The following is a 136098-nucleotide window of genomic DNA, read 5'->3' on the forward strand; positions in this document are numbered from 1 at the left end:
ATGCTCACTGCCCTCTGACCTTCTGCCCGCCCCCCCCCCTCCCGCCGCCATGCCTGCCCTCCTTCTGGCCCCACCCTCAGACTCAGGGCTATATACATTCACATGGTATCTCAGTGGGGCAGGAGATGTGCTTGAACCCTTGCAGTGAGTCCTTGGAGAGGACTCCCCAAGAGGAAGGACCAGGGGCCAGTGCGAAGAGGGACCCCTCAACCTCAGGCCTCCTCCTGTTGCCCACGGCCGTGACCTGGGTCTCATGGCTGTGACCACATGGTGCCCCCACTGCCCCTGTGGCTGTGGCAGGCAAGGACACCCGGCGCCCCGAGTGACCCCAAGAACCTTGGCCAAGCTAGCCCAGACTGTGGGCCGCCCGTCCTCTACCAGCCACCGGGGATCCCAGCACCCAGGACCCCCCTTGGCACAAAGCTGGCACCTCGCCTGCCGGCTGGTGGACAGGAAATGTCTGACGGAGGGCAGAGTGGCGACATCCTGCTAGGACTTGAAGTGAGAGAGGAAGTGAGAGCCGGGCCTGGCCATGCACAGCCGGAGCTTCTGTTGAGCCACTGTGGAAGGGGGCACACGCCCCAGGGCCTGCTGCGCATCCTCGGGGACCCCCTCCGGCCAGGCTCTGGGACGGCCACCTACCTGGGGCTCTCTGCATTCTGGGGCGCAGGTTAGCCTGGAGCAGGGCGCCCGCACAAACTCTGATCCCGGTCCCCACAGGCCCCTCTCCACCTGCCCCCACCAGGCACGGGCTCCCCTGCCGCCTCCACATTAGAGGCCTTGGAAGGATTCCTTCTGGGGTGGGTGGGGCAGACCTCGAGCTGCACGCGGGAGCGGGCATAGTCCTGGTGTGGATGACCCATGGCCGGGCGGCCTGTCGTGTGCAGGGCTGACCGGAGCTGGGTTCTCTCTCCCTCCCTCCCCAAACATCGCTGCTGCTGGCCGGCCAGCTGGCTGGGGTGGACACACGGCCACCACAGACACTGTCCGGCCAGGTAGGGCCTGTGAGCCAGAAGGCACGTGCTGGGGGCTGCCGGGGAGGGTGCGATGCCGGTGGGGACCTAACTCACAGGCTAATCTGGAAGCAAAGAGGGGAAGGGTGCCCAGCAGAGGGGACGGAGGCTTGGCAGAGTGGGGACACAGAGATGGAACATTTGGCGTGGCCAGAGCCCTGGGGGCGATGGGGCAAAAGAGGAGCGGCTGCTGGAGTCAGCAGGGTCCCCCCCACACCAGGGGAGCCCGTTGCTGTCCAGACACTGTTCAAAGAGGCTCAGACAGCAGCAGCCAAGGTCTCCAGTCCAGCCTTAATGAGAAGTTAGGAGAGGTGATGGGTGGCCAACCTCAGGGGAGAATGGTTAAGGGGGATGGGAGGCACTGGAAGTAGTGTTGGCTCCCTCCCTGGTTTTCCAGGTCAAAGGGGGAGGGGGGGCAGAGGATCATCACAGTCCCAGCCCTGAGCTGGGGGGCGGGGGGTGGTGGTGCAGGTGCAGGGGCTCTCACGGCTCTATTTCCAGAAAACACGCCCAGCTTGGCCCCGGGCAGGTGGCACTTGCCCCCCTGGGTGACCCGGCTGCATTTCAGTGTCTTCAGCACCTCTCCTCCGCCGGTGACTAGAGCTTCCGGTCTTTGGTTACAAGTGGGCGGCCCCAGCCCCATCATCCCTGTGCCATCTCGGTTACTTTTAGTTGAAATATAATACACACATAGCCTAAAATGTACCATTTCAAAGTATACATCTCAGTGGGTTTTAGTGTATTCACACAGCTGTGCCACTGTCACAGGGACTAATTCCAGAACACCTTCATCGTCCCCATGAAAAACCCCATCACGCATTAGCTGCCATTCCCTGCTCCCACCCTCCCCCCACCCCGAGCCCTGGCCACCACAAAGAGCTCGTGCCCCCACAGCTGCCCACAAGGGGCCTGGTGTCCTAAGATTCCCCCCAGTGGCTGCCCAGTCTCCAGCTCAGGGTAGATGCACTTGAGAGCCATTTGTCACCTCCAAAACTGAGGTTGGAAGACCCAAACCCCAACAGAGGCTTCCTGGAGTCCCTGTGTCATCCCTCTCACAGCATCCCCGCAGAGGACCTCTGGCTGGATCTATGAGATGTCACATCCCTCAGGGCTTGGGCCCCTCAAGGCAGCTGTATGGGGATCCAGGCTCAGCAGTGACAGCCCAGACACTTCTTCATCCTAGTTAGGGGTGCCCACCCTACCCAGGGCCGTGCCACGTCCTTCCCTCCCCTTGAAGAGCCTACTGACCAGGATGAGGTTGGGAAACTCTGCAGGCTGAGCCTGGGTTAAGACCACAGGGCTCCACTCCTTAGCCCTATTCCAGCTTTCAAAACTCACCTCCCCAGGGGCGCCTGGGTGGCTCAGTCGGTTGAGCGGCCGACTTCGGCTCAGGTCATGATCTCGCGGTCCGTGAGTTCGAGCCCCGCGTCGGGCTCTGTGCTGACAGCTCGGAGCCTGGAGCCTGTTTCAGATTCTGTGTCTCCCTCTCTCTCTGCTCCTCCCCTGTTCATGCTCTGTCTCTCTCTGTCTCAAAAATAAATAAAACGTTAAAAAAAAAAAATTAAAAAAAAAACTCACCTCCCCAAACACGCCAGGTTCATGTACAATACACATGCAGCAGGAGCGCACGCACACCATAAACACGCACATACACACATGCCCCTCCCCACGTAGATGCATTCACAAACACGTATCTGTCAGCCGCTGAGAGGAAAGCACCTTTCAAGCCCCATTCTGAAAACGGAGTGTCAATTTCTCCTTTTAATTTTGCCAAGTTTTATTTTACCAAATTTGACACCATGTTGTTAAGTGCTTACAAGTTTAAAATTATTATATCATCCTGGTGAGTTGACTCCTTATCATCAAGTACTGATTTGTATTGTCTCCAATAAAGTGCTGACGTCGGGCGGCTGCGGGGCTCGGTCTGTTGAGCCTCCGACTCTTGATTTTGCCGCAGGTCATGATCTCACGGTTCATGGATTTGAGCTCCTTGTGGGCCGCTCGGGGTTCTCTGTCTCCCTGTCTCTCTGCCCCTCCCCCGCCCACTCTCGTTCAAAAATAAGCATTAAAACAAATTAAGTGCTGATGTTTAGACTGTCTAATAGTCACGCAGCTACACCAGCTCCTTTTCCATTAATGGCATTTGCTAAGTATGTTTTTCCCATCATTTCACTTCTAGCTTTTCATCTTCATGTTTCAGGTGGCTCTCTTGTAAACAGCTGGATTTTACTTGTTAGCCTGCTGAAGATCTCTTTTTGCCGATATATTCTTATATGTGATATAATTACTGATAGACGTCGTTGTGTGATTGTTTTTGTGCTATTTATTGTCCCACTTTATCTTTGCTTCTTTTTTCTCCTTCTCTGATTTCCTTTAGATATTCTTTTGAAAAAGAAATTATCCCCTCCCCGCCCCCCCCAGTAGTTTGGAAGTCGAACACACTGTTTCTATTGTCTACTTTTGTTTGGGATATACTGTGTTTTTTGAAAAGACAGGTCCACTTTTTTCATCAATTCTGAGAAGTTATGAGCTGCTACCTTTTCAGATATTGCCATTTCCCTATTTTCTACCTGAAACTCCAATTAAAATTATGTGTGACCTCGTTCTATCTCTTGGTCTCCTAAACCCCACTTTATATCTCTTATCTCTGTCTGTATTGAGTTCTGGATCATTTCTTCAGCTATTTCTTCCACATCCCAACCTGTTTTTTTCAGCTGTGTTTAATGCTATTTAACTGAGTATTTAATTCTCAAAAATATACGTTCTTTCTTTCTAAAAGTTCTATTTTATTCTTTTCAAATTTCTCTATTCGTTTTTAATGCATTTTGATGCTATTTTGTATTTTCAATTCTTTTATTTCTGAAAAAAAATTTTTTTAATGCTTATTTATTTTGAGAGAGAGAGAGAACACTAGAGGGGAGGGGCAGAGAGAGGGAGAGAGAAAATCCCATGCTGACAGCACGGACCCTTTAAAATAAAATTTTAAACACACACTTTATTTTTAATATCTTTAATTCCATTTTCTTTTTTTTCTTTTTTTTTATTTGTTACTCTTAGAAAATCTCATTTTTATTTTTTATTTTTTAAAAATGTTTATTCATTTTTGAGACAGAGAGAGACACACAGAGTGTGAGCAGGGGAGGGGCAGAGAGAGAGGTAGACACAGAATTCAAAGCAGGCTCCAGGCTCTGAGCTGTCAGCACAGAGCGCGATGCGGGGTTCGAACCCACGAACTGTGAGATCATGACCTGAACCGAAGTCGGATGCTTAACTCACTGAGTCGCCCAGGCGACCCAGAAAAATCTCATTAAAAAAAATTGTTTTTTATTTGAGAGAGAGAGAGAGAGAGAAAGCGTAACAAGCATAATCGCTGGTTCGGACCACGTAACCCTTCCACGCTTCACCCAGAGCATCAGCAGCAACTTCTGTGGCCACAGGCTCCTCATAAAAGGTATGGAGTCTGAGTTCCCCATTTCTGGCAGCCGGTAGTCGGGAAAGTTCATCCTGGAGCAGCCCGCCGCCTCCCAGATGCCACCAAGAAGCTCTCTAATTCCATTTTCTGAGCATGGTTGAGTTTGTTGCTTTGCGGCATCTTGCTGGGGGAGACTGTCTCCTCTCCTGTCCCGTAACCGTGGCATTCGTGTCATGTGGTTTCAGCCGTGGGAGTCCTGTGCAGTCTGGTTTGAGAGCTATGTTCTTCTAGAAGAGACTTCACTACTGCTGTGGGGGACCCCAGAACCACTCACTTGCTGAGCCACACAGCAAATGAAAACCCAACCCTCTGCGTAGCTCCGTGTGTGACTAAACTCCCAGCTGGGGGTGACAGGCTGTAGAGCACCCACAGGGTTGTTTTGCTGCGGGGGATTCTCTGTCCAGTCCGGCCCCTCTCGCGACACCAGCCTTTGGGGGCCCAGCCTCCTGTGGCGGCCCCCCTGCCGGCTCTACCCTGGCCTGGCTTGGCGTCCCGTCTTCTGACCTTGCGGGGCCACTAGAAGCCGCTCTTGGCCCCTGTGGTGGCAAACGCACGTGGGCCGCTGCAGCCAGGCCGCCGTGCTCCCCTCGGGGTTCAGCTCCCTTCTCCCTGGACACTTGTGTGCTCCTGTGCAGCCAGGGAGGTTCCAGACTTTCTAGGTGCCTTTTTGTGGAGGGCCGCACTGAGGAAGGAGGGCCCTGCCTGCCAGAACGTCCAAGAGCTTCAGAGAAGCTAGAAATCCTGATCAGTCAGCCAACTTCCTGCTTTTAAAGTGTGGGCAACACGTTTAATAAAACAACAAAAGTCCCAGGCACTCTGGGTCACACAAAGCCCCCTGCAGCCTTGTGTGGCCAGAGACTTGTCTCTGACCTCAGAGAGGCAGTGTCTGTGCTTTCTGGCTGAGCCATCTGACATTCCGGGGGTTTAAGGGTCTGTCCAAAGGCCACGTGGATAGTAAGTGGCAGAGCTTGGGTCACATGGAGCCTTAAAAGTTTGGTTCTTCCTTGATCGATCCAGCCCCCCCCCCCGCCCCCCCAGAGGCTCGATAACCTCGGGCTGGGAAATGATGGGATCACCAAGTGACGGGGCCAGGGCCAGCAGGACCACCCCGGTGAGACGGAGCCCCACCTCTGTGTCCCAGCCCTGCACATTCTGGTCTCCAGTGTTGGGAGCACAGACTTGCTTTCCAGACCGTCCCCGCTAACATGAGGGTGGGGGGCCCTAGGATGCCAGGATGCGGTCATGTGCAGACTCATCTCTCCCACCAGACTGGGCTCAGGGGTGCACAAGGGCTGACGGCTGGCCCTTGGATGCACTAAGGACTCGGGAGTCAGGTCTGGCTGCAAGGACAGGCTGGGGGTCAGTGCTAAGCTGGAGGCCCTGAGTGTGTCTGCCCGCGTCGGCCTGGGGAGCTGGGGTGACATCACCACCCGGACTCTGGCCAGCAGCCTAACGACCACCTTCTGAGCCCCACACCTGCCTTCTTGCCACCTTCCTCCAGCACAGGGTTCTCTCCTCCCTCTGCTCTCCTCTCCAGCCACCAGCACAGGCCCAGGATGACCGGGGCGTCCCTACCTGTGGGAGGCTGCCCCTAGAGGCAGCTGTCCACGGCCCTCTTCCCCACCCCCACCCCCCTCTTCTGCTCTCATTCCTTCCCCCCACTTCTAGGGCTACCAGTCTTGTAAACAGAGCTTGGATAATCAGTAAACTGGAACCAGGCGCAGAGAGGGGGGAGGGAGGAGGGTGGTACTTTGTTGTGGGTTGAGCAATGAGGATACAGACAAGTGAGGAGCGGGGACGGGCCCAGAGAGCCTCACAGCCCACTGGGAACCTCCCAGAATGCCGAGGGCAGGGCACAGAGTCAGGAAACCAGAGCCCAGGCAGGAGCGGGAAGCAGAGCTCCCGGCAGAGTCAGAGTCGCTAAGGTCCAGGGGGGGCAGTGGGGGCGCGGTCTGAACTGAGTGGGGTGCAGGGAAGGGGGTCACTCCCCTGCCCCGAGTGGTCGAGAGCTTTGTTACGAGGGAAATGTTGCCTGAGCCACTGACCAGGCCCCAAGGACCACTGCCCACGGCCCAGAGGGTCCTTGACTGGTGATGGGGAGGGAGGCATGCCCCCCCCCCCCCCGCCCTGCCCACCCACTAGGGTCTGCATTAAGTGAGTAGCCTTGACCCTTGACTAGTGACCAGGCTGAAAGGAGCCCCGGAAGGGGCGGGACGGTCACCTCCCTTGGAGAGGTTCTCACCCGCTGGAACCTGCACCAACACTGTGGCCCCAGCCCACTCACCTCCCCGATTCCCTCGCGTGTCCAGACCGCCCTTTTTGGTGCTGGACGCCGATGACGTGCCCGGAGTGGGGGTGGAGGGGGCGGGCCGAGGGTGGAAGGCGGGGCGGGACTGGGATTCCCTCCCCCACCCCCCCAACAGCAGGGCCCTGCCCAGCTTGGTCCTTGGCAGGAGCTGACCTCTCAGCCCAGCCCAGCCCAGCCCCAAACTGGAACTCCGGGGTGGGGGCAGAGGTCCCGTGGTCATGATGCTCTGAGACCCCAGGGATCCGCGGGAACCCCCCCCCCCCCCGCCCATGGCGCTGAACCGGTAAGGAGCAGAGGGTCGTCTGATAGGGAAGCAGAGTTCACAAGGAAGGTGGGGGGATGGGAGGAGGCCAGCGTTTGAGCCCCACGTCCCCCACTTCCCCGATCCCTCCAAGCTTGGGTTTGGAGACCCGCGGTCCGAGCTGGGCCTGGGCTCAGCGGGGCCCCCTCAGCAGAGGCCGGTGTGTGAGTGTGCGGTGTGTTAAACACTCGCCGTGACCCTCTTTCTTGCCCTGGCTGCCGCACGGAAATGAGCTCTGGGACCGGGACCGCCCGCGGAAACGCGGCAGTAATGTGGGGTGGGGGTCCATGACCGTGCGGGGCGGAAGGTGGTGGTCCTCAAGCGCTACAGCCTGGACCCAGCCAGGAATGCAGCCGAGAGGAGAGGGCTCCGGTTAGCACACCCACCTGCCCGAGGGCCCCCTCCCGCACAGCCCTTCCAGGAGGACCAACCTCAGCCTTTGGCTTTGCCCTGAGTGCCCGGGAGTCATGCCCCAGCGCCCGACTCCTGGGCACAGGAGCCCGGAGCAAAGAGCAGCGGTGTCTCCCGCCTCCCAGGGGCTCAAATAGCTTTCCCTGGATCTACTTCCTGCCATTGTGTTCCCAGCCTGGCCAGCTTCCCTCACTCCGTGCTTCCCTCCCCCTCCCCCCCTCCTTCCCTCCTTCCCTGGCTGGTGCTTGCAAGGGGAAACTACCCCTGGCCCCCACTAGCCCCCCGCTGCTCACAGGCAGGGAGGCCAGAGGCTTCTTTTCATTGGGCAGCAGACTCCCCAGGCCACCCTTGCTTTTGAAGACTGGGTGTTGGTGAGGGGTGAGTGTCCCTCCGACTGGGGGGAGGGGGGGGCAGGATGTGCAGGGAGAGGTGAGCCCCTCAAAGGATTTGTTGTTGGGAAAATCTCTGTCCTCTGAAGGCGGTATCACTGGATGTGCCTGCCCCTCAAAGTTCTGTTATTTCAGGCACGATCTCATCAGCTGGGCCTGTGGCTGGTTTTTCTGGGGGATTCTGTCCTCAAAAGGCAGACCCCTCCTCCGTGCCTCTTGGAGTGGTTACCAGCTTGTGCTCCGAATCTGTGGTGACACATCGCCGGCCCCTGGTCCATGCGGGGTGTGCCAGCCTCGCCGGCATCATCAGCACCAGGCAGCTTCATCAATTCTGGGTGTCACTGCTTTTCCAGGAACAAAATAGTCCGTGAGGGACTGTCTTCACCAGGGGTGAGTTCAAATAGCTATTTTCTTAAGAGATCACATGCACGTGATGGCTCAGATTGGAGAGGAGCCTTTGGAGACACACCTTTGGCCCAGGTGGGAGGAGGTCTTGGAGGGGGACGGGGCCCCCAGGGACCCCGATGGCTTCTCCCTTGGGTTGCTGAATAGAACTGGTGAAGGGGCCGGTGCGAGGTGTGGGTGGGTTTTGGGAAACCAGCAGGAGGGCCGCAGCTGGCTCCCAGGCTGACCCCCTCCGCCCGAGAGGGCAGGAACAGGGGAAGTCACCTGAGCCCCGCGTGGCTGTTTGGGGAGGGTCGCCCAGCAGCTGGGGTCTCCCCTTCCTTCAAGGATGCACTCCCACGCCCCACCCTGGCCAGACCTGCTAGGGGAACCTTACCAGGAGGCACCGGTCACCCGGCCCTCCCCGTCACTCCTTCCAGCCGCAGGGCCTGGCCGGGCGGCCGGCAAGCCCAGCGGCCCGGCAGAGGGGCCTTGTAAGTGCTCAGCATCACCATCAGACAGACTTCAAGAGCTCCCTGACCATCTTGCCCCTATTTCCAGACCTTGAGGCCCAGCTGGGTTTCTCAGAAGGGGCAGTGCTCTGCCTCTTCTCCCTGTCCACCCCTCACCCCCATTCTGCACAAGGGGCCTTCCTCAATCTGCTTCCTTTTTTCGGTTTCTCGCCCCTTGTGCTGTAGCAGAGATGCCCCTAGAAAGTATTGGCTGCAAACTTCCTTCTATGTGGGGACGGCACTGGGGGAGGGTCCCCAGCTGCCTCCCAGGCCTCCCCCGGACTGCAGTGAAGAGTGGGCGGCGTGGGTGGCCGGTGCTGGCTGGCTGAGACCCTCAATGCCCAGAACAGTGTCTGAGTCATAGCATTTAACAACGAGGTAAGTCAAGCGTGTCTGCCGGGGAAGCGTGGAGCGGGTGCAGGCACGTCCCGGACACGCGCACACCCTCACCCACTTTGCAGGCTGCCCGTGGGAGGGGCGGGGCGGCCAGCCCTCCATGGAGGGGGAGCCCTGTGAGACCAGGCTTTCAGATGCGTCCCCCAGAGCCTCGCCCACCTGACGTTCAGCCGTGCCACCTGGAAGCGGGGGTGGTGGTGTGGGGATGGTGCCCGTGCAGGAGGGCTTGCTGGCCAGGAAGGGTGGGCACCGCGGCCCCTTACAGAGGCTCCAGCTGTGCTGTGCTGGCCACGCTACGGGAGGAGCCCCTTGTCGACACTGTGCGGGTGCCTTCTTCCCGACCAGCTGGTAGAGCAAGTAGGGGTGGGGGGCCCCGTGGAAGCAGGGAGTGGGCAGCCGGGCTTCTCCCACCTCCATTTCCCAGAGCTGCTCCCTGGTCCTCCTCTGGGCTCTCCTGCCCCTGCTCACCGAGAGGGGACGGGTCTCAGCTGGGAACTTCCTGGCAGAGTGGCAGCACAGCCACTGACCAGCTGCCACACGGGGTGTGCAGGGCTCCAGCGGGCGAGGCCCCTTGGCAGGGCCGCCGGCCGGTCGTCGGCACATGAGAGGGTCTCAGCAGCGAGTGCTCTGTGGGCCTCCTTGGACACTAGCAGACGGGCCTCTGGTGGCCGCAGTTCAAGCTCTGTTCACTGAGTTGGAGCATTGGGATCTCGATGTGAGGGTCTCAGGCAGCATGGAGAAAGTTCTAGTGCTTCCTGGAAAGCGTCTGCCCTTCCTAGAGCAATAGAGCAAACGTTATAGAGGCGGACCCATCTTAGTCTGCTTGGGCTCCAGAACACAACACGACAGGGGCGCCCGGGTGGCTCAGGCGGTTGAGCGTCCGACTTCGGCTCAGGTCATGATCTCACGGTTCGTGACTTCGAGCCCCGCGTCGGGCTCTGTGCCGACAGCTCAGAGCCTGGAGGCTGCTTTGGATTCTGTGTCTCCTTCTCTCTCTGCCCCTCCACTGCTCATGCTCTGTCTCTCTGTCTCAAAAATAAACGTTACAAAAAATTAGGAACACAACACGACAGTCTGGGGGCTTCAACAATAGACAGTCACTTCTCAGTCTGCAGGCTGGCATTCTGGGATCTGGGTGCTGGTGTGATGGCCACCTCCTGGCTTGCAGGTGGCGCCTTCTCACAGCATCCTCACTGGTGGCAGGGGCGGGGTGCTGTCTGAGGGTCTCTTTATAAGGGCACTAACCCCATTCATGGGGCTCTACCCTTATGCCCTAATCATCTCCCTGTACCTGGGGGTTAGGGCTTCCACCAATTCTGGGGACATAAACATAGCAATCCCTCAGGACCAGTAACCAGGTGAGACACAACTGAAGAGAAAGAAGGGGCTGGAAGATGCGGTCACTCTGTGCCCCGACCCTTTCAAAGCCAATGTCTAGTGGACATCAAGGAAGATGCCCCAGATGAGAACAGCGAGGCTGATTCCTTACAGCGCACCATATCGGGGGATCCCACGACACTTGGGTGTGGCAGAGACCCAGAGGCAGGCAGGGGAGTGGGAGACTCCACAGTGGAAGGGGGCTCAGGCACCCCGCTGGGGGCTGGGGGCGGGGAGCTAGAGCAGCGGCATCCTTGCGATTGGGAAAGGGAACGTGCTGGCTTTCTCCGAAGGGTCCTGCCTTGGAAGGGGGGCGGGCAGTAAGTAGGAAAGCTGGTGGTTTGGGCCAGTTGTGACCGGGGTTGTCTGTGGCTCCCCGAGCCGTGTGCTGCGGGTTCTCGACCTCAGTTCCGCTGTTGTCCATCCCGTATCAGTCCGTGTGTCTTGATCTTTTGCAGCCTGAGGGTGGTTTTCTTCTCCGGAGACCAGAGGCGGATTCCCAGGGCTGGATTCCCAGGTGGTGCCCATGGAGTCTGGCCCTGGGGAGGGAGGCGTGGCTCTGGCCATCCCCCCACTGAGGCCCAGTGAGAAGTTCCACCTGTTCGTGAGCTACAGCAGCGTGGACGCCACCTGGACCCACGGGCTCATCAGCCGCCTGGAGGCGGACCTCGCGGGGCTGAAGGTCTGCCTGCACGAGCGGGACTTCACCCCGGGGAGGAATGTGCTGGAGAACATGGCGGAGTGTATCCAGCAGAGCCAGAAGGTGCTGCTGGTGCTGAGCCAGGACTTCGTGCAGAGCCGGTGGTGCCTCCTGGAGGCCGACCTGTCGCTCTTCGGCTCCTGCCTGGAGAGGAAGCCGGTCATCCCGGTCCTGCTGAGGCCCTGCCAGGTCCCGCTGCACCTCAGCCACCTGACATACCTGGAGGCGGCAGACAGCCACTTCTACCGCAAAGTGGTGCAGCTCCTGCTCATGCCCAACCACTGCCTGGCCCGCTCCCTGCCCGCCTGGCGCCCCGCCGCCTCCCTGTACAGCGGGAAGAGCCTCCTGACCCTGAACTGCGTCAACAGGGACAGTCTGCCCTCGTGGAAGGTGGGCACCTTCAGCACCCTGAGCGTCCCCGACCCCCTGAAGGAGGTGCTGGAGGACCCCGAGGTGTACAAGCGAGCCGTGGGCATCCTCAACGGGGTGCGGTCCCCCAGGTCCTGCCTCCGCTACCTGGGCTGCAGGGTCACGCTGGCCGTCTTCCTGTTTCTCGTGGCCTTGTCCCTGATCTCCCTGCCCCTGATTATGGGCCTCCTGGAAAACACCCCGGATCAGCGCTTCTTCCTCATCTCTGCCAACATATTTTTCTGCCCCCTCTTCTTCGTGTTAGGAGTCAACACCCTGTGCTGGTTCAGGAGGTTCTCTAAGAAGATGATGCAGGAACTGGTGCTCAGGGTGGGGGAGGCCAACCTCCTGCTGGCGCCCCACTCGCTGCTGATGGGCTGCGACACCATGAACAAACTACACTTCGTGTACGTGCTGCTGGGCGACTGCAGGCGGGTCTTCCTGGAGGCGGCGGAGGGCGAGGCCCTGTTCCGGGAGGCCCTGCTGCGCTTCTCCTGCAGCTACGCCTGCTGCGTGGCGCACGCGTACTTCCCCGCCTGCGACGAGGCGCACAGAGCCCGCGGCCACCTCGAGCTGGGCCTGTGCTTCTGCCAGTTCGTGTCCTTGCAGCTGCAGACGCACCAGGGGCGTGAGGTTAACCCCGTGTGACGCCAGCGCCGTCGGACGTCTGGACGCCCCTCAGCTGGCCCTGCGGACCAGGCCTCAATGAGGTGCGTAGGGGACCCTCCCCTGTGGCCAAGACCTTCGCCCGCGGGCCCCACACCAGCCCGAGGACCCCGCAGCCTGCTCTGAAGGCAGATAGGGGCTGGGGAGAGCGGCAGGCTGGCCTGTGACCCCAGGTGTCCTCAGGACGCGGCCTGCTCCTCCGAGGAAATGCTCACTGTCTCTCTCTGGACGGCTCGTTGGCGTCCAGGGGCCGGGACAGAACCCGATGGCTCGTTGTGGCCCCGCCCCGAGCAGCCCTTCCAGGCACCTGCCCCTCAGACTGGAGCATGGAGGGAGGAGGCCAGGCCAGCCTCCAGGACTGGGGGCCGTCTGCCCTTCACTGCCGGGGCGACACACACACACATAGACACACACACACACACACACCCGCCTCCCCCGCCCCCCCCCCCCCCCACTGTCTACCCCGAGGGCCTGTGGGGCCGCCGCCGCCATCCTTGGCTGGAAGCCAGGAGGCCTCCGTTCCTCCTCAGCATGGACACCCATCAGACCTGGGGCCGCGGCGCCACCTGCTGGTGCCATGTCCTCCATCCGGAGATCAGTGCCTGGCGCAGACGATCTTCCTCCCGAGAATGAGAGGCCTCTGCAGACAAGAACCTGAGAAATGTGAACTGGTTCTGGATATGGGGACACAACAGCTAGTGTCCTGGCCAAGCTGCACATCCGCCCTGTGACCACCTTGTGTCAGCCCTGTGTCCGTCCGCCCTGTACCTGCCCCTGTGTCTGCCCACCCTGTGTCCACCCTGTACCTGCCCCGTGCCCACCCCAGCAGTGAGACCTTTGCACCTCACGCCCGCGCCTCTGTGAGCCCCAGTCAGGGTCTGCAGACCCTCGGCCCCAGCAGCACACCAGGGCAGGACTTCAGACAAGAGGAGTGGCCCCGGGGCACTGCCTCAGCTCACTGTGTCTGTAAAAGAGCAGCTGGCAGGTGATCTGACAGATTTGAAGCTGGCGCTGGGTGTTCCCGGCAGCCCTGGGGAGCCCTCCGCCCGCGGCCAGGTGCTGCTCCGGTTTGCAGCCTCACATCCATCTTGTGTGACCAGTGGCCCTCGGGGCCTGATGCCACCCCTTGTCTCTCCCATGAGCGCAGGCCCCAGACCACAGCCACCAAACGACAAGCAAATGAAGTCCCGGCTCTGACTCCCTAGCAGCCCTGACAGCCAACAGTGTGCCTGCCTCCCAAGACCTCCTCTTACGCACCCCTTAGAGCAGACCCCCACCCTGCACCATGGATCTTACCAAAACCCCGCTCTTTTGGTTTGAACGAACCAATGTGGTCCTAGCTCAGGAACCCAAAGCACTCCACCCAGAGACCCTGGCAGAGGCCGGAGTCTCAGATCCTGTCTACACCCTGCCTTGACGTGGTCTCTGCAGGCGCGCGTGCACTTCCTCCAGGACTTGTGAGCAACCGGCTTCTCTATTTCAACTTGTCTTGTGCAAGAACAGCAGGTCTTGTGATCTGTTGAAGTACAGCTCACCAGGGCGCCTGGGTGGCGCAGTCGGTTAAGCGTCCGACTTCAGCCAGGTCACGATCTCGCGGTCCGTGAGTTCGAGCCCCGCGTCGGGCTCTGGGCTGATGGCTCGGAGCCTGGAGCCTGTTTCCGATTCTGTGTCTCCCTCTCGCTCTGCCCCTCCCCCGTTCATGCTCTGTCTCTCTCTGTCCCAAAAATAAATAAAAAACGTTGAAAAAAAAAAAAAAAAGTACAGCTCACCACCCAGCAGCCTGCACACACTGAACACGTGTTAACTGGACACAGAGGCTGGACTGCTCACCTGTGTCCCGAGGCCAGGACTGCACGGGGAGGGTCCCCCTTGAGAGGAGCAGAAAAGGGAGGGGCTCTGGTCACGGGGACAGTGTAAGCAAAGGCACAAGGCAGGACCCCAGGACATAGGAGAAACTACCAAGTAGGGGATGGTCCTGTGAACCCCAGGGCTCGCTGGGTGGCTTTGGGCGCTGGAACTTTCTTGGGGGCAGTGCTTGGCATCAGGATCCATTCCAAGGGGTCCCAGCACCTTGATGGACCTTGAGAGGCCTTCAGTCTCGGCCATGTCCGAAGCAGGGGGCATAGTCTGGGCCCCAGGCTGAGAAAGAGCCTCCCGGGAGCAGCCCCACAGTTGCAGCATAGGGTGACGACACAGCAGGCCCACCCATACCCGCTCTGCCGCTCTGGGCACAGGTGGCCCCCACGAACACCGACGGGCCTCCTCTAGGCCACAGCAGCTGCACCCGCTGCGGCCGTGGATCCGCTCGATGCCTAGAACGTGGCTGTGCCAGCAGGTGCACGAACGCTGCATGGAGCTAGGTGACCAGCCAGGCCTTTTGGGACAGAAACCCCGGGGGACAGTGGCTGGGGGCCTGTGGGCTGAGGCCTAGCCGTGTGCACGGGTGCCCACATGTACACACAGCCCCTCCACTCCTCGGGCAAACCACGTGCTGACAGTGTATTCCTACCCCCACGGTGCTGTGCGGCCCAGAGACAGCAGAAGGACAAAAAGAGATGCCTGTCCCTTCAAAAGGCCATGATACTTCAAGTCATGAAACACCACATTTGTGAGCACAATAAAGAGAAAAGGTTTAAATTAACCATTTTTAAGTCTTATTTATTTTGAGGGAGACAGAGAAAGAGAGTGGGGAAAGGCTAGAGAGAGAGGGGGAGAGAGAACATGAGCAGGGGAGAGGCAGAGAGAGGGAGAGAGAGAATCCCAAGCAGGCTCCACGCCGTCAGCGCAGAGCCCGACTCGGGGCTTGAGCCCATGGACTGTGAGATTGTGGCCTGAGCCGAAATCTCCAGAGGCTCAACCGACTGAGCCCCTGGGAGCCCTTACAGGAACCATTTTGCAGGATCGTCGATCTTTTCCTCGAGCTGTGGGAAATCCAAGTCTCTTTCAGATCCTGCCGGCTCGGTATTCTGAGCCTCTGCTGGGGTCCGGCGGTGTCAGGCCGACAGGGGGGTCACCCGGGGGGGAACGGCACCCCCAGCGCCCGCTGTGGAGCAGGGTCTGGAGCTGGCCGTCCCCCGCCATGCCCGCCAGCATCTATCCCCAGGACTGCACCATCCAGGCCTGTGGCTCCAGAGTGCCAGCACCCCAGCTGACCTCCCAGCAGCCTGGACACAGGGCTGTCCCAAGTCACGCTGCCTGCCCTGACCCCTGTCCTGACCCACGCCAGCAGTCGGTGGTCAGGGGGTTTGATGGGGCCCTGTCCTCAGGCTGCCGGAGTTCTCACCCCCAGGCACACCTTTGCGCCCAGAAGCAGCGGTCTCCACGTGGAGAGAGGGGAGGCCACTGCGTGCCCCACCTCCACTGTCCACCCCAGGGCAGCCCCTCAGCCGGCCCCGCAGAGCACACACGTGTACCCCCTGGGCAGGTGAGGGAGGAGACACGGAACTTTCCTGGGACCTCCATCTCCTGAGATGCCTCGCGAAGCGTTGGTGATCTGTCCTGGCTCGTTCTTAGTGGGTGACCTCAGGTGTGCTGGGGCCTGGGGACCCCAGGGAGGGGCCGAGGTTCTATCCAGTCCTGGGAGCACCTCACTAAGGCGCTGGTCTCGCCGAACCCCAGCTGCTGTACACAGCCAGTCCTCCGTCGGGAAAAGCACATGTTCTGACTCCACCATGGGGGTCCCACTGCGGGTCCCATGTTGGGGTCCCACCGCGAGAGTCCAGGCTGCGGCAGACTGCAGCGTGGAGTCAGTCCCATGAGCTGAGCTTCCCTCCGGTACCGTCTGCCCCGCACACACTCACCTTTCTTCTCCACAGCAACCGGCAGGTGCCTGGCTGCGGCAGGTGCTCTGCGCCCTGGGACCATGAGTGGGCGCGCCGAGGTGTCCCGGCTCCTGGGAGGGTAGCACTGGTGAAGTGGCCTCCCACCTGCGGGATCCTGCGCTCGAGTCCCTAGGCCCGACCTTGGCGGGGGGGGGGGGTGTGTGTGTGGGGGGGGGGGGTTGCCTGATGGGCCAAGGCATTTAACCTTGAAACACCCTTGAGGAAAGAACCGAGAGGAAGTGAGAGAAGCAAGTGGGGAGAGGGTAGTCACACAGACAGGTGCTGGGGGTGGGGCATAACGCACAGCACACCGATGGGGCCGGTGGGTGTCTGTGTGCGTGTGCGCCTGCGTGTACGCATTGTGTGTGTGTGCGTGCCCGCATGTGCGTCTGCGTGAGCACGCGTGCATGTGTGTGCGCATTGCGTGTACGCGCGTGCGTCTGCGTGAGCGTGCGTGCGTCTGTGTGCGCGCGCATTGTGTGTGCGTACGTGTCTGCGTGAGCGCGCGCGCCTGTGTGTGTGTGTGTGTGTGTGTCTCTGCGTGCGCGCGTGCTTGTGCGCATGTGTGTGCGTGCACGCGTCTGCGTGTGTGTGCGCATTGCGTGTACATGCGTACATCTGCGTGAGCGCGTGTGCATGTGTGTGCGCATTGCGTGTGCGTCTGCGTGTACGTGTGTGCGCATGCGTCTGCGTGAGCGCGTGTGCGTGCGTGTGCACATTGCGTGTACGTGCGTGCGTGTGCGTGTGCGTCTGCGTGAGGGCGCGTGCGTGTGCGCATTGTGTGTGCATGCGTGCGTGCGTGCGTGCGTGCGCGTGCATGCATGTGCGTGTCATGTGCATATCCCGTGTGTTTGCTTGGTGTTTGTCATGGTGGAAACCACAGCCCACCGAACAGAAACAGAATTCGTGCCCTGCTAATGTGTCCTTCTTGCCGAATGTGCAGCCGAAGGAAGCAGAGCTGACTGCGTCTGACAACCTAGGTCTGCCCGGCCCCGGACTTCGGGTCATGCACGCAGTCTGTCCAGCGAAAGGACGGCCCTAAATGCCACGGCGCCCGGGTGCATCTCTGCCCAGTTGGGCCCCTGAGGGTCCAGGGTTTCTTTCTGTGTTGAGCTCAGATCTCCTCACGTTCTCCCCGAGTCCCGCCAGCCTGTGGGAGCCCGTGATCTTGGGACACGTTCTATGTTTCTGTAAGAATTGTTTTAACTTTTGGACATTTTATCTGACGCTATCAACAAAGCCTCTTTTAGTTTCTTCACGAAGGACCTTCCGGGCTGTGGGTTCGAGTCTCCCCAATACTGGCGCCACACGCCGTGGACAAGACCCACGGGTGAACAGTGCAGAGAGTGTCCGCGTTGGCTCCCCGAGGGCAGAGCCTAGGACGGGACGGTGAGCAGGTGGCGAACCTGGCAGAGGGTTCTGGGGGGTATGTCCTGGGCACCCCTGAAGCCCAGGCCCACCTGAAGTGAGCCAGCCTGCGGTCCCACTCCAGGGCGGCCAGCTCGGGAAAGGGTTTTTGCAAGAGGTTTCTGTAAAATCTGGGTAAGAACAAAGTTGAAAGGACACCCAGAGGATGTGTGGGACCCTGAGACAGGAGCCGGGCCCGCTGCAGGGGGCCTGGCAGGGACCTGCACACCCTGTCACGGAGCCTCCTGGGGAGAATGGGGTGCTCTGGGCAGTTGTGCACACAGATGCGGGGAGGGTGCGGAGAGGCTCCTGCAACCCCCGCTGGGTTTGCCCAGAGGTCCTGGGGCGAGTCAAGTTGTGAAGTTGTGCTCGTCGCTCATGTAGCATAAACGACTTGTTTTAATTTGAAAGGTTGAAAGTTAATCTCAATAACCTAAGGTTTTCGTTTTAGAATGTGTGAGAGAATTCCAGTTTAAGATCTGATTGACTCTGACTCCGTTGTTATTAGATGGTGAGTAGTGAACAAATGTTCGTAAAGGTTTTGTTTATAGGTTGGAATCAGTTGTATCAATTTATGGTTAGAGCTTGAAATACCCAGGGCATCTAATTAACTTTATCACGTTTGTGAAATGTCTTTAAAAATTAGAGACTGACTGGGGCGCCTGGGTGGCTCAGTCGGTTGAGCGTCCGACTTCAGCTCAGGTCACGATCTCACGGTTTGTGAGTTTGAGCCCCGCATCGGGCTCTGGGCTGATGGCTCAGAGCCCGGAGCCTGCTTCCGATCCTGTGTCTCCCTCTCTCTCTGCCCCTTCCCCATTCATGCTCTGTCTCTCTCTGTCTCAAAAATAAGAAATAAACATTAAAACAAAAATTAGAGACTGACTATATATCAAATATATAAGTTAAAAGAAAATTAAAGAATGAGTGAAGAGACACACAAGAGTTACTACATTTGAAAGCAAGCTTTTAAATGGAGCTTTAAAGCTTGGGAAAGCTGGGGAGGTTCAGGACAGACCTCTCCAGAATGTGCCACGTTGGCTTGTGGATGGTTTTGAGCTGAAGGCACTTGAGACCCTGTGGGCTCAAGAGAAACTTTTGTCCTTCCCTTAACCACATGCAGGAATCTAAACGGGGGCGGGGTGTCTTTCCCAGAATAAGGGTTATTAACCGAGATTCATTCTGTCGGAGTGACTCATCTGTCTGGTGGGGCAAACATCTAATTACCAACATCTGTTTCTCTTATCTCGCTGTGAAGTGCATTCCCTCCTTCGACGTCCCGGACCCCCACCCCCTCCTCCTGGGTTCAGGACGGCATGTGTACCTCCTTTCGCCTGTCTTTGGAATTTCCAGGTCTATGTGGATTTCCTGTTCGTACATCGTTAAGTTTGATTTCCTCCTGTTAATCTATCTCACGGCAGTGTGATTCTTACTCCAGCTAGAAGACGGGAATTCGTGTCCCTGACACTGGTTTAAGTTTATAAGTATAAATTATAAGATGTTATAATTTTATAAATTAAACAAATTTAACCCAACAAGACCACTGGTAGGAATTTGCTTTGAACATAAGTTCCCCACGATACAAACCGCACACGCGTCGATTATTCATTGCAGCAAAGTACCGTAAACCCGGTAAAGAGCCCCGTGTGGCGGAGCAGCCCGCAGCTGGGACAGGAACGAGGACAGCGCATGAGCACCGTGTGGCATGACCTTCTGTGTTTGTTAGTTGAATGTGCTCGGATGAAGCATGTGTTTGGCCTTTGTCCTGGGTCCCGGTGTAGAGCTCCTGAGACCCTTGGCATTTCCTGCGTGACAGGGAAGGCGCCGAGCACTAGTTAGAGCAAGGAGATTCCCAGGGCTTCCAGACTGAACACCCAGGTGCAGGAAAGTTCCCTGCTCCTAGGCCCACCCCTGGCCTTATGCCTCTTCCGTCCGGCTGTCCCTGATTTGTACGCTTTATAATAAACCAGTAATCTAGCAGGTGCTTTCCTGAGTTCTGTGAGTAGTTATACTGAGTTATCAACTCTGAAGAGGGGGTCCCCAAATCGGTAGCTGAGTTGGAGAGAAATGCATGTGGCCTGAGGCCCCAATACTTGTGACCGGCGTCGGAATCGGGAGCGGGCTCTTGAGGCTGAGCCCTTCACTTGTGGGGTCTGTGCCGGCGCTGAGGAAGAGGTGTCATAGCACTGAACTGTAGGACACCGGCTGGTACTGGGGGACTGGAGATTTGGTTGTTGTTTGTGTGGGGAAAAGAAATCCTTCTAGTGAAAAGTGTCAAATAGAAATACAATGCAGGTGCATCTGTGCAAAAAGACAGGCTGAGCTGGTAACGAAGACTGATCTCCCTCGGGGGTGGGACACACCGTTTGGAGCCGTGTTCACGTTTTACATGCTAAAAATGATAGGATAAAATCAGCCAAATGGGAGAAGGACCCTGAAACAGTGCTAGTAGTACAAAGCGATTCCGCTATGTTTCAGAGGAGTGACACAGCCACACTGATGTGAAGAAGAAACCGCGTAACTTGAACACAGCATTTTGACTGTAAATCCCCAAGTTAAAGACAGAACTCTAAACGAGCACCAGACTCTAGTTTGCACGCTTACTTGTGCCATGGTATGGGTTACCACTTCTGAAAAGGATTCCAGTGCGTTCTAAGACTAAGCAAATAAGTATATTGAGGAAAACAGGAACCAGGTTTCTCCCTGTTGGAGGATGGAGGTATCAGCGAGGAAAGGGGGAGCTGGAATAAACCCCGAGGTTCTGGGGTGGGATTAGAAGTATCGGTATGAACGCCTGGAGACTCGTGTACGTCGTAGGTGCACTCATAGATAGTCCATAGATGTATGGATATATTGTATTGATCAAATGTGGGTTGTGTCTGTACAGGTGTAGACACTTGCACACACGTGCACAGGTGTATACGTGCACTCACAGGGAGGAGGGAAATACGGACTGCGTGCGGATGAATGTGTGTATGTATGTATCACACCCCGGCTCTCTCCACTGAATGTGCCTGAAGCCACACCCACAACCACACCCAGATCTTGGTGGCTAGCACAAGAGGGGCCTGGAGCATCTTTGCTCCAGAAAGCTAGGAAGCGCCCGAGACTGATGAGGGCACGTCAATAGGATGCCTTCCACCAGCCCGGAATGAAACATGTGGACATAAGAATTAATAGTGGTGGTAACAGATTGTCGCCTGTTGAATAAAACGGGAAAGTATGGGTCACACTGATGTAAATAAATGAGGAAAGGGGGGCAAGGGAAATCTTTTCTTTACAGTAAGCCAATAGAATGTCAACCACTAAATGTAGGAAAAGTGCTGAATTTAGATAATTGCCACTTGGAAAATATAGTATTATTGATTCAGACAAGAATTGTCAATGGAGGGGCACCTGGGTGGCTCAGTCAGCTAAGGGTCTGACTCTTGATTTTGGGACAAGTCATGATCCCAGAGTCCTGAGATTGAGCCCCGCCCACCCAGGGAAGGGGCTGATGTGAAGAAGCCCCCCCCCCCTCCCCCCGGCCTCCAGCATGTCCGTGGTTTCCTTCAAACACCTGTCTCATCCACTTCCTGGTCACTGCCTGCTGTCCAAAGCCACTCAGACCCCTCACCTTGCCTCCCTGGGCTGGAGGCTGGAGGTCAGGGTCCCACACTCAGTCTGAGTGCCCAGCCCTCGTGTCCCCTCACAGGACTGCACTAGGGCCAAAAAGGGCCCCCCCCCCCCCATGTCACCTGACACTGCTCAGTGCAGAAAATGCCTGTTTCCTTCCTAGTTCTGGCTGCATGAGCCTGCAAGGTTGTTATCTCTAACCCCAGCCCTTGGTACTAGGGCCCGAGCTTACCTCTCACCTGGTGGGAACAGACCTGAGGCCTCGAAGTGCTGTAGTGGTGGTGGGGGGGGGGGGGGGGGCTGGGTGAAGAGACTCTTGCCAGCTCCAACATCCTCAGACCTCCCACCACCCCTCTAGCTCCAAGGCAATGGGAGATAGGGGTGCTCCAGGAGTGGGGACCCCTTTCAGACAGGGATGGGCTCACATCCCCTCTCCAGAGGCCTGGGCCCCTTGGAACCATGCATTTGCTCATTTCTTCAGTGACTTGTGCCTGTGTGAGGCGATTGCCCAGAACAAGGGGATTCAGAGGCTCCGGTAGACCGGTTAGGTGTGTGAGGACCAGGCCCGGCAGTAGGAGGCGGAAGGGCCTCACTGGATGTAGGGCTAAGCAGCAGTCAGGGCTGGAGCCCAGCCCTGGATAGAGGCGAACTTACTCCTTTGCAGCCCGGCAGCGGTGGGCCTGTGCATGCCGGGCGCTGGCCCTCCCCCTCTCCCTGCGTGGCCGCGGCTTCCCGCTTCCCTGGGCTGCCTCACTGCCCCCACCCCCACCCCCACGGTGGCTGCTGCTCTTCCGGATCCTTCGGGGCTTCCTCCAGGCAGCAGAGGAGACACGAAGCGGGCGCTCACCCAGGCGGGGGTTGGGAAGGCAGGGAAAAGGTCAGCGGGACCAAGGAGGCTCAGGAGAAACAGAGGCCCAGGTGGATATGAATCTTTACTTAGAGAAAAGCAACAGAGCTGCAAGCTCGGGGGCAGGGGGCGTCAGCGAGGGGTCCTGGAAGCAGGGGCACGACCACGAGATGGGAGAGCGTCGGGCGAGGGCGGTCACAGGTGCCGGCAGGGGGCGCTGCCAAGACAGAGGGAAGCAGGGGCGAGAGCCGGCGCTGCGAGGTGGGCCCGCGTCCCCCCTCGCCGCCCACCTGCGTGGGAAGAGGTGCCAGGCTGAACCCCGTCCCCCGGCTTCCAGCTCACCGGACCCCCGCCCTGCCCACGACCCCCATGTCGCCTGAGCACACCTACCCGGGCTGCAGGTGCGGAGGGGCCATCACTGGGGGGCCGGGGGCGGGGCGCTGCCTGCCGCCTTCCGCGCCGCCTCTTTCTCTCCCGGCGCGGAGGGCTTCCCGGGGGGCTCGGTGGCCGCCGCCGCCGCCCCCGCCTGGGTGGGCGCCTTGGGTCCCTCCTTGACGGCGCGGTAGCCCTCCCCCCAGGCCGAGGGCGTCTCCGTGCCGTGCTTGCGGCTCAGCGGGTAGGCCCCGATGGCCGCCAGGATGCTGCGGTGGCGCTCGGGGTCCATCTCGGTGTAGTACATCTCCAGGGTCAGCGGGGTGCAGATCTTGTGCTGCGGGAGGGGGCGGATCAGGGCGGGGCCGCAGGGGTCTTCCCTAGGCGTGGCCCGAGAAGCGGAGGGGAGGCAGCCCACCTCCGTGCTTCCACAGGGACACCCCCCTCCGCCCCCGCCCGAGCAGAGCAGAGTAAGGTCGCGGCTGCCTGCCCCACCCCAGACCCCGTACACCCAGCTGGCCAGGCCTTACCCGGAGCAGGAAGCCGTCGGGGCAGGTGAACTGGTCATACCAGATGGCCTTGTACATGATCAGGACACAGCCCAGGAGCGCCATTGCAAAGGCGATCATCCGCGCTGTGGGCAGCTGCGGGAAGGAGAGAGACCCGAGGAGGGGGGTGTGAAACTGTTGGAAAGACCAGGGCGGTCCTCACACAGCCCCTCTCGCTTCTGTTTGGCTTTTGTCTCAGAAACAACGGAGGAAAGGAGATGACAGGTGTCACTAATGAAAAATAAAGGGTTTTAGAAATGGTGTGCAAAAAATGATTAAAAAAAACAAACAAACCCAAAACCATTTAGTGAACTTAAGAGCTAAAAAAACAGGAAGGGTGAAAATATTAGCTAGATATATAGCATAAGTGACTTTCCATAGTACCTAGAAAAACCCAGGGGTCACTAAGGGAAAATGGACACACAGCAGGAGCAGGTGGGGCCCAGGGTGGCTCATGGCAGGAGCCCCTCTGAAGGCAGATGCTGTTCTCATCCACTTCATAGCAGGATGAAGGCCTCTGAACGGGGTGGTGTCCTGTCTCTCTCTCTTCCTGAGAGCAGGCGAGTGAGCAAGAGGTCCCGGCCCACCTGGCCCAGATGTGGCCACCCATGGCCTGCAGCCTCCTCCTCGCCATCTCCCCTGCCCTGACTCCCCATGGAACTGACCGCTGGGCACCATGGGCCCGGGAGGGTTGGGTTACCCTGCGTCCTTCCTCAGGGTGGTTACAGGCCAGCTTCTGGGCCTCCAGGTCGGGGAACTTCTTTGGCTGGTCCGGGGGGGACAGCTGGTATTCTGTCTGTGTCTTGATAACCACCTGCGGAAAGAGATGGCCCAGGAGGACCCTGAGCCGGGAGGACTGGCGGGGTCAGGCCCAGGGGTCAGCTCCCCGGCAGTGGTGTGGGTGCTGGCCATCTGCCAGGACTGCCTAGTGGCTCCACTGGCTACAAGCTGAGGCCAACGGAAGGTGGAGGCCAAAAGCCTGCTGGGCCGGGCGGCCCTGGGGCCTGTCCACACCACACAGGGAGCCCCTTAGTCTGGGGGCTGCAGTCAGCTCTCCCTGCCAGGCCAGGAGCTTCCCTTTTAGGTGCTCCACAGCTTGGCTCCTGCCTCCGGGAAGTCCACCCTGACTTCTCCTCGGCTCCCAGAGTCTTGAGGCCCCTACCACCTGGGGCACAGGCAAATAGTCCTGTGCTTTGTGAATGCTCCTAAGGGGTGAGCACTGAGCCTCCCCACGTGTCTACTGAGAACCAGATCCAGACCTGTGGCGGACTCGGCTGCTGCCCCCCCCCCCCCCAGATCACTGGGAGGTGCTCCCACCCCCACGGCCCCCAGACAAAAGCTTTCAGCTGCCTGCCCCCTCCCTCCTGCTGGGACAAGTCCTGATGCTAGTCAGCTCGGCTACGCTGGAGCCGAGCCCTGCTTCTCACACATCCCTCCTGACAGCGGGTCCCCATCGGTCACCTGCCCCAGGACCCTGTTTCAGGCCCTCAGGGAAGGATGGGAATTGTTTGCTTGCTGAGCGCCTGTGGGCAGCACCATGGACTAGGCACTGTCTGCAAGATGTTGTAGGAGTCCTCACAGTGACCCCCGTTCACGGATGAGGAAAGGGTGACTCTGGGTGACCAGAGAGCTGATCGGGTCACATGGATCACCCATAGCCGACTAGGGCTTTGGTCCAGCCCGGCTCTACCTCTGCTGGCTCTCCTGCACGTTGGGGGAGGCCACATCTGCATAAAACTCACCCCACTGCCCTCTAAGCACAGGGCAGGCTGAGAAGAGCCCCTCACCCCCTCATGCTGGTCTAGGCCCTCACCTGGTCCGGGAATGGTGGCTGGAGCTGGCTGACGTCCAGGGGGCTGATCAGAGGGACGCTGTCCGTGGTAGCCCCATCCTGGTCCCCGGGGTCCTTGCCCGGCTTCCCGGAGAAGCTGCAGCCCAGCTTCACCATGGTGATGGGTGGTCCTCGTCCTGCGCAGAGTAGACACAAGGTTACTGGCCACTCAGCACCCAGCAGACGTCCATGCCGGCTGCTGCAGGAGCCAGAGGGCCCCAGCTGACCCCGGCGTTCCTCACACCTGGGCCGGGACAAGCCAATCTCCCAGGACAAAGTGGGTGTGTTCGTCCATAGGCTTCTAGTCCCTTCCTGCCCTCTGGTCTCCCTTTGGGTCCCAGAGCCATGCAAGGGGTGCTGCCTCTGACCAGGGAGTGCCCAGACACACAACACCGGCAGAGCCGGCAGCTAGCCAACCTGCTAGCACATTCCAGCACATTCCAAGGGCAGCTACGTGCTCAACAGAAAATGATCCCAGATAGAAGGCTGGAGAGTAAGGTGGCCAGACTGTGCAAATAAAAATATAGGACACTTGGTTAAATCTGAATTTCAGATAAGCAATGGAAGTTTTCTGAAGTCTATGTCCCATGTAATATGCAAAACAGGACGTATCAAAAAGTTATTTGTCTGAAATTCGAGTTTAGCTGGGCGTCCTGTGTTCTACCTGACAAACCTCCTGGAGATGCAGGAAGTAAGGAAGAGGTACAGAAAGGACATCAGTGAGAAGATCCAAATGCTAACTGCACAGAGCACAGTAGTAGGGCTGGAATACCCTGACGAGAGACAGAAGACCAGCTGAGGACAGCGGGGGCGCCTGGAGGAGCGTACAGCACCCCCACCCCCTCCACCCCCATCTCAGGAGCTCAAGACGATTTTACCTCTAGGCTGACCGATAAATAAGAACAAAGAAAGGAAGGGCTGCTCGGGGGGCTCAGTCGGTTAAGCGTCCCACGTTGGCTTAGGTCATGATCTCACAGTTCGTGAGTTCGAGCCCCACGCCGGGCTCTGCACTGACAGCTCAGAGCCTGTTGAGATTCTCTCTCTGCCCCTCTCTCTCAAAATAAATATTTGTTTAAAAAAGTGATCAGTCTTTTCACCATAAGGAATACAGAAGAAAAATCACCTGATCAACTTCAATAATACCTGGAGAAGTATTTGATAAAATTCAACATTTATTATTTTAATTATCTATTAGCACTTTAAGGGCAGAAGGAAACTTCCTTAATCTGATGATAAAGGTTATCCACGAAAACCTCTAGGCTGTCCTTATACAGTGTAAACAGTGAAAGCTTTGCCTTTAAGGTGAGGAAGGAGATATCAAGGCCTGTTATTATCAGTTCTATAAATCACAGCGCAGGAGGTTTTAGCCAGCTGTCGGGCAGGGAAAACGAATGAGAGAAAACAGGCCTGGACGAGATCAGGCCAAACTCTCATTGCTCACAGATGAAGCACCTTGTATGTGCAGAACACCCACGAGACTCTACAGATAAGTGACAAAGGCTGAAGAGTGAGGCCAGCAGGGTCATCCAAGGTATTCAGGGGTCATTAGTGACAACAGATTAGGAAATAAGCTTTTCAAAGATTCTACTTAAGCGGTATTGGAAATATTAAACACTCAGGACCAGACTTAATGCGAAAATCATGGAAAACCTCAATCAAAACATTACTGACACTGAAGGAGACCTAAATTCTTTCAGTAAGTGGGGTAGGAAATGGTCATGGATTTGGGAAGGTTCTATGTTTAAAAATATCATTTCCCTCCAAACGTATCTGTAGAACCAATACACCCAATCCACAGCCCAAAAGAATTCTTTTGTGTGTGAACATGCCCGGCATCGTAAGTTTATATAAAAACCAAGGGGACAAGAACACGTGACCCCTTGAAAATGACCGAGGGGTAGGATTCGTCCGCCAGGTGCAGCCAGTCGCGCAGCCTTGTGGTACAGATGCGTGGTATACACACGCCTGTGCACACGGACCACAGATTTATGACAGAGATGCCGCCTTTCGATAAACATGTGTCCACATGGAGAGCAAGGCACCGAAACCCCACCTCACACACACAAATCTACTCCATGTGGATGTAGCTAAGCTGGGAAAGCATCTGGAAGACACTACAGGAGAATGTTTTCCTGGTCTGGGGGAGGGAAAGAGTTCTTCAGTATGACAAGTAAGTACTAGCCATCAAAGGGCTACATTCAAGTTAAGAACTTCTGCTTATTAAAACACAGCTTTAAAGAATGGAAACAGAAAGCACGACTGGGAGATGTTTGCAATATGCAACTGGCAAAGGACTTGTGGGCTCGTCAACAAGGTACATTCAAACCCTAACCCCTGGCACCCGTGAATGTAACCTCACTAGCAAACAGGGTCTCTGCAGATGTAACCGAGTTAAGATGACCTCATACCGGACTGCAGGGGCCCTAAGCCAATGACTGGTGTCCTTACAGAAGGGAGAAATGTGGACGCACACGGGGAGATGCTCAGGTCCAGATGAGAAGGTTGGAGGGATGCATTCACAGGCCCAGGAACACGTGGGGCTGCCAGAAGCCAGGAGAGGCAGGAAGGATCTTCCCTAGAGCCTCAAAGGGATCACGGCCCTGCCCCAACCTTCATTTCCGACTTCTCATCTCCAGAGCCGATGGAAAAATACATGTCTGTTGTCTTAAGCCACCTGCTCGTGGTAATTTGCCACAGCGGCCTGAGGAAGCCAACGCAGGGCAGATACCAAAATATAAAACGGACATCTCAAGTTGGTAAAGAAAAAGATAAACCCAATAGAAAAATGGACAGAAAAAGATTTCAATGGCCACGAATACTAAAAAGGTGCTCACCCTCACTAGTCCCCGAGGGAGATAAATTAGAACCAGCTTAAGGGGACACCCTGAAGCCCGTCAGGACCCAGGAGAGATGCCACACGGGTGGCGTCCGCTCACGTAACCCACTCACGTCCGACGCCGAGCAGCCCCCACTCCAGCGTGGACACCCAGCAGAAGGACGGGTGGGCGTGAATGTGCACACAGCACCACACATCACCCAGAGTGACACAAGTAAATAAATGGGGGTGTTCCTACCACGGAGTCCTTGGAGCAACGGAAGTGACCGGTCACAGCTTCACGCAAGAGCAGCCCTGAGTCCCACAAAACAACGGTGGCCAAAAGAAGCCGCGCGCAAAGGAAGGTTCGATAGTAAGAGAACTCCAACTGCAACCTTTAGGAACCAATCGGCGGCATTTAGAGACACGCACTCTGGGGGCCCCGGACCAATCGTTGCTCCTGTGTCTGGAGAGTCTGAGAGGCGGTGCCCGTCGGGGAGGGGAGCTGCGTCGGGATTTCTAGTCTTTGCTTGGATGGTGGATGGCTGGGGTGCCCTTCTGTTACATTATTAGGCTGCACGTTTGTTTTATGACCTCTTGTGATGGCAGAGGCACGGCCACCCCATGCCCTCCCCCAGGATGTGGACCCTGGGGTTCCGCTGAGCAGACAGGGTGAGTCCCTTGGCAACTGTGCCCTGGCTGTCTCCCCACCCTCTTCCTTGTGAGGACGAAGGGCGGAGCCCCAGGGGCTGTGCTTCCTACCCTTGCCACTGCATGGGGCCCTCCCTCGCCAATGCCAGCACCCACCCTACACACACTGCGTGCCTCTGCAACCCCAAACTTCTGTCCTAGGGTGACTTCGCCACCCCCAAATGCGTCTCCCTGGAACAGCCCCACCAGCGCAGGTGCCCATCAGGCCCACAGGTGCCAGTCTCACACCCCAGAGGCCAGGCCCTGCTGTGGGTTCTGGATGTGAGCAGTCAGGGTGGGAATATAGAGGAGGAGCCCCTACCCAGAGGCAGAGAGGCGGAGAGATGCCCAGGATGGAGAACCTGCGAGGTGCTGGGCAGGGGGCCGGGGCTGTGTAGGACCGGGGGAGGCGTGGCCAGGAAGCAGCTCTGTGGGGCTGGCGAGAGAAGCAGCCGGCTGGGCAAGACAGGAGCGCCCCCATCGTGGATTTCCCGGGCGCCCCGGGGAGGGAGGTCCTACTAGGGCCCTGAGCTGGGGCTCCTCCTTGGATTTACGAGCCTTGGATTCACTGCGCCCTTACAGGACGGCAAAGCGCCCCCCACTCCCACCCCCTGCTGGAGGGCTTTTCCTGAGGACAGTCTGGCTTGGCAGGGGATCCGCCTGGGGCACATTTGCACCAATTGGTTAGTCTGCAGGAGGACCACGCAGACCACGTCCGCGCTCGGTGAGGCAGAGATGGAGAAGGGACCATCAGAATAGAAACAGAGATGTCGGGCTTTCCAGTGCAAGGAAGGAAATGTGGCTCCAAAGCGCTGGGAAGGGGCCACGGAGGGAGGGACTGACAGGAGAGCCGGGGGCGGGGGGAGGGGGGCGGGGGGAGGTGGGGGCAACAAGAGCTCAGGGCTTGAGAGAAGCTTCGTGGGGGCGGGAAGGGTGTGCCTGGGCCTTCTAGCAGCGGAGCCCCGCCCCCCCCCCCCCATCAGCCTTCGATTTACAGAGGAGAGTGCGGAGGGGCACAGTGTGTCGCCTCCCGCACTCCCGTCAATCTGTGGTTGGCCACCCCCGCTGGAAGGCCGGGTGTGTGCGGGGTCTGCACAGTCTCCCCACAGGAAGCCTCTCCCTATAAGGGGTTCCGCCTCTGGGGTCCTCTTGGAGCCAAACCTAAGCTCCAACTCCTCCGACGCGGTGTGACGTCCAGGTTACGTCATCGCGGGTTTCCATGGCAACGGAGCCTGGCGACGACAAGTTTTCACGGAGGAAAGGAGCCATTTGGGACCTTCTAGACCCTCCGCTTCTGGTTCCGTGCCCCTCCCACCAGGCGTAATGCTGGGGAGGGGGCTGGGCTGCATGTGGGACTCCCTCCCCCCGAACATTTATTTCCGTCGCTGAGACCTGGGGACCCTCTGGGAAGGCTGGCTGGGCTCATTCACACGACAGACACAGAACTCCGTGGAATTGGGGGGTCGCCCCTGCTGCTCCCACTGCCCCCCTCACTCCACCCTGCGCCGTAACTGCGTCTTCTCCAGCAGCTCATCCGCTCCCCACCCCCACCCCCCCCACCGCTGTGCCCTCCTGGATGGGGGCCGTGCACGCTCCTCTCCGACGTTCGGGGAAGGGGTACCGGATGAGCCGTGCGGGTGGACGGACACGCGGACGGCCAGGCGGGGAAGGGGCCCTCGGCTGAAAACCGACCGAAGCCGGGCGGCAGGTCCGTGCGTCACAGACTCGCTTTGGCGCCCCCACTTCCCCCGCCCCCCGCGGTGTGCTGCGTCACGAGGAGAGGTGCGCGCCGGGGCGCCCGGGCGCGCGCTTGTGCGGGCTGGGCACGAGCGTGCTGCGCGTGGCGGCCGTGCATGTGACTGCGGGGCGCAGGGCGCCGCGCGCTCCGCACGGGCCTCCGCCCCCCGCCCCTGCCCTAGCCGCAGCCCCACCAGATGCCCTGCGGGCGGGTCGTGGGCTTGGCTTTTGGTCTAAGGGTCTGTGGACTGCAGGCCCCAGCCCCGCCCCGCGAGGCCCGAGTTGGGGGAAGCTACGTCCGCACCCAGCGGTGCTTTGGTCCAGCATCCCAGCCACCTGTGGCCCCGCGTCCTGGGTCTGCGGCAGGTGGTTCTGGAAAGATACCCCTCCGCGCGCCTGTCCCCGCCACAGCCACCCCGCTCTCGATGCCAGCAGCGCTTCCCCGGGGTCTGGTTCGTCTGACGCCTTCCACCTCGCTGCTTCTCCCACCCCCCTGCTCTCCCCCACCCTCAGACGCAACTGGCGCCCCCTCCCTACCCAGGGGACGCCCAGCTCCCAATGGCTCTCTCAGATCTGCAGGGAAGAGGGGCTGCGGTCACCAGCACGACCCCCACCCAGCTGCCCTGCTCTGCTGAGGGTGGGGGATCCGGGCAGCACGTCGGGTCTCTGCAAGGCTGGACACCTAGGGTTCTTCTGGAAGGTCCAGGCAGCGGCTCACCCCGCGGAGGCCCCCGATCCTCCGGGAGGCCTGGGGTCAGCACCCCCGCTCCGTCAGCAGAGACCCCAAAGGAAGACCCCGGTTCGGCCTGGCCGCCATCGGCTCAGCCGCAGTGCCCCCCCCCCACTCTCCCACCCCTGCACACGCACCTTGCATACGCGCCCGCACACGTACCTCACACACCCGTGCACACTGCCCCGTGCACACTCGCCCCCCCTCCCCCCGCTCCACCAGGAGAAATGGGGAAATGGCTCACAGGCGGCTCCGACGGGCAGCTGCTGCAGGACGCGGTCGCAGGACGAGGGTGCGGAGGAAGGACGCGGTTCCAGACGCTTCGCAGCCGGGGCGGGGCGGGGGAGGGGCCGAGCCGAGAGCGAGGCTGCTGTTGCCTGGGCGACGCTGGTGGAGGGAGTACTTGCGTCTGCTGCAGCCGCTCCCCTCCCACGGTGCCCCCCCAATCGAAGCTGGGCCTGGGCTCCCCCATAGCCTTACACGCACACCTCACACGCTCACACCACCTCGCTGCAGGGGGGTAGGCGCCCTGGCGGGCCGAGCCCTGGCTGCTCCTCACCTGAGGGTGTCCAGGCCCTGCCCCACCACCCTGGTCAGTGCTCACACTCGCCGTCTTGCTGCCCTCGGCCGGCTGTGTTCAGGCGCGGCTGGTTTGGCCTCCACGTCCCCGGAGCAGAGCCTCCTCGTGTCTCCCTGCCTAAAACCCCTGGGCTGTCGGCTTTCCTAGGGCCCTCCTGTCACCCTTGGTCACTGCTGTGCCGCAGCCCAGAGAAAGTGCTCAGTAGGCGTCTGCGCAGCGACTGGGTGCTGTGGCTCCTCTGGCTGGGGTCAGGCCGGGCGCTGTGGGGGACGGGACCCCCTGGCTGGGGTCAGGCTGCGCATCCTGGCTCCCAGCTGGTGTAAGAGGGCAAGGAAAACAGCAGGTATCAGTGATTCATCCCCTTTTGCTGTTGAATAGTACCTCGTGGTATGGATGGGCCCCATTTTATCCACTGATGGGCATCCGGACTGTTTCCAGTTCTGCCCGTTGTTGACAACGTTGCCCTGAACGTTGTCTTACGTGTCTTCGTGTGGACGGAGGCCTTCACTTCTCCTGGGTAGGCACCTAAGAGTGGGATTGCTAGGTCAGGTGGTAGTTTACATTTAACTTAAGAAAATGCTAAACTTTTCCAGAGGGCCTGCACCATTTTACACTCCCACAAGCAAAGTATGAGGGCTCCAGTCTCCCCCTCATCATCAACACTTGTTACTGCCTGTCTTTTTATAACAGCCATCTGCATGGGTCAGTTAGGGCCGCTGTGACAAAGCACTATGGACTGGGTGGCTACACGTCGGATTTAGTTCCTGATATCGAGGTGTGGGTACGGTTGGTCTCCTCTGAGGCTTCTGTCCTTGGCTTGTGTCTTTGGATGGTGGGCCCTCTATGTGTGTCTGTGTCCTCACTCCCTTTTCTCAGGACACCAGTCAGAATGGATTAGGCCCACCCATATGACCTTGGTTTTGTCTGTTTGTTTGTTTTGGGGTTTTTTGTTTGTTTGTTTTTTTAGTTTATTTAATTTCTATACCCAACTCGGGGGCTCGAACTCACGACCCCAATATCAAAAGCCACGTGCTCCACTGACTGAGTCAGGCACACTGAACCCCCCATATGACCTCATTTTAACTCAATTATCTCTTCAAAGATCCCATATCCAAATACAGCCACACTCCAAGGTGCTGAGGGTTGGAATTTCAACATAAGAAATTTCGGGAGGAACAATTCTGTCCCTAGCGCTGATCTAGGACATGGAGTGATATCTCACTATGTTGTGAACCTTACATAGCTTATGTGAAATACCTGTTCAAGTGTTCCTAATGCTTTTCAGTTGGGTTGTTTGTCTTATTATTGACTTCTAAGAACTCTTGATGTATTCTGGATACAAGTCCCTTATCAAATATATGATTTACAAACAGTGTCTCTCTGTCTCTGACTTGTCTTTTCTCTTTCTTGATGGTATCTTTGGAAGTGCAAAAGTTTGTAATTTTGATGAAGTCCAATGTATCCTTTTTTTTTTTTTTTTTAGGTACCACGCTTTTGGTGCAATACTTAGGAACTGTTTACCTAACCCAAGCCAATGATAATTTTTTCATTTTTTTCTTCTAGAGGTTTTATAATTGTAGCTTTTACATTTAAGAATGATGTTTTGGGGTGCCTGGGTGGCTCAGTCGGTTAGGCTCCGACTTCGGTTCAGGTCATGATCTCGCAGTTCGTGAGTTCAAGCTGTGCTGACAGCTCGGAGCCTGGAGCTGCTTCCGATTCTGTGTCTCCCTCTCTCTCGCGCCCTCCCCTGTTCACACTCTGTCTGTCTCGAATATAAACATTTTTTAAAAATTAAAAAAAAGGAATGATGCATTTTGGGGGCGGCTGGGTGGCTCAGTCGATTGAGCACCCACCTCAGCTCAGGTCATGATCTCATGGTTCATAAATTCGAACCCCGCATTGGGCTTTGTGCTGACAGCTCAGAGCCCCCTTCGGATCCTCTGTCCGCTTCTCTCTCTGCCCACCACCTCCTCATGCTCTCTCTCTCTCTCAAAAATAAATAAAACATTAAAAAAAAGGGGTGTCTGGCTGGCTCAGTAGGTAACGTCCGACTTGGGCTCAGGTCATGATCTCGCAGTTCATGTGTTCGAGCCCCACATCGGGCTCTCTGCTGTCAGCGCAGAGCCTGCTTCGGATCCTCTGTTTTCCTCTCTCTCTGTGCCCCCTCCCCTGCTCTGTCTCTCTCTCTCAAAAAAATTTTTTTTAAGTGATGCATTCTGAGTTAACTTGTGTGTGCAATGTAGGTTACAGGTCTAAGTTCTTTTAGGGTCTTTTTGCATGTGGGTATTTGCTTGTCTTGGTGTCTTTTGTTGAAAACACTAACCTTTCCATATTGAATGTTTCTGACATCTTTGTCAAAAATTGGTTGTCCATACGTGTATGGGCTTCCTTCCAGACCCTTAATTCCACCTCACTGCTCTGTGTACAAACCCGCATGCCTCTGGCATGTCCTTTATCACTGTGCCATGAGAGCAAGTTTTGAAATGGAGGTAGTGTGTGCCTTCCAGTTTTGCCCATTCTTTTAGAAAGTTGTTTTGGCTCTTCTGAGTTTCTGCCTTCTCACATAAATTTTAGGATCAACTTGCAGATTTTTGCAAAGAATCCTGCTAGGAATTTGACAAGAATTGCACCAAGTCTGTAGATCAATTTTGGGAAAATGGCTATCTTAACAAAACCGAGTCTCCCAGTCCGTGAACCTGGGACACCTCTCCGTCCATTTAGAACTGCAGTTTTCTCAGCACTAGTCTTGTGCTGCTTTTGTTAAATTAATCTAAGTGTTTTATTATTTTCAATGCTATCATAAATGAGCTTTTCCCCTAATTTCATTAAAATTGTTCATTGCTAGTATGTAGAAACAATTGATTTTTGTATATTGATTTTATATCCTGAGGTCTTATTAAACTCATTTACTTATTTCTACTAGTTTTTTTTTTTTTTTTGTATTCCTTAGAACTTTCTAAATACAGGGTCACATCATCTGCAATAAAGACAGCTTTATTTCTCCTTTCCAATTCAAGCATAATTTCCTTCTTCTTGCCGGGTTGTGCTGCTTGAAATTGACAGGACAGGGGCGCCTGGGTGGCTCAGTCCGTTGAGCGTCCAACGACTCATGATCTCACAGCTCGTGAGTTCTAGCCCCGCGCCGGGCTCTGTGCCGACAGCTCGGAGCCTGGAACCTGCTTCTGCTTCTGTCTCCCTCTCTCTCTGCCCCTAACCCACTCGCATTCTGTCTCTGTCTCTCTCAAAAATAAATACACATTAAAAAAAAAAAAAAGGAATCGGCAGGACAGCGCTAAAAAACGGTGAGGGTGGACATGTTTGCCTTATCCCTGTTCTTCAGGAGAAAGCCATCCACCATCTGTCACTGAAATGCGACGTCCACTATCCGACATCTTTCTAGTTGGAAGTTTTTATCACTTATGGATTTGGATTCTGGCGGATTATTTTTCTGCATCTTGACCATGTGTTCTTTGTTCTATCAGTATAGTGTAACATATCAGTTGATTTGTGAATATCAAATCAATTTTGCATTCCTAAAATAAATTCCTTTTTATGTGTTTTAATATTTTATCAAGAATTTTTGTCAATGTTCATGAGGAATCGTAGTCCCTAGTTTTCCTTGTAACGTCTTCGGCTGCCTGTGGACTAAGGGTGGCGCTAGCCTCCAGCGCTCTCCTCTCCTGCGCGGTCACACCAAAGGGCTGCTGTTCCCTCTGGGACTCCGCCCGCGGGTCCCTAACGTCTCCAGGAGGAGGTCAGCTGTGGGTCTGATGGCGGGTGCTCTTCTGGGGGTGCTTTTCTCGCCCTGCTTTCTATATATATTTAAAAAATTTTTTTTAACATTTGTTTATTTTTGAGAGACAGAGACAGAGCGTGAGCAGGGGAGGGGCAGAGACGGAGACACAGAATACGAAGCAGGCTCCAGGCTCTGAGCTGTCAGCACAGAGCCCGATGCGGGGCTCGAACCCACACACTGCAAGATCATGACCGGAACTGGAGTCGGACACTTGACCGACTGAGCCCCCCAGGTACCTCTCTTTTGCCGTTTTCAAGACTTGCTCTGTCTTTAGATTTCAACAGTTTAGCTGTGTCTTTGTTTGTATCCTATCTGGGGCTCACTGAGCTTACTGGATCTATGGTAAATGCATTTCATCAGGTTTGGAATGTTTCTGCCGTCGTGTATTGAAATATTCTTTCTGCCCCTTTCTCTCCTTCCTCTTCTTCTGGGAATGTATCTGTATGTATATGTACGTCTGGTGTGTATATACATGTGTACGTGTGTGTGTGTCTGCATGTATGCACGCTGCACGTGTGAATGAGATACGCGTGTGTATACATGGTGTGTGCGCGTAGGGTACACGTGTGCATGTGTGCATGCGTGAACGGTGTGTATGCATGTGCTTGACATTGTGGTCTCACGGGTCTCTGAGATGCTGTTCATTTTTCTCCTTTTTTTTGGTCTCTTCAGATTGGATAATTTCTATGGATCTGTCTTTGACAGTTGATCAGACTTAAAGATATTAGGTACTTAAATGTGTCTTCTACTAAACCTTCCAGTGAATTTTTAAGTTTTAGTTATTGTGTTTTTTAATTCCAGAATCTCCACTTGATTCTTTAAAAAATTCGGTTTAGCGGGGCGCCTGGGTGGCGCGGTCGGTTGGGCGTCCGACTTCAGCCAGGTCACGATCTCGCGGTCCGTGAGTTCGAGCCCCGCGTCAGGCTCTGGGCTGATGGCTCGGAGCCTGGAGCCTGTTTCCGATTCTGTGTCTCCCTCTCTCTCTGCCCCTCCCCCGTTCATGCTCTGTCTCTCTCTGTCCCAAAAATAAATAAAAACCGTTGAAAAAAAATTAAAAAAAAAAAAATGGCATTAAAAAATTCGGTTTATTAAAATTACTTAAGACATTTTCATCAAATGTTCCTTTAATTCTTTAAGCCTGATTTCCACTCATTTTTTTCTCCACTCATCCAGTGTCTGGGTCCACTCAGAGAGACTTTCTGTCACCCCCTTTCCCCTAAATACTGGCCACACATTTCTTGTTTCTTTGCCTTCGGATTTTTGGTTGAAAAATATGTGTTTTGTAAAATTTTTTTTAGCGTTTGTTATTTATTTTTGAGAGACAGAGAGAGACAGAATACGGGCAGAGAGAGGGAGACACAGAATCCGAAGCAGGCTCCAGGCTCTGAGTTGTCAGCACAGAGCCCGACGAGGGGCTGCAACTCATTAGTCTTGAGATCATGACCCGAGCTGAAGTTGGATGCTTAACCGACTGAGCCACCCAGGTTCCCCAAAAATGTGTGTTTTAATTGGCTCATCAGTGTCACACATGTGCCATACTAATGCGAGATATTAATTGTGGGGGAGACATGCGTGAACAGCACAGGGTGTGGAGGACTCTACTTTCTTAAAATTTTTTTAACGTTTTATTTATTTTTGAAGGATAAAGAGACAGAGCGTGAGCAGGGGAGGGGCAGATAGAAAGGGAAACACAGAGGGGCGCCTGGGTGATAATTTCGAGTTCGAGCCCCGTGTCGGGCTCTGTGCTGACAGCTTGGAGCCTGGAGCCTGCCTCCGACTCTGGGTCTCCCTCTCTGCCCCTCCCCAACTCACATTCCGTCTCTCTCTCTCTCTCAAAAATAAAGATTAAAAATAAAGAAAGAAATAAAAAAAAGAAAGGGAGACGCAGAATCCAAAATACGCTCCAGGCTCCAAGCTGTCAGCACAGAGCCCCACACGGGGCTCAAACTCACGAACCGTGAGATCATGACCTGAACTGAAGTCGACGCCCAACCGACTGCACCACCCAGGCGCCCCATGGGACTTGTACTTTCTGTTAGATTTTTCTCTAACCTTAAAATTACTCAAAACGTCAAGTCTATTTGTTTAAAAACAACTGGCTGTCTCAGATTGTAGAGGGTAACCACCTTGGATTCTGGTATTTCCTCCGCAGATGGCTGTTGTTGGTTCATTCAGTGATTCCCTTGCACTAAACCTGTGCCCTGCTTCCTTCTGTGTGTGGCACGGCGCCCCAGGGTCAGGGCGCTGCAGCCCCCTGCGAGGTCGCTGGCGCCCTCCGCTCATACCCAGGGCTCAGCAGCTTGCTGGAGCACCCACTTCTCAATTGCTCTTGTGCCACAGGTCAGGTTCCAGAGCCCTGACGTGGTTGGTTTTAACGGTCCTCACCCTGACTTGTGGGAAGCCCCACCCCTTGTGCGTGTCTTTGGGCAAAGTCAGCTCCGGGGGGGGGGGGGGGGGGGGGCCTGTGCCCAGAGTGCCCATAGGGCCGGGGCGGGGTTTGCTGGGATGCTTTTCCAGCTTCCAGCCAACCAGTCAGCCCAGTTTTGGGTCCGTTGCCCCCGGGGCGCGCAGCTCGGGCCTGCAACGTCAGGACATTTTGTTGGTGGGTGGCCAGACCAGGAGGAGCGGGCAGGAAGACGCAGACTCCGGGGTGGGGGCTGGTGTGGGAGGCAGAGCTGTGTCAGATCTGCCCTGAAGTGGGTGGTGGGAAGGCCACGGGACTGACAGGTCGCAGGGAGCCAGCTGGGCGCACCCAGTCACCGGTGCAGTTGGGAACCCTGGTCTCTGACCTCTGTCCAGACACGCCTACATGGGGGCCATAAAACCCTGAGAAACGTGGGTGGGGAGGCGCGGGCCCAGTGTCTGAGTTACTGTCTACGTGGATCTGGGACTACAGGTCCCCGAGAGCACCCTCTACACTGAGAAGGGGACTGCGGCATGAGGAGGTAATGCCCAATCCCTCTGAGGCCAGACCCGCCACCCGATCCTGGGGCTCTGCTGTGCAGCCACTCAGGCTGGTTCCAGGGGAGAGGGTCGGGGGCGGGGGGAGGAAGGCTCGGCTCTGTCCTCAGGCCAGTGGTGGCTGCAGCCCCCAGGGTGTCGAGCCCTCCCTCCAGAGCCAGCCGAGATTGTGGCCCATCTGCTGTCTGCGTCCGGGCACCCGATTTGAGGGCCACCCCTGTGAGCACACCTGTCCCTTGGGGTGTCCCCTGACCCAAGAGTCACCCTGGAGGTGGGAGGTAGGAGGCAGCACGTCTGTGACTGCCCAAAAGGGAGGGTTGGGTCAAGAAGAGGAGGCTGGATGCTGGCAGGGCTGAGGGCAGGGGTCAGATGCTACCCTGAGGGAATGTCAGCCTGGCAGCTGGGGTGTGTGCCGGGCCCTGGGGTCAGAGGCTCTGTTGCTCCTGTGGGGGACCCCTTTCTTCCTCCTCTCAGCCAGAGCCCTCCCCTTGCCCTCCTGTTCTGGGGTGGGGTTCTTCTTGGGACCCCAGCTTGAACCGGAGGCCATGCCTCCTTGCAGAAAGGTGGGCCGCTGGGTTAGGGCTGGGGTCCAGAGCTGTCTTCCTGGCAGAGGATGGGGGCCCCAAAGCCGGGACACCCCATGCTCACCGCTGCCGTCCCCATTCCCTGGGCCCCGTCGTGTCCTGTCCTGTGAAGTCCTTTCCCCGACTCAGCTGGACAGCGCGCCGGTGGGTGTGGTGTCCAGACACGTAGGCGCAGGCAACCAGTTCAGCCCCTGCCCAGCACTAGAGCCTGCCTCTGCCTGGGGACCCCTGCCCTTTGGCTCCCGAGGTGTGCCTCAGCCCCAAAGTGCTGAGCCACTCAGAGAAGCAAAGGTCTTTGTGGGGATGGAGTCTGGGGCTACAGGGGCGGGCAACTTGTAGGAAGCCTTGATCTGATGCCCCTGCTGACCCCGAGCTCCCTGGCCCTTCCCAGCCCTGCCCAGCCTGTCACCCCGCCAGCTGCATAGACAGAAGGAAACCTTCCCAGAGCGCCGGGAAGAGCCCTGTGTACACACAGCCTGTTAGAAGATAGACTGAGGCATATGAAGCATTTTGAGTTTATTTGAGCACAATCAGTTAGAATTGGGCGGCGTCCCACCCAGCAGACAGGAAGGCGCTCGACGGGCCGGTCGCGATGGAAAACTTAGAGGCGGAAGGAGCGGACGAGCAGGTCACGGTAGCAAAGGCGGGTTGGTGGGTCGCTCTTCTTCAGGGGACAGCGGGGGCCGATCAGATGACCTACCCCGTGTGGGCTGGGCGGTTCCCGCCTCACTGCTGTGAGGATCCATTTCTGGGGGAGCCTAACCTGTCAGGCCTCGGGTTGGTGACGCGGGGCTTAGCGTGAGCGACTCCAGTCTGGGCCTGTTGTCTTGTTTTTTAACAACACACATGCACACACATGCTCATAAATGCACAACCCCCACAACCCCCCCCCCCACGTACCACACACCGCACGAACACATCACACCCTCCCACCATCCACACGCACATCCACACACACCATCCACACACGCACCACACCCTCACACCATCCACACACGCACACACACGCGCACACACTCACTGCGCCAGTCTCTCTCGCCCCCTGTTCTCCTGCTCATCTTGGGTGAGGCTTCCAGGACCTTTGCTGTTGGGTTCATGGATCACCTGTCCTGCGTGTGTTCCTTTGTGTCTCTTATCTTTGGCCGCTGCTCCTCGGACTCCCTGCTTGGGGCTGGTCCTTGACCTCCTCTGCCCTGGTGGCCATCCTGGCCTCCCTCGGGGTCAGGCTGAATGTGTCGGGGCAGAGTGCCCCATCCCACCTGCCTCCTCCTGGGCTTCCTGCCCAGTACCGGCACCACTGTGCACCCACAGCTCTGACCTGGGGGGGCCTGAGGGAGCCGCGGCGCATAGCTTCAGGGGTGCCGTGGGCACTGAGCGCTCCGAGAGCCTCGCCCCAAGTCCTAGCCCCCCGGCACCTAAGCAGAGGATGCTGTGAGCGCACACCGCTCCCTGGCCAAGAGGTGCGTGTGGTTCCACGTGCAGCCACCAGCACAGAGGCTGGGAGCTGAAGGGTCCACCTGGTGGCCGGGGCCGGTAGCGTGGGGTCCGTCCAGAACGTGGGGTGCAGTGGTACCCGGTCTGAGGGGGCCTGGGGGCAGGTGTGGGCCTGTGGCCATCCCACCTCTTTGTGCCTGTGTGTCCTTGGGCTGTGAGATGGGGAGATAATAAACTACCTGTGAACCTGGCCCCAGGCCTCCCTGGCTGGGACCCACATTGCCAGTGACACCAGGCCACCCACCTGGCTGTCCTGTCTAGAGGAGCAGCCCCGGCCTACCTCTCACTCTCCTCTCTGGTCCCTTCAGGCTCCTCCTGGTTGCCAGCCTGGCGGCTCTGCTGCTGGGGGAGGCAGACTCGGCTTCCAAGCCCCAGGTATGTGTGGGCTGCTCTGCCCAGCCCCTGCCCCATCAGCAAGGAATGTGAAGAAAGGGCACCAAGCTGGCCTTTGACAGAGAAGGCAGGGCACTAATGTGACTGCAGGTCTCTGTGCAGGGTGGCCCTGCGGGCACCGGGAGGGACCCTAAGGATGAGGGGGAGCGTGCCCCTCTGCGGGGTCTGAGAAGCAAGGCTCAGTGATGCCTAAGTGACCCAGGCAGAGGAGGGGCCCTAGGTGACGCTCACTGGCACTGTGAACCCCAGAGCACATCCTCCATCCTGGGCATCGCTGCTCAGACGCACTCTGTGCTGTGTCCCCCCCCCCCCCCCCACCCCCGCCTTGGGTCAAGACCACTCAGACTTGCACACCTGGGAAGGCCCAACCCTTCCCGGCAAGTGACAGCTGGTCTCCACGGGGTCACCTGTTTCATACACTCCCCTGGCCTCCACAAGAGGGCTGGGCCCAGAGGAACTGGACCCCCTCCTCCGGCCATCAGCCGGGGATGGGGGGGGGGGTCCAGATGCAGCCCCAGGGGTTGTCCTGTCTCTCTAGTAACCACATGGCCTCCATCCATTCCCTGGAGGAGGCGGGGCAGGGGGTGGAGTTGGCAGGTGCGGTCCAAGGGGCCTTGGAGCCATCTCTGTCCAGGTGTCCCCTGACCTTGGACCCCTTGTGGACTGCACAAAGCCCACACCTGTGATCCTTTCCTTCCAGGTCCTCATCAAGACCAAAGGCAAAGTTGGGGCCCCTGAGCAGGACACAGAGGAGTGAGTGTCCCCAGCGACCCTTGTGTTTTCCCCTGCTGTTGCCCCTTCTGGACCCTGGCCCCAAGCTAAGGGCATTGGTGGGTGGAAGGGAAACCTCCTTCAGGAGGAGGCAATGCTCCAGCCAGCATGGGACCCCATGGGATCTGTCAGAAACTGAGCAGAGTACGGGGTCTGAGGGCTTTAGACTGATCCCCTAGGGTGGCTATCCCCTCACCCCCCAGGGCTGTGGCCTCAGACAGAGCCACTTCTAAGCCATGATTGCTTCCCTGCATCCACACGAGGCAACCTCGGCTGGTTTCTCTCCCGGGGCCACACCTTGCCAGGCCAGAGGATACAGTGCCTGACATCTGACTGGTGGGGACTCCTGCCCAAACTCTCTGGGTCTCCATGGCCCAGGGCTGTGGCCGGGGCAGCATCTGTGTTGGGCCAGGATGTTTTCTCAGGGACACCCTTGGGGACGCTGCAACCTCTCGGGGCCCCCTGCGGCTCAGGCATGTGGTGAGGATGCCTACCCTTCGGTCTGGGTCCCATGGGGACCGCCTGGTCATAGCTCTTGGGTGGGGAGGGGGAGAGGGATGGCGATGCTTGTCCTGGGCACTGGGGCCCTGGGGCCTCTGGCGAGTGATGGGACAGAGCCACCAGGGACCCTGGTGGGGGAGCAGATTCCCACCAGGTCTCATCCCCAGAGCCCCCAGGCTGCTTGTAGGGTGGTGGGCGCCCTCACTGGGGCTGGCTGGCTGCCTCCTGTGGCACCTGCGGACCTGATCCAGCTGTGCTCCTAGGCCCTGGGGCGTCCCTTCTCTGGGAAGGGACGATGAGCTCATGGGGCTGCCCAGCTGGGACCCGGAGCCTGACCGTGACAGCCTGTACCACCCACCGCCCGAGGAGGCCCAGGCCGAGGCAGGGCTCCGTTCTTGGTCACTGCCACCTCACCAGGAGCTTCAGGGGCCAGAGGAGGATCGAGACCACATCTACCACCCCAGGGACGACTCCTGACCCCTGACCCCACCCCAACTGGAAAAATAAACCTTGCAGATGTGGATCCCACGCGTCTTCAGGAACAGTGACCATGGCCCTAGCCTGCTCTGTCTGGGAGAAAGGGGCCTGTGTCCTCCTGGGGCCATAGGTTTGTCCTTACACGTCGGGAGGCCCCCGAGGCTCCTCCAACCCAGCACCCAGGCTCCTGGAATGATCTCCTCTCAGGCCTCCTCCTTGTATGTTGGGATAGGGCCAAGGGCATGGCAGAGGTCAGCGGTTGGGACCAGTCAGCAGCCCCAGGTGGGCCCTGGGGAACACGAGGGAGGACAGATGAGGGGAGCAGGGCTTGGGCTCAGACCCCAGGGCTCCTCCTCTGCACGCCTGCCCGCCGCTGTGTGAGGTGCCCAGCCCCCCCGCACGGCCCGACGTGGCAGCCACAGGGACAGGCTCACTAGTTATTTCACGTGATGAATATGCGCCGTTTGTGCGTGCAGTTTCTGTGTGGCGATCACGCCCCTGCAGTGAGAGGGAAGCATTTAGTGCCCTCTGCCCCCAGCCTGAGCCACCCCAGTGGTTGAGACAGAAGGAAGCGCCAGGCAGAGGCCACCAAGCTCTCAATTCCGAGGCACCCGGCTGCTCCGGGGATGGTGGGCTTGTCCAAGGTGACCTCACAAGCCCCAGAGCTCCCTGTGTCCTTCCGTGGGTCCCAAGTGCCTCTGAGGACTTGAATGGTGGCCCTCATCCTGATGCTCTGCCTGGCGGCTCACGTCTCACCGCCTGGCATCGTCATCCCCACGTTACCGCTGAGGAGACTCCACACTGGACAGCGACCTGTTCAAGGTTCTGCCCTCGCGGGACAGAGTGAGTCCCAGCCTCACCTCTGTGCACCTTGCATGGGTCTGGGGTGACCCACACGTGTGTGTGTGTGGTGGGGGGGGGCCCAGAAGTGAATCCTGCATGGCACACAGGAGGGTTCACAGTCCCTCAGGTCCCCCCCCTGCCAGGTCGGGGACGGCCATCTCCAAGCGGCTTGGGTGCGGGCAGCTGGGGACTGGTGCCCAGCTCAGATCCAAGGTCAGTGGTGGCCACAGCCCCAGGCAGCTCAGGGTGGCGTTTGTGGCCAAGTCTCTCTCCAGCACTACTGGAGCCAAGGTTCCTCACGGGCATTTCCTCCAACCCAGAGGCACAGCCATGTGGCTGAGGGCACCAAGAGGCGGGCGAGCTGGGGATTTGGGAGCGTGCAGTTGAGGTGTGCAAGCCTCAAGACAGGAGGCACTGACAGAGGCAAGAGGCCTGTCAAGAGTGGACAATATCCCAGGGCATTTAACTGTACACTTTACATGTGTACAATTTATTCTGTCAGTTAAGTCTCAATAAAGCTGTTTCAAGAAAAGCCTTCGTGTGGCTAGAAGTGGCCGTGGGGTCAGGGGTCTGAGGTGAAGCCCCGGCAGTAACTGGCCCAGAGCAGGGTCTCTTCAGGCAGAGCCCCAGATCGGCAGCCCGGTGGGCTTGCCTGCCCTCTGGATTCTCCTCGACATATGGACACCAGCTCCTGGTCGCAAGCAGGGGCCCTTCCCCAGCCTCTGAGGCCGGAGGGCCCCTGGTCATGCCAATTCCTGCACACACATGGCTGAAAGAGGTCTGGAGGGAAAGGAGAGGGTTTGGGGAGACCCTGGGGTCCAGGGCAGTGGTGGCAGGATGCCTCCCACCCCGAGGCCCAACCCAAGCCTCATGCTGAAGCCACGACAGCCTCCTCCTCCACGCTGCTTCGGGCCGGCTGGCCCTTTGCTTGCTGGGCCAGGGGCGTTCTCCTGTCCTTTACCCCTCACCTGCCCACTTCCCAGGATGGTTCAGGCTGCTGCGTATTCAGTAGGCACTCAACCACTGGAGACAGAGAACAGAGAACAACAGACGTGGGCCCACCCCCCACCCCGACCACTTCCTGGAGCATCCAGACCAGGTGCTGACACCTGCCCGCCTGGTCCTCTCCAGGGCCACCCACATGTCTCCCCACTCAGGGCCACCTGGGCAGCGGCTCCACCCACCTCCAGGCCTCTTGCATAGTCACGGCCCCCCACGCAGTCTCCACTCCACCTGTGTGAGCTCTTGTCTCAAACTACAGGGGGGAGGGAGGCCTCACCTCCCACCTGAGGAGGCAGCAAGGGGGACGGAGGGATGGGCACTCCACGGAGCCAATGGCTTCCCTCGTGCTTAGAACCAAACAAGTCTTTGTGAGGGTGGGGCTGTTGTTGAGGCCTCTGGACACTGACAAACCACTACGGTTTCTGACATTTTCATAAATTGGGTGCATCCCAGTCCCAGGCCCCTCCCAGGACTGGCCCGGCCCCCGGGGCTCCCGGTTGGCTGCAGTCTGGGTGCTCCAGAGCGGGGCCAGCTCGTCTGTCGTCTGGCTCAGAGATCCAGATTTCCTCCTGGGCCCTGTGGTCTTCGCCAGGCCTAGCAGAGGGCGTCGGGGGCCAGCACCCCCTTCTTGAGGATGAGGTTTCCATAGAGGGCTGTCTCCCTGCATAAGGAAGTGAGCTGAGCACCAGGCTGGGGCCCGCTGTTCTGCCACCCACCTGGCCCACCTTCACCCCAGACGCTAGACTAATCCAGGGACCGGTCATCAGGGAAATCCCGTGGCGGTCATATTCCCAGTGGGGCATCCAGTCTGTCAGGGCAGGGCTGAGCAGAGGGTAGGGGGAGCTCTGGAGTGGGGAGGAGGGCCCAGCATGGCCCAGACCCAGCAGGACCAGCAGGACCCCATGGGCCTGGCCAGAACTCACCCAGTTGCTACAACAGCAAAAGCCTTCTTGGCCCGCGCATAAAACTCAAACCTCTCTATCTTCGCCAGGGTGTCCTGGAAGGCAAAATGTCATGGTCGAGGGACCTTGCTCAGAAACCCTCAAGGGCCCAAGCAGGTAGCAGGGGCATGAGGTCACATGGCTGCTCTGAGGTTCATTTCTCTGGCTCTCCTTGCTGGGGTCCCAAGGATGCTTGGCCTCTGAGCTGTGAGGGCTGGACAGGCAGGAGCATGGGGGGCTGTGGTGGCCACCTGCCTGGGGCCCTTGTGTCCGTTGGAGCTGGCCTGAGGGCAGGAGGGTGCCTGCCCAGGACAGAAGCCCCAAGCATCCTCTCCTCAGGTGGGTCCTGCCCAACACACCTGCCAGCAGGTGGTCCTTGGAGGACAAGCCCACCCCCTCACAATGCGGGGGTGACACACGGCATTGGCCGGGCCTCTGACCACAAGACAGGGGCCGGGGCACCTCACTTCCCCCTGGCTCCGCTCAGACAGGCTGGCGTGGGGGAGGGACCCTAGGCGAAGCCAGGTCAGGATCCTGAGGCAGGGCACAGCCACATCCCCAGGGTCGCTCTTCTGTGGAGGGAGGGCAAGTGCTGAGACAACTGTAGCATGGAATCTGGGGCCTCGGTCTTGTGCTCCTCCCGGCCTCCAAGGAGGTGAAGCTTTCCTGGTGGGGCCGCAGTCTCACCGTGCAGCCGGCCCCGGACAGGATGGACTGGTAGCTCCTCCACACCGGGGTCTGAAGGCCCTTCGTCCTGTCGCTGGGCACCAGGTCCATGACAGCAGCCTAGGCACAGAGGGGTCAGCTTCGCGGTCTATCTGTCTAGTTGCCCTGGGTGCTACCAGGCCCCCACACTGGGTGACAGTTCAGGGGTCCTCCGTTCAGGGTCAGAGCCCTTTGGGGACACATTCCTCCCCACTCAAGGCAAGTGGGCCCCCTGAGGTCTGACAAAGAAAGCAAGTGGAAAAGGCACTCACCGGGCTCTCTACGTAGGTGTCCAGGGGCAGCAGCTTCAGCACGGCCTCCAGGAGCTGTGGGATGCCCAGGCCTGAGGGCACAGTGCCAGCCTGAGACTCCAGCCCTCTCCCACCTGGCTGCCGATGGTGCCACCTGCCCTGTTGGCCTGTCCACACCGTTCCCCCTGGGCCTCACTCAGCTGGCCAGCAAGGATGCACTTGGGCCCAGGACAGAGAAGGCCCTGCAGGCACGTGCTGCCCGCCTGGGGACACTTATTGGGGCCACACTGGCATCTCCCCGCCCTGTGGCCATCCTGGCTCTGGGCCCGCCCTGCCCGTCCCCCTTCACTGCACTACACAGGTTATTGGTGGTGACCTCAAAGTCATCTATCAGGAAGGGCACCTGGGCCACTTCCCTGAGCCCAGAAGTCCCCCGACATGACCCCTGGGTTGCCACTCTTATCCTGTGGTGAGCACAGTGGGGCCTGGGAAGAGGCTGTCCCCACGGCCCCAGTTCTCCCGTAGAACCGGGTCCTGATTGTTAAAGAACTCGTGCGCTTCGTACAAAACTGGGAAATACAGAAACTGCTGGTGAGAAAGCCTGAGAGCACTTTCTTTTGCCGTCTTCTCTGCTCCTCTTGGTGGTTGACTTGTCCGCAAGCCTGGCTCCGACCCCTAACTGCTGGTTTCCACTAACACGCAGGGTGTGCGCGTCACTTGCAGGCTTGGCTGCTCCTTGCCTCCCAGCATTTGGCCTTTCCCACGGCCCATCCTCCTTGGGTCATCTGGCTCATGGTGTATACTGAGGCACAGCTGGCTCATCTCTGTCAGCAGGGAGTGGAAGCCAAGGCCGCTGGGTCTGGAGCTGGCAGCGCACTGAACATGCCTCAGACCACTGGCCTGCGTTGTCCGGGGCGGGGCGGGGGAGGGGTTGGCCCACGTTTCACATCTCTGTGCCTCAGTGACCTCGCCTCTCCACGGAGAGTCATGTCCCCCTCACGGCATCGCTGAGGGCGGGGAAACAGCCACGCCCAGTTTGAGCCCAGTGCCAGCCCAAGGAGCACAGGCCGCTGCTGCTCTTATCCCCCCTGCCCAGACCTCACTCTCGGTACAACTCTGCTACCTCTATCACCTTGGGGATCTGGTTCCAGGACTCTCCAAGTCAAGCCTCCTGCCCACCCCTTGGGGTCAGAGGGTCTTAGAAACAGAGCACGTGGGCACCTGGAGCCCGTGAGGCCAGGCCACCAGTACTGGGATTTCTAGTGAACACCTGACCTGGGTGTACTAGTGCTCAGCCAGCCGATGAGGCTCTGGGCCTCAGTTTCCCCACTTGCATGAAGTTACCAAGTGGTGTCTCAGATGGAGCAGGAGGCCCAGGGTCATCTCTGGGGTTGGGGTTGAAGAGGGTCCTGGTACCGGGATTTCCTGGCTCACTGGTGGGTGCTTGGGGAATGAGTGGGGATGGGGACAGAGCTGCCACACTTGGGGAGCCCAGAGCGCGGACGACTGCCCATCCACCCTAATCCACCCTGTCAGAGGTGGCCAACTCACCGTCGGCACGGATCTCCTCCGGGCCACACCTGCATATGGAGGAGGTGGGGAAGTTCACGTCTGCAAAAACTGAACAGCCATCCAACCTGATTAGACATCCCTTGGTGGGTCCTTGGGTCTGCGCAGCCCAGCTTCCAACTTCGTGGGTGGGCGCAGACCTCGGGTCACCTGCTCACTGCCCTCTCCGACCCCTCCCATCAGAGGTGGGGGGAGGGGACAGGGAGTTTCCCAGTGGTGTAGAAACTGCAGGTGCTTCCAGGACGAGGGCGGATTTTGGACCCGCGGCCTCCACCCAGCAGGGGCGCCCCGTCCTGAGAAGCTGCTCGCGTCCGAGGCCCGCCGCCCCGGGAAAAGATAAAGCGCCGCAAACAACTTGGTGTGACCCTTCGGGGGCCGTCTGGGAAGGGGTCTGGAGACTGAACACACCGGGCCTGAGGCCGGAGCTGGGAACTTGGCCGCCCCCGCCCCCCCCCCCCCCCCAAAAGCTAGGCTGATGGAGGGGCCGGGCCTCCCGGACACAGCCCTGCCTGGAGCAAGGGTCGCTGTCCTCGTGACCTTCTGGGACCAACCAAGGTCGGGGCAGGGGCTTGGGTCACCGCCCGGGGCCTCAATTTCCTAAAGGACGCGGGACGGGGAAGGAGGGAGTGTCCTACTGGGAAGTCGGATGGGGCGGCCTATGCAATGCCCCCACCGCCCTTCCCTGGAAGCGGGAGTCGTCGTCTCCTGGCCGGGCCACAGCCTGGGCCGGGCCACCTCCCGGCTTCTTCCGAGGGTGGGGGCCCCGAGGCCCTGTCCCCGCCGCGCTCACCGATCTCGTCTCCGTGCCCCATCCGCGCCAGGGCGTAGAGCAGCTCGGGGGACAGCAGCGCTGGGATGCCCTTCAGCACTACCATGCTCGCGGGTCTGGAGCGGGGGGCGGGGCCTCGACGGAAGGGGCGGACCCTGGAGCGGAGCAGGCGGGGCCTCGACGGAAGGGGCGGGGCCACGCGAGGCGTACCTGGGGCTGGAAGCTCCAAGCCGCGCTGGCTGACCCTGGGCAGGGGTGGTGACAACCGGCCCAGCCCCACAGGCGTCTTCCTGGGCCTCGCGTTCCCCGCCACGTCCAAGACCCGGGCGTCGTGTGTTTGTGGTCCGAGCTCTCCGCTGCCGCCCCTCGCGGCCTCCTCGCCCGCCTCCGCTACGCCCCCAGGCCAGGCTGAGCCCCCAGTCGCACCGCAGACCGCTGGGTCTCTGGTGTCGCTGAGTGGGGAAGGGCGGGTGACCAGACCTGTCAGACTTCTTTAACCAACATTCTTCCTTCAGGACACCCGCCGGCCTGCCCTGGGGTGGGGGAACCCTGGAGGGCAGGCAGCTGTGGCCTCTGGGCTAAGTGGGAGTGCTGGGAGTACCCCATTGGCGTTCTCCACCCTGTCCCCCAAGTGTCAGCCTGCTGACACCCCTCAGGTACCTGACTGGGGTACAGCACCCCATCCCAGGACAGCAGTGCCCTGACCTGCCAGCCTTCCTCAGGACTGGATCTTCCCACCCCCACCTTCCCAAGATGGGGTGTCCAGACTGGGGGGGGGGTGCTAGATCCACAGCTCCTTCTGGTAAACAGAGGGAGCACCTTGCCTTCAGCTGGCCAGAGTCCCCTGCCTGCTGACCCTTGTCCCTGCCACCTGGAATCTGGATGCTGGGCTCCCTCCTTAAGAGCCAGGGTCACCAACCATCTCAGGGTGTCACCACCTCCTGTACACTCCTTGCTGGAAGATGCCCACTTCCACAGCAGGGCACCCCACAGCCTGTCTGTGTCCAGGGCTCTGTCAGGTTCTGGGGCCTGATCCTGGTAGCCGGTAGCTGACTGCCATCCCACAGTGCCACAGGCACATCTCCACTGAAAGACGGGGTTTATTCCCTTCCCTTGAACCAGGTGGACCTTTGTAACTGCTTTGACCAGTAGAATATGCTGGAAATGGTGCTGTTTGGCTTCTGAGGTTAGGTCATAAAAGGCAGCACGGCTTCCTCCTGATTCTGTCCTCAGAACACTTGTCCAGGGAACCCAGTCACCATATTGGCAGGAAGCCCAGGACACATGGAGAGCCTCCTGGTGGATATGTTGGTCCTTGGCTCCAGCTAGGCCCCGCTGATGCAGCACCAACCACCAGAAGAGTGAATGAGTGGTCAGGAGGCCCCAGCTTAGGCCCCAGACACAGTGGGATAAAGACAAGCTGACCCATACAGACTGTGAGAATGGGTAGTGATTGCTGCCCTAAGCCACTAACTTTAGGGGTAATTTGTTACACAGCTCTAGCTGGCTGATGCAGGTGGCTCCTGGGCCCTGCTAAGATGGACACCAAGAGCTCCACCAACACTGTCGTTGGCCTTCTGTCTGTGTCTACTCTCCTCCCATCTGCTCCCACACTCGGGCTGGAGGGCAGACAGCAGAGCAGATGTGCACACATGTGCTGGCCTGGTCGTACCCCACGTAAAGACCCACGACCAAACCTCACTGCCCAGTGTGCAGATGGGGATCCTGTTCAGCTCCAGCCGGCCCTTAGCCCCAGGGCCTCGCCTCACAGTGCTGCCCCGCTCACCTGCCCAGTGGGAGACGGCCCGACCCAGAGCTGTGGGCAGGCTCTCTCCTTCTGGAGCCCACCTTCTTCCACTTCACTGCCACATGGACTTGGGGTTGTGTGGTCCGCGCTATTGTCATGACCCCCAGCCCAGCCCTGTGGTTCTGGGAATGCTGGGAGGCCTGGCTTCTCCTGGGAAGGTTCTGTACATGAAAGACAACAAAGCCACAGGAAAAAAAAGAAAGAAAGAAAGAAAAGAAAGAAAGAAAAGAAAAGAAAGAAAGAAAGAAAGAAAGAAAGAAAGAAAGAAAGAAAGAAAGAAAGAGAAAGACAGAAAAAAGAAAGAAAAAACATGTCTGTGTTTTCCTGCTGGGCCCTGGGGTGCTTGGCTGGTCGAGGGAGACAGTTGGAAACCAGCCTGGCATCTGGCAGGGCCAGGAACGCAGGGCTCTGGGCTGCCTGGTTGGGCAGGGTGAAGGCAGGAGCCGCCAGGGGCTGGAAGGGGGAGGGGGGGAGGGGGGGGCGGGGGACAGGGGAAGGCCAGCAGGGCCTGTACCCGGGCCATCCGAGTGGCTGCCTCCACCCTGGGTGAGGGTTGTGCCTGAGCAGTTTGAACTCCAAAATGGAAGTGTGCAAACATGAGGGGAGAAGTCAATCTGGTACAGAGAGATAAGTAAGGCAAGGTTTCAGCTTCAAAACAAATCAAAATCCCAAACAATATGGGGCCAGAAGTCCATTAACTCCAAGGGAGTGGGAGCTTCGCCTTGGGGTTTGTGGCCCCCGGGCAGTGTCCTGCTCAGGGCTGCCAGCGATGCTGTCACTCACGGCAAAGCCTGTGGCCGCGTGCTAGCCTCCCTGCAGCTCAGCCCAGAGCCCCCAAGCCAGCTCTCACTCCACCAGGCCTAGGGGGTGGGCTCCTGTCTCTGCCAAGTTCTGGAGCCCAAATAACCCTGTGGATACAGACATGTGAGGCACACGGAGACTCTGACGTGCATGTTCAACGTTTAACAATTTCTTGGCTTCTGGCTGCACACGGCTAAGACAGGGTGTGAAGACAAGTCTCAGATGGGCCCCTCAAAACCGGCTCCTCAGGAGGCGCCTGGGTGGTTCAATCAGTTAAGCGTCCGACTTTGGCTCAGGTTATGATCTCACGGTTTGTGAGTTCGAGCCCTGCGTCGGGCTCTGTGCTGACAGCTCGGAGCCTGGAGCCTGGAGCCTGCTTCGGATTCTGTGTCTCCCTCTCTCTCTGACCTTCCCCTGCTCTCTCTCTCTCTCTCTCAAATAAATAAACATTAAAAAAAAAAAAATGAAAAACCCCAGCTCCTCACAATCCTGGGGCACATTACTCGATCAAATTACAGAGGCTGCTGCCTCATGGCTGTGAAAAATTAAACAAATGGATTTCTCCAACTTTCAGGTTTCTTTCCTCGGACACCTCTGCTTGTTTATTCTAGAATGTGTGATAGGTGTTATGCCATCCAGCACAAACCCTCAGTTATGCATTCAGCTTTAATAAATGAGTATTTCCACATCTATTGCCTGAAGAATGCCCAGCTTTCTGGTGACCTGCCCAGAGAGCCTGTTCGGTGCGGCCCGAATCCCATTCCCTCGTACCTACTTCTGCCCATGTCACGCGGTCTGAGACCCCGAGGCTTATCTGTAAAGAATATCACCCTGCCTTCTGTCTGCACTCTCAGCCCCAGGGAGCGGGGGAACTCCCGCCTGCCTCTCAACACCTCCCTTCTGGAGCCTGCTCCAAACTCACTGACTTCTGACCACGAAGCACAGGAGAACAGACAGGTCCTGGGTGAAGCCCGCGGCGCTAATACCTGCAGGGCAAACGGTCTGCATAGGATCAGAATTCCTGTTGCGGCCCCGTGCCCGGCTGTGCTGCACAAATGTAACCAAAACACAAGAGCATGTCATCTAAGGTGTTCAGACAGCCAGGCTTTACAGGTCATTTCAACTCTTTGTCAAGCATTCAGCTCGTTTCCTGGGGCAGGGGGTACACACTCCTGGCCCTATCCCAGCCCAAGACTGGGACTGGATCTGCACGTCCAGAAATGATCTCAGCTGTGTTCCAGCCTCTGGACTACCTGCCCACACCTACCTGCAGGACACAGTGGAGGAGGCAACGGTCACGAGTGCTCCCAGGTCACCACTGAGCCGCAGGGACAGAGGGCTCCCAGGGATGCGCGCTCTGAGGCTCAGCTCCTGGACGAGTCCCTGCGTGGGCAGAGCTCTGCCCTGGTTTGTGAGCAGCACTCACCGTCCCCTGACAGGTGGGGCTGTCTCTGTAGAGCGACGCTGGCAGGGTGAGGGCTGGGGGTGGCGTGGCAGCCGGCAGGCGCTTTCCCCTCACCCGGGCCCATCAGTTAACCGGCAGCTGCTGTGCCACATGCACCAGTGTCGACAGCCAGCTGGGTCCCCATGGTGCCGGGCCTCACCTCAGAGGGTCCGATGATGTTCTGAGGCTGGGCCCCTGCCCTGGGGTAGTGACTGCTCGCTTCACCCCTGAAGCTCTCAGGCAGGACATGGGTCTCCGTCCTGTGCTGCAGGGCTTTCGCTCACGGACCTGGTGAGGGACGGTTTGGAGCCCCACGCTGTGCTGGCCCAAGAATTGAGCAGCAGACGTCTGGTGGGGTGTGGGTGGCCTCCTGTGACTGGGGTCCCTCCATTACCCAGTGCCCTGCACGGTGTGATCCAGGGGACGCAGCTGGCCCACCAGAGTCTGAAGCCAACAGAGGAGACGTGCTGTAGAAATTCGGTCTCCTACCGCAGGTTCCGCTGGGTGCCTTGGAGACCTCACATGCCAGGGCCCCCATGGTTCTGGTCCAGGTCTGGGGGCACGTGCATTCCAGCAAACACCCCAGGGGTTCGGTTCGGATGCATGTGGTGCCTAACATCAGTGCCGGAGACTCAGCCTGCCTGGCCCTGAGAAGCACCAGGGAGAGGCTAGCCGACGAGTTTAGATGGGACGGGGTAGGGCAGGTCCCTGTCACAGGCAGCCTGTCCCTTGACAGGCTCACTTCTCAAAATCTTACAGACACGCTCACGCTGAAGCATGAGGATTCACACACAGAATGCTCACCACGGTGTTTTGCACACAGTTCTGGTAACTGGATACTGGACGCAGCCTAATATCCAACACCAGGGGAAATAAACCACAACATACCTGCATAATTACGTATTTCAGGGCCATCGGGCGGGATGCTCGCAGGAACATTACTCAGCCATGAGAAGAAATCAAACTCCATTGTGTGCTATGACCTGGACAGAACTTGGAAACATACTAGATTCCTGGACACAGAAAGAAGGTGGCCGAGGCAGCACCAAGGCTGAGAGGTCACGGTTGGGAACAGGGGTTAGTGTTTAACGGGGACAGAGTCTCTGTTCGGAGGATGAAGCAGCATGGAGATGGGCAGCAGGGAAAACACCGCGAACACACTTGGAGAGTTAAAAACGGATGAGATGGCAACCTGTACGTTACGTATATTTTACCACAAGTAAAAGAATGCTCGTCAAACACGAGAAGAGGGTGCACTTGTAGGACGGGAGTAGAAGACAACCAGTCAGTGCACTTTGGAGAAGCGTGGATGCAGAATTCCATTTTTATAAAAAAGAAAACTGAGCTCCGTACTCATGTGTGCACGTGTATGCACAGAAATATCTAGAAAGCTCCGTGCCTGTTAGCAGTGGTGACCCTGTGTGATGGGTGACTTACTTTATGGACTTCTGTGCTGTGTGTCTGTTGTCACAACAACAAAGCAGAAGTTTGCACAGCGATGTGATGCTCACCTCCAGAGGAGAAAGGCACGACGCGATTTATGACTGCCATGTAGTCAGCAGCATCACCCCCGGAGCGGCACGTTCACTGGCTGTGAAACCACACAGCGACCCAGCAGGGGACACACTTCCATCTGAACATGACACGCTGTACACACTCACTATCTCAGTTTCTGAAATTGAGTGAAAACTTAAACACGCCAAAGGCTCATGAGCAGAATTATTTTCAGTTTATTTTGAGAGTGTGTGCGCGCAAGCAGGGTGAAGAGGCAGAGAGAGACAGACTCTCAAGACAGAGAACCTCAAGCAGGCTCTGTGCTGTTAGCGCAGAGCCCGACATGGGGCTTGGTCTCATGAACTGTGAGATCGTGACCTGAGCTGAAATCAAGAGTCGGACGCTCAACCGACTGAGCCCCCCCGGCGTCCTAAGCAGAATCTGATTAAGAAGAATATGCTTAGTCAGGACGTGAACACACTCCAAATGCCGATTCTCACGGCCGCTGGGTTCAGACTGCCCACCACTGAGAGCACAAGCCCCGAGGAGCTGAGTGTCACCCACACAGCCCTTTACAAGAGAAGGACTGATTTGCTTCTAAAACTGTCAGACTGTATTTTCTCTAAGTAGAGACTTCAAGGCAGAGACAGAGGCGCTCACTGGTCTTTGAAACTGGCCTTTCTCTTTTCCACAAATGCAGTCATCCCTTCCTTCCGGTCTTCCTGGTGGGAAAGGGAAAAAAGGCGGAGATGGACATTTGTCAAGCGCGGGGCTCAGCCTGTCTGGGGTTTGCTCAGTCTGTCGGGTTCCTCTGCCCTCCGATTTCCAGAGTGGTGGGGGCACCAGAAGGGAGGGTCCTGCATTGGGATCGCCTGGAAACCTGGCAGTGACCCAGATTCCCTGACCACTTAGGGTTGGCCTGGAAATGGCAGTTTTATAGGTCACTCAGCCCCAGGTCTGATCATTCAGGGGCCACTGATTTACATGTCAAATAAACTCTCATCCACAGAGAAGCTCAGATGCACGTGTTTGGGTCATTCACCTGTTCTGCACCTGGTTTGGTGGCGGTCTGTGTCAACGAGTGTCCTGAGTGCCAAGGAGCAGGACACGGAGTGCAAGCCCACCTTGCACCTTTCTCTGCGTGCGCGCATGTGCACACACGTGCACACGCATACCTTCACTCCCTCGACAGGCAAAGCTATTTCTAATCTCTCTTTTATGAAACACCTACATAAGACTTTCTGATAAAAAAGAGGTTTTAATGACCATTACAAGACTGAGCACCTTTCGGTTACTGTCAGAAACCCTAGAAAACACTGTTCTGAAGCTCTGGGTTGCAGTTTCAGAACACATTCAAATTCCGTTCCCAGCAATTTGACAGATCTAGGAAAATTATGGGCAAGCGGACTGCATTTACGTACGGGAGCTCGCTGTCTAAGAGTGCAGTTCCTAAGACCTTCCGTAACAGGAAGTCACTCTGTAAGAGCTTCCACACACTGCACTTATTTGCGAAAATCATGCTCACGGACACGATACATCTGATCCAGCTACTGGGGAAGTGAATAGTTCAACCAAAGAGAAATGGTATCTAATGAAAAAATCTACAAGGAAATTCTCCGTGATTTTTATGGCTGGGACACTTGTGACGCCTCATCTGAGTGTTGTTTACTCACAGTAGCGAACGTTGAATAGAAGAGCTTCTTCTCCAACTTGTTTCCCTCTGTTAATGTCATTTCAAAAGCTGAAAAAGAAAATCCTGAAGTCACGAACTCCGGTGTTAGATGTGGGAACACAGAAATTTTTTACAGTGATAGGGAACATTTCCCGCTGACCCACATCAACCTCAATTTCACCATGATTGAGACCGCAGCCTGGGAAGCCCTCCCTGGCTGAGACATCAGCAAAGCCACCTGCTTAGAGGGCTTCCTGAGCTTCCTGCCCAGTGGCCGAAAAAACAGAGGTGTGAGGAAATGAGTAAAAGAGTTTAACGACCAACTCTGCCCAATCACAAGAGAATCTGGGAGCCTACAGAAGTAGACGTATTTCACAAAACATTAAAAAAATAAGAATTAAAGGGGTGCCTGGGTGGCTCAGTCAGTGGAGCCTTGGACTTTGGCTCAGGTCATGATCTCATGGTTCGTGGGACGGAGTCCTGTGTCAGCCTCTGCGCTGACAGTGTGGAGCCTGTTGGGGATTTTCCCTCTCCCTCTGCCCCTCCCCTGCTTGTGCTTTCTCTCAAAATAAATAAAAATTACAAAAAAAGAAGAAAAAAAAGGATCTATTAAAAACAAAAAAGGGAATGAAAACCAGAAAAAGGAACATTGTGCCAGAACAGAGTCCTGGAGTCCCGGGCAGTAAGAACGTCATTGCTCTGGGCCCCATCTTTCTGGCGAAGGTGCAGTGTTTTTCTTGGCTGAGCACCAGGAGCAGCAGGTCCTGGGCGAGGGGTGGAACGGTGGCAGGTGCCTCTGACTGTGGCCTCACGGACACTCTGCAGGAACAGCAGTGTCCGCTTCTGGAGTGTGTGCTACCCACACACCCCCGCAGTGAAGCGTCACAAACATCAGCTCACTCAAGTAAGGTGGCGGCAGCCCAGGGTGACCAGCTTTCCCACATATGAGTGCAGGCCCGGGGGCCTCAGCAGCCATCTCAGGCCCACTGTCTTCTAGGCAGCACCAGGCAAGACCCCCCAATGCCTGGACCACGTGCTCCGTTAAAACTCCAGAAATTCTCAGAAGGGCCACAGCCGCTTGGCCGGTAGAGAGCAGATGGAGTCTAGAGCCACGAGGGGCAGCAGGCACGCTGACCCCGGTTCACAAGGGTGTCCACGAGCCTATACTACCCGCCAGGCCCTGCCCACGGCACAGCCCACACCCTGCTGCGGACAGGGAAGCATCCCCCACCAGGCTCTGGGGGCTGAGCCGACTTTCTCAGGAGGCAGATTGGTTTCACTCTAGGGACCATCCTTCCCATCCCACCCATTTCCTTGTAGCCCAGAGCTTGTCACCCTCTGTCCCTCAGGCTGGCTCCTTCCTTGGGTTGTGACAGCAAGGGGACTCAGAAGGTTTCAGGAGAATCTGTAGCCAGCAACCAAAAACTAGAACTCTACAAAGAGTCATGATCACAACATGAAGAACCTCGTGATTTCTGTCCAGGGTGGGTTAAGATGCATGACTTAGAACTAAAGCCTCGAGGCTCACGACTGTTCCTGTGCTGCCCGGCCCTTGGACCTCCGCCTCCCGGCAGAACCCCCACCTGCATTCACGGACTCTTTGGCCATTGCTGCTATGATTTTGGAATTGCTGGCAATTTTCTCCGCACACCAGATGGCTTCTTCGACCAGTGTCTCCACAGGAAAAATTTTGCTTACAAGACCTAAAACACAAAAAGGTAAATAACATGGGAAAACAGCACTGGTTATGTTTTTCTGAGTCATGATGCTGTGCCAAGAGCCCAGGTCTTCTGGGTGCTAACAAGGGGCTGCAGTGACACAGTAAAGGCTCCACGCCATCCCTGAGGTGGGGCCGATGCCCTCTGCTGCTGGGGCCACTAGGCTCTCACAGACACATAAATTAGGAAGAGAGAGTCCCCCAGGGGCAGAGAAGGAGTATGTCCGCCGAGGGTCTCCAAGATCCCCCACTGCTGACACTGGGCTTGGGAAACAGGATGGTTTTCTAATGATTCTTTAACCAGATGTTTGTTTTAGTTATTTTATACATGGGGCATTCCCAATAAAAAACAAAGGCAGCTGTCCCCGGGGTTCTCGGGACACCGGAAAGCACGGCTGGACACAGCCCTCCCCTCTCTACTCAGCTCCCCGTGAGGGCGGCTCCATGGGGCAGCGCTGGCTCCCACCTGCTTGCTTGGCATCCTGGGCAGAGATCCGGTCACCAGTGAGGACCATCTCCATGGCCAGTGACTTTCCAACAGCACGGGTCAGTCTCTGGGTGCCCCCTGCACCTGCAGGCACAGAAGGCTGCAGGTCACAACCAGTTCATGGCCAGTGCAAGCCAAGACGCTACAGACACACTTCCAGCAAGTTCTGAGGGGTGAAGATGGGCCCCATGGGTGGGGCAGGTGGGCAGAAAGGAGGCAACTTAAAGCCCTCAGGGGAGGCTCCTTTCCCTACTCAGGCCCCACGCCTGCCAGGCCGAGTCCTCTGCATGAGCAGCTCTCTGACAGGAGTCAGACTGCTCAGACCCTGGCCACGTGCAACCTGGAGGGCAGCTGGGGTGGCCTCTGACAGTGGCCTGCTGCCCTCAGGGTATGGAGTGAGACCAAGGGCTCCACCTCCTGGGCTGTTGAGTGTGTCTTTATCTCCAGTGCTGGCTTCTGTGCACCCCACTCACCCTCCTGCTCACTTGACACTCTGCAGCTGGAAAAACAGTGATCTGCCCAGTCATCTGCCCCACGCTGAACCCCAGGCTGCCAGGATGAGCCAAGGGGACCACCTGAGGGAGATACCCACAGTCCAGCAGGCTCAGGTACCATTTCAAGGAAGTGCAGGCCTTGGGCACAAGGACAGAAGAGCCCAGTGGTCAGCAGAGCTCATCCAGGGCTTTCCTTGCCCATATCTGACCCCACAGCTGCTCCCTGCCTGCCGGGCTGCTCAGGAGATACTGTGAGCTCCAGGCTCTACATGCAGGGCAGAGACCCTGTGGGGAAGTGAGCCAGGAGTCCTCATCAAGTGGTCCCCAGGGCACAGAGGAGTCACTGTTTGCCCACGGATCCCGTCAGCCTCCTCGTGCGGTATCTGATTCCCTGCTCTGTTGAACCTGGGGTCACAAGCCAGAATCACTGCAACTATAATTCAATATGCAGCCGGCCACTCCTACTAGCGTCTGACAAGGAATCGGGCTGTCATTAAAGGAGACTGCACAGCCGGAGGCTCTTGAGCCACTGTCTGAGCACTGTTGTGTCCACTGGGGCTTAGTGTGCTGGTCAGCAGAGGTAGCAATGGGAGCAGAAAGGTGGCCACCGGGCCAGTGCTCGTTCGGCAGCCCGGGGTCCCTCGTCAGAAGCAAGCTGCATGCTTTTGTCTATTGGTGGAAAAGCCCATCACTTCCTGAGACGTGGGCAAATTCCAGAGAATTATCTGAAGGAAGACTTTACACTAGAGAGGTCATCACGCTTTACCTGGGATGGTTCCTAGTAGGATTTCCGGCTGCGCAAACTGGGCTTTCTCTCCGGCATAAATGATGTCACACATCATAGCAAGTTCGCAGCCGCCACCAAGCTGCAAAACATGAGGCACCACCAGGAAACCCAGTCAGAAATTCACTCTATCTGCCTAAATTTTCTGTTAAAATGAACCTGCCCAAGAGTAGCAAGATTCACACAAGAGATGCAAAGTTAGTTACGTGTTCCCATAAGTTACCCACAAATGGCTGATGCTGGCAACGGGCCCAACAGCAAACTCTCTTCTGTGGGTCCCACAGGCTCGAAGGCAGCCTCGAAGGCAGCCAGGGAGTTCATGAATTAGCAGGCAGGATGGTGGTCCAATAAACCTGACTGGCTGACCCCGGCTTACCCAAGGGGAGCTTTGTTAAAGGATCACTAACAGAGCTGCCTTCATCACTTCGCTACGACCAGCCACAGTGCCTTTGAGTGCCCATGTGCCTGGACAGAGTCCCTGAACTACCATGCAGAGAACACGTCTCTCAACGGCAGCAGAAGCTGTCAGTTTACAGGTGCAGGGCAGGCTGCAGCCATTAAAACTGTACAGAAAAGGCAGAACGCAGCCTATAACCTAGTAGAGGCAGACGTTCCCTGGAGTCATGGGGGCTGCGGTGGGGACGGAGGGGCTCTCCTAACAAAGGAACCAGAAAGCCAGTGGTTGAATGTCCACTAATAAAAGCCAGTGCTGTAATGTGTTCTCTCTGTGCTTCCCGGGTCTTTGGCGTCACTTGGTAGGAAGGGCATGCTGGCTGGTAACGACACTCTGGCCTTTTCAAAACAAAAATCGGTTATTTGATGCCTGCCAGTGTGCTGAGAGGAGGTGTGGCCCGACACTCACGGCGTAGCCATTGACAGCAGCTATGACTGGCTTCTTAACCCGGGCAAGTCGGTCCCAGTGGCTCAAGAACATGCTGGAGTAACAGTCCTGGAACGTTCGGCTCTGCATCTCCTTGATGTCGGCTCCAGCTGGGGGGAGGAAACGAGGTCCCAGTTACGAGAGCAGAGACCCCATGTTGCTATGGGAGCTGTGAGTGTGTAGGAACGGCCCAGCAGGACCTGTGAGGCGATGGCCACAGGGACAGAGGCGATACACCATGGTATTTGTTGACGGAGGTGACACAGAGGGACCGCGGGACAGGAACCAGGTGCAAGCGGGACTCAGAAGGCTTATTCATTAGTCACTTAAGCCCTCAACGCACATAAAACCCGACTGTCGGGGACCCGAATTCCTCTCAAACTCATTTTGCTGTTGGAGCACACTTGAATGTTAAACAGACAGAGCAGTTATTTGAAGAAATACTCGTGTCGTTTACGCTTTACATCTAAAGAAACCCCAAGTACTAAAGCTTCTGATGCTGCCGCGGAGGTCTAAGTGCCTACAATGCCACGTGCCACGGTCAGACCGCCCCTCCAACACCTGGCTGACCGGCGGCCATGCTGCCCACACACCTGCAAATGCCTTCTCCCCACCCGTGAGGACGATGGCCCCCACAGCGGGGTCCTCCTCAAAGGCGTCCAGTGCCTGGTTGAGCTCCATGATCAGGCCATTGCAGAGCGCGTTGAGTGCTTTGGGGCGGTTCAGCTGGATCAGCCCCACGTTGCCGTCCTTCCCCTTCTTTTCTGTGATGAGGTACTGAAAGTCAGCACCTGGGGTGAGAGGGGACAAAGGGATTTCCATTCACGTAGGCATCAAACTAGCGGGACTTAACCCGTCAGTGGACGGAGTGACCCTGACATGTCCCCGGCCCAGTCCTCAGGCAGCAGCACACAGCTTTCAGCCTCGCGGGTGGCCTCTGTACCAGTGTCTACCCTCACAGAAGTGTGAACATTTCCTTAAGCTAGAAAGCAAACCCAACAATAAATAGCAGCCCACAGCGGCCTTCCTTCTTCTGCATGTGCTGGTCAACACTGCCCAGAACCTGCACTAGGGACATCCCGTGACCCTGCAGAAACAAGGGATGGGGACATAGGTTCTTTCAACAAATGCCAACTCGGTGGCAGAACCAAGCTGCGGACAGAACACAGCAGGAGGCACACACAGGGAAAAGGTGACTGCTGCGGCCGGGAGGGTCAGGCCGCTCAGATTTGGGGGGTCAGTAAGGCCTGGAGAGGAAGAAGTGTAACCTCGGAAACCACAGGTGTGTGTGGGGTGAGGATCGGCACCTACCCTGGGGGTCGGTTGGGGAGCGACACGGAAAATACTTAGAAGCAGCACGAATGCTGCCTGGGAAACGACTGCTGACTGCAGGTCAGGGGCAGAAGCGAACCTCAAGGAAACGGAGGGTAAGACCACAGGCCCTGGCAGCGGGCAGTCACGTGGGTACCTGCGTGGGTACCCGCCAAAGGAAGAGGAGGCAGGGATTCGCCCAGCTCAGGGGCAGGCCAAGCGCTCCTCGGGGGGCCCGCGGCCCCGGCTGAAGGCTGAGTGCGGGACGGGCCGGCCAGACCTGGGGCAGCAGCGGACACGGGCGGCCCGCACTGGAGGCCCGCCGGACCAAGCACGTGGCCGTTTCCAATCCCGAGGCCCCAAATGCACCTTCTCTTGAACTCCCGAAAACCAACAAGCAAACTGAAACGGTCAGCGGTCTCGGCACGTGGTCCTGATCCCAACTGAGGGGGCACCAGTAACCCCAGAGCCCAGCGGGGGAGGCGGCAGGTGCTGAGGGGCGGGGTCAGGCCCTGGCGGCGACTGCGGGTGCTGAGGGGTCAGCTCCGGGGTCGAGCAGGGTCAGGCCCGGGAGTCCCAGGTGCGGCCGCGGTGCCGGGCCCCCACCTCGGGTCCGCGCCCTCGGCCCCGCACTCACCCGAGGCGAAGGCGCGCAGGGCCGCGCAGCCGAGCCGGGGGCGCAGCGGGCCGCGGACGCAGCGTAGCAGGGCGCGCAGGGCGGCCATGGCGCTCTGGGACGAGTCGCCCCGCCCCGCGGAGCCGCCCCCGGCTCCGCCAGTCAGGGCCCGGCCCGCCTCCTGGCCGGCGTCGCGAGAAGGCGAGGGCATCGCGAGACCACCGGCGTGCCGGAAGGGGGCGTGACGGGGGAAGGGGTCGAGGCTCGAGGAGCCAAACCCGGCGCTCGAGTGGCGGCGGTGGGCTGAGGGATTTTGGGGGGCCCCGGGTGGCGGACACCAGCCCTGAAGATGCCGAGGGCCGGGCCCGCCGCTGTCTGACCGCCCGTGGGGACCCCGGTCAAGCCGCCTGACGTGCCCGAGAAGGTCGCCAGGGGCTGCCGGGGCCTCTTCTTGACCTTGACCTTTAGCCTTCGGCCCTTGCCACCCCGTTCCGGACGTGTCCCCCCACTTCCGGGACGAGCCCCCACGCGGCTTTCCCGGAGGCCGAGTTCGGGGCAGGGCTCGCGGGCTCGGGGTCCCAAGCCTGTGCGCCCTTGGGGACGCCCTGGGTCTCTCACCCGCCCCCCCCTCCCCCCCACGCAGTCCTGCACGACAAGCGTGACCGCGGGGTCGGAAAGAAGCTGAACAGAGTGATGGTTCCTGAGAGCTGTCCCGGGGGTGGCTGGCATTCTGTTGGTGCTTCGCCCCCGCAGCCCCGTGGGCTCGGCGCCGCGGAGACATTGTGCTGTCCCTGGCCCGCGTGCGCTCACGGTGGGGCGTCCCTGGCTGCACCTCCCGCGCGCACGGTGCGGTGCGTCTCGGGCCCTCGCGCTCGGTGTTGCACAGTTCCCAGCACCGAAATTTTTGTACTTGTAGGTCTAGACAGCGTGCGTGCGTCACCGTACTGATTGTTTACACTGGCGGCCAGGTAGCTACTGAATACTAGATTATGGGTAGCTTTATAAAAGTGATATTTAACTAAATTTTAAGAATGACCTTGTAAGTTTAAATTCTTTTGGTTGTAAGTTACGAGTGCTCAGACACCAGGCTTCCATTTGTATCTTGTGCAGGCTCTGCAAATGGAGACAAAAGACAGAGTCTACAAGTGAAAAGTACAATTGGAGTTTTAAGTAAATAAAAAATCAAACCAGAACCGAATACTCGGCAAGGTTTATTTCAAGGCTAAGGGTGGAATAAAGACCTTTTCATGCAAACAGAAACATTGCCAACTCTGTGCTAAAGGAGACTGTGTCCGCGTGGGCTACACGGCTGGAACAGGCACACAAAATGAAATGGTTCCAGCATGAGAGAATTTTCTGAGACCCCAGGGCTGGTGTTGAGGAGGGTGCCTGCTGTCCTCCATGAGGACAAGAGCACAAGTGACAGAACAAATGTATTAACCTTCAAAATAAAAGTCACTTACTTTACCAGCAAAAATGGGTTTATTTGGAAATAGCAGAGAAGAGCAATTAGGGACATGCCAGCTATAGTCCAGTGCAACAGAGGAGAGGAACTTTATTTTATGCAGAAGGAGGACTTTGGGAGGCACTGCCTCAAGCTGAAGTCCTTTGGAGAGAAGCAAGAGTTCCTGGTGATGAGCGTTTCTTGGCTGAGTTGCAGGAGTGGTCCTTGTTTTTGTGCACATGCAATGTTCATCTCTTCCTGTAGGGGCCTGTAATTGATGATCCTTTATTCCCAAGGATTCTTATGTTGGGTCTGTAATTCACAATTCCTATAATCCACATGGAGTGGTATGGCTCCGCCTTTTGGCCTCTGGACTCTATTTTGGTGAGGTTTCTCTTATTGTGGTGTGTGTATATACACATACATACATATATATACACACATATGTGTATATATGCATATATACACATATATGTATATATATATACATACACACACACACATATATATACATATATATACACACACACACACACACACACGTATGTTGGGCCTCAGCAAAGTTTAAAACCTTTGTATTCCAAAGGACACCACGAAGAAAGTGAAAAGACAACCCACAGAATGAGAAAAATTTTTTGCAAATAAAAGATGTGATAAGGGTCTTGTGTCTAGAATATATAAAAACACTTTCAACTCCATAATAAAAAGGCAAACCATTAAAAAATGGGCAAAGGAGGGGTGCCTAGATGGCTCAGTTGGAAGGCCGTGTGACTCTTGATCTTGGGGTTGTAAGTTCAAGTTCCACGTTTGGTGTAGCGGTTACTAAAAAGTAAGCCAAAAAATGGGCAAAGACTTGAACAGAAACTTCTCCAATAAAGATATACAGATGACCAATGTGCGCACAAAAAGGTGCTCAGTATCTGTAGTCACTAGGGAAATGCAAATCAAAACCACAATGAGAGATCACCTCATACTAGAATGGCTATAACCAAAAAGGACAGATAATGGTAACGGTTCGCAAGGATGTGGAGAAATTGGAAGGCTTATTCACTGCTGCCGGGAATGTAAAATAATGCAGTCACTTTGGAAGGTAGTCTGGCAGTTCCTCAAAAAGTTAAACATAGTGTGACCATATGACCCAGCAATTCTACTCCTGCCTATATACCCAAGAGAATGAAAACATAGGTCTACACAACATCTTGTTCGTGAATATTCATAGCAGTGTTATTCATAGTATCAAAAATGTGGGAAAAAAATCCAAATGCCGATCACCTTAATGGGTAAAAATGTGATATGTCTATACAATGAATGCATTAAAATGGATTAGAATATACAATAGAATGTTATTTGGCAATAAAATGAGGTGTACTGACACCTGCTACAATGTGGGTGAACGATATGCTGAGTGAAAAAGGCCCTGTACTATTGTATGACTCCATTTACACAAATGTCCAGAATAGGCAGATCCATAGCGGCAGAAATCAGATTAGTAATCGCAGGGGTTGCAGAAGGGGTGTGGTGGGGCACTGCTAAAAAGGAGTTTCTTCTTGGAGTGACGAGCATGTTCCAAACTTGCTTGTGGTGATGGTTTCACAGCTCTGTAAACATACTGTAAACCAGGGAATTGCACGCTTTAAACGGGTGAACTATATGGCATGTGAATTGTGATCAGTAAAGCTGTTTACAACTGGACAACCTGATTTGCTTAGGTCACATGGGCAACATCACTGAGTAGTTGCAGCCTCGATGGCCAGGGGTGGCCCTCGGGCTGATCAGAAGCTCATGACAGAAACAAGGGTGTCCTGTGTGTGCTCGAGCTGCTGCTGGTGGCCTCAGACACAGCCAAGTAGTCCAGCCCCGGTCGCGGCCATGGGACTTTTCTGTTTCCAAGAATGTGGGACGAGGATGACAGACCCAGCTACTGGTCACAGTGCTGGTTGCAGCTATAGTTTGATTCAGGCGGTGGTGCCACAGTGAAGGGACACAGGGGCAGGAGATGTCCTTTCCTACAGCCTGGGGACTAAGGTGCTCCCTCCCCCCAGGTGTCAACCTAGCTGTCTTCTCTCCCCAGCCATAAACTCAGGTTGTGAACTTTGCCTTCTCTCCAATCACCCTCTACATGCACCCAGGCCTTCCATTCAGATGTCATCTGCATGGGCCACCACTGGGCTGGGGCAGGGGTACACATGGAGCAGGTATTCAGTCAAGTGGTCCCTGCCTTCAAGGTGTAGGGCTGTGTCAAACAAGAAGATCCAGGGGAGTGGGCCAGAATTAAGTTTGAGTCCCCCAGACCCTGTTTTGGCCAGCTTCTTATCCAGGAATGATCAGGGCAGAATCTAACTTCCTAAATAGCCCCTGCAGCCCCTCATGATCCTGATCTTACCAGTGTTGACTGAGAAAAGAGGCAGAGTTGAAGTAAAACAAAAGCATTATTTGGGGTCTCAGAATTGCAATTTGGGGAGTAGAGATTTGGGTAGCAGCCCAAATTGTGTCCTCCTAGGGAAAAAACATCAAGGTTTTTTATTTTTATCTTTTTCAAGTTTATTTATTCATTTTGAGAGAGAATGAGGGCAAGAGCAGGGGAGGGGCAGAGAGAGAGGGAAAGAGAGAACCCCAAGCGGGCTCCACCCTGCACAGAGCTCACAAACCGCGAGATCATGACCTGACCTGAAATCAAGAGTCTGATGCTCAACCGACTGAGCCACCCAGGCACCCCAAAAGTCAGGGCTTTTTAAAGACCAAAGGGAATGCTTGTAGGCACTGTTTACTAAGAATTTTGATTGGTGTGGGCAGTAGAAAACTAATCTTGGCTGAATATAATCGATTGCTAAGGCTACCACTAAGCAAAGTCTTTCTGTGCTGCGTTGCCGGTGTTTGGGCAGAGTCCTTGGAGCCCAGTTCAAAGTTCATGGCTTTACCTGGTGAGGGCGTGAACAGGCTGTCCCCTTGAAGGCCCCCTGGCTCCATCTGAAAAACTCCTTGACAAACGTGACTCCATCTCATTTTACCTTTCACACCAGAAAGAACAGGCTGGCTGCTGGAGGAGGAGAAAGTCCCCACTCATGAGGTACCAGATGCTTGGGGTATGGACATCATCAAATACCTGTTTCTGGGCAGCCACTGGCAGACGATAAAGGGAAAGGATAACCGAAAACATGGCACCGGGTAGTTTCAAGGGTGATAGAGCCAGCTGACAGGACAAGGGCAGTGACAACGCGGCCTGAAAATGGGCTGCAGCTGTGAGACACAGCCGGCCACCTGGAGAGAGGGCTGACATCTGGCCAGTTAGTCTGCCCACAGCGACCAAGGCCCAGACGAGGAGGTCCCCCTCACTGAAGGATGACGTGTGCCTCACAGCCCCATGGGTCGTGTCCTGAGTGTGGCATTGTGCTGCCACATCAGGGGCAATGGGCGTGTCACTAGAAACTCTCTAACAAGCTCCAAACAAGCCACAATGACCCAGTTTTCTAGCCCTGCTTACAGGGGCTGCTTGCCACCCCAAACTAAGGCCCAGGCCAGAAGCCACGAGCTCTAAACAAGCCCCCAAGGCCCAGTTTTTGACCAGTTTGATCCAGTTCCGGCAGCGGGCTAACCCTCCAGGTGACCTTGGGATTGTAACAGAAAACACTCGCTAGCACCCTGACAGACCCACTGTGCCCATTTAGGGAAAACAGAGGTTGCGCTGACTCCAAGAAAGCCTCCTTCTTCCCTGAAAAACCCTGCCAGCTTGCTCACTAGCCCCTTAAGTACCCTGACGCCATAAAACCCTGACCCTGAGACCTGACCCAGGAGACGGAACCTTTAGAGCACAAGCTCCCCTTCTCTATTCTCTGGTCATTGAATAAATTACCGGCTTGCCACGAAATACTATTTGGTTATTTGGCAAACAGTACTGAGTAGGAACTAGCCACTTTGATAACAGATGGGCTTCTTGGGCTCCACCACCAGCCTGACTTCAGGGGTCACATCAGGGCTCTCACCACGGGCATACCTGTAGGAGATCCAGAGACCAGCAGCCATTTTCTGGAGTTTGGGACACCAAGAGTCTTTAATCTGTGGGCTGAAGTGTCCTCAGTGGTAGACCAGACGTCTGGGACATTGACCACAGCTCAGTGACCCTGCTGAGTTGAACCCTGGGGGAACCCCAGGGCATATAGGGGAACCTCTGAGGAGGAAGCCCCCTGAACCAGCGGCTTTACTCCAGGTGCTACAGTCAGGGGTAAAGTTTCCCCCAAAGGGAGAGCTCTCTCTTCCAGAAAACAGGTGATACCAGGGTCATGTTTCATTGGATTCATCAGATCGGCAGGGATGTCAGGCTGAGTGACAAGGCCAGGGGTCTGGCGGTCAGCTCTGTGAACTGGTCTTGTCCTGGCACTGCTTCTGGGTTCCCTGCAACCTCCGGTTTCCTCCTGGGGCTTTATGTCCCTGCCAGGGGCTGTGCAGGGGTCAGGTGAGCGCCTCCAGTCAGAGGGTGCACCTCTAGGGACCGGCACCCTCTGACACGCTGTGTTATCCCCGCCTTTCCCTGCACCAGACAGCTGTCAAGGATCCTATTGGGGAGCAGGGATGAGGTACGGAGGGAGGAGCCCAGGGCCACCTGCCCAGCATGCAGCTGCACAAAAGCTGCCCTCCAACCACTGTGGTCCCCAGGGGCAGAGATCGTTCCTGGCAGTCACTCGTGGGTGTCCCGGCCTGCTTGGTTGCCTATATGACCAGCCACAGAAACTGTTCAGTGTCGGGAGACAGGTCAGCCTGTGGTCTGGGCACTCTGCAAGAATTCTCAGACACTGCTTCCTGCCTGTGGCAGCACCCCTCCCAACATCATTCTTTTAAGGTGCATGTATTGCTTGCATGTACATTTCATTGAGAGTCACATATTTACTCATATTTTTATGTCTACTTTCTGAATTCCAGAAGGGCTGGGATTTTGCCACTATTTGGTCATTGTTCAGGGATAAGTCTTCTGCACCTTGTATCATTTGAATAGGTATTCTCATGTTTAAGAAACTGTTAAGATTATAGGCAGTGGCCCTGGTGACTGTCTGGTGCCATCCTGGCAGCAGCCTGGAAGTCTGTCTCTGCACAGAGGCACAGTTGGGAGTGCGTCTCCAGCACCCAGAATACTGACCGTCTGCACTCTCTTCCACTCTTTGGCTCCAAAATACTAGCAGGCAGGCATGCATGCTGCACGCAGGACACCGGAAGATGCTGGGGAGACTGGCCAGCCCAGAGGAAAGAGTTAGAGATACTGAAGGGGGGGGGCTCCCCAATCAACAGGCCCCCTGAGCACCCCAGAGTCAAACTCAAATTTGATGAGTCCCACTTACAAGTCTGATATTTCCAAATAGCCTTCTGGTATATTCCTCCTCACGAGCAAACAAACATTACCTGACGGCATGTAAAGCGTCTTCCTGGAAGGTAGGAACGGAAGAAACAGCAAAGAGATAACTCAGAGCAAACATACCAGGCAGGAGAATGATACTGCAGTATTTCTCATTCATACCCTCAGACATTGCTCACTTGAAGCAAGAACAGCATTTCTCTAAACACTGACATGAGTGGAAGAAGAAAGAGCTCTTGGAAATTAGACACTGTGACAGCAGAAACAAAATTCTCATGGGAGAAATCCCTCAGAAAGCAGAGCAAAGGGTAAAGATGGAAAACAGGAGCGACTACGTTCGAGGGTCAGGCTCAGACCTCTGACATCCTAAAACAGGAATTCTAATTTTTTAAAATTTCTTTAGAGAGAAAGAGAGAGAGCACATGAGGAGGGGAGGGGCAGAGGGAGAGAATCCCCAGCAGGCTCCACGCTCCCACCACCCTGGGATCACCATCTGAGCCGAAATCAAGAGCCCGATGCTCCATCGACTGCACCACCCGTGCACCCCCTAAAATAGGAATCCTGGAAAGAGGAAATGTGGAATCGAGGAACAAGTCATTGGTAGAAATGATTGACTAGTGAAACAGCCTACGAAAGAAGTTCCCGGGAGTGAGGGACAGGCGTTTCCCGACTGAGGGCTCTTTGAGTTCCCATCACAGTGAAAGAAAATCCAGGCACTTGGAGCCACCACGTTGTGAAATTTCAATAGATGATCCTGAAAATTTGCAGGGAGGAACCAGCCTCCACTGTGGTAAAGGATTATAAATTCGAAAGCCTGTGAATTTCTTAACAGCACCCCTAACAAGCGAGGGGACAATGCCTTCACAGTCTGAAGGAAGAAGCCTCTAACCTAGAATTCTTTGCTTAGAGCGTGTGAGGGCAAATCAAAGACATTTTCAGGTCTGCAGTAACATTAAAAAAAAAGATATCCCAGACACCTTTTCTCAGCTTCACCAAAACAGGTGAGAGAATCAAGGAAAAAGAAGACCAGATGGCTGGAGAGGGCCAGCACAGGTGGAGAGAAGGGAATCCTTCCGGAGATGGACGGGGGAAACCCAGACAGACCATCCGCCCAGACTGGAGCTGACCAAGGAGTTCGCGGCTGAAGCCTGCAGAGCCTCCTGTCCCTGGCCACCTTCGCCCGCGGGCACAGGTGGCCACAGAAAGCTCATGGAAGCCTCCGGGTGGACTAGTGCGTGGCTAAGAAGGAATGACATGCGCTAACACGTGGTTACAGGAAAGTTTTGGGCAGAGGGCAGGAACTTTCTAATTCTTGCAAGACCTTCCTGAACTAGGGGAATTCTCTAGAGAGGCCGGTATGCTTGATTAAGCACTAAAGGGCTTCTGGGACCAGTGGGGGGAGGGGGAAAGTGCTAGAAAGTTCTTCACTTACCTTCGTTTATCTTGAACTTGGTACATCTTGAAGTTCGTACTTGATGTGTGGTACACGTGTGTATAAAGACACGTGACCACGTACACACAGAACAGTGTCGTCGCCGAAAGACTGTCGCGCAGTCCCGCTTTGTACGTGCTAAGCTCTCCCGGTCCCACCCTGACGTCACGGCCGTCCTCGACTTCCACCTACGGGCTCCACGACGCCCCAAGGTGAAGGCGCTCACCTGCTTTTCCGAGGCAGGAGAGAGGCGTCTCCTCCGCCTCCTGGTCGCCTTTCCCACGTCTCCTTGGGAAGGAGACACGAGCCACCTGGCCGGCCGCCGGCCGCATCCTCCCCCCGTGGGGACACTCGCCCACACGGCCCAGTAGCGGGGCTTCGGCGCCTGCAACCGGGCTGGAGACACACACGGGCGGCGCCACGCTCGCCCTTGCCCGGCCTGCACTTCTGCGCCACCAACATGGCCGGGAACCCTGAGCCCAGCCCACAGGGTCTCGTGGTGGGGCTGGCGCCTGAGCCTGGCCTCGCCCCGCGCCCCTGGCTCCTTGCTCCACCTCCGGGCCTACGCCTTCTGGCCTCCGGCCCGCAGCCCTTCGCCCCCCGCCCCCCATCCACCTGCAGTCCCGCGCCGCGCCCACCGCGCCCACCGCGCCCACCGCGCGCGCCGCGCTTCCACCAGCCCCACCCCGCCCCACTCCCACTCCAACTTCCATTTACCTCCAGTTCCGCCCCGCCCCCTCGCCCCGCCCCTCGCCCCGCCTCCGGTCCTCTGGGTGCTCTCCGCACTTGAGAGCGGCGGAGACGCGCGGCGACTGCTCGGGACGGCGCGATGGAGTCGAGTGGCGGCCGCGCGGAGGCCCCGGGTCGCGGCCCGCGGGTGCTGGTGGTGGGCGGTGGCATCGCGGGGCTGGGGGCGGCGCAAAGGCTCTGCAGCCACCCGGCCTTCCGGCGGCTGCGGGTCCTGGAGGCCACTTCCCGCGCCGGCGGCCGCATCTGCTCAGAGCGCAGCTTCGGTAACGGCCTTTCTCGTAACCCCTTTCCGGACCCCCTTTCTGGAACCCAGCGGGTGTCGCCCGAGCTCTGCCGCTCCTGGTCCGGCCTGCGCCCAGGGTTAACCGACTCAGAAGCCTTACCTGGTCCCCTGAGTGAATCTCCGCCCCACCCCACTTAATCAGCCAAAGTTCAATGGTCCCCGAAACTCAGCTGCCTGGTTGGCAGGGCCTGCCCCTGCGGGGGAGGGTAACCCATGTCTCTGCAGTCGCCCCCGTTGTGTCCCACAAGTAGCACCGTCCCCCACCTCTCCCCTCCCCCCTCTGCCCCCCCCCCCCCCCAGCCTCGGGACCACTCCCAGGTGTCCCTTTTGCCCCCATGCCTGGTCACCACGTGTCCTCCCAGGGCAGGCGCAGGCCAGCACCCCCTCCTCAAGTGTCCCCCTTAAACCAGGTCTGAGCAGGTGCTGCCATGAAGGACTGTAATCTTTCAGGGACTCTATGGCCCTGGGCTGGTTTTCAGAGCTTATTTGGGGAGGGCAGGGCTGCGTGTGGTCCAGGAGAAGGGCTCAAGGGTGGCCTTTGTGGAGAGAGAACCTCAAGGTGGCATCTCCTGCCCTTCCCAGGTGGCGTGGTAGAGCTAGGTGCTCACTGGATCCACGGGCCCTCCCAGGGCAACCCCGTCTTCCAGCTGGCAGCCAGGTACCAGCTGCTGGAGGAAAAGGACTTGTCAGAGGAGAACCAGCTGATTGAGACTGGGGGCCACTTGGGCTTGCCCTCCGTGTCCTACACTAGCTCTGGGGTAAGTGTGAGCCATGAGCTGGTGGTGGAGATGGCTGGTCTGTTCTATGGGCTCATCGACCAGACCCGGGAGTTCCTGCACCTGCCGGACGCCCCAGTGCCCAGTGTCGGGGAGTACCTGAAGAGGGAGATCAGTCAGCATGCAGCTGGCTGGACGGAGGACGAGGAGACCAGGAAGCTCAAGCTGGCCATCCTCAACAGCTTCTTCAACGTGGAGTGCTGTGTGAGCGGCACCCACAGCATGGACCTGGTGGCCCTCGCACCCTTCGGGGAATACACCGTGCTGCCGGGGCTGGACTGCACCTTTCCTGGGTATGTGCCTGCGCCACCCGCCCAGTCAGCCCTCCACCCCCCAGTCCCCCTCCATGTCCCCCCACCGTCCCTCCACCCACCCAGGCCCCCCCATGTCCCCCCACTGTCCCTCCACCCACCCAGGCCCCCCCATGTCCCCCCACTGTCCCTCCACCCACCCAGGCTCCCCCATGTCCCCCCACCGTCCCTCCACCCACCCAGGCCCCTCCATGTCCCCCCACAGTCCTTCCGCCCACCCAGGCCCCCCCATGTCCCCCACTGTCCCTCCACCCACCCAGGCCCCCCCATGTCCCCCACAGTCCCTCCACCCACCCAGGCCCCCATGTCCCCACACAGTTCCTCCACCCACCCAGGCCCCCTCATGTCCCCCCACAGTCTCTCCGCCCACCCGGGCCCCCCCATGTCCCCCCACTGTCCCTCCACCCACCCAGGCCCCCATGTCCCCCACTGTCCCTCCACCTCCCCATGTCCCCCCACAGTCCCTCCACCCACCCAGGCCCCCCCATGTCCCCCCACAGTCCCCTCCACCCACCCAGGCCCTCCCATGTCCCCCCACAGTCCCCTCCACCCACCCAGGCCCTCCCATGTCCCCCCACAGTCCCTACACCCACCTAGGCCCTCCCATGTCCCCCCACAGTCCCTACACCCACCTAGGCCCCCATGTCCCCCACAGTCCCTCCACCCACCCAGGCCCCCCCATGTCCCCCCACCGTCCCTCCATCCACCCAGGCCCCCATGTCCCCCCACCGTCCCTCCACCCACCCAGGCCCCCATGTCCCCCTACTGTCCCTCCACCCACCCAGGCTCCCCCATGTCCCCCCACCGTCCCTCCACCCACCCAGGCCCCCCCATGTCCCCCCACCGTCCCTCCACCCACCCAGGCCCCCCCATGTCCCCCCACCGTCCCTCCATCCACCCAGGCCCCCATGTCCCCCCACCGTCCCTCCACCCACCCAGGCCCCCATGTCCCCCCACCGTCCCTCCATCCACCCAGGCCCCCCCATGTCCCCCCACCGTCCCTCCATCCACCCAGGCCCCCATGTCCCCCCACCGTCCCTCCACCCACCCAGGCCCCCATGTCCCCCTACTGTCCCTCCACCCACCCAGGCTCCCCCATGTCCCCCCACCGTCCCTCCATCCACCCAGGCCCCCATGTCCCCCCACCGTCCCTCCACCCACCCAGGCCCCCATGTCCCCCTACTGTCCCTCCACCCACCCAGGCTCCCCCATGTCCCCCCACTGTCCCTCCACCCACCCAGGCCCCCCCATGTCCCCCACTGTCCCTCCACCCACCCAGGCCCCCCATGTCCCCCCACTGTCCCTCCACCCACTCAGGCCCCTATGTACCCCCACTGTCCCTCCACCCACCCAGGCCCCCATGTCCCCCACTGTCCCTCCACCCACCCAGGCCCGCTCCATACACCCTGGGACTTCTTCCATTTACCTCAGGTTGAGCTGGGAAGCAGGGGAGGGTGACAGGGTCAGGGGGACATTAGTCTTCCCTGTTTTAGAGAGATCCTTGTTTCTCTAGTTTTGCTCATTTAGGAAAAATAATTATTTTCAAGAAAAGGTGGTTAGAAGAAGGCAGTGCGTCTCACAGATCTTTCTTCTGCCCGTGTTTACGAGGCCCCTTATGTGCTAAGTGCTGTGTGAAGGCTTCAGCCCCTGTGATGGACAGACAGCCGACCCCTGTGGTGGGTGGCTGTCCTGCCCTCCCCCACCCCCCCCCAGCATTCCAGAGACCCTCGCAGGCTTGTCCATCTGGGCTCTGTCTGCCTGGGCTGTCCGGGCATTCACCCCAAGGTTCCTGGCAGAGGAGGGCATCTGTGATCAGAAGTAGGGGGCCAGGCCGGGCAGGGAGGAGGCCTTCTCCCACGATTGCCTCCATTTGCTCATGCTCGTGGACTCCTCCTGGTTGCCCCGACTGAGGTGGACTGGAAACCACCAGGGGCAGGGGTGGGGGGAACCCTTGCCCTCCTCCCTCCTTCCCTGCAGGGCACTTCCTCCAGCGGCTTCCTCTGAAGACACCAGCGCTTCTGTCTCTCCTAGGGGCTACCAGGGGCTCACAAACCGCATAATGGCCTCCTTGCCCGAGGACGTGGTAGTTTTTAACAAGCCTGTGAAGACCATTCACTGGAATGGGTCCTTCCGGGAAGCCTCTTCTCCTGGGGAGACGTGTCCGGTGTTGGTGGAGTGTGAGGACGGAGGCTGCTTCCCTGCACATCATGTCATTGTCACTGTGCCCTTAGGTAAAGCTGCTTTTCCCCACAGGTTTCCCTCTGGTCACCCATCCCAGGTGCCCCGGCCTCTGGCTCTCTCCCACCTCAGCTGGCTCTGTGGTGTTTGTTCGGCCGCTAAGTTCGTATTTTCATTGTAGTCCTGGACAGGATTATTCTAATGTGTTTTGTAGCAACTGCATGCTTTGGAATTGAGTTTCACAGTAAGAGAAAGCCCACGTGTTGCTTCTTCAGAGGTCATTTATGGACAGGTTGGGACTGCCTCCAGGGGTTCCCCAAACCCTGCTTTCTTGGACACGGCAAAGGGTGTGACAGCCGGGTCTCAGGTTCAGTCCTTGTATGATTGAGAAAGGAGTCAAGTATAGGGTTCCGTTTAATTCTAGATCTGACGCCCTAGACAGAAGCCATTGGTGGGAGTTGGAAATTCGACAAAGGATGGGAGTGGCTGGGAGCCACGCCGTGTCTGTGCTATCTCACTGACTCCCCACACTTAGTTGTCCAAGTTCACCAGCCTAGCAAAGCCAGAGCTGCTGTAAGATGAAGAGCCCCCCCCAGCCCGGTGGCTACAGCCTGCGCCCTGGGGTCCCTCAGGACGCAGCTTGCTGACCACCTAGTCCTTTCTCCCACATGTGGAATCGTACTGGACATATTAGCATAGTCTTCGGCTGCTCCTCTCTTGCCAACCCTGTCTTTTTGGTCAATACAACTTGTGTCCGTGTTTCCAACTCAGCACATATAGATCCGTGACATGGGTTTTTCCCCCCACCAATGTCTGTGTTCATTCACTGCTGTGGTGTGTGCTAACTGAGCCTCTGCTATAATCAGCAGGTGCATTACTGTGAATGTTGATATTGTTCACAAGGAGCCAGGACACCTGTCACATAGCCACATAGTTATTTCTTATTTGAAGATGTCATTACTCAATATTACTTAAAATCGGTGGAAGTTTAGGTTATTTTCACTTTTTCTGTTCTACGTAACGTTTCCCACGTGCATTTAAAAACACTTGTGTGGGACGCCTGGGTGGTTCAGTTGGTTGAGCATCCAACTCCTGATTTCGGCTCAGGTCATGATCCCAGGGTCGTAGGATGGACCCCTGTGTCGGGCTCTGTGCTGAGTGTGGAGCCTGCTTGAGTCTCTCTCTCTCTCTCTCTCTCTCTCTCTCTCTCTCTCTTCCCCTCTTTCTCTCCCTCTCCCTCCCTCCTCTCTCCATTCCTCCCTCTGTCCCTCTCCCCTATGCACGCACACACACACTCCCTCTCTCTCAAATAAAATTCCCAAACAAAACGAACAAAACACATGTGCGAACGTATCTGTGGCATGGATTGCAGTAGAGGAACTGCTGGGCAGACAGGGACTGTGGCGGAGGCCACGTGACCCCCCTGTGGATCTGCTTCCTGTTGGGCTGTTTGTCCTTTGCTCACTGCCTTTCAAGATATCTCTGTCTTAAGGAGATTGGCTTGTGCTGCAGACATCTCACCTGGTTGCTTGACTCTGGGCAAGACATAATTTTTTGTCATGCGGATACTCTTTCTGTAGCTTCTGGATAAAGCCTGTTTGTTGTCTCCTCCAAACCAATCCACGTCAGCGTGGACTGTAGACGTCGCGAGGTGGAAGGTTTAGAAGGGGAAACTGTCCTGAGAACGGTTCGGGGGTGTGCCAACGGCCCCTGCCTGACCAGCTGGCCACGGGGCCCTCTGTGCCCCTCCATGGTGGTGCTGCTCGCTGCGGCTGAGTCCAGAGATGGCCAGAGCCAGCCCGGCGTCTGGGGGCCCGGTGGAGCTGGGGCTGGTGTGGGTCCCTGGAGGCCTCTTCTCTGACTCCTCTGACGGGGGTCGGGGTGTGACTCTCGCCTCCAGGTTAAGAGATGTGGTGTAAGTTGGGTCCACTTATGAATTCCAGGTTTTCTTAAAGAACGTCTGGACACTTTCTTTGAGCCCCCGCTGCCCACCCAGAAGGCAGAAGCGATCAGGAAAATAGGCTTTGGGACCAACAATAAAATCTTCCTGGAGTTTGAGGAGCCCTTCTGGGAGCCAGACTGCCAGTTCATCCAGGTGGTGTGGGAAGACACGTCGCCCCTGCAGGACGGCACCTCCGAGCTCCAGCACGCCTGGTTCAAGAAGCTTATTGGCTTTTTAGTCCTGCCTTCCTTCAAGTACGTACGCTTCTTGAGTTTCTCTGAGGAGGCTTCAGGTGTGAGCTCTGCAGGGGCTGGCTCGTTGGCCTTAGTTTGGCTGAGAATCAGCGGTGTGTTGGTTCGCTGGGAGGCGTTTCTGGAGGATTTCTGGGTGGGATCCCAAGGGCAGCCGGAGCCTGATGACAGACCCCAGGGGGCCAACCCTGCAGGGACAGACAGAAGCCTGCTGTGTGCAGCTGGTCGTATCTCCGGGCCTGGGGGCCTGGAATGTGCCCGTGGCCTGGCAGGAATGTTCCATCAGTAAGAAAGTATTTCCCGAAATCTCCAGGAAGCTGGGGCGTGTAGGGTTCAGGAGGAATTTGAAACATGGATGTGTCTGGAGCTGGAAGACAGTATTTAAACCTGTTGCAGTAATTGAGCAACATACCCTTACAAGTCATGGAATCAAAGACCCATCGGTGGCTAAATTGTGTGGCCCAGCCATAAAACATAAATAATGTGGCAACTCTGGACTCGGCGTTTACTCAGAAATAAGACCATGAATAATTTGGGGGGGGGGGCTGATTTTTCCAGCAAGATCAAAAGACGTGGTTAGTATGTTGTGGTCCGGTTTCCACACAGACGGGGTGGGATCGGGGACCATGGTCTTGGCCTGGAGGACAAAACACAGGCATGCCTGCCGGCATAGAGCATCCCCAGTGGTCATGAGAGTAGGATGTACGGGCTCCTCCAGCCTACGAGGGACCCTGCATGTCTCCTTTGCACCGAGGATGAAGCTGACTCCAGGGCTCAGAAATGTGGCCGTGGTTGTGTGGATGGGTGGTGGAGCGGTGGCTTGGGGGGCCCGGCCAGCTTCCCTACGCCTGGCTCTCTGGCCTGTGCTCTGTGCTCAGGACATTGGTGGGGATGAGAGTCCTGGGGACACGTCGTGGCTCTCACACTTTGTGGTCTCAGGAACCCCCTTTATACTCTTTAAAAGTATCGAAGATCCCAAAGAGCTTTTGTTTATGTGGTTGTATCTGTGCATTTACCACATTAGAGATTAAAACGGAGAAGTTTAAAAATTGTTATTTTTAAATGGTAAGCCTATACCATGTTAACATAAATATCGTTTTTAAATGAAAAATAACTGTATTTCTTAAAAAAAATTTTAAAACATTTTATTTATTTTTGAAAGACAGAAAGAGAGAGTGAGCCGGGGAGGGGGAGAGAGAGAGAGAAAGGGAGACACAGAATCTGAAGCAGGGTCTAGGCTCTGAGTTGTCAGCACCGAGCCCGGTGCTGGGCTTGAACCCACGAACCGTGAGATCGTGACCCCAGGGAAAACAAGAGTCCATGCTTAATTGCCTGAGCCACCCAGGCGCCCTGTGAAACGAGCTCTGACCTCACAGAACCCTGGAGTTTGTGGCCCACACTTGCAGAACTGCCCGGCACAGGTGACTGTGGCCACAGCTGGCCGGTGGCCAGGCGTGTCAGGGGTGTGTCTCCCCACGCAGGTCTGCCCACGTCCTTTGTGGGTTCATCGCTGGGCTGGAGTCCGAGTTTATGGAGACCCTGTCCGACGAGGAAGTGCTTCTGTCTCTGACCCAAGTGCTCCGCAGGGTGACAGGTACCGAGCACGCGTGCGGCCAGGGCACCACCTGGGCCCCTTGGTGAACTCTGTAGGGCAACCAGGGCACCAGCTGTGCAGAACTGAACTTGGAGCTGTGAGCCTCTAGGACAGTCCTCCCTTCTGTTAGTGGGGTCACTCGAGTGTTCATCTCTGAGGAACCGAAATGGCTTTGCCAACACTTTCCACTTCTTTTTTCTGTTTCCGGGGGTTCTGAGTTAAGCAAAGCGGGTAAGACAGAGACAGCCCTCTGATGAATACATTCGTGGCTTGGGTTTCGTTCCGGGTAGTTTCCTGACTTTCCAGCTGCGGGGTCTTAAATGGAAGAGCGGCCGGGGCCAGGCGGCCCGCGGTGCAGGGGTAACACGTGTCTCTGGGTTCAGGAAACGCCGAGCTCCCCGCGCCCAGGAGCGTGCTGCGCTCGCGCTGGCACAGCGCCCCGTACACCAGGGGCTCCTACAGCTACGTGGCGGTGGGCAGCTCCGGGGACGACGTGGACCTGCTGGCGCAGCCCCTGCCTGCGGACGGCGCGGAGGCGCAGGTGAGGCGGCGGGTGGGCGGAGTCCGTGGGCTTCTTGAAATTATGAACTATTACGCATGTATTATTTTATCAGAATTCTACATGCGCATAGACTGAAGCATCAGAGAGTTCGGCAGTGCTGGCTAACAAAATAAAATAACACGAGATACAGCAGGCTGGTGGAGGGCCCGACACCCCCTTCCCAGCCTATTCTGGCGGAGTCTCCTCTCCAGGTTTATCACATCTCCAAATAACGCGTCTACCTGCCCCAAAGCATGCAGTCGTGGAACACTTGGAATGTGCGCGCAAGCAGGCGGAACCTTTGGGTCTCCATCTCCAACTTCCGAGCTGTCGGGTGGCGGCGGTCACTCACCCCCTCCCCCCCACCCCGTGATCATGAAGCGTGCCCCACAGGTGACATCATTTTCCTGCACATATTTCCGTGTGCGTCTCTAAAGGATGAGGGACGCCCTCTGAAGATGTGTAACTATAACATCGTTATCGCAGTTACGAATTTACACTAATTCCTCCATGTTGTCCAACACTGTTCGGTTTTCCATGTGCTTTATGATCTCTTTTCGGTTTGCTTGTTTGATAACGTTGCTCCTTGAATTTTCACTTTTAAGCATCACTGAATTCTCACTATGGCCGATAAGGTGTTAGCTCTCTTCACTCCTGGGCCCCCCAGCTCCCCATGCGTGCAGCAGTACTTTGGGTGAGGCCCTGTCCACCCCTGGGTGCAAGGAAGCTGCGGCTCCTTTTCCTGCCTCTTTGTAGATGTGAGCGTGTTTCTCAGTGTGAGTGTGTGCAGCGTGTATGTGAGCGTGGGAGAGAGTGTGCAGGCTCATTTTCTTTGCCTGGGTTCTGCTGTTTACATTGTCTCCCGCTTCCTTCCCTCGGGCCAGAGTCAGCTCCAGCCCCTTCAGGCACAGCTGTGGCCTGCCCCCCACCCACGCCCCGTGCCCATGCCCTACCTGCCCGGAGCCCACACCCTGCCTGCCTGCCCCCAGCCCCACCCTTACTGTGTTGGAGCATTTATTCCAGTAGCTTCCTGAGGAGGGGGTGCATGGAGGTAAATGTTTAGGGAAAGTTTGCAGGTGTGGAAATGTCTTTTTTCTACCCTTATACTTAGGTGGTCCAGTCCTGTCACTACAGAACCAACTACCCTAAAACCCACTGGTACAAAACAGACACTTTATTATGATGACAGATCCTATAGGTGGGCACAAGGGACCGTGTGTTTCTGCCATATGATGTCTGGGGTCTCAGCTGGGAAGACGACGTACGGGGATCACGCAGGGCTGGGGCGGGGGTCATCTGAGGCCTCTTCTCTTGCACAGCTGCCCTGGGCGGGGACCCTGACTGGAGTGCCTGCCCGTGGCCTGTGTGGCCCTGGCTTCCTCACAGCATGGCAGCCTCATGAGGCTGCCCACGTGGTGCCCACGACTCTTAGCACAGGTGTGCCCGGGAGCAGGACGCTGCTGGGTGCCAGACGGTGCGGCTGGGCCACACTCCACTGCCCAGCGCGGTCACACGCCTGCCCAGATTCCCGGGGCGGGACGCAGAGCCTACCTTTCAGTGGGAGGCGTCTCCAAAAACTTGTAGCCGTGTAAGAGCCACACACTGGGTGTAGACCCTAGTTCGAGAGTCACTGCCCTCAGGTGTGGAAGACATTCTCCGGTGCTGCAGTGGGGGAGTCCGGGGACATTCAGGTTCCTTTCTTTCCTACCTCCTAGGAAGCTTGGAAGAACATTAGGGCCCTGCTCTCACCAAGCACCTGCCCCACCCCCCCACACGCGGTCACTGACGCCACCCTGCACCTTGCCTCGCGCCACACGGAGCTTCCACCCTGCGACTGCTGTCAGCTGGGAGAGTCTCTTAGATTTGCTTTCTTCTCTCTGTTCTTTTTTCTTCTCTTTTTCTTGCTGAGATTTCTGTTGTTTGGACGCTGGACTGGTCCTCAAATTTTCTTATCTTTTTCCCTCCTAATTTCCATCTCTTTGGTTTGTCACTCTGCGTTTTGGGCGACGTTCTTAACATTGCATCGCAAATGGTCTGTTGAATTTTCCATTTTGCAGTAACATTTGGTTCCAGGCGTGTTTGCTCATGTTTCCGGATGTCTTGGGGCTCCGTGGGATTAGTGAAGAATACAGCCACGCCCTTGCCCCCAGCTCTGTGGCCACGGTGACAGTCGTGTGGCCACAGCCTGACTCCTGTGCCCCGTGTTAACCCCGGCTTCTCTTTCCAGGTCCTGTTTGCAGGGGAAGCCACACATCGGGCGTTTTACTCCACCACGCACGGGGCTCTGCTGTCTGGCTGGAGGGAGGCCGACCGGCTCATCGCTCTGTGGGACACCCAAGCGCAGCTGCCCGAGCCCCGGCTCTGAGCCCTGCTCCTTCCATTCCGAGCTGGGCTCTGCCCCTCCTGTGCCGGGGAGGCTGCCACCATCCTTCCTCTGACAGCGTCTGGCCTGGCCAAGATTTGGGGATATTAATGACAGCCTTCCTTTTTTTGGCGACTGGGGACAGCTCTCATTTCTCACGTGTATCATGGAGTCTGGTCAGGGCCGAGCTTGAGCTGAGTGCGAGGTCTTCCTGGAGAAGTGTGACGCAAGGCGCCAGCACTGCTGCTGAGGGCGTGCACATAAAGTGTGTTAAAGCCTCCGTGTGTCCTCATCCTTCCACCTCGGGGCTGCAGCATCTGTCGCTTCTGTCTTCGCCTGGTCCCAGGCTGGGGTCCCTGCAGGGCCCGGTGCCCCCTCCCCTGAGTTCCCTGGACTTTGGGTGCTGTGGTCGCCCCTGGTCCCAGGCATCTCCTGGTGGCCCGAGCTCTCATTGCTGGTGCTCAGGACCGTGCTGACAAGATACCTTAGCAGACACCCATGGCCTGTTGGGCTGGGTGACGGCCAGGTGGAGGGAGCCATGAGTGCACGGGGCACCCCGTCCTGACTTGGGGCCAGAGGTTTTCTGGAGGAAGTGGATGAACAACAAGGCCTCACGAACGCAGAGGAGGGGGACAGCTGGTGTGTCAGGGTGAGTGGGAGCATGCCAGTGCAGTGGGCAGTGTTGGGGTGATAGTGTGGGGATGCCCTGGGTGTTCTGCTCAGCTGACCTCAGCTTCCCTTCCTCAAACTGTCCCAGCGAGGGGGTCGAAGTACCTCCATTTTCACAGCTGGGGAAAGCACAAAATACCTGGAGGTCGAGTTCAGTAATTGTCCAGTCTCACGACTGCCAGCGTAGAGCTTGGGCATCGTCCCAGGACAGGCCCTGAGGGGAGGCAGGTGTGGCTGGAGGGTGGCACTTTGGAGGAGGCCCTTTGGCCACCCTCAGAGGGTGCCTCTGAGGCAGGAGCCTCAGAGGCCTGGACTCTATGCTGCAGGCGGTGGGGCTGCTGGCCCTGCACCCACTTTGAAGTCAGTGGCTTGTGCCTGTCCTCATATCTCTGGCTGCAGTCTGTGTCCTGCTCTGGAGTGGGGCGCCCTGGCTCCAGGGGTGAGTGTATGTGTGTTTGGAAGAAGGGCTTTGGGGCCAGGCCTGTCTGGGCTCTTCTCCAATCCCGAGTGGTGCCCAACATGCCCTCGGCCCCAGCACACTCTGCACAGGCCCTTCTCATACCTTCCCCTCCCAGATCAGGTCGCCCCTCCAAGGGGTCTTCCTTGCCTCCACCCTAGAGCTCTGTATGTGTGTCTACTGCTGTGTGTCACTGGAGTGATTTTGCACGGGACACCTACCAGTGAGCTTTGTTTTTTTTTTTAATGTTTATTTTTGAGAGAGAGAGAGAGAGAGAGAGAGAGAGATAACGAGTGCACAAGCGGGGGAGAGGCAGAGAGAGGCAGACACAGAGTCTGAGGCAGGCTCCAGGCTCTGAGCCATCAGCACAGAGCCTGACGCGGGGCTTGAACTCACGATCTGTGAGACCATGACCTGAGCCGACGTTGGACGCTTAGCCAGCTGAGCCGCCCAGGTGCCCCAACAGGGTTTTACTTTAGTTTTACAGTCCTAGGTCTATGAGAGATTGCAGCTTCCCTCAGGCGCAATGATCTGTATTGTTGACATCCATCCAAGAGTTCATTGAGCCACGTGCTTTGGGGAGACATTTCTTGTATCCAGAGTGACAAAGGCTGTCCTCTTGGTGGGATGGCTGCTCTGTGATGGGGGGCTGAGGGCTGGGTCCTCTTCTGGTGCCTAACTCATCTGGAGGCCACCTGGGAAGGCTTGTGTCCCATGGTGGATTTGTTTCTCAATCTCTGGAATGTTTAGTGCTGAGAATTAGGAGGTTTAAGACCATCACAGTAGTGACATTTTTGTGTGGAGAATCCAAGCATGTTTGCAATTTTAGGAACTTGTTTCAAAAATTACATTTAGAGTAATACTCTTGTAGCCGGTGTACGCTGAGTAGCTGGTTGGACTCAGATTAAAGCTAAAACCTGGGGCGCCTGGGTGGCTCAGTTGGTTGGGCCTCTGACTTGGGCTTAGGCCACGATCTCGTCCACACGTGAGTTGGAGCCGCGTGTGGGACTCAGTGCTGACAACCTGGAACCTGGAGCCTGCTTTGGATTCTGTGTCTCCCTCTCTGTCCCTCTCCTGCTCGCAGTCTGTGTCTCTCCCGCAAGAATAAATTAAAAAAAAAAAAAAAAAAGCTAAAACCTGACTACATTTACACAGAGTACCCGGGCAGTGGGAATCCCAGGCTCAGTGTATTAATAGGCTTAATGTAGCAGAACTGCAGTCAGTATTTGCAAACGCTTTGCTTAAAACCTGGAGTACTTGAAAAAAAGGATATTACATATATAGGGCACATTTAAAATATTTGAAAATTTTAACCAAGTTTGTAAAAAGAGGTCAAACATTGGCACGGGACAGCTAAGTTATATTACAGTTATACTCAGAATACATTTAGGGAAGAACTGGAAAACACTAACGTATTCACGAATTCTCAGGACCCCTGAGAGTCTCCAGAGTGCACAGGCCCCAGGTGGGCTCGTAGACCCGCCCCCTGGGCTCCTTCCGGCGCACAAAGAAGCGTAGTGCGCACGCGCGGAGCGCGCGTCCGTCTCCTGAACCCCGGAACAACGGGGCCGGATGGTGCGCTGGTCGGAGAGGTCCGTCGAGGGAGCGGTTCCCCCGCGGCGCTCTGGGTCGCGGCGCCATGAGGCTAGCCTTCCGCGCACTGGGCGGCGCCGCCGGGGTCGCCTGGCGAGAGAGCTTCCCCCTGGGCGGTCGCGACGTGGCGCGCTGGTTCCCGGGCCACATGGCCAAGGGTGAGCGGGGCCTGGAGGGGCCGGTGTTTGCGCGGTGCGGCCCGGTGGCCCCGGCGCCCGCTCGCTCGTCAGGCTGTCCGCGCGCGGGGCGGGAGGCGGGGGCGGACCGGAGCCCCGAGCCCCAGAAAGTGCCTTCTGCCACTTTGTTCCCCCAAGCCTCCGTTTCCACATCTGAGTCCACAGAGACGTACTTTCCCGAGTCTTGTTTTGAGTACTCGATGAAATGGTGGTAGGAAAGCCCTCGCCGAACTGCGAAGTATTCAGCTATTATCGTTGCAACACCTTTAAGACACGGCCACTGCTGTCTTCTGCCTGAAGCCCTCGAGGAGTTTCTTACTGTTGATTTGTAAAAATGGGCCCGAGAAGACGCGCGGGGCCGGCGCGGTCCTCCGTGTCAGCGATCGCCGGGTCCCGCTCCCGCGCCCCTCAGCGCCCTCTGACCTCCGCGTAAGTGGTGAGCCGGTGCCCGCTGCGCCGGCCCCTGCGGAGTGCGGTGCGTCGGTGTCCGCCCTCGGGACGCGGACGTCCGAGGCTATGCGGAGGACCAGGTTGAGCGGGGGGGTCACCGTGCTGAGGGACACTGCGCGGGAGGGGGTGGTTACTTTCGTTGTGGGTGTTGTTCCTGGTTAATGGTTAAGGGGGAGTTCACTGCTGTGCGAGTGGCTGAAACTTAGGCAGCAGCATGTCCCCACAGCGTGGAGGGCCCAGAGAATCGGGTGGTCCGAGTTACCCTTTTAAGGCCGAGACCAAGACCCATAGGAGGTTCAATACTGCAGCTGGAGCCCTCCAAGTGGCTCCACCCCCGACATGCTTTTGCCCTTCAGGCAGGACCTCTTCTTTTTGGAGACACTGTTATTGAACTTGGAAGAGGCCCTCAGCAAGGGTGTATCAGTTATGGTGACTTAGGACACTGCACTCAGGTGTATTCTCTCTAGGTGGTGTGTCATTCTGGACCATTCAGCGTCACCCAATCACTCTTGAAAAGCCATAGACGCCTTCCCTTAGGCATCTTTCTTCTGTTTTCCAGGGCTGAAGAAGATGCAGAGCAGCCTAAAGTTGGTGGACTGTATCATCGAGGTCCATGATGCCCGGATATCCTTTAGTGGTTGTAATACTGTGATTTATGATAAGAAATCTATATATACACACATGTAGGTGTATGTTGTATATGTGTGTATATATGTGTGTGTGTATGTATACACGTGTGTGTGTGTGTGTGTGTGTGTGTGTGTGTGTATATACACATATATATATTTGGGCTTTGTCCCTGTTTCTGGCACAGAGCTCCTAAAATCCTGGGCATTTTTTTGTAAGTTTATTTATTTTTGAGAGAGAGAGCCGGGGAGGGGCAGAGAGAGAGAGGGAGAGAGCGAGAACACTGACAGCAGAGAGCCCGGCGCAGGGCTTGAACCCATGAACTGTGAGATCATGACCGAGATCATGACCTGAGCTGAAGTCTGACACCAACTGAGCCACCCAGGCCCCACAAACCCTGGGTATTTCTTAAGTGATGAGAGTGGTAAAAAAGTGTCTGTTGTTATGTGACTTTTGGAAAGCCACTAAGTCACCTAAGTTCCAGGGCTGGTTGCCAGGGGAGGTGAGAGTGGCTGGAAGTTGGATGGATTGCCAATGGCCACTGATTTAATTAATCAGGCCTATATAGTGAAACCTCAAGAAAAACCTGAAAGGACAGGGTTCAGAGAGCTTTTGGGTTGGCAAACACGTGGATACAGAGGGAGAGTGGCACGTTCAGAGCATGGGAGCTCTGTGCCCCACTCCCTCATACGTCGCCTTATTCATTTCTCCTGTCTGAGTTCCTGAGTTACATCCTTTTATAATAAGCCAGTAATCTAGTAAGTAAGATGTTTCTCCGAGGGCTGTGGGCTGCTCTAGCAAGCTAATTGAATCTGAGGAGGGGCTTGTGGGAACCTCCCAACTGTAACAAGTTGGTCAGAGGCACCAGTGACCAACTGGACTTGGGATTGGCACCTGGAGGGGGCAGGGTGGGGAGGTGGCACATTGTGGGACTGAGCATTAACCTGTGGGGTCTGACTCTTCCTCCAGGTAGATAGTGTCAGAGTTGAGTTAACTTGTAGGACGTCCTGGTAGTGTCGCAGAATTGCTTGGTGTTGTCCTCCTCCCCCACCCCCAACTTTATTGGAATTGGGTGTGGAATTGCAGTGGTACAGGAGAGGCCCTGCTTCCTGAATCAGGCTGTGCTCAAGGCGGCAGGAAGCATTCCTGCTTTGTAGCCTTGTCTCTGTCTGGTCCTCCTCCTGTGTCTGGTCTCTGCTCTGGTCCAGTCTGCTCTCACAGTGCCTGGCAGCCTCACCTCTCAGAGTTACTGGCATTTAACTCTAAACCCTCAGTACATGACAGAGTTCCCCCAGGAGGCTTTAAAAATCCTGGTTTGGGTCCCTTTCCAGACCGGTTAATCAGAATCTCTGGTGGGGGTCCAGGCCTTGTATTTTTCGAGCCTCCTCATTGATAGGTAGATAGCATCCATTGTCTCTGACCTCTGCCTGCCTTGCCCAGGCCTTCCAGTTCAGTCCAGCAGTCGGTTCTCGAGGTGGGGCGTGCAACCTTCATTTCGACGTTCCTGCCAGCTCGCTTTCCTCCACGCTTGAGGCGGGAACCGGCAGGGTCTGGCGATCTTGCTCATTACCATGTACTTTCCAGACCTTTTTTTTTAATTATATTTGAGCTATGCTTGGATTCTCTTTATGTGGTAAAGGCACTGGTTTGAGAGTTCTTACCACCTCAGGGATAGCAGATAAGGGACAATTTTCACTATTTCAAAGACTTGGGACTTTTGTAAGAAAGTATTGAGTTTATTTATTGTAGGCGAAATATTGTAGGATATCTCATGCTGGCCAGAAGTGTTTGCTGGCAGTCTTACGATTATCAAAAGTGATGAACCTGTAGTTACTGTTCAGTGCTCTGTAAGAGGACACCTGTCCTGTTGGCTTCTAGATGTTTGCCCTTTTCTCCAGGACAGCAAGAATACCTACGTTGGGTTGCGGCCCTGGGAGGATGGAGTCTGAATTATACAGGATTGGTTAACCCTTTAGGGAAGAGAGTAGGCAGCTTAACTGGTGCCTGGACCCAGGGTGTGCCCAAGGCCTCAGGAGTTTCACACCTGGACTCACTAGGAGATGAAGCACCGGGAAGGGGCTGAGTGTTCAGAAGATAGATATATGGGCACCCCCCTCCTACCTGCGTTAGGGTTCCACGAGGTGGGACCTGTCGTGATCCCCAAGGGTCCCTGGCTGAGGGAGGAAGGGCGTGGCAGTGCTAGTAAGGAGGCAGAACCTTCAGTGGTGGTTTCCATGGGGGACCCTCATCTCCTTGGCAGTAACCAGAGGGTGGCATTGGTTTGAGGTATACTAGCTAGGACTTTATGGGAGGCCCTTTTTTTGAGTGATCAGATCATTCATTTTGAACTCACATATCTTGGCAACTAAACAAAGAACCCATTAATAAGACCTTCCCCTGAGCTTTGTTTTTTGTTTTTTGTTTTTGCCGCCACCATTCCCGTTTGAGGAGGAACGTGAGAACCACTGCCCTGCTTGCATGTGGTGGTTCCATGGCAGTGAGACCGTTTCCTTCTTCTCTGCCAGGAGGGTAGGACTGGGGTATGAGGCTGGGCTGGCTGGCATGTACTTGCTTTGAGACTGGGCTTCCTCCTCTGCTCACTTCCTTCTAAAGATGTTCCTCTGGGGGTGCCTGGGGGGCTCAGTCAGTTAAGTGTCCAACTCTTGGTTTCAGCTCAGGTCATGATCTCATGGTTCGGGAGATTGAGTCCCTTGTCAGGCTCTACGCTGACAGTGCAGAGCTTGCTTGGGATTCTCTGTCTCTCCCTTTCTATCTGTCCCTCCTCTGCTTGTGTGCGCATGCTCTCTTTTTCAAAAATAAATAAATAAACCTTAAAAAAAAAAAAAGATTTTCTTCTGAAGGTGGTGCCAATATGCATAACAAGACGAGATAAAATAATGGTCTGGTGAAGCATTAAAGGAATTTTTGCCTTAATTTTGCCACATTCCACTTTCAGGCCGCAACCCTCTGTTTCAAGAAACCCTTGGGCTTAAGCCTCATGTGCTGGTCCTCAACAAAATGGACTTGGCGGATCTGAAAGAGCAGCAGGTGAAGGTCCCTGTCCCGGGCACCTCCAGCACTAGGGTTGTGTCTAGGGTCACCCTTGCAAGCAGACTCTGTGTTGATTCACTCAGGCAGGCTTGCTTTAGCAAACAACCCTTTGTTTGCAGAGGTATTCCCGCCTGATTTCTCAAAATGACCTGCTTCCCTCTAATGTTTAATTTATGGTCCAAATGACCAGAAAGCGCACCTCCCAAAGGAAGTGGCCAGGCTTTGCTGCTGGAGCCAAGTGCCCCACAGGGTGGCCTCTGGCCCCATGTGGCTCTGAGCGCTTGAGATGTGGCTCCTGCTGCAGACACGATACTCGTGTTTTATTTCATTTTAGTTAATAAGTTTCCGTAGCTGTTTGAGGCTGGTGGCCATAGGCACAGGCCACAGGTACTGACCTGGAGGTCTCCTGTGATGGCCGCATTTGGCCCAGGCACCCACACTGGCCAGTTCCGTGGCCTTCCAGACACCAAGTGCGCTGGAGGCCCAAAGTAATGTCTTCAAAGCAGGCAGGATCGGGGGACACAAGTGACCAAGTGCAGGGCATGCCCACGTGTCCCAGCATACAAGAAACATGAAGGTCTGGGCATATTATTTTTGAGTGTTCACCTCTGCTTTTCTTGCTGTGTTATCGAATCCTTCCGGAAGGGCAGGTGTCAGACCCTTGTGGATTCCAGCCTAGCAGTTTTCAGGCTGTTAGTGGCGCAGCGTCCTCTTTGTTGGCAGAGTGCATTCAGGCTTCTCAGTTGGTCGTGGTATGTTTGAATTACTTAGACCCCAGCCACAAGTCTCTGTCACAAGGTTTCCAGGGGAACATCAAATATAGGAGCTCTTTGTTTGCTGAGAATCCGAGCAGAGGCCACCCCTAACCCACGTGCGGGTACCTCTGGTCATTTAAATCCCTTCTGCTGTGCAGGACGGGGGGTGGACAGCTCCAGAGCCCCCAGAACAAGGTGTTCATGGGCTTCACTGCACGCACGCTGTACTAACTTAGCATCACAAGCTTTGCTTTCATTGGTTGAGACTTGAGTCTTACCAGCGATTGCTTCTGGCCTTCCTTAAGTGCTAATCTTTGTGGAGTGTTGGGCACATAAGGTGACCTAACATAGGGACACAGCGGTGTCTCAACTGGTTGGGAGGTGGCAGGAGTGTGTGCTCCTCCTCTCAGGTGCTGCTGTGGGCAGAGGAGAGGAAAGGAGAAGGCCCCAGGGATGGCCCTTCATGTCTGCCTCTGGGCGTGGGTGGGGACATCCCATGTGAATGTATACACTTCAAAGCGTGGCTTCAAATATGTCTTTGTTGTGGCCTGTATCCTCATCTGTATCATCATAACAAACAACTAAAATATATAATGAAAATTAAGTTAGCAAGTGACTTTTGGTTCATTTAGGCATTGACCATGTTTTAGGTCAGTACGTGGTCAAACAATATCATACCGGTATTAAAAACTATGATTCCTACACTGATTTCACTTAATGTTAAGACCAATAAATTCATATTAACCTTAGTTTACTTTTGAGCTTTTAAAGCGTTGCATGTACTTTGTACTTGGATTGGGTTAAGGCTGGGTTTACAGTGGTCATTTTGTGAGAGCTCATCAGAATACTCAGGGCTAAGCAGATCACTGAATGCAGCCAGAGGTGGCTCATTTTCCGTGGAGGTACCTGTGTCCCAAGAGGACAGCCAGTGTCTGTGCTGAGCCCTCATGCCTGCTGGAGCCTGCAGCTCGTGGACCCCTGCCCAGGGCACTTCCTTCCTGTGCTCACACTGGAGCCTCCTCTATGGTCTGTGCTGTCCACGGGGCCCCCTCGCCTGGAGCACGCCTGGCCTGGGTCGGGGTGGGGCTTCAGTCTCAGATCCTTGGATCTTAGCATAGCACATCCATATTTTCATTTAGTTTTTAAAATGGAAATATCGTACCCCAGTGTTTATAGCAGCACTCTCAACAATAGCCAAATTATGGAAAGAGCCTAAATGTCCATCAACTGATGAATGGATAAAGAAATTGTGGTTTATATACACAATGGAGTACTACATGGCAATGATAAAGAATGAAATATGGCCCTTTGTAGCAACGTGGATGGAACTGGAGAGTGTGATGCTAAGTGAAATAAGCCATACAGAGAAAGACAGATACCATATGTTTTCACTCTTATGTGGATCCTGAGAAACTTAACAGAAACCCATGGGGGAGCGGAAGGAAAAAAAAAAAAAAGAGGTTAGAGTGGGAGAGAGCCAAAGCATAAGAGACTCTTAAAAACTGAGAACAAACTGAGGGTTGATGGGGGGTGGGAGGGAGGGGAGGGTGGGTGATGGGTATTGAGGAGGGCACCTTTTGGGATGAGCACTGGGTGTTGTATGGAAACCAATTTGACAATAAATTTCATATATTGAAAAAAAAATGGGAATATCTCTTTCAGAAAATTATACAGCACTTAGAAGGAGAAGGCCTAAAAAATGTTGTTTTCACCAACTGTTTACAGGATGAGAATGTCAAGCAGGTAGGTGCTTCTCTGTTTTACACCCTAATGCTTTTGATTAAATACATTTAAAAGAAATGGATTATCTTATGCTCTTGTGAGAAGCAGAGTTTTGGAGGCAAGGCAGGGGTTGGCTGGGGTTCCTGGGGTACACTCATCTCTGGTCGAGAGCAGGTAGGCCCTGGGCAGCCTGCGGTGGTCTGCAGGGCCCAGTGCCAGGCTGTAGCATGTACCCGGGGCTGTTGTTGGACAAGCTTCTGGAGGGTGTGGTGCCTGGTTTTCCGCAGTTGTATTTCGAGGATTTCCCTGGCTGGTGGAAGGTGGCTGCGGTCACAGCCGTCACCCTCTGGGGGATTGACCTGCTTGCTGATGGTGGAGGGACAGGTCAGGGCGCAGGTGACCCCCCCCCCCCCCCCCCCCCCCCCGCCCAGCGCATTCTAAGCCCTGATGTGGACAGAGCCCTGGTTCTTCGATGCTGGGCATGGGGTACGCCACCTCCAGAAGCTAAGGAGGAAGCCGGTTTCTGTGCGAGTGTGCCGCTGTGTGGTTTGTCTGTTGCAGATAATTCCGACGGTCACGGGACTGGTGGGGAGCAGCTGCCGCTATCATCGAGGAGAGGTCGGTGGTGGGGCTCAGTGCTGGCTGTGGGGTGGTCCCTCCTGCTGAGGAGCCCTGGGCTCAGTGGCTAAGCAGTGGTAGACCAGTCCCCATGCTGGGCCATCACCAAGCCCCGAGAACTCCTGGGGGCTGTCTCTGTGCTGCCCCAGCCCACAGAGCTGCCCTCTGTCTTGTTGTTTGGAGCAGGGGTGGGGGGTGGCCCTGCTGGCGGGGCCTCCACAGTGACCTTTCTTCACCTGAACCGGCCTGGGTTTGTGGGTCCCGTTGCATCGGCCACGTGAGGCTCTCAGTGGGGCTGTGGGTGGTCTGGGTGGACCCCTGACTCCCTGCTCTTGTGCTTCTGCAGAGTCTGGAGTACTGTGCCATGGTGATTGGGATCCCCAACGTGGGCAAATCCTCGCTCATCAACGCGCTCAGGAGACAGCACCTCAGGAAAGGTACTGCTGGCCGTTGTGAGCTGATGCTGTGGTGTTTGCTGGCGAGCGGCCGCTCTTCCTCTGGCTCCGAGAAAAACCTCGCCCTTAGCCAGAGCCTCATGGCCCCTCAGGGTTGTCTCTTTGCACCGGATAACTGATGTGAGGTTAAATGGTGAGACAGAATCATCCTGTCACACATTTTAAATTAAAAAAAAAAAAAAAAAATTAATATTTATTTTTGAGAGAGAGAGAGAGAGACAGAGTGTGAGCAGGGGAGGGGCAGAGAGAGAGAGAGAGAGAGAGAGACAGAATCCGAAGCAGGCTCCAGGCTCTGAGTTGTCAGCACAGAGCCCGACGCGGGGCTCTAACCCACGAATTGTGAGATCATGACCTGAGCTGAAGTTGGATGCTCAACCGACTGAGCCACCCAGGCGCCCCTATCCTGTCACACATTTTACTTCGTTCTCTCTCCTGAACATGAAGTGTTAAGATATTTAACACGTGGATGACTTTCCTGCCTGTTGGTGATTGTGTTCCCCTTCACGGAAATCTCTTTGATGCCCATACTCATGGCGTAGCCGGATAGATGGGGCCTGATAACAAGCAGCAGGAGGTTGATGGGGCAGCCCCAGCTGGGAGACGGCATCCTGCCCGACTGCTCGGGGGAGATTCTGGGGAGACCCCGGGCCTATCTCCTTGTTTCGTGCTCATTTGGATTTGGAGTCACACAGACGTGCCCACACTACTTACTCACTGTGTCATTACTCTTTTCCATTAAGTATTTTAAAGTTCAGTACCAAGTCCCACATTGGCTTCGTGTTCCACACCAGGATGCGTTCTTTATTAACAAACCCAAACACCATGAGCTCCACTGAACTGTTATTTTACAGATGGTGTTTTTGGTGCTCGTTGGAGAATTGTCAGATCATCATTTTGTTTTTTAATTTTTTTAAAAATGTTTATTTTTGAGACAGAGAGAGACAGAGTGTGAGCAGGGGAGGGGCAGAGAGAGAGGGAGACACAGAATCCGACACAGGCTCCAGTCTCGAGCTGTCAGCACAGAGCCCGACGCAGGGCTCGAACCCACAAACTGCGAGATCATGACCTGAGCTGAAGTCAGACCAACTGAGCCACCTAGGTGCCCCAAATCATCTTTTTTTTTAAGTTTACTTTTCTCTAATTGTGGCTTAAAAAAAAAATTGGTGGCATTAAATATATTCAGTGCTGTGCGACCATCACAGTATTTCTAGACTTTTCCTTGGTCTCAAACTGAAAGTCTATAAACATAAACCCTAGCCCCCTCTCCCCTCCCACCGCCTGGGCACCACTAATCTGCCTTCTGTCCCTGGATCTTTGAAGAGCTCCTACCTCACATGAATGGAATCACACGGTAGTTGTCCTTTTCTGTTGGACTGATTTCACTGAGCATAATGTCGCCAAGGTCCATCCGTGCTGTGGCCTGTGTCAGAATTTTGTTCCCTTTCAAGGCTGAATAATATTCCATTATGTTTAGATACCACGTTTTGCTTTTCCACTCGTCCACTGATAGATACGTGTATCTCTACTCTTGAGTTTATCCGGCCCCTTGGTCGGGAGCTGTGCTCATAGACAGGCCTGTCGTGATCAGTGCTGTGGGGCTGATTTGCCGGGTGTAGGCTCGGTGTCGGGGGCACAGGGTCAAGTCCAGGAGGGAGGAAGCCGTCATGTGGGAAGCAGCAGCTCTGTGCTGACCTCCACGGCCGGGCCCTGGCCTCTCCTCACCCTCCCAGGTACCAGGGAGGTGCGTTTCGGTCCCTGTTGGTTTGGTGCTGAGTTGAGCACGAGCTCATCTGGGCCTTCATGGGTTTCCGGCTGTGTCATTTCTTCTTCTGTAGCTTGTGTGCCAGGCTTCTGTGTTCACTACGTCCGACAGCCCCTTTGCATCCCACAGGGAAAGCTACCAGGGTGGGCGGCGAGCCTGGGATCACCAGAGCCGTGATGTCCAGAATCCAGGTAGGGTCCTCGGCTGCTGGGTCTGGAGCTCCACACGCAGGCGCCTGCTGCTTCCTGAGGACTCGGGAGGCACTGCCTCCACCCGCCCCACCGAGTGCTGCCGCACGCCAGGCACTGCACCAGCCTTCCACCAGAGCTGCGGGCAGGCGTGCTCGTCACCCCTGTTTTATGGAGGGGGAGCACGCACCTGCCTAAGGTCACACAGCTCAGCTCAGCTTGTCCACACATTCCCTTCTTTTCCTGGGAGGAGAAGATTGGAGCCCTTGGGGCCTGTTGCTCCTGTTCTCTGGACTCAGTGGGAGCCGACCCAGTGGGGAAGCCAAGAGTGGTGGAAAGGCCTCGTTGGAGCCTCAGGAGCCTAACACCCCGGCTCCAGGGGCCGCCGAGCAGCAAGCCTGGAGGCAGCGGTGCGGCCGACTGTCCTGTGTCCACAGGTGTGTGAGCGGCCGCTGATGTTCCTGCTGGACACTCCTGGGGTGCTGGCTCCTCGGATTGAAAGCGTGGAGATGGGCCTAAAGCTGGCCCTGTGTGGTGAGTTGGGGGTCACCCTTCGTGCCTCCTCCTGCCGCCTGGGTGCGGGGCCCCCAGCCCTGGCACTTTGTGCCTGCCTTTCTAGGCCTGGTTGTTGCAGACTCTTGAATGCTGTGCTGAGCGGGCATCTCAAGCAGCCTGTGCGGTCCTAGCTCAGGGCGCATGTGGGCCAAGCACTGCTGTGACCCCACTGACCCTCACAGCCCTCCTTGGAGAGAGTGCCTTCCTTCTCCCATTTTACAGCCAAGGCAGGTCTGTGGGTCAGGTCCAAGGGCCACGGCCGGGCCTTCTCCTCAGCAGCACCTCGGGCTGAGACAGGGAGGGGCCTTGGGGTGCAGATGCCAGGCTGGTTTGCCGGGCTCACCCTGGTCGCCTGATTCTAGGAACCGTGTTAGACCACCTTGTCGGGGAGGAGACCCTGGCGGACTACCTTCTCTACACCCTCAACAGGCACCAGCTCTTTGGGTGAGTGCAGGGTCCGGGGCAGGTGGCTCGCCTCTCTCTCTCGTTCTAGACAAACATAGTCTAAAAAAGCAGCAGCAGTAAGATGCGATTAGACAGCAGCCTGCACGTTATTTGCAGCATACAGGTCGATATGTTTGTTACACAGTCAAGAAAAGCCTCAAATTTCCTGTGCTCTTTGGTAATTCCTCCTTCCCACCTTTACCTGCTCCCATTTTACAGACGAGACCCCAAAGCCCGCTCGCCACATCCTGGTGACCATCTGTTTTCTGTCTTTCCTTGGACGTCCTGTGCTCTGTCTTGCGGGGTTCCCGTCCTCGGTGTGACTGCTTTCAGATTCCTCTGTGTGGTGCCTCCAGTCGCTCCTTCCTGGTGCAGATTTACACCTTGTTATTCCCCCAGGAGTGAGACGTGAGCCGAGGGTGTTTGCTGGGTGTCCTTTATCGCGTTGAGGACCACAGCCTGGCCGGAGCTTTGTCAGTTTTGTTGGTATGGTTTCATTGACTTTCTCCATTGTCTTTCTGTTATTTCATTGATTACCATTCAGTCTTTATTATTATTTCTGCTTTGCTGGTTTTCCTTCTGTTTTTGCCATCGGTTTTTGAGAGAAGGTACTGAAATCTCTGCCTGTGGTCTGTCTGTCTTGCGGCTCTGTCCGTCTGCTTCACGCATTTCGGAGCTCTGTTGTGCGGTGCAGGGACAGCCCGGGGATCATCATGTCCCCCTGAACCGATGCCCTTATCAGTCAAAATGCCTTTCTTGATGTTCACAATACTTCCTGCTCTGACATCGACCTCGTCTGGTAGTTACACACCTGCTGTAGCTTCTGATGAGTGCTCACATGGAACGTGTTTGTGTCTTTATATTTAACACGTGTTTCTCGGGGGGCCTGGGGCGCTCTGTCAGTTAAGTATCCGACTCTAGATTTCAGCTCAGGTCATGGTCTCACAGTTTGTGGGATTGGGCCATTCTCTTCCCCTCCCCCCTCACTCTCTCTCTCTCTGTCTCTCTCTCAATAAATAAATGAATATTTAAAATAAAATGAAATAAAATGTGTTTCTTATAGGCTGTGTACAGATAGTGAGGCCTTGTTTCTTATCCAACCTGACCATTTCTGTCTTTTATTTTGGGTATTTGGACCATTTACATGTAATGTGATTATTGATCTTGGGGTTACATTTGTCATCTTACTCTTTGTCCTATCTGTCCTTTGTTCCTTTTCCTCCTCCTCTGCCTCTGCCTGTGCTGTCTGCATCTTTCTCTCTGTCTCTCTCTGCATCTTTCTCTCTCTTCCTCTGTCTCTCTGTCTGTCTCTCTGGCCTTTTCTGGTTACTGGGATACTCTTATCCCCTCTCTCCCCTTTGTCAGCTTGCCTTCTGTAACGTATGGAGGAGGTTGTCTCGGTGTGAGGAGGGTTAGGTGATAGAACCCGTCTCATGGCGCATAAGCACCTTACGATAGCGCATCTCCATTTTTCTCGTGATCTTTGGGCTTTTGTTCTGTCTTGCTTTCATGTATTTTGTAAGCCTGAGATGTATGTACTGTGTTCGCTCATATGGAGACTCCCAAGTGTGAGACGTAATCTTAGCTGTCTGCCCATGGCTTTATGGTTCATGGGCACCGCTTGTTTCTTTGTGTAGATCCACGTTCTGTCTGGTGTCGCCATCCTCTGACGATTTCCTGTAGCGTTTATTGCAATGCAGGCCTGCTGGTGAGGAGTTTGTCTCCTCAGGTTTGTCCAGCGATGCCTGTGTTTCACGTTCGTTTTGGAAAGATACTTGCCCTGTGTGTGAAAGTCTAGGTGGATGGTTTTTTTTCAGGAGTGGAGAGATTTTGTCCCATTCTGTTCTCACCTGTGCTGTTTCTGATGAGGAATCTGTCACGGTTGTCTTTGTTCCTCCAGCTGCCTTTAGGATTTTCTCTTTGTCGTGCTCTTGAGCAATTTATGACAATGGGACCCGTGTGGTTTTCTTTATGTTTCTTGTGCTTATAGTTTGTTGAGTTCTTAGATCTGTGGCTTTGTAGCTTTTATCACATTTTCAACCATTATTTCTTCCTGCGTTTTCAGTTCCTGCCTGCTCCCGTCCTCAGGACCTGCTGGGCACGGCTGCTGCCCCATGGGCGACCTGCCTGCACCCCATGTGTCTGACCCACTGCTAGCGCCCGCCAGTGTGTGTCTCACAGCACGGGTCTCCAGTCCGATTCGGATCGTGTTTTCCATCTTCTGTGCATCTGCTTAACTTTGTAACCACATGGAATGTGGTCACGATGACCGATCTAACATCTCTGCTGGTCCTAACATCTGGGGTGCTTTCAGCTGACTGATTTCCTCCTCACGATGAGTCTGTTTTCCTGCTGGGCACGCCTGATCATTTTTGCTCGGATGCTTGGTGTTTTAAATTTTACCTTCTTGGGAGATGGGTATCTTTAAGTTCCTGGACACATCCTTGAGCTTTGCTGGAGACAATTATCTGGAAACAGTTCCTTCCAGGCCTGACTGAGGCAGGGCTTCCCCCCACCTCCGCTGTGCCCCATGGCTCATGAGGTTTCCGTCTGCTCCTGGCTCTCCGTGAGCACTGACTGCTGCCCCTGTGCCCTCCAGGGTGGTCCTTCCTGGCCTCTGGCTTTGGGGAACTTCCTTTATCATGTGTGCAGATCCCTCCTCTGCTAAATACAGAGGATGGCAAGCTTCCAGAATTCTCTCTCTGGGCAGCTCTGCCCTTTCTGGTTCTGTCGTGTGACTTTTACTGGGCCCACACTCCAGCCACCCTCGCGGCTCCCTGGGGCCTCCGGGCACCAGGCTGGGTGTTTGTTGGTTTACATCCTTTGTAGCTTGATGTCTGGTGCCTCGAAAACCATTGTTTTGTATGTTTTTGGTTGTTTCAGGTGGATCGTAAGTTCAGTTCTCGTTACTCCATTTTGCATGGAAGTAGGATTTCAAATTGATTATTTTGTTTCATTTCCGTGGGAGTCTGTGTGGGCCTCCGCGGTCCTCCAGTGTTTCTGGAGAACAGGCAGCCGTGTCCTGCAGGGCGGCCCTTGCGTGTGTGTAGTGGGGTGCCCAGGACAGAGGGGCCGCGAGTTTGATTTGGGACCTGCCTTCCTCAGGATGCGATGTCCTCCAAGATGGGCACTCCGATACCCAGGTGGGGTCGCCTCGCGGCCGAGCCCCGCCCTGCTCTGTGGACCCGGAGGCAAATCCCACCGTCGCTCCGGCTGTCGTTGGTTCCGGGACGAGTGGCCGGCAGAGGTGTTAGTTGTGTCTCCCGTGGGGGACGTGCTTGTCTGTGGATGAGGCTTGTCTCCTTCAACCCTTCAGGGTCAGACACACCCGGCCCTGCGCTGGCCTTTCTCATCAGGCCCTGAGCCAGCGTCACGGACGGGGCGTCCACAAGAGCTACTGGACAGTTCTCGGCAGAGGCGGGCGCCGAGTGGGTTTGTGCTGGTCTGTGGGCTACAGAAAACACCAGTCAGACCTGCTCATTCTCCCCTGGAGAGAGTGCTGGCAATCCTGGCGATCCTGCCTCGGGCGGCTGCCCAGGGGCTTGGAGCACCTGTCAGGGTACTGCCGTGCTGACCTAGGGCTCCAGGCTACGGGCTGCTCGGGAACGGGGCGGATGACGCAGTCGTCCCGCCATTGCGGCCACGGGCATCAGCAGGTAAGCCGTCCTCAGGAGAGCTGGCTGTGGCCACGTGGGAGGACAGACATCTGCAGCTCTGCAGTGGGCACTTATGGCCACATGCACGAGGGGTCCCTTGTGGAGCTGGGCGTGACCCAGCATGTCCCCGCCTGGCTCCCTCTCCCCGACTGTTGGTCTGTGTGTAGGTACGTGCGGCACTATGGCCTGGGCGGCGCCTGTGACGACATCGCCAGCGTGCTGAAGCAGGTGGCTGTGAGACTGGGGAAGACGCAGAAGGTGAAAGTGCTCACGGGCACGGGTGAGAAGTGGGGGCATCTGCCTCCGGCTGGGCTTGGGGAAGCAGCCGATCGAGCGGCCCCTGGTGCTGGGGGAGGACACTGTGGGCACATGTGGCTGTTCTGGGAACACAGGTTCTGCAGAGGAGCGGGCTCTCGGTTCAGCCTGTAGACGGCAAGGCGGCCCTGCCTCGTGGCGCTGGATATACCCTGCGTCCCACCGGTTTGAAACCTGCCGAGATCGAGGCGCCACAGCCCAGACTCTTGTGTTTTCTTTCAGAACATGTGCTAGCGCCCAGGCTCCACAGGTGCCCACCGTCCGTCCCTGAGGACGGGCAGGGAGGCGTGCGTCCGAATCCTGCGCCTGCCCCGTGGGGAGGTGCCTTCCTCACCAGACCCTCTTCTCTCCCCCAGGTGACGTGAACGTCATCCAGCCCAACTACCCTGCGGCAGCCCGAGACTTCCTCCAGACCTTCCGCAGGGGGCTGCTGGGCCCAGTGATGCTGGACAGGGATGTCCTGCAGAGGTCCCCCGTGGCAGAGCCCTGAACTGGTCCAATTGGCAGGGGCCTCACTCCTGCCTGGCCCTTGGCATCAGGGCATCCCAGACCACAGCCCAGAATCTGATGCTGGGCCTCCCTTTTCCAGAAGCTCCATGCTGGTCACTATCCACTCAGGTCTCTACGCCAGGAAGGAACCTGTACCTCCTGCTGCCCCACAGCCTGGCCAGCTGTTGTTGGGGACTGTGCCTGGGGTCTGGACGTCAGGGCTGACGAAGTCCCTAAGCTGTCCCTGGGTGTCTCAACTGTGCCAAGTATCTCTCAGGGGGAAGATGATGCTTTCTCAGGAGGACGTGAACGTACGGTCTGCAATTTAAAAGTCTCACAAGGCCAGTCTCTGCTGGTGGCTCGTTTGCTGTGCACCAGGAGCACCTTGGGCTCACATGTTAACGTCTCTCCAAAACGACACAAAAAACGGGATATGAACTGCTTAGTGAGTAAGGCCTATGTATTGGGGCCTTGGTGGTACCCTGGGTCCTGCAGTAAAGAAGAGTCTGTTTGCCAGTGGAGTGTTTATTTCACGACACGACGAAAATGTGCACACAAATGGACAAGAGGTGCCAAGGAGCTGTGGCCAAACCCAGGAACTGTCTGCTCCCTCGGTGCCCCGGGGGCTGCCCTGCTCACGGCCAGCTGCACGCAGGCTGGGAGGGTCGCTGGTGTGGCTCCCCCCCCCACTTCCGAGTGGCAAACTGTAGCTACTGGACAGTGGGACTCTCCCCAGGGACCTGTACCTGCCAGCCTGCATTCCAGAAAAGGGCAGAGGAGGGAAAGGGGGTGGGGTGGGCCTGGTGAGCAGCTCTGCCCCTTCTGTGTCCAGTGTGTGTGGCCTTCCTGGAGCGTTGGAGTCTCTGCCAGGCACCTCCCCTCCTGAAGGTGCCCACGGTGGCGCACACTTCCTAATTGGAGATTACCCCCCTGGGTGCCATCTGCCTCCTGCTGGGACCCTGACCAGTAGGGCAGGAAGTACTCTAGCATGTGACTGTACCAGATGGGGACAGGCTCTGGGAGTCAGGCTGGTGTGTGGTGCCCCGCAGCCTGTGAGGGCGGCTCAGAGGCTGGGCCCATGCTCCTGGCCCCGCAGGGAGAACTGAGTTGGCCCGAGGTGCAGCCCTGATGGGTCTCCCTGTGCTGCCTGCAAGTACGGTGGCAGAATGGTCACACTGCCCGAGGCCCCGGGCAGGGCATGGCCGCAGCCTGCTGGTCTTTGGTTACATCAAATTTGGTCTGGAATGGATGGAGAGGCACCTGGGCTCGTACCCCAGGAATGCTGGCAGTGCGGATCCGTGTCCTGGTCTTTGGAGAACAACACTTGGTCCAGGGCTCTGCTGGTAGATTGGCGACCCTCACCCTGACCAGACCTGCGTGTCAGCTGTGGGCGAGCAGAGGTGGCAGGGCCCCCGGAGGTGCTGGTCTTGGCACTGGCCTCTGTCAGCTGAGTCCAAAGGCCCCATAGTCTGGGGGGTGAGGGCAGATTCTGGGAGGCAGCCCAGCGGCAGGTGAGGCTTTCAGTGAGCACCGACGGAGGGGGCGATCCAGAGGATCCAGGCCTGGGGCGTTGTCCTGCCGTGGGATATGGGGCAGAGGGCGTAAAGAGCCAAGGCCTCCAGGGCTGAGCTCAGGAACTGCAAGCCAGGCCAGAGGCTGGAGGGAAATGGGCTTCCGGGCACCTGAGAAGCAATGGGCTGGTCTGCAGACGGGTGTTTGTGTGCCAGAGGCAAACCCTTAGACACTTCCCTGGGTGTCTTCTGTCCTCAGAACACCCTCAGGTGCCCGGATGGCCGCCGTGGTGTTGCGGGGGTCAGCCTCCTGCATGCTTCCTTCTGCTCAGCCAGAGCAGCCCGCATCTGGTCGTACTTGCTTCTGCGCCTGCCTCCAGGGACCTGCTGGTGGTCTGTTTGTTGGTTCTGACTTGAGACCCGGCCTCTGCCGTTCACACCTGGCCCTCACCTTCCTGGAGCAGCTGCAGACCTGCCGGAGCCACAGCTGGCTGTCCTGGGGAGCTCTCTCCATCCCTGAGTACCAGCAGGCACGATTCCAGAACAGGAGCTAAAGCTCAAAGGAAATGAAAAGCTTCTGAAGCTTAGACGGTGCCCCCCTGCCACCCCCCCCCCCCCCCAACAGGTCCCAAGAAGAGTTAAGTGACTTGTTTCAAGTTAGAGTACAGTGGCTCCAAGAGGCGCCTGGCAGTGGCCTTGAGAGGGTCTGCCTGGTGAGGGGGCACACTTCTGGACCTGAGGGTGGGCTGGCCAGACTCCGGGGCAGCTGCTGTGGCAGGGGGTGCTCCAGGGATTCTCCAGAGAGTGATGGGCCCGCCTGGGCTCCAGTCCGCAGACGGCCTCTTCCGGACAGGTGGTAGGCACACTAAAACCTGGGAGGGAAACCTCTCCCCCCAAGTCCTCAAATCCTTTGGTCCATTCTGGCTGCTTCTGTGGGGGAGGCCACAGGGTCCTCAGGGGGGCCGGAATGGCCTGAGCAGCCTGGTCTTGCACATCACTTTGGGAAGCTCTGGAGAGATGGTGGGCCGTCAGCCTGGATGCTGCCGGAAGCATGGGATGGCACCTGCTTTTCTGACGGTGGAGGGGGTGGGGGTGGGGGTGAGACCCTGGCATCCAGGCGGTAGGCGGGGCATCCTGGGACTGAAGGGCCCTGGTCCTTCGGTAGGATGGGGAGGCTGGGGAGGGACCTGGGCCGGGCGGTGGACCGGGGGCGTCAGTGGGCACCCATAGGAGAGGCCGCGGCTCCTGCCCGGGCTGGCTGGAATCCCCCAGGCAGCGTCTCTGGGTCAGAGGCCGCCGGCAGCGGTGGGAAGCGGCGCTCAGCCGCTGGCGGCCTCTGGGACCGATCAGGGGCGGGGGGCCTGCGGGGAGGGCGCGGGCTGGGGGCCGGATCTGGCCCCGAGCCTGGCCAGGCCTAGGGCCGCAGGAGCCCCAGGGCAACGAGGGCGCCGCCCAGCAGCAGGCAGAGGCGCGGGCCGCCGGTGGGCCCCGCGCCCGAAGTCCACGCCCGGTAGCTGTAGACGCCTTGGCCCGTCCGGTTGCCGCCTGGTGCCGCGTCCTCGTCGTCCTCCAGGCCGCGCTCCCCGGGGCCCGGGGCCCTTCTCCAGCCGGAACCCGCCGCCAGGCCGGCCGCCGCCCCCGCCGCCGCCCCGGCCGCAGCCACGCGCAGGGAGGAGCCCGCGTAGCGGGGCGCCGGCCTCACGCGCACCCGCGGGGTCCCGCGCGCGCCCCCGCGCAGCCCTCCCCGGGCGCTGCCGCGAGCCCCTCCACGGCCGCCCTTGGCCGCGCCAATGTCGCAGAGGAAGGTGGCGGCCAGCAGCAGAGCCCAGCACGTCGCGGCCGTCCAGTTCATCCTTGTGGGGCGAGCCTGCGGCCAACGGAGAAAGGACCTCAGCTTCTGTGAGGGTCAGGGGGCCAGGGTCCCCAGGGCCTGGAGACGGGCTCGGGGACTCGGCATCTCGAGGACGGCCCGCGCAGGGCTGGGAGTGGGGTGGGAGGGTAAGGCACTCGGGCCTGGACAGAGGGTGAGGCGGGTGCGCGGGTTGCGCACCTGGGGGTGGAGTGGGAGCAAAGAATGAGGGAGGACCCCCACATCTCCGGCTGCGGTGGGAGGACCCGCCCAGACCTCCACGGCTTGCGGGGACCCGAGGCCACACCGGGGTGGGGGTTGTGTTGAAGGACAGTCTCGGGGATGGACAGTCTCCACTGTCTGGACAAAGGCCACACGCGGGTGGCTCCGCCCGCACCCCTTGGGGCAGCGCGCATGCGGCGCGGAGCCAGAGCAGCGGGTTCTGGCCTCGCGGGGGCGCCGAGAAGCGCGGTGGTGACACAGTGCAGACCCCGCCCCCGCAGCCCGGACCCGGGGGACCGTCCCCTCCCGCCCCACCCCGGCCGCCTGGCGGAGCAGCTGGCGCGGGGGACGGGGACGCGGAGGCGACGCGGGGCCTAATTCCGGCGCAGGGACCCGGTGGCCGCTCGACCCTCCTCCCGGGCCCCGCCGTCCCCTCGGAGCCCCCGTCCCCTGCCTCCCCGCGCGCCCGGACCCCGCCGCGCGGCCTTACCCGCCTCGGGCCTCGGTGGGAACCGCGGGCTGGAGGGGCCGCTCCGGGGGCCGCGGCGGAGCGGGAAGGAGCCGGCTGCGGCCGAGACCCTGCACCGGCGCGCCGCGCCCCGAATTTGCGCGAGGCCTCCGCCCCAGGATTGGGGGCGGGCAGACGCGGAGGCTCATCCCCCGGGCGACGGGAAGGGAGGAGAAAACGGCAGTCGGAGGCGCGCGCGGCCCCTCTCCCTTCCCAGCACCCTCCTGCTCGCTGCACCCCGTCCCCCGTCTCCTCACCCCACCCCCTCCGGATTCCACACGCGTGCGCCCACTCTACCTCCAGCACCGAGTGCGCACCCGGCCCAACTGAGCCGCCGCCTCCCGCCTTCCCCCTCCCCCTCCCCCTCCCCCTCTCTCCTCCCCCTCTCCCGTTCTGCCCCAGGTGATGTGTCCCAGACGCGGGGACCGCGGAATGCTGTGGCAGGCCCTGAGCTCGAGATCTTGGTGTCCAGGGCTCTCCACAGGGAGGCCCAGAGAGGAGAGGATGGCTGTCCAGGTCCCCAGGGTGCCTCTTCTTCCCGCCCTCACAGTGGCCACCCCACAGCAAGGCCACTTGGAGCCCCACTGCCCCAGCCAGCCGGCCTTTCCAGTCCCTGCTGGCTCCAGCTCTGGGGCTTGAAAGAGTGCTATCTTGCTGTCCAGGTCTGTCTCGCGCCTACAACCTCTTCCCCTCCCAACCGGGCTTTTACCCCAGCCACTCCACTTGGGGACACCAGGCCCTCTTGATGGCTTTAGAGGTGGGCTCCATGACCTCAACTGTGACGTGATGTGACCTCTCTTAGCTTCCATCAGACCCTCTCGATCCTCAGAGGCTCAAACTCCCTAATTTCTGTGTTGAAGTCCTGATCCCCAGAACCTCAGAATATGACTGTATTTGGAAATAGGGCCTTTACAGAGGCAATTGCGGTAAAATGAGGTCATAGGGCAAGCCCTGACCTAATCTGACAGGTGTCCTTATAAGATGAGGAGATCAGGACACAGACATGCACACGGACGGCACTGCGAGGACGTGGGGAGAAGGCTGCCGTCTGTGAGAGGAGCCGTCCCTCTCACAAGGAGACAGGCCTCAGAAGGATCCAGCCCTGCCCATGCCTGTCTCAGACCTCCAGACCCTGCTGGGTCTGTGGCACTTTGTCACGGTGGCCCGAGTAAACTAATTGAGAACCTATGGGTTTCTAAAGTCCATGTGGAAACGTAAAGGTCTAATGTAACTCATTCTGAAAACCAAGATCAAAGAAGAACTCACCCCGTCAGATGTTAAGATGTTATAGGAAGTCATGGTAATAAAACAGCCCGGTGTTGGCTGGGAACAGACAGAGACCAGTACAGGCAAACAAGAGGGTCACTGACAGACTCAGAGAGGAATTTACACATGTCTACGGGCATAAACAAGATTGAGAATTTTGATAGAGGATAGGAAACTAAAAGAACCAAATGGAAATTCTAGAGCTAAAAAATACACTTAAAAACAGAGATTAGATATGGCTAAGGAGAATTAGTAACCGGGAAGATCGGAAGGAAATATCCAGAAGAAAGCATGGAGAGAAAAGAAGAGAGTGTACATAACAGGCTGCTGGGGGCGGAGGGGACGCGACAGAAGACCCCCTGCATGGACCAGGGAAACTGAACGGACAGCAGAGAAGGAAGGTGACGAGTGCAGTGTTTATGGGCACACAGGCTGACCGTTTTCAAAAGCCAAGGAGGCAAGGCACAAACTCTAGAAGCATCACAAACTCCGAACATGACAAATATGAAGAAGAAGCAAACCCCAGAAACCAAACACGACAAGAAGATCTTGAAAGCTTCCCAAAGTGGGGGGAAACCCAAATACCTAAAACAAGTAAAAATAAGCTGACTTCTCCACAGAAACAGGGAGCAGCTGAGAACACAGAAATGTGGTTTGTAGAGTTCCTGAGCAGCTCGGTGAGCTGACAACAGGTCAGAAGCCGAGAGGCTGGTAAGTACTGGTGTAGATGAAAACATATGTCACACAAGCAACAGTGAACGAAAAGGAAGCTGGCTCAGCTCTCTTAACGCCAGACCGAGCCTTACAGATTAGGGCAAAAAGCATTACTGGAAACAAAGAGTAACACTTCTTAATGATAAAAGGTTAAGTTTACCAAGATGACAAAAGAATTCTAAATTTTATGTACCTAACGAAGGACATGACCTCAAAATATGTAAAACAAAATAGTAAGAGAATATTTTTTTTTATTTTTTAAAGTTTATTTATTTTGAGAGAGAGCAAGTGCGAGTGCAAAAGGGGCAGAGAGAGAGGGAGAGAGAGAACCCATGAACCCATGAACCGTGAGATCATGACCTGAGCTGAAACCAACAGTCGGACGCTTAACTGACTGAGCCACCCAGCTGCCCCAGTAAGAGAATATTTACAGCACAAAATCACTTACATGAATTTAAAACTCTCACAAGCAAAGCAATACGACACATCTGTGGATACATGCATCCTGTCCGAGGGCAAACACCACACATCACACCGGGGTTCCTGACGGGCGTGACTGGAGTGTGGGAAACGTGGGACCAAGTGAGCAGTGCTCACCCTGGCAGTGACAGTGGCCCAATAAGGAGAGTGCCGGATCAATCCACCTTTGTACCCAAGTGCCAGAGAAGAAAGGCAGAAACACCAGGTATGGGTATGCCATTTAGTCATTAGACCCATCAAGTTTTAAATAGAATGACATTCTTGTTTCTGAGAAAAGGTGGCACGTGTGTGGCCTGTAGCACTGTCTGGACTTGCCAGGTGCACACACACACACACACACACCCCACACCCATCCATTCAGGTGCACGTATGCACATACACGCACCAGGTGCACACTTTTTACACAACCCCAGGTGTGCACCCCTCCAGATCACCTCCTTGGGTGTGCACACACACATACCCATCCATTCAGGTACACACACACACACACACACACACACACACACACACACACACACACCTAGGTGCGTACAAAACGCAAGAGGGAAGACCCAGGCTGCCTCCTCTGGCTGTGTTCCCGGGCACTTTCCTGGTCTCATCCAGATCGCCTCCCCCAGAAGAATGCTCGTTCATGTTTTTCTCTGCTCAGGACCAGAGCCCCCTCTTGCCTGGGGAAGGACACCACTGCCATCAGATGGCCAGTGAGCTCTCTAGGGCTGAGCATAGTCGCCAGCCGCAAGGGGAGGGAGGCTCACCCCCAGCTTTGATGTCCCCATGTAGATCATGCGTCCTTATCCTGTGTTTTCTGGGCAGCACAATGGCTGTTTGGGGGAGATGGGTGGAAGCGGTCCACTTGGAGCCGCTAAGGGGCCGCACGGTTCGGGGCTCTGGTCCGACAGCCCTGGAGGTAGGCGTCTGAAGGATGGACGCATTGCGGGGAGGGGGGGTGCTGGGGCACAGCCAGGGAGGGGCTCCCCAGGCTTTCCTGCCCGTCCGGGAGGAGGGGGGGCCTCAGGACCCTTGCCCACTCCCCCCGAGGGTCTGGGGAGCGGCTGCGCTTTGCGCTGTCCCCGTGGACAAGAGTGGACCAGGGTAACTCCTGCATGACGTACGGTCCTCTGGGGCCTGCTCACCCAATGAGGGAGCTGCTCCGAGCTGGGGGTGGGGCACAGGACAGAGTTCGGAGGGGATGAGGGCTGTGCCCCCAATTCTTGGTGATGCAGCAGGAAGAGGCTGCGTCTGCAAGTGTCTGCAGGACAGAGGGTGGGGCCTTGGCCGGTGGGACCATGTTGGACGCCCCCCCCCCCCCCCCCACCAGGCTGAGGGCTTCGGGGGCCTCCGGAATCCGTGCCCAGCCATCTGTGCCCAGCCTGGCGGCGGGTGTTGTCGCAACCCCGCCCCCCCCCCCCCCCCCCCCCCCCCCCCCCGCCCCTGCCCCAGGCGCGGTCCTTCCAACCTTCCCCAGACCCTGTGCCTCGACTCAACCGCACCTCGCAGGAAGCGCGGGATGTCTGCAGGGTCCCCGCAGGTCTCTGAGGGTCTGTCCCCACACACGCCGCGGCTCACTGGGCCCCTGCCACCTCTGGCCCCGGGTGATTTTGATCGGGTTCACTAGTGGCCGTGCTCCCCACCGCGTCTTCTAATTGCAAATTCTCACCTGGGCGGGACTCTCAGAGCAATTTGTGGAGGGCGCTTTGGGGCCCCTGGAGGGAGGGTGTGAGGCCTTCCCCCTGTCTCCCCAGTGACAAGTAGGTCTTTGCCTGTTACCTGCCACCCGTCCGGAGTACACCCCCAGCCTCACTGTCCTTTCCAGGAGGTTCTTGTCTGTTATAGTCAGCTGCACACCCAGGGTGGGGCTTCAACTCAGACCTTGAGATTACGAGTCGCAAGCTGCTTGGACTGGCGTTTATTTTGACTCCTCGTGACATTCTGCCCCAGCTCATGGTCTCTGGCTGTCTCCGTGGGTCCCTCCCTGGGTGGTGGCTTGAAAACTCCCAAAGCAATAAGCCAGGACTCACTGCATTTGTTTCGCACTGGTCAGGGTCACTGTCCTTCATGGCCTGATGTCCAGGGTCTTGAAATCCACAGTTTTCCATATTCTGTCTGTTTCCTTTCAGGTGGGAGGGTAAATCCCGTCTCTGTGTTCTGTCTGGCTGGATGTGGGCGTCTGTCCCCTGTATTACAGCTGCCTCAGTGTCCCTGAGCTCCGGTCTGTGTCTCCTCCCCTTGCTGACCAGCAGCCCGGGCCTCCAGAGCCTGCACTGATGCCTGGAGCCCAGCCTGTCCGTTTCCTTTCTGTCTAGAGTCACAGTCCTGCACTGCCTCTTGTCCAGCATCTGAAAACAGTGTTAAAGACATGTATTATAGTGCTGTATTTTATAATTATAGTACTTACATAATTATACTATTGTATATAAGTATAATCATATTATATATTTTGTCTAATTTTGTCGTTGTTTGTGGTGGAGGGCTAGACTGGAGTGAGCTCATTTTTTATGGCTGAAAGCCTGCTTATATATCTCAAAGTTAATTGTCTCCTCTATGTTGCAATATCTTCTCTCAGTTTTTAACTTTTAGTTTTCATTGTCTTTAAGGTGTCTTGATGAACAGGTGTTCTTAAATATTTTTACATTTTAAAATTATGGTATAAGTTAAATACAGTAGCATCTACTCTTTTTAGTGTATAGGTTCTGTGCGTTTTTGACAAGTGTGTTTACTTGTGTAACCACCACCACAATAAAAATACAGAGCAATTCTATCCCTCCAAAAGTGTCCTCTGTGTCCCTTTGGAAATAAGACTCCCATCCCCAGTACCTGGCAAATATGTTTTCTGTTCCTATGATTTTGACTTTTCTAGAATGTTCTATAGATAGTATCAAAAGACTGTGTCCTGTTTTGAGTCTGGCTTCCTTCCCTCAGCGTACCACTTCCGTGATTCAGCCGTGCTGTTGTGTAGATCAGCTGTGTTCTTCTCTATTGTGGGTAATATTCCATTTATGGAAGGACCGCCGTTTATCCTTTCCCCAGCTGAGGCACTTTTGGGTTGGTTCCAGTTTTTGCTGATTATGAATTAAGTCACTATAAACATTTGCGTGTGTTTTTCTTGTGTGAATGTAGGTATGGGTTATATGATAAGTATATGTTTAACTGTGTAAGGAGCTGCCAACCATTGTCCAAAGTGGCTGTGCCACTTGGCACTCAGTAGTGAGTTTTAAAAACTGTTGTTCTAAGAAGTTGGTGGTAGTATCTCCTTGTGTTGTGGGTGTTTTTTTTTTTTTAAAGATTTTATTCTTAAGGAATCTCTACACCCAACATGGGGCTTGAACTCATGACCCTGACATCAAGAGTCATATGCTGTACTGGTGGAGCCAGCCAGGTTCCCTCCTTGTGGTTTTTATTTGCAGTTTCCTGTTGACTAATGATGTTGCCTGTCTATGTGATTATTATCCATTCTTTGGTGAAATGCCCATTCAAGTCTTACACCTGTTTGTTTATTGAGTTGATTGTTTCTTTGCTATTAAAGTTTGAGAATTTTAAATTCTGAACGCAAATATTCTATCGGATACTTGATTTGTAAATGTTTTTTCCCCAAATCATGGCTTGTATTTTGAGTCTACTAGTAGTCTCTTGAAGATCAGAAGTTCTTTATTGATCAAATCCTGTTAAAATTTTTTCTTTTATGGATTGTGTTTTTAATGTTGCATCTAAGAAATTTTTGCCTCACAAACATTTTTTCCATATGTCTAAGGTTTTATACTTAGATCTATCAACTACTTTGAGTTAATTTTTGTGTAGGGTATGAGATACAGATTGAAGTTCATTTTTCTGCATATGGATAGCTGATTTTTCTGGCACTATTTGCTGAAGATTGAATTACCTTTCATCTTTGTGGAAATCAATCCTGTGTGGGTCTCATGTTTGGATTCTCCAGTCTGTTCCACTTCTATATGTTTATCTTTTTCCAATACCACACTGTCTTGATTACTATAGCTTTACATGTATTGCAACCAGGTACAGGTAGTGTGAGTTCTCTGACTTGGTTCCTTTTCCAAACAGCTTTGGCTCTTTTAACTCCTTTTCTTTTCCATAAATTTTAGACTCAGCTTATTGTTTTCTGTAACGAAGTTCTGCTAGAATTTTATTGAATGTATAGATCAGCTTGGGGACCATTAGCATCTTTACAATAGTCTCCAAACCATGAACATGGTATATTTCTCTATTTATTTAGGCCATCTTTGATTACTTTCATCAGTGGTTTGTAAGTTTTAGCACGTTTTACAAATACCTTTCTCCAGATTATAGCTTCTCTTCTTCAGTTCCTTTAAGATGTCTTTTGATGAAACAGAAGTTATACATTTTTCAAAATTATTTTAGAACAGTTTTAGAGTTATGGAAGAGTTGCAAAGATAGTACAGACAGTTCCTATATGCCCCACACCCAGTTTCCCCTAGTACTAATAACTTACATTAATATGGTACATTTGTTCAATTAATGCACCAATACTGATATGTTCTTATCAGTTAAAGTTCATACTTTATTTGGATTTCCTTAGTTTTTATCCAATATCCTTTTTCTGTCCCAGAATCCTATCCAGGATCCCACGTTACATTCAGTTGTCATATCTGCTTAGGTGCCTCTTGGCTGTGAGTTTCTCAAACTTTCCTTATTTTTGTTTTTATTTTTTATGACCTTGACAGTTTTGAGGAGTTCTGGTCATGTATCTTGTGTAATGTCCTCAGCTGGGATTTGTCTCATGTTTTTCTTATGATTAGACTGGGGCTTTGGGTCTTTGGAGGAAGACACAGATGTGAAGTGCTGTTTTCATCACATCACATCAGGGCACATGCTGTTCACATGGATGATCATGGTTGGTCACCTGGCTGAGGCCATGTGTCAGATTTCTCCACTGTCATTCACTTCCCTTCCATACTGCCCTCTTTGGAAGGAGGTTCCATGCACAGCCCATATTTAAGGGGTTGTAAGTCATGTTCTCTCTCCTGGAGAAAGGAACATGTACACAGATTATTTGGAATTCTTCTTCACGGGACATTTGTCTGTTCTGTCCATTGATTTGTTTATTTATCCAATCACTTGTTTATATCAGTACAGAGTCATGGATACCTACTTCACACTTTGGGTTATTCCAATACTGCTGTCTTTATTGTCTTGCTGTCTCAGCTTTGGCCGGGGAGACAGTTGTCTTCTTGGCCCCTTTGACATACCCCATCACTGTGCTTTCTTCTTTCTGAACACTTATTAAAATTCTGGTGCTGTGATATGTTCCAGTCCCATCCTGTGTAAATTTCTTGCCCCAGCCATAAATTCAGTGATTTCTCCAAGGAGATTTGGTGCTTTTTGTTAGACAAACATATTAGAAACCGCTTGTTGCTCCTGGAGTGTTGTCACTTTTAGGTCCTCTCAGCTGACAGAGCGAAGAGTTTTATGTGTGGATATTAACCTGTGCATGTGCACGTATCTCTGAACACTATGTGTGTAGCCATCTGTACCCATATTAAGCTGAACACGAGACCTCACCGACATCTCCACCTCTCATCCACCACTACATGGGTCATTCCAGCCTCCTGCCCTTGCTGATGTGTAAGTCCACTCCGGCAGTGACAACCCTGTCTCCCACAATCCAACATCCACTCATTCAGCTGTTCAATTTCAGCATACATGCATAGTGGCACCAGGATTGCTAACATCTACTCTGTCAGGAAAAAGCTTTATCAGCTGAAGTACAGTGCTTGTGTAGCTTTCTTGCTGTTGGTCTTACAGACTCCACTTATTTCCAACATTATTTAGATCAGCACATTTACACCCACCCCTACGGTTAGATTGTTTCCCAGATCCCCAAACCTCCTAAATGAGTTTTTAAAATTTGCATACATTAAAGTTCACTTCTTATGTGGTAAAGTCCTATGGTTTCAACAAGTATCACGTATCTGCCATTGCACTATCATACAGCTAGTTTGTCAGCCCTAAAAATCCTCTGAGCTTTACCTGCTAAACACTCTCTCCTTTCCCCTGAACTGATCATTTTACTGTCTCCTTAATTTTGACTTTTCCAGAATATCATATAATTGGAATCATACAGCATGCAGACTTTTTTTTATCCATTCACCTGTTAAGAGGCATCTTGTTTGCTTCTCGTTTTGAGCAACTATGAATGAAGCTGCTATCAACATTCATGTGCTTGTGCAGTTTTTGTGTGGGCATAAGTCTTCAGATCAGTTGGGTAAATACCTAAGAGTGTCATTGTTGGGTTGTATGGCAAGAGTATATTTAGCTGCATAAGAAACTGCCAAACCACCCTCCAAAGTGGCTTTATCATTTTGCTTTCCCTACCAGCAATGTTGCTCTGCATCCTTGCCACCATTTTGCATTGTCAGGGTTTTGGATTTTAGCCATTTTTATAGGCATGTCGTGGCATCTCCTTGTTTTAATTTGCAATTTCCTAGTAACATATTGTGTTGATCAGCCTTTTGTATGTTTATTTTCCATCTGTATATCTTCTTTGGTGAGGTGTTAAAGATCTTAATTTTTTTTTATGTTCAATTTCTTTTTTCTTTAGATTTAAATCCTAGTTAGTTAACATGTAGTGTAGTAATGGTTTCAGGAGTAGAATTTAGCGATTCATCATAAACATCTTAATTAAAAATTAAAAAAAAATTTTAAATATTTATTTATTTATTTATTTTTAATTTTTTTTAACATTTATTTATTTTTGGGACAGAGAGAGACAGAGCATGAACGGGGGAGGGGCAGAGAGAGAGGGAGACACAGAATCCGAAGCAGGCTCCAGGCTCTGAGCCATCAGCCCAGAGCCGGACGCGGGGCTCGAAATCACAGACCGCGAGATCGTGACCTGAGCTGAAGTCGGAGGCTTAACCGACTGAGCCACCCATGCGCCCCAAAATGTTTATTTATTTTTGAGAGCGAGAGAGAGCGAGAGCGAGCGAGCATGAGTGGGGGGGGGAGGGGTAGACAGAGAGGGAGACACAGAATTTGAAGCAGGCTTCAGGCTCTGAGCTGTCAATACAGAGCCCAATGCGGGGCTTGAACTCACCAGCTGTCAGATCATGACCTGAGCTGAAGTCAGATGCTTAACCAAGTGAGCCATCTAGGCTCCCCAAAGGTCTTAATTTTAACAGATTTTCAGAAATTTCAAAATTTTCTTTTTAAAAATTTTTTGTTTATTTATTTATTTTGAGAGACAGAGAGAGAGAGAGAGAGAGCGCACGCACGCGCGCAAGCACGAGCAAGTGGGGGAGGGGCAGATAGAGAGGGAGAGAGAGAAGCCCAAGCAGGCTCCATGCTGTCAGCACAGATCTTGGTGTGGAGCTCGAACTCACAAACTGTGAGATCATGACCAGAGCTGAAACCAAGAGTCAGATGCTTAACCGACTGAGCTACCCAGGCATCCCCCAAATTTTCTTTTATGATTCACATTTTTTAAGGAAGTTCTTGACTACTCTGAGGTCAGAATAATATTCATCTATATATAAATGGAAATGTTTTAAAGATTTCCTTCTTTTTGACATTATTTTCTTTTTCCTTTCTTTTCTTACTGAAGTGAAATTCACATGACATAACGAACAAGTGAGAGCATGTGTCCAGCGGGATTTAGCGATGTGCCGATTCCTTTTTATGACTGGATAATATTCTATTGTAAGTATATACCACATTTTATCTCTTCATTCATCTGTTGATGGACATTAGGGTTGTTTCTAACTTTTGGCTATTGTGAATATCATTGCTATGTACATTCATACCGGTTTTCAATTCTCTTGGATATATACCTATTAATGGAATTGCTGGGTCATATACTAACTCTTATTTAACTTTCTGAGGAACTGCCACACTGTCTTCCACTGAAGCTTCACCATTTTACATTCTCACCAGCAATGTACAAGGATTTCAATTTCTTTACATTCTCACCAACACTTGTTCTTTTCCATTAAAAAAAAATGATAGCCTATCCTGGTGGGTGCGAAGTGGTGTCTCATTGTGGTTTTGATTTGCATTTCCCTGATGACTAACGGCACTGGGTATCTTGTCATGTTCTTGTTGGCCACTTGTATGTCTTCTTTGGAGAAATGTTTATTCAAGTCCTTTGCCCATTTCTAAATTATCTTGCTTGTCTTTTAGTTGTTGGGTTGTAAGAGTTTAAAAAAAAATATATTCTGGATACTAGACCCTTATTGGACATAAGATTTGCAAATATTTTATCTGATTTTGTGAGTTATCATTTCAATTTCTTGATAGTGTTCTCTGATGCACAAAAGTTTTAAATTTTTATGAACTCTGACTTATCTATTTTTCTTTTTGTTGCTCTTGGTGTCACATCTAAGAATCCTTTGCCAAATCCAAGATCATAAAGATTTACCCCTATATTTTCTTTAATGAGTTTTATAGTTTTAAGTAATATATTTTCATCATTGATCCATTTTGAGTTAATTTTTGTATAATGTGTGAGGTAGGGGGTCAAACTTCATTCTTCTGCAGGTGGATGTCCAATTGTTCCAGCCCATTTGTTGGAGAGACTGTTCTTTCCCTATGGAATGGTCTTGGTACTCTTGTCAAAAATCAGTTGACCATAGATGTATGAGTTTATTTCTTGACTCTCAATTCTATTCCATTGGTCTATAGGGCTTTCTGTATTCCAGTACCACACTCTTCTGATTACAATAGCTTTGTAGTAAGTTTTGAAATCAAGAGGTATGAATGCTACAGCTTTGTTCTTTTCCAAGATTATTTTGGCTATTCTGGGCCATTGCTAATCCATATTGATTTTAGAATCAATTTTCTAAAAAATTTTTTTCTAAAAAGGCCATTGTTATTCTGATAGGAGTTACATTGAGTCTATAGGTCACTTTGGGTGTCATTGCCAAGTTAACAATATTAAGTCATCTGATCCATGAATATGGGTTGTCTTTCCATGTATTTAGGTCTTCATTAATTTTTTGCCACAGTGTTTTGTAGTTTTTAGTGTACAAGTATTTCCCCTCATTGATTAAATTTATTCCTATATATTTATTCCTATATATTATTCTTATATATTCCTATAAATATATTCCTATTTATTCTTTTCTGATGCTTTTGTTAATGGATTTTTCTTAATTTATACTTTGAATTGCTCATTTCTAGCATATTTCAGAAACACCATATATTCTCTGTGTTGATCTCATACTCCGAAGGTTTGCTTACTTCACTTATTAGTTCTAGTTATTTTTGGGGTATAGATGCTTTGGGATTTTCTGTATAAAGAATCATGCCATCTGGGAATAGAGATACTTTTGCTTCTTTCCATTTGGATGCCTTTATCATTTTTTTCTTGCCTAATTGCTTTGGCTAGAACTTAGTGTGATGTTGAGTAGCATTGTGAAAGCCAGCATTCTCCTCTTGTTCCTGTTCTCAGTAAGAAAGCTTTCAGTTTTTCACTGTTGAGAATAGTGGCAACTGTGGGTTTTTCATAAATGCCCTCAATCATTTTGAAGAAGTTCCTTTCTGTACCTAGTTTTCTCAGTATTTGTATCATGAAAGTACGTGGAATTCTGTCCTTCGGTCTAATGGTTTTCCTGCATTAATTCAGTCGATCCCATATTTCTCTCCTTCATTCTATTAGTGTGGTCTATTCTATTCTATTCTATTCTATTCTATTCTATTCATTTTCGGGTGTTGGGTCACCCTTGTATTCTGGGGATAAATCCCACTGGTCATGGTGTATAACCCTTTTAACATGCCATGGATTTGGTTTTCTAGTGTTTTGTTGAGGATTTTTGCATCTACATTTGTAGATATTGGTATGTAGTTTTCTGGTGGTGTCTTTGGCCTTCTTATCAGGCAGTGCTGGCTTCACATTAGGAAGTGTTCTTCCCTCTTCTATTTCTTGGAAGATTTGGAACATGTTGATTCTTCTTTGTTTGGTAGAATTCATTAGTGGAGCCATCTGGTTTTGGGCTTTTCTCTGCCGGGAGGTTTTTGCATATGGATCAATTTCTTTACTTGATACAGGTCTGTTCAAATTGTTTATTTCTTCTTGAGTCACTTTTGGCATTTGTGTGTCTAAGAATTTGTCTATTCCATCCAGGATATCTAATTTGTTGGTATTGCCCTGCATTCTCCGGTAACCCTTCTTATTTCTGTGAGGTTGGTGGTGATGTCCCTGCTCTCGTTTCTGACTAATGTGCATCTCTCCTCCTTTCTTTGCCAGTGTAATGGGAGGTTTGTCAATTTTACTGATCTTCTCAAGAACCAATTTTTGGTTTTGTTGATTCTGTTTTTATATCCTGTATTTCATTTGTCTCTGCTCAAAGTTTATTACTTCCTCCTTTCCATTGGGTTTGAGTTGAGTTTGCTTTTCTTTTTCAAGTTCTTTTTTTTTTTTTAAATTTTTTTTTCAACGTTTTTTATTTATTTTTGGGACAGAGAGAGACAGAGCATGAACGGGGGAGGGGCAGAGAGAGAGGGAGACACAGAATCTGAAACAGGCTCCAGGCTCCGAGCCATCAGCCCAGAGCCTGACGCGGGGCTCGAACTCACGGACCGCGAGATCGTGACCTGGCTGAAGTCGGACGCTCAACCGACTGCGCCACCCAGGCGCCCCTTTTTCAAGTTCTTAAAGGTGTTTTTAGTTTATTAGTTTGAGAATTTTCTTCTTTTACAAATGTGTTTACACTTGTGTTTCCCTGTATGCACACGGCTCTTTCTACATCCCACGAGTTGGTACGTTGTGTTTTCACTTTCAAAGTCTTTCAGCTTTCCTACAAAATCTGTATCTGGAGTTTATTATTGTGCATGGTTTAAGATAAGCATTTATTTCACATCAGTTTTCCAGTGCTGAACAGCGCTTTCCTCCCTCAACTGTCTGCTTGGCTTCCTCTGTCCTACACCACACATTTGGCTGTTTCTCCGAGTTCTGTTGTAGAGATGGTGCTTGTGAGGATGTCCTTAAAGAAGGTACTGCCACTACACCCAGGCAGACCTTTAGTCACTAATTGTATTCAGTTTTTGTCTTTAGTTTTTCACTTCTTTGTAAAACTTGTAGTTTTCCCAGGTGGAGGCTTCTCAGTGATACTCAGAGCCCCGCCTGGGTCCATATTTTTCCTTAAATTTGTTTTTATTTTTATTTGAGAGAGAGAGAGAGCAGGAGCTGGAGAGAGGGGTAGAGGGAGAGAGAGAGAGGAGAGAGAGAGACAGAATCTTAAGCAGGCTCTGTGCTGAGCACGGAGCCCCACTCTGGGCTTGATCCCATGACCCTGGGATCATGACCTGAGCCAAAATCAAGAGTTGGACATTCAACTGACTGAGCCACCCAGGTGCTCCCCCCTCAATTTTGTTCTCAATATGCCATGGTTCTCAAAGAGGGGGACCTCCTCCTGCTGGCAGCGGGGCACTCCTGTCCTTCTCTGTTGGGCATGGGGGACGGAGGCCCAGGACCATCCAGCCTGGAAGAAACCAGGTCTCCCAGCAATTTCTATGTCAACTATGCAGCATCTCAGTGGACATCTTGGTGCAGGCAGCTGGAGGTCATAGGGTGAGGTTCAAACTCTGAGGTTCTCAGGCAGGAGGTCTGCAGAGAAGGTGGGCCGGGACAGAAGGTGATTCTGTCAGGACCAGGCTCAGAAACTGAGAAGGAAGCTAGGTGTGGGGCAGCCATGGTCCTGGGGTCCCAGGTGTGAGCCAGGTCACGGGAGCCCTGGTGCACCCTGGGGCTGTCCTGGGCCCCGGCCCAGCCCTGGAGGCGGGGCTCTGAGGTGTCTGGTCAGCGTGGTCATGAGCCCCCGCACCCTCCCGCATGTGATCACATTTGATTCCGGGGCAGAGGAAGCAGGACAGACCATCGCTCTTTCACGGAGAAAGGGGCCCGAGAGGGGGTGCCCAGCTCATGGTCTGGCTCTGCCTTTCTGGGCACAAGCCCCTGGGCCTTGTCACCTCTTGAGTGGCTTTATCAGTGGGGGAATTAGGGATTTGAACTGCTCTTCTTCTATTGTAAGGAAATTACCAGAACCATGAAGAAGCTTTTGGTCAACATAGGTTTGTCAGGCGAACGTGATAACCACTACACTACGGACACTGGTCAACATAGGCTTGTCAGAGCGTCCCTTCATAGGAGGAGCTGGAGTCCAGCTGTCCCTGCATGTCCCTGTCCCTGTGAAAGCCTGGTGTGTGGCGCTGGGCCCGAGGGTCAGTCTTCAGTGGGAGGCTCTTACCTTCTGCGCAGGAAAGGAGGGAGACTTTCTGAGGCGATGTGACCATTTCACAGGTGTATGCGTATCTTCAGACTCACCAAGACGTATACTTGAAGCATGTGCACCGTTCTTGTATGTCAACCATAAGTTAATAATGAAAAAAGAAATGGGGGCGCACAAGTGTGTCCCTGTCCGTGACACAGGGAAACATAATCCCAAGGAAGGGAAGACGTAGCAAATCTCCACACTGATCTGTGCCTTGAAAATCTCTCTTCTACTTCGACATCTCCCAAATTCCTAGAGTGTTACCAGATTTGGAAAAAGTGTTTATTGAATCAAACAAAGCAGCGCTCCGTGTTTTCCCAGACCAGTGGCAGCCCCTGCCTTTGGCGCTAATTGATGAGGCACGGCTCCTGCCCCAGGGGACACCCTGCGCCAACTTTTAACGAACTCCCAATTAGGGGCGGCCCAGACACCTGTGTGGCACTGGAGTCCCAGGGCAGTGTAACACTTGTCGCCCCGGAGCAGGCCGGCAGGGGTCAGCATACGTCCTGACTGCCACAGTGCCCCTTGTCCCTGGGGCCTCATCAGGACCCGCTTTGGCCGATGCTGATGAGGGAAACAGGGGGAGGCTTGTGGGGAGCACACTCCCACCGTCTCCCAGGACCCCTGCCCTGGGCGGCTGAGTCCCTGCCACTGAGGCCCAGGCCCTGAGTGACCACCTTCCCATGGCCATGACCCCAGTTCCGCATATCCTGAGTGAGCCCCGTAGGTGTGCCCCGAGGTGTCCCCGAGGTTGATGCTGGCAGAGTGCAGAGGGTGGGCTTTTGCTCACGGCCACAGCCACCTGTGGACAGGGCACGCCGGGCTGGACGCCACCTCGGGAAGCTGCCTGGTGGCAGACAGCCCCCAGCTTGGCTCTTTCTACTGCAGCCGCTTCCAGCAAGCCTGGGTGGGGGCGGGGAGTGGGGCAGCCTGCTCTGCCTGTCAACCTGTGGGGCGTCATCGCCCTGTTTCCAGAGGGGACATGGAGGCGTAGCTTACAGATGGGGAAAATGCCCCACTTGCAGACGGGAGAACCAGACACAGAGCACCTGCCAAGAACACCAGTGTCCAGGGTGCAGCCAGCCCATGCCCTGGGGTGCATGGGGCCGCTGCTGTCCCCAGGTGCGGGCATCCCGTGTAGGGCATGGCCCCAGGAGACAAGCCTGGCATGGGGAAAATGCACTTGAGCTGTGGGTGAGAAATGGCCTCCAGGCACAGCCTAAGGGCAAGAGGCCCTGCTTAGGATGCTGGTTGCTGCCCAGGACCACCCTTGGGGCCCTCGCCAGCCCCTAGAGCCAGTCTCATTGCAGCTCCATCATTAACAAGTGGGTCCTTGCAGGCCTGCCCCCGAAGGAGGCTGGGTGAAGGCAGAAGTAACCAGAGTGTCGAAGGGCACAGGGCTCACCCTCTACCCTCCCCATTGGTGGGCGGGCAGGCGGGGGGCTCTCCAGCGTGGGGGATCCGCCTCCCTGCCCTATCTATATCAGTTGCATCTGGTCCTTGGGCTGTGAACAGGAGCGCCAGGGCTGTGTGTTAGCTGACGGCCAGCGGGGCTTGGTGGAATCACCGTCCTGCAAGAGAGGAAGAGGGGACGCTGCACGGCCACAATCTGAGGCAAGGACAACAGCCCAAGGACAACAGGGAGGTGCCACTGGCTTCCTTCTCATGGCGGAGGCTGGGGCAGCCTCCACACCTGTGCTCCGGGGTCTGTGCGGGGCTCACCAGTACTGGCCACTCTGAGTACCCAGAGTCAGGGTCGCCTGGGCAGAGTGGCCTTTCACGCCTGGGGCCCCCCACAGGGGGCTTGGGGACTGCACTCCGCTCTCATGTTGGTGGGTGGCCAGGCCGTCTTGCTGGACAGCCCAGACCTGCCTCCCGGCCAGTGCCACGGACGCCCTGGAGCTGCAGATCCGCAGCAGCTCCTGACCCCACCTCTGCTCCTTCCTGCTGCGTCTCCAGCAGACGGGCGGTGGGAAGCAAGCGGTCAGGCAACAGGAGACCACAGGGGCCCCCCGGCCCCCAGGACACAGCCCTGCCTGGAGGGTCCCTGGAATCATCCCGAGCTCACCCTCCTGGTCTCTGGGCTGCTTCGGGGGGAAATCCTGGATCGAGCTCACACCCCTTGGGTGAGTGATCTTGATCATGCTATGTCCCTGCGAGCTGACCTGGGCGAGTGGACCCTCCCACCCGCACTGTCCCTCTTGAGGAGTCAGGCCACTGTAGGGGGGAGGGTCCCGAGATAGACTCATTTTGGGACCGCCTGCCCATTTATTTAGTTCTATCTTCTCTGGCCCTTATGGGACCCCTTGCAAGATGTGGAAGATTCCATGGGATTTGAGTGGCCCTCACACTGCACGGCCGGGAGGGCCTGATGCCCCTGCACGCACAGCTCCAGGGGCACAGGAAGGCGGGAGATTTGGGGCCGGAGAACTGCGAGAGCCCCGGATAGGTCTCTTTTTAGTCTTTGTAGCCGTAATCTTGAGCGGTGAAAAAAAGGTTTCTAAACGAGGCTTGTCCTGGAGTCAAGGCTGAGCAAAACAGCCCGATTCTCCGGGTCAGGACCCAGTGCCCCGGGCAGAGTGCTGGGCTGCAGGGGCAGAGTGAGGGCTCACGAGCAGTGCAGTGGACTCAGGCCCCGGTGCAGCCTGGCAGCGGCCTGTGCCCACCTGAACTCTGGAGGTGGCAGCTGAAAAGCACGCTGGGCCCCAGGAGATGGGGTCACGGGGGCCCTGCTGCGAAGACTGCTTCTTCCAGGACCCACAGTGGCCCCACTCCTGGGACCTGAGGGTGGGGAGGGGACTGGCCTGTCTGCTGGGGTTGGCTTTTGCCCGAACGTTCACCACACAGCTGCATGGCTGCAAAAGGCGGGGGCTACAGCCCGACCAGGTGTCCTGTGGCTGTGGCTGGAGCTTGGTCACTTTGTTACCGATTGGCACTGTTGGGGGTAGCTTTGCTGACTGCACTGTGGGTCTGGGGAGGGGACGCAGCCAAGGGACCCCCAGCCCATCAGGAGCCAGGGTGACTGTTCCAGGGGCTGGTTCAGGTAGTGAGTGTGCACACACGTGTGAGCACAGGCCCATGCGTGTGTGTGTGTGTGTGGTGTGCACAGGTGTGAGATTCTGTGTGGGTGGTGTGTGCACCTGTGCATGGCAGGGGGTAGGAGGGGCGCAGGCAGAAAACTGCAGGGGTCGCTGTGACTCCTGAGTGCAGTCCTCCCGGGGTGGACCCAGGGTCTGGACACTGTCGGGGAGAAGCCTTGCTCTGGGCTCCATGCTTGTGCGGTCACTTCTTGCCTCTGCCCAGCTGCCCCCTCGGACACTCACTGGGTGCTGTGGGCCCAGAGCAGCCGGCTGGGCAGAGTCCAGCCCTGTTGAGAGGGGTTGGGGGTGGTGCCGAGCTCAGTTCCCATTAAACCCCCTCCTCACTGGTGCCGCAGCCCCTCACTCTCTCATGCAGGCAGCCACCCTCAGGTGCCCCCTCCCCTCCAGCAGGTTCCACCCCCCCCCCCCCAACAGTGCCACCTGCAGCTTCTTGCCAGGAGGGGGCGCTGGTGATGGAGCTGTTTGCAATTCCACACGTCAGGGCCTCCTGGCTGCCGGGTTCCCAGCTAACGAATAATCCAGGGTGACAGCCCCAGGCAAGGAGAGCAGGGTCCCCATGGGCTTCCTCTGACCGTTGTTGTGCTGGGTGTGTGTGGGGGGCTTTACTGGGCACAGAGGTAAGAATGTTTTCCTAGGAATCAATCTGGTTTGTCGGATGAAAATGCTAAAAATTAAGCCGAACGCAATTTCATTTGTGAAAACGTGACAATTCCTGTCCTTTCCCTGGCCTCTTGAGTCTAGAATAAGGACCCCTCCCACAAGGTGACAAGGAGTCTAGAATGAGGAGATGTTCCCCCTCCCTAGGTGGCAAGCAACTGATAACCTGGGTCCAGTCTCCTGAGCGGCTTCCCCCCAAGAGGGCGAGGTCCACGGTCATCCGTGGTCCACGGGCTCCCACAGGGACACCAGGCCTGGCTGGAACACTGGGATTAGAGACGAGGTGAGTGGACCCCAGGGAGAGGGGAACGGGCCGGGCCCCTCCGTTCCTAGGCCTCAGTGAGGGCTTGGGGTAGGAGGTCCCTCGTACTGGCGAGGGTGGTCCGTGTCCGGGCCGCCTTCATGGCCTGGGGCCGCAGCCAGAACCTCTCCACATTCGTCCTACTGGGCTTCCCGGGGCCACGGGGCCTGCAGACCTGGCTCTTCCTCCTCTTCCTGGTCGCGTATGTGCTCACGGTGGCCGGGAACCTGGCCATCATCTCCCTGGTCGGGGCGCACCGGCGCCTCCAGACGCCCATGTACTTCTTCCTCTGCAACCTCTCCTTCCTGGAGATCTGGTTCACCACGGCCTGTGTGCCCAAGGCCCTGGCCACGTTCGCCTCGCACAGTGGAGCCATCTCCTTGGCCGGCTGCGCGGCGCAGATGTACTTTGTCTTCTCGCTGGGCTGCACCGAGTACTTCCTGCTGGCCGCGATGGCTTACGACCGCTACCCGGCCATCTGCCTGCCGCTGCGCTACGGCAGCACCATGACGCCTGGGCTCTCCGCCCGCCTCGCTCTGGGCTCCTGGCTGTGCGGCTTCTCCGCCATCACCGTGCCCGCTGCCCTCATTGCTCGCCTCTCCTTCTGCCGCTCCCACGTCATCAACCACTTCTTCTGTGACATCGCGCCCTGGATCGTGCTGTCCTGCAGCGACACGCGGGGTGTGGAGCTGGCGGCCTTCGGCATTGCCTTCTGTGTCATCCTGGGCTCCTGCTTTGTCACGCTGCTCTCCTACGCCTACATCGTTGCCACCATCATCAGGATCCCCTCGGCCCGGGGCCGGCACAGAGCCTTCTCCACCTGCTCCTCCCATCTCACCGTGGTCCTCATCTGGTAGGCTCCACCATCTTCCTGCATGTGAGGACCTCGGTGGAGAGCTCGCTGGACCTGACCAAGGCCGTCACGGTGCTGAACACCGTTGTCACTCCCGTGCTGAACCCCTTCATATACACCCTGAGGAACAAGGACGTCAGGGAGGCTCTGCGGAGGTCGGTGCAGCGGAAGTGAACCCTCCGAGCCCACACAGTGGGACCGGGCCATCGGACTGCCCCGTCTGTGGGAGCCAGCGCTCAGCATCGCTCTCTGCACGGGCTGGAAACAGCATCCTGATGTCCCAGTGTGGGCGGGGGCTCTTGGGAGGCAGGGGGCTCGGGAAGGGTGCTTGACAGTGTGGGAGGGGCCCTCCCATCCCGGCCTCAGGGGGTCTCCGCCCCTGTCACAGGCTTGGGGGTGCCCCCGGGGTCCAGACACAGATTGTGGAAGCGAAATGAGGACACGGCGCCCGGGGAAGCACTATGTGCCCTGGCACATAGCCGCTGCCCACCAGTACTGGGCGCTGGACCAGCCCGTGAGCCCCCAGCCCGGTCTGGGTCCCGGGGCACTGAGAGCTGTCTTGTCAGTGAGGGGTGGGCTGTCTGCCCTTGGGTTTTTCCCCACTGCTAACACATGTGGCTTCCTGAGTCTGCCCTCATTGGTGGCACACAGACTCTCGTTTGGAGTCAGCGTGTGGGTTTGCCTCAGAGCACCCCCCTCAGGGCTCACCTCCTCCTGGGGTCTGCACTGTGGGACGCACCCGTGTCAAAGGGAGGGGGGCTCGGTTCGGCCTCTGAGTGGCTCAGTGGTGTGAGGTCCTCGGGGTCTGGGACCTCTGTGGGAGGCCTGGTCTGACGCGACAGCCCATCATTACATATTCTCAGAGCAGCAAGCGCAGGCTCCGAATCCAACCCTCTGCCGGCGTGACTTGGGCAAGTCACATAACGACTCTGTGTCTTTGTCTACGAATGGAGACTGCGCGTGCGCAATCCCATGGGGCCCTGATGAGTATGTGCGGAGCCCGTGTGTCCGGGGCCCGACGGGAGCAGGTGCTCGGGAGGTGCTGCTGGTGGCACCCATACTCAGCAGGCCAAGGGACGCCACGTCCAGGGTGTTTATCCTCTGCAGTGACCCTGTGCCCACAGTACCGGTAAGCACCTGCCCAGGGGGTTGAGGAGACATCTCCCAACAGTGGGAAGGTGGGGTTCCCAGACGCCCCGTGGGCCCAGGGCCAGAGTAAAAGTATACTGCCTCTCTCCGACTCGTCCACTCGGTCATCTGTAGCTAATGATGCTCGTGAAGCCTGTGCTTTTGTGACGTTATCTCCGAATCATGAATTAAAGCGGGTCTGCATGTAACCGGCTCATGCCTTTGCTAGAGGGGTGTGGTCAGTTAGAACACTTCACGTCAGCATGGTGTGTCCACAGCCGCGGAACCCGGGTGGGAGACCGGCCGGGGCAGGGCAGGGAGGGGGGCCAAGGTCCTGTGACTTCATTGCTGTGGCATCGGAGGCCCAGAGAGGCTGACCGACCCCCTCAATGCCACACGGAAGGGTCAGCACAGCCAGAAACCACTTCAGTGGGCCAGCCGCTTGCTTGGAGGGGATCTCGTTCTCTTGCTCTCTCATCGAGGCCTCACTGTCGATGCTTCTCCCCGGAGGCAGAGGCTGTTTCGATGGATGAACTTCAAGAGCACCAGTCGGGGCAGGGGATCCACCAAGGCTCCTCCACGCCCCACCCTACCTCCGTGCCCCACCGCCCCCACCCACACGTCCCCCCCCCGGTCCCTCCCCTCTGGTCCCATGTCCTCAGCCAGTCAACCTCCAGAGGGTCCTCGGCTCGGGCAACTGGACTCTGGCCCTTGCTTGTCCCTCACCCGCCCCGGGTAGCGCTCCAGGCGGATGCCCTGGTCGGCGTGGCCCTGGGTGTGGCCGCAGGCAGAGGTCCTTGCCCATGTAGGCTTGACCTTATCAAGCCACCAGCAAATGCTTCTTGTCCCTGCCCCTGTCAAGGGTTTCCCTGGGCTAAAGACCCAGAGCAGGGGCGGCACAGCTCCCCTCCTTCTGGAGACACAGTGCGCTCCGTCCGCACCTGCTTTGCTGGGCCCCAGAGCAGGTCTGGGACGGCCCTCCGCCCCTCCGGGCCGTGGGTGCCACGGCCTCGGATCCCCAGTCGCGGGGGCACCTCTCCTCCTGGCGCGGGGGGCACCCTCCTCCTGGCTCAGAGCCACTCTGGGGGCCCCCTCATTGGGAACGCGCCAATCCTTTGGCGTCCCCTCTCTGGATTAGGAATTAGGCGGTTTCCGGAGGCCTGAAGGGAATGCTGTGTTCCATTATCGGCCGGTGTGAGGGCCGGGCTGCAGGCCTGAGGTCGGGCCTGGTGGGCTTGGTGGGTACGAAGCGCTTCCGGCGGTTCCCCGGGGAAGAGGGGTGCAGGGCGTCCTGGGGACCAGGGAGGGGGCTCCAGCTGGGGCTTCTCCGTCCAACTTCTGACCTCCCCAAGCCTCGGCTTTCTCATGGCAAATGGGGTGATGCTCACGGTGAGGACCGCCAGCTGTCGGGGGTGGGGGTTCATACCCGCAAGGTGCCCTATGCGTTTATCACTGAAGGGTTTTTGTGCAGTTTTTGTGACCCAACGAGTCACGCGAGGACAAGGCCACCTCAGTGACCTGGTGCTGGACACACCTTCCTCAGGGGAGTTTGGGTTTCAAAACCGGGGTCCAGCAGGAGGGGGGCAGGGGTCAGGGAGCAACATTAGAGCAGCTCAGGGAACAGTTTGAACCTGAAGCTCTTTGAAATGCGGGTGCTGCGGTGTAAGCCAGGGTCCCCGCCCTGCTCACACTCACCCGGGCCCGCTGTCAGCACAACAGGGTGCCCCGGACAGAAGCCCCGCCCTCTGGGCCCGGCCGGTCTTGGCTCTGAGGGTCTCAGGGTCCTCAGTAAGTCAGTGAAGGAGAACCAGCTTTTAACATTTCCTGCTTTTTAATCCTTTCCTTTCTTCTTACGGGAAAAGTTTTTTTTTTTTTTTTTAATGATTTTTAAGATAATAGACTTTAAGGGCACTTTTAGGTTTACAGAAAAATCGACCAGGGATGTAGAGCTCCCATATACCCCTCCCTCAGTTTTTCCTTATTAGCATCTTGCATTAGTGTTGAGTACGTTCATTACAATTGATGAACCAATATTAACACATTATTATTAACTAAAGTCCATAATTTACATCAGGGCTCACTCTGAGTGTTATACGTTCTATGGGTTTTGGCAAACGCACCTGTAATGTGTCCGCCATTACAGAATCGCACGGAGCAGTTTTACTGCCTAAAATCCTGTGTGCCACGTGTTCGTCCTCCCTCCCTCCTTCTTGAACCCCTGGCAAGCTCCGATCTTTTTATTTTCGCTATAGTTTTATGTCATATAAGTGGAATTGTGCAGGATGGAGCCTTTCCAGATTGACCTCTTTCCCTAAGCAATATGCATATGTTTCCTCCATCTCCTTTTGTGAGTCGATAGCCTATTTCTTTTTTATTACGGAATAGCATTCCATTGTCTGGATGGACCACAGTTTACTTATTCTCATCTATTCAAGAACATGTTGGCTGCTTCCAGATTTCGGCAATTATGAATGAAGCTGCTATAAACATCTAGATGTAGGTTTTTGTTAGATGTGTTTTCAAATTACTTGGGTACATACCTAGGAGTGTGATTGCTGGATAGTATGGTAAGGCCATGTTTTAAGTTTTGTAAGAAACTGGCCAACTGTTTTCCAAAGTGGCTGTACCGTTTTGTATTCCTTCCAACAATGAACTAGAGTTTCTGCTGCTCTGCATCTTTGCCAGCATTAGTGTTCTCAGTGTTTTGGATGTTAGTCTTTCTACCGGTGTATAGTGGTATCTCATGGTTGTTAATTTGCAATCCTTAATAAGCATCTTTGCATATATTTATTTTCCATCTGTGTATCTTCTTTGGTGGGGTGTCTGCTCATATCTCTTGCTCATTTTTAAATTGGGTTGTCTGTTTTCTTATTGTTGAATTTTAAGTGTTCTTTGTGCATTGTGCATTTTGGATACAAGTCTTTTATCCAATGGATGTCTTTCACAGAGCAGAAGTTTTAATCTTAATGAAGTCCCACTTATCAACTTTTTCTTTCATGGTTTGTGTTTTTGGTGTTATACCTTAATAAGTCATCACCAAACCCCAGATCACCTCAATTTTCTCTTATGTTACCTTCTGGAAGTTCTATAGTTTTGCATTTTACATTGAGTTCTAGGATCTATTTTGAATTAAGTTTTTTGGTGCAAGGTGTAAGGTCACTGTCTACATTTTTTTTTTTTTTTTTTGCATGTGGATGTCCACTTGTTCCAGCACCATTTGTTGAAGAGACTGTCCTTTCGCCATTGTATTGTCTTTGCTCCTTTGTCAATGATTAGTTGCCTGTACTTACAGGAGTCTGTTCTGTTTCAGTGATTGATTAGTCTGTTCTCTCACCAATACTGTGCTGATTACTTCAGCTTCACAGAAGTCTTGAGGTCGGATGGTGTCCGTCATCTGACTTGGTCTTTCTTCAGTATTGTGATGGCTACACTTTAGAATCAGTTGTTGATGCCTACAAATTAACTTGCTGGGATTTTGGTTGGACTACATTGAATTTATAACTAAAATTGGGATGAATTGGCATCTTGACAATATTGAGTCTTCCTATGCATCAGCATGGAATATCTTTCCATTTATTTAGATTTTCTTTGATTTCTCTCATTGGAGCTTTATAGTTTTCCTCATATAGATCTTATATGTATTTTGTTATATGTATGTGTTATATGATTTATAACTAAGTATTTCATTTTTGCCAATGGAAATGCTATTGTGTCTTACATTTCAAATTCTATTTGTTTATTGCTGATATATAAGTAATATATAAAAGAAACTGAATTGTATATTGAATTTGTATTTTGCAACTTTGTTGTAATTACTGTTTAATTACAAGAGTTTTTTGTCATTTTTTGGATGGGATTTTCTACAAAGACAATCATGTCATCCTAGAAAAATTTTCTTTCTTCCCTCCCAATCTCTATACTTTTATTTCCTTTTCTTATCTTATCACATTAGCTTAGTCTTTCAGTATGATGCTGAATTTAAGTAGTGAGATGGGACATACTTGCCTTTTTTCCAGTTTCAGGAGGGGAAATATCTAGTTTCTCATCATTAAGCATGGCGTTAGCTGTAGTTTTTTTTGTAGGAAAATTGAGGAAATTCCCTTCCATTCCTAGTTTGCTGAGTTTTCATCATGAATGGATATTGGATTTTTTCAAATGCATTTTCTGCATCCATTTATATGATCATACGACTTTTTGTCTTTAGCCTTTGGATGTGATGGATTACGTTAATTGGTTTTTAGAGGTTCCATCTTGCATACCTGGAATAAATCCCACTTGATTGTGGTGTATAGTTTTTTTTAAAAGAGAAATTGTTGGATTTGATTTACTAATATTTTTTGAGGATTTGTATACCTATGTTCATGACCTGTATTCCATAGTTTTTCTTTCCTGTAATGTCTTTGTCTGGTTTTGTTACTAGGGTAATGCTGCCTTTATAGAATGAGTTATGAAGTTTTCCCTCTGCTTTTAGTTTCTGGAAGAGCTTGTAGAGAACTGGAATCATTTCCTTCTTAAGTGTTTGGTAGAACTTATCAGTGAAACCATCTGGGTCTGGGGCTTTTTCTTCTTGAAGATTATTAATTATTGATTCAATTTCTTTAATAGATATATGAACATTTTTAAGGGGACAAATAACCTTCCTTTTTCTCCTTATTAGTAAAGCATATATGCTCATTGTAAGGGTGGTTAAGAAATGACCATATCCATGGTTTCGTATAGGTTGTTTAAAATGCTTTTCTAAGTATATCCTCACTTTTATAAAAATATGATCACAGGACACCAAAGTTTGCAACCGAAATTTCCGTTTAATATATATATGACTATATATTTTCATATCAACAAATAACAGTTCTAAGTCTTATTTTTAATTAGCAGTTATCATCCAAGTAAATGATATACCATAATTTATTTCACCAGCTTCCTACTAATTGGCATTTAGAGGATCTCCATGTTTTTCCTTTATAGATCACCCTGCAAATAACGTGCCCGAATGAGCCTCTTTGCACCCATGCTTGATTCCTTGCCAAATTACTGCCTTGCATCAAAAGGCTGTGTCAGTTTACACCCCACAGTGTGAGCGGGTCTGTCTCCTGTGCTGTGCTATTGACCCAGTGAATGTGAACAACAAAAATCCCTTACATGTGGTCTGGTCACTACATTTTATAGATCACATCATCTCATTTCATGCCCATGGCTTCCTTGAAAAGTAGACCAGGTAAGGTTTTATCATCTTGTTTTCCACACAAGGTAAGACCAGGCAGAGGTCACCACAGCCAGCCAGTCTGCAAAGCTGTACCCAGACCTTCACCCTCAGACTTCATCACCTAGCTCACTACTCCTCCCTCCTCTAGAAAACAAACAAATTTAGTTAAAAGTTCTAGAAACCTATCCTCTCTCATCACCTTAGTCACACTAATATGTACAAACATTGTGGTGTGGTTGTTCTGGGTCCTGGTTCCTCTCTGTGACCTGTGTTTCCTTATCTCTCTGTGTTCTTGATGTGCTGTCCCCACTCTCAGGAGCACCCTTTCCTCTTGTGCTGGCTCCATATTCTTTAGGCCTCAGCTCTTGGGTTGCCTCCCTCATCCTGTGCTCCCAGGAGCCCCATGTCCATTCCTTGGGCACCTGAGGCAACCAAAAGCCTCAGGGTCAGCTGCCCCTTAACACATCAGGGTTACTCATGCTCATGGCATGCCGTCTGCCTCTGGGCTACCCTAAAGGTTGGCCTGTGGCTGTAGAACTCCACTGGTTTTTGAGGAAAGCCCCACCCAAATGCAACTTGGGTGACCCAGATCTTGAGCTGGACTTTTTGCCTTGTGGACTTGGCTATGTCTGGATTTGGTTTTTCTTTCAACCATCTGGTCATGGTGGCCATTTCTGAGCCTGTGATTAAGGTGCACTCTCTCCTAAAGCTGTTCAGGTGACTCCTGACTCCATCCTAAGCCACCTTTTCCTGGCAAAAGGATGTTGTAGTGTTTATCTGTCAGTGTTGATTCCCCCTACACTGTAAGCTCCTTGAGAACAGAGGCCAGTGGCTATTATCTGTGTCCCTACCATTAGCACTGTCATCTGCTCACTCACCAGTCCAATCACCCACCTACTATCCATCCGTCTACCCACCATCTATCTACCCACCATTTTTCTACATACCTACCATCCACCCATCCATCCACCCACTAATCCAGCCAGCCATCTGCCTACCATCCATTCACCCATCTATTCATACATCTGTTGACCCACCCAAGCCCTCCTTTTCTTCCAACTTTTTGATTCCTTCCCTTTCCCCTCCCCCCTTTCCTCTTCCACAGAGGGAAGGAATGTCTCCAAGGTGTTTGAGGAGCAGCTACGGAGCCTATGTGTCTAGAGTGAGGTGATAGAAGAGTGTAGTAAGAGAAGGTGATATCAGGAATGGAGGGGATCCAGGTTATGCAGAACCTTGCAGGTCCTGATGAGGACCTTAACTGTGCTCTGAATGAGCTGGGAGCTCTTAGGGGTTTGAGTAGAGGAGTGATGAGATTTTGAATATGTAGAAGAGACACTGTAGTGTGGAAACAGGGAGTGCCGTTGGGAGGCCATTGCAATAATCCAAGTGAGAGGTGGTGGTGATGGCAACGGTGGAAGAAGAAGCCACTGGGGTCTAGATATATTCTCAGAGTAGATCCAATACAACTGCTGTTGGGATGTGAGGGAAAAAGAAGGGCCAAGAGTGACTCAGGGTTTTGGCCTGAGCAACTAGAAGGATAGAGTCCATCAGTAGAGGTGGAAAAAGCTGTGGATAGAGCAATTTTGGAGGGAATTTCAAGGGCTCTACTTTGGACACATCAAGTCTGTGAGATGAGGAGATGTCTGAGTGGAGATGGTCAGTGAGTAGCTGGACACAGGTCTGGACCTCCGGGGAGAGCCTGGACAGTGGTACTTATATGAGAATGTTGCAGCAGAAGTCACAAGACTGGGTGAGACCCCAGAGGAGGGGCTGAGGAGAGAAAAGAGAAGTTGGATGATGAGCCTGAGCTCTTCTGATGCTAAGAGATCAAGAGCGTGATGGCACCAGCCCAGGGAACCGGGAAGAGCAGGCACGAGGGAGGCAGAGAGCCAGGTGCTACTGATAGTGCCTTCCCACCTTCATCTGGACCTTTGGCTTCACTGTGGGAGAGGCCACATGGCTGTGACAGAGTAATTTGGGTGAGGTGGTGGGGACAGAGGCTTGGGAGAGGGTGAGCAGAGAGTACACACTGATACTCCATCAAGGAGCCAGGAGGTGGCAACAGCTGAAGGAGGAAGTGAGGTGAACCTATGGGGACAGCATCACATTTGATGGAAAATGCCTGGTATTGTGGAACAAGAGAAGGTAAATTCTGGAGTGACCTCACATCAGGTGAGAGTGGCCATCAGAAGAGGTGCTTTGTGGGGCATCCTGGATCACTCAAGCCCTAGGTTGAAGGTGAGAATTTTGAGGCTTTGGGGCTATTTCAGTAATTCTTTGAAGACCAGGGGGCAATGTGGGGCCTGTCTACCCTGGATCTGTAGACATAGAGTTCCTGTGCTCACCCTCAAGAGGAACTTAGAATGAACAGCTTGGCTGGAACTGAGTTTGGAGCTTGGCTGCAGCTTCCTCCCCAGGAGGATGCTGTCCAGGAGATGCCAGCTCCTCGTAGGCAGCAAGGGCCCTGGGCACCCTGAGTCTGTGACACTTCTGTGCCTCCTGGGCTGTTCTCCAACACAGCACAGCTCATGCTGAGCTGGGGCTGTCTGCCCGGCCTCTGCCCCCTGCCTGACCTGCTTCACCCAAGGGGGTGTGTTTTAGCTTGAGCCCTGTTTCTGAGAAAAAGTTTGTGTTCTTCAGGCAATTGGGGACTCCTTAATAAACCTCTTGGTACCCAATCAAAGTTTACAGTTCCAGCCGACTTTGATGGGAGAAGTTTTAACAGCTGGGAGACCAAAGTACTGTCTTCCCAGGGGCATCATTAAAAAGAAGGTGGGTGGGCTGCCGGAGGCTGAGCAGCCAATGGGGGGACATGACTTCTCAGGCCCCAGCTGATGACAAGTTGGGTGGTTCTGGCTTGTTAGGCACAGGGAGATGTGGGACCTGGGACTCTAGGGCATCATCATGAGCGTGATGAAGTCTATCCCAGTTAGTAACGACACCAAATTCACTCAGAGGAGTTCGGCTCAGAGGAGGCAATTAGTTTTAAACAATTATGTTGTTGGACACAGCCTCCAGAGAGTGGGGTGGCTGCAGCAGGAGGCAGAGCCAGGAGAGGGGGCGCTGTGGGAGATGAGGTGTGTTGACTGCTTCCCGGCCTCAGCAGACGTTGGATTCCCCGGTTTGCGTGGAATTTTCCTGCAAGGACCCTGGCTGCCACACTCAGTTGGGACAGGGTCTGCGGGCTGCCCCAGAGCATCATGCAGTGTGGCTGTGACCTTAAACACCAGCAGGCTGCACATCATGGCAGGTCTCCAACACTTCCCCACCTGCACCCAGAACACAGTCACGCCAGGCAAAGGGGGGCTTGTTCACCCCTTTTGATTTCTAGTAAGCTATGTAAGTATGTGGCAAACAAAACTTTGACAGTCCTTTGCACTTACTATTTATTTATTTATTTATTTATTTATATCGGGGTCTGATTGACAGGTAACATTATATTAGTTTTAGGCATACAACATCATGATTTGATATTTGTGCATACTGAGAAATGATCACCACAAGTTTAGTTAACATCCATCACCACACATAGTAACAACTTTTTTTCTTGTGATGAGAACTTTTAACATCCACTCTCTCAGCAGCTTTAAAAAATACAACACAGTGTGACCCAATGTAGTCACCGTGTTGTGCACTAGATCCAGTGTGCAAACTCTTTATTGAATCATAAAATGCATAAAGAAAAGTGCCCAAACCTTAGGTGTATAATTTGATGAGTTATTTGAAATATTTGAAATATCTGAAAGAGACAGCGCATGTGAACAGGGGAGGGGCAGAGAGAGAGGGAGAGAGAGGAATTCCCAAGCAGGCTCCAGGGCTTGAACCCACACTGTGAGATCATGATCTGAGCTGAAGTCAAGAGCCAGACACTTAACTGACTGAGCTACCCAGAGACCCTTGATGAATTCTTAGAAACAGCACACACGTATTAAACCAGCACCCTGATGAGAGCCAGATAGACCCCATGGCCCCCAAACGTAACCATGATCTTAACCACCTACCACCACAGATTAGTTTTGCCTGTTTTTGTCTTTAAGCGAAACCACATGATGTGCTCTTGTGTATGTGGCATTTTCCCTCAACATCATGGAAGGATGACTCTCTCAGGAGTCGTGTGCAGCTGAAATTCATTCCCATTGCACGAACAGATCACGATCCACCACTCAACTGTTGATGGACATTTAGGTTGTTTCTGTCTTTTGTTTATTATAAGTAGTTCTGTTCTTTCAGGGAGAATATGCATGCATTCCTTTTCTTTTTTTTTTTAATGTTTATTTCTGAGAGAGAGAGGCAGAGATGCAGAGAGGTGGGGGGTGTGGACAGAGGATCTGAAGTGCGCTCTGCGCTGACAGCAGAGAGTCTGACATGGGTCTTGAACTTGCAAACTTTGAGATCATGACCTGAGCTGACGTTGGATGCTTAACTGACTGAACCACCCAGGTGCTCCCTTTGGGCACATATACAAGAATGGAATCGCTGGGTCATAGGTCTGTGTCTGTTCAGCTTTAGCAGATGAGCAGTCTTTCTGAATGATTGCTGCACCGTCCAGTCCCTTAGGGGGTGTAAGAGCACTCTCTGTCCTCATCAGCACTTAGTACTGTCTGTCTGCATTTTAGCCATCCTGGAGGATGTGTCACATTGTGGTTTCAACTTACATTTCCTGATGACTATGAAGTTGGGCGTTTCTTCATGCTCATTTGCCACTGGGATATGAGTCAGATCTCTCTTGATCTTGGATTTGAGAGCAGGACGGGGCTTCTGTGGGAACCCGTTTATCCCCACTGACCAGCAGGGCTGCATTGCACCATGCTGTGTTTCCTTGGAGATGGTGGGCCAGGTCAACCTCTTCGTCCCAGCACATCTCCCAAAACCTTTCTGTTTGAAATGCATGTGGTTGGCTAACAAGCTCCTCTTAAATATGAAGAAATGTTGGATGGGGCCACAGAGTTGCTGTGAGCTTCTCTGGGCCACACATCAGGCATTACTCGTCACTCGAGGCAGCACAGCCTCGGCCAGGAGCCGGGATGGGCCCTGCTCCCCGTCTCAGTGGCTCTGTGACCCTGTGCTCCATCTGTCAGCTGTCAGCGGCTCTGTCACCATGCCCATCTGCACAATGAGAGTGACTACCATGTCTGCACTGTGAGGACCTGGGTTCCCCCTCACCTGTCCTGTTGGCAGGACGAAGTGGGGCTAGAGTCTCACGTTGTTGAAGAGACTCATGGTTACATGGTGAGCACAGCGCGGACCCATGACCTGAGTCTCTGTCCACCTACTGTCCCCGACTTGAATGCAGTGACTCAGCCTGGCAGCTGTGAGCGGAGGGGCCACCCTGACAGCCCCCGGGGATACTGTCCACGATGATTTCTACTCTGAAGATGACTGAGTTGCTCTGAATGCAGTTCTTTATTTTTATTTACTTATTTATACTTTAATTTACGTCTGAGTTGGTTAGCATAGAGTGCTATAATGATTTCAGGAGTAGATTCCAGTGATTCATTCCCTACGTATAACACCCAGTGCTCATCCCAAGAAGTGTTTTCCTCAATGCCCCTTACCCATTTAGCCCACCCCCCTCCACAACCCCTCCAGCAACCCTCACTTTGTTCTCTGTACTTAAGAGTCTTTTATGTTTTGTACCCTTCCCTGTTTTTATATTATTTTTGTTTCCCTTCCCTTATGTTCATCTGTTTTGTCTCTTAAAGTCCTCATAGGAGTGAAGTCGTATGATTTTTGTCTTTTCTCTGACTGACTAATTTCACTTAGCATAATACCCTCCAGGTCCATCCACGTAGTTGCAAATGGCAAGATTTCATTCTTTTTGATTGCTGAGTAATACTCCATTGTGTGTGTGTGTGTGTGTGTGTGTGTGTGTGTATATATATATATATATATATATATATATATATACCACATTTTCTTTATCCATTCATCCTCGATGGACATTTGGGTTCTTTCTGTACTTTGGCTATTGTCAATAGTGCTGCTATAAACATGGGGGTGCGTGTGTCCCTTCGAAACAGCACATCTGTATCCTGTGGGTAAATGCCTAGTAGTGCAATTGCTGGGTCATAGGGTAGTTCTATTTTTAGTTTTTTGAGGAGCCTCCATACTGTTTTCCAGAGTGGCTGCACCAGCTTGCATTCCCACCAACAATACAAAAGGGATCCTCTCTCTCCGCATCCTCGCCAACATCTGTTGTTGCCTGAGTTGTTAACATTAGCCATTCTGACAGGTGTGAGGTGGTATCTCATTGTGGTTTTGATTTGTATTCCCCTTTGATGAGTGATGTTGAGCATTTTTTCTGGACACAATTCTTTAAGAAAATATTCCTGGGGCGCCTGGGTGGCTCAGTCGGTTAAGTGTCCAACTTTTGGTTTTGGGTCAAGTCATGATCTCATGGCTTTGTGGGATCGAGCCCCCTGTCGAGCTCTGTGCTGGCAGTGCAGAGCCTGCCTGGGATTCTCTCTCTCCCTCTCTTGCTGCCACTTCCCCACTTGTGCTGTCTCTGTCACTCTCAAAATAAATAAGTAAACTTAAAAAAATTAAAAACAAGAAAATATTCCTTTTGGTATAAAGCACCGTTTACTCTATGATTATTACATTAGTCGTTGTGATCACAATCATCACAGTTTCATTCCTGCTGAAGTGAATAGAATGTATGTACGTGGCTGTGTGCTGTGTGCCTCTGCTCACTGAGCAGCTGGTGAGCCCTGGCTTTGGGCCGGTGGGTCGTTGATGTGGCTCTGACCCCAGGTCACAGGTGTGCCCATCAGCTGGGGTCATGACAGGCAGTGGGGAAACCCTGCTTGTCCCCTGTTGCTTTGATGTTCATATTGCTACACTGTTCATATTAGGTGTAGGTCATCTGGTTGTACAGTGACTGGGTAATAAGGCACCTCAGGTCTTACCAGCTTACTTCGGAAAACAGCACGGCAATATCTTTATCCACTTACCATGTGACCCAGCAATTTCACTCGTAGGTGTTTAC

The 136098-nt window shown here is 55.0% G+C and overlaps 9 protein-coding genes across 26 annotated transcripts; 5 read left to right on the forward strand and 4 right to left on the reverse strand.

Moving 5' to 3' along the window:
* The first annotated feature begins 6362 nt into the window (after positions 1 to 6362).
* Positions 6363 to 12750, forward strand: LOC122202559. Of its 4 annotated transcripts, none has more exons than XM_042908981.1 (4): positions 6363 to 6410; positions 8030 to 8284; positions 8977 to 9168; positions 11022 to 12750. In XM_042908981.1, exon 4 carries the CDS (start codon positions 11090 to 11092, stop codon positions 12317 to 12319), a length of 1230 nt encoding a protein of 409 aa, XP_042764915.1. In that variant the 5' UTR covers positions 6363 to 6410; positions 8030 to 8284; positions 8977 to 9168; positions 11022 to 11089; the 3' UTR covers positions 12320 to 12750. The 4 variants fall into 4 exon arrangements, with proteins under 4 accessions (XP_042764915.1, XP_042764912.1, XP_042764913.1 ...); XM_042908978.1 differs by lacking the exon at positions 6363 to 6410 and adding an exon at positions 7052 to 7076; XM_042908979.1 differs by lacking the exon at positions 6363 to 6410 and adding an exon at positions 7052 to 7076 and having other exon boundaries at positions 8980 to 9168.
* Positions 12751 to 22086: 9336 nt separating this feature from the next.
* On the reverse strand, positions 22087 to 31079 carry CALY (calcyon neuron specific vesicular protein). Of its 10 annotated transcripts, none has more exons than XM_042909044.1 (7): positions 29276 to 29424; positions 28603 to 28716; positions 24758 to 24912; positions 23645 to 23758; positions 22927 to 23040; positions 22415 to 22733; positions 22087 to 22241 (listed from the first exon to the last, which is right to left on the reverse strand). In XM_042909044.1, exons 3-6 carry the CDS (start codon positions 24890 to 24892, stop codon positions 22440 to 22442), a joined length of 657 nt encoding a protein of 218 aa, XP_042764978.1. In that variant the 5' UTR covers positions 24893 to 24912; positions 28603 to 28716; positions 29276 to 29424; the 3' UTR covers positions 22087 to 22241; positions 22415 to 22439. The 10 variants fall into 10 exon arrangements, with proteins under 10 accessions (XP_042764978.1, XP_042764987.1, XP_042764980.1 ...); XM_042909053.1 differs by having other exon boundaries at positions 22087 to 22314; XM_042909046.1 differs by lacking the exons at positions 28603 to 28716; positions 29276 to 29424 and adding an exon at positions 30992 to 31079.
* Positions 28132 to 42344, forward strand: PRAP1 (proline rich acidic protein 1). Of its 3 annotated transcripts, XM_042909041.1 has the most exons (5): positions 28193 to 28262; positions 40471 to 40537; positions 41256 to 41308; positions 41530 to 41806; positions 42091 to 42344. In XM_042909041.1, the coding sequence occupies exons 1-5, from the start codon at positions 28193 to 28195 to the stop codon at positions 42302 to 42304; spliced, it is 681 nt and encodes a 226-aa protein (XP_042764975.1). In that variant the 3' UTR covers positions 42305 to 42344. The 3 variants fall into 3 exon arrangements, with proteins under 3 accessions (XP_042764976.1, XP_042764975.1, XP_042764977.1); XM_042909042.1 differs by lacking the exon at positions 41530 to 41806 and having other exon boundaries at positions 28132 to 28262; XM_042909043.1 differs by lacking the exons at positions 28193 to 28262; positions 41530 to 41806 and adding an exon at positions 29492 to 29600.
* A 1928-nt stretch (positions 42345 to 44272) lies between these two features.
* On the reverse strand, positions 44273 to 48511 carry FUOM (fucose mutarotase). The gene is made up of 6 exons (XM_042908270.1): positions 48406 to 48511; positions 47598 to 47666; positions 46068 to 46138; positions 45778 to 45876; positions 45073 to 45146; positions 44273 to 44810 (listed from the first exon to the last, which is right to left on the reverse strand). Exons 1-6 carry the CDS (start codon positions 48488 to 48490, stop codon positions 44744 to 44746), a joined length of 465 nt encoding a protein of 154 aa, XP_042764204.1. The 5' UTR covers positions 48491 to 48511; the 3' UTR covers positions 44273 to 44743.
* A 5769-nt stretch (positions 48512 to 54280) lies between these two features.
* Positions 54281 to 62042, reverse strand: ECHS1 (enoyl-CoA hydratase, short chain 1). The gene is made up of 8 exons (XM_042908995.1): positions 61913 to 62042; positions 60558 to 60755; positions 59947 to 60074; positions 59067 to 59166; positions 57786 to 57890; positions 57186 to 57305; positions 55604 to 55671; positions 54281 to 54652 (listed from the first exon to the last, which is right to left on the reverse strand). Exons 1-8 carry the CDS (start codon positions 61998 to 62000, stop codon positions 54587 to 54589), a joined length of 873 nt encoding a protein of 290 aa, XP_042764929.1. The 5' UTR covers positions 62001 to 62042; the 3' UTR covers positions 54281 to 54586.
* Positions 62043 to 70876: 8834 nt separating this feature from the next.
* On the forward strand, positions 70877 to 81374 carry PAOX (polyamine oxidase). Its single transcript, XM_042908611.1, has 7 exons — positions 70877 to 71121; positions 71724 to 72210; positions 74260 to 74459; positions 76350 to 76602; positions 78081 to 78193; positions 78577 to 78734; positions 80962 to 81374. The coding sequence occupies exons 1-7, from the start codon at positions 70938 to 70940 to the stop codon at positions 81097 to 81099; spliced, it is 1533 nt and encodes a 510-aa protein (XP_042764545.1). The 5' UTR covers positions 70877 to 70937; the 3' UTR covers positions 81100 to 81374.
* Positions 81375 to 83740: 2366 nt separating this feature from the next.
* Positions 83741 to 99594, forward strand: MTG1 (mitochondrial ribosome associated GTPase 1). Of its 3 annotated transcripts, none has more exons than XM_042908189.1 (11): positions 83741 to 83973; positions 85001 to 85065; positions 88012 to 88116; positions 90537 to 90617; positions 91158 to 91214; positions 91561 to 91651; positions 93561 to 93622; positions 94057 to 94153; positions 94537 to 94618; positions 98442 to 98532; positions 98946 to 99034. In XM_042908189.1, the coding sequence occupies exons 1-11, from the start codon at positions 83862 to 83864 to the stop codon at positions 98952 to 98954; spliced, it is 852 nt and encodes a 283-aa protein (XP_042764123.1). In that variant the 5' UTR covers positions 83741 to 83861; the 3' UTR covers positions 98955 to 99034. The 3 variants fall into 3 exon arrangements, with proteins under 3 accessions (XP_042764123.1, XP_042764120.1, XP_042764122.1); XM_042908186.1 differs by having other exon boundaries at positions 83742 to 83973; positions 98442 to 98554; positions 98946 to 99594; XM_042908188.1 differs by lacking the exon at positions 83741 to 83973 and adding an exon at positions 84001 to 84420 and having other exon boundaries at positions 98442 to 98554; positions 98946 to 99594.
* Positions 99588 to 103371, reverse strand: SPRN (shadow of prion protein). 2 transcript variants are annotated; one of them, XM_042908190.1, is made up of 2 exons: positions 103151 to 103371; positions 99588 to 102456 (listed from the first exon to the last, which is right to left on the reverse strand). In XM_042908190.1, exon 2 carries the CDS (start codon positions 102439 to 102441, stop codon positions 102004 to 102006), a length of 438 nt encoding a protein of 145 aa, XP_042764124.1. In that variant the 5' UTR covers positions 102442 to 102456; positions 103151 to 103371; the 3' UTR covers positions 99588 to 102003. The 2 variants fall into 2 exon arrangements, with proteins under 2 accessions (XP_042764124.1, XP_042764125.1); XM_042908191.1 differs by lacking the exon at positions 103151 to 103371 and adding an exon at positions 102715 to 102872.
* An 18656-nt stretch (positions 103372 to 122027) lies between these two features.
* On the forward strand, positions 122028 to 122953 carry LOC122201634 (olfactory receptor 287-like). Its single transcript, XM_042907436.1, is given in 2 exon segments — positions 122028 to 122778; positions 122781 to 122953. Coding segments are annotated over 2 exon segments (924 nt in total).
* The last annotated feature ends 13145 nt before the right edge of the window (positions 122954 to 136098 follow it).

Source organism: Panthera leo, chromosome D2 (genome assembly GCF_018350215.1).
Source record: "Panthera leo isolate Ple1 chromosome D2, P.leo_Ple1_pat1.1, whole genome shotgun sequence".
NCBI lineage: Eukaryota > Metazoa > Chordata > Mammalia > Carnivora > Felidae > Panthera > Panthera leo.

Excerpts from the sequence above, each read along its gene's own strand:
- PAOX (XM_042908611.1), top strand. The coding sequence starts at position 70,938 with ATGGAGTCGAGTGGCGGCCGCGCGGAGGCCCCGGGTCGCGGCCCGCGG. Across the intron at positions 72,211-74,259 it reads CTGGACTGCACCTTTCCTGG|GGGCTACCAGGGGCTCACAA; the intron begins GTATGTGCCTGC and ends TGTCTCTCCTAG. Across the intron at positions 76,603-78,080 it reads TTAGTCCTGCCTTCCTTCAA|GTCTGCCCACGTCCTTTGTG; the intron begins GTACGTACGCTT and ends CTCCCCACGCAG.
- LOC122202559 (XM_042908981.1), top strand. The coding sequence starts at position 11,090 with ATGGAGTCTGGCCCTGGGGAGGGAGGCGTGGCTCTGGCCATCCCCCCA.
- ECHS1 (XM_042908995.1), bottom strand. The coding sequence starts at position 62,000 with ATGGCCGCCCTGCGCGCCCTGCTACGCTGCGTCCGCGGCCCGCTGCGC. Across the intron at positions 59,167-59,946 it reads CTGCTGTCAATGGCTACGCC|CTTGGTGGCGGCTGCGAACT; the intron begins GTGAGTGTCGGG and ends CATGTTTTGCAG. Across the intron at positions 57,306-57,785 it reads CCAGGATGCCAAGCAAGCAG|GTCTTGTAAGCAAAATTTTT; the intron begins GTGGGAGCCAGC and ends TTTGTGTTTTAG.
- FUOM (XM_042908270.1), bottom strand. The coding sequence starts at position 48,490 with ATGGTAGTGCTGAAGGGCATCCCAGCGCTGCTGTCCCCCGAGCTGCTC. Across the intron at positions 45,877-46,067 it reads ACACCTACGTAGAGAGCCCG|GCTGCTGTCATGGACCTGGT; the intron begins GTGAGTGCCTTT and ends CTCTGTGCCTAG. Across the intron at positions 44,811-45,072 it reads TTTGCTGTTGTAGCAACTGG|GGAGACAGCCCTCTATGGAA; the intron begins GTGAGTTCTGGC and ends TTCCTTATGCAG.
- SPRN (XM_042908190.1), bottom strand. The coding sequence starts at position 102,441 with ATGAACTGGACGGCCGCGACGTGCTGGGCTCTGCTGCTGGCCGCCACC.
- PRAP1 (XM_042909041.1), top strand. The coding sequence starts at position 28,193 with ATGGCAGAGGCACGGCCACCCCATGCCCTCCCCCAGGATGTGGACCCT. Across the intron at positions 28,263-40,470 it reads GGTTCCGCTGAGCAGACAGG|GCTCCTCCTGGTTGCCAGCC; the intron begins GTGAGTCCCTTG and ends TGGTCCCTTCAG. Across the intron at positions 41,309-41,529 it reads CCTGAGCAGGACACAGAGGA|GGCTGTGGCCTCAGACAGAG; the intron begins GTGAGTGTCCCC and ends CTCACCCCCCAG.
- CALY (XM_042909046.1), bottom strand. The coding sequence starts at position 24,892 with ATGGTGAAGCTGGGCTGCAGCTTCTCCGGGAAGCCGGGCAAGGACCCC. Across the intron at positions 23,759-24,757 it reads AGCCACCATTCCCGGACCAG|GTGGTTATCAAGACACAGAC; the intron begins GTGAGGGCCTAG and ends CTCTTTCCGCAG. Across the intron at positions 23,041-23,644 it reads ACCCTGAGGAAGGACGCAGG|CTGCCCACAGCGCGGATGAT; the intron begins GTAACCCAACCC and ends TCCTTCCCGCAG.
- MTG1 (XM_042908186.1), top strand. The coding sequence starts at position 83,862 with ATGAGGCTAGCCTTCCGCGCACTGGGCGGCGCCGCCGGGGTCGCCTGG. Across the intron at positions 91,215-91,560 it reads GCCGCTATCATCGAGGAGAG|AGTCTGGAGTACTGTGCCAT; the intron begins GTCGGTGGTGGG and ends GTGCTTCTGCAG. Across the intron at positions 94,154-94,536 it reads CCTAAAGCTGGCCCTGTGTG|GAACCGTGTTAGACCACCTT; the intron begins GTGAGTTGGGGG and ends GCCTGATTCTAG.